Raw genomic sequence first — 120823 nt, 5'->3', positions numbered from 1 at the left:
CACCTGTTTCGTTTGACGATACAAACATTTTCTTTAACCTGAGGACAAATTTATTGTTAAAAGTTTAAATATTCAAGAAAACACACTTAATATGAAACATAAAAAATAGTAATGTTAATTTATAATATTTTAAAATAGAAGTCTACACCCCCAGGCTAGAGTCCCCTTGGTGAATTTCTGACATTTCCAGCATATTACAACGTATTCTTTTTAGGCCTAAATGTGTTCTCTGCAATCAAAAATGTGGCCTTTATGCTAGTAATGCAATATATAACTTAAACACTACTGTTTCACATTGCTTTTTTATTTAAAAATGTTTTTCTGCTCCTATAAACAGGAAATATTATAACACAATGATTAGAGAAATAGCTTTGTGAGAAACTAAAATGGAGTGACATTTCTTTTTGTGGATCATAATGTTTTCCTATGTTAACCTGTACATTTTTTAATATTCTTTATTTATTTATTAGATTTTTTTATTGTACTAATTCATCTTTCTGTTATCGTGTTATTGTATATTATTTGTGAAACTTTACATATATAATTTGTAAGTTTTCAATCCTGTAGAGGTTTTTGTGTATTCTGTCTGTTTTGTGTATTGTTAAATGTTTTGAAGCATTAAGAAAAAATAAAATACAAATTATTTTTGTGGATATACTGCTATATACCTCTGTACAACCACATATGCACAGATATACAGCACACCTGCAGTGTTTTGAATGGGTTTAAAATGCTGAATGCTAAGTGACTGTAAATAAATGCAAATCTTCACTCAGACCTTTCCCATTGCAAGCTACACTGTAGCAGAACTAGCACTTTCATTAACCTGTAAAGGTCACTTAATAAAACAATAAAAACATTCACCCACGCTCATTTTCCAAAACATTATGTTTTTTCTTCTTGAACATCTTTATTGTCATTTATAGAGCTTGACAGGCCTTCATTACTTTCCACTTTTACATTATGAAAAATCAGTGTTAAACTGTTAAAAATCTTTACCCTTTAATAACAGGAACAAAGTAGTTTGAACAATATAAGGCCAGCATTTTTATATTTGGGTGAGTTACCCCTTTAAGATGTGAAGGACACATACAAACCCCTCCAGAGTACTAGGAGAAAGACAAAGAGAGAGTAAAAAGACATAGAACGTATTGAGATTGACAAGCATGACATGACTGAAATGGATAAGAGAGGCAAACGAATGGAAACAGATATACACGGTTTCATTAACCCCTTGCCGCGGTTGAGTGTCATCAATCAGAGTCAACATTACAGTGCATTGACATCAGACCCCCGCTGCTCTTTCATCAGGACATGATGAGCATCTCTCCAGAGGAATCCATCACACACTATGTGCCACTGTTTATGTGTCTGTGCTGAGTTTTATCAGATTTCTGTTGAACTACCTTTTTTTATGAAAAAACATTTTAGGTGTATTGAATTTGGATGTTGACTGCCTATGCAAAGGCATTAAACCCCTTGAAGCATTTGTGACGAAGGTTTACTGTGACATTGTTTTCTAATTGTAACAGTTTTTTTTAAAAATGTGTGTGTAAGGATCCAGAATATATAGCTAGAATATAAACTCTTAAGATGCTGGGATCTAAGTATTTTCCAACCATGGGTCCTTCAGAGAAGAGAGAAGTAAACTGAGAGAATAAGACACAAAACAGTTGCCTTTGATCAAACAGTATGAGGACATATACAGTATTTGTCATTCAAATGAGCCCCATTTTATTTCAAGCTGCATGTCTGACAGACATGTGACAAAGGAATATTATCAAATGAAAATGAGGTCGGAGGTAGCTAAATGGAAAATGGAGTGCTGTCTTCTGTGATGAGTGTAGCAATTTTCATGGTGTCTGAATTCATATTGCTTTTTTAGTGATGATCTGTGACAGATGCAATTTGTCACCAAGAAATAATTGAATAATTAAAACAGTATTGTTGACAAAAAGCATAGTTGAACTTCTCACTTTTCTACTTGTGCTACAAACTGGCATACTTATAGCAAAAGTGAGCCTGTTTTAATTGAATAGTGGTTTAGGAATTTGAGAAATTGTGTTACTTGTGTTAAATCATTTATTTGCTTATTCTAATAATATTAAAAATATTCTAAGTAACATGTTTCTTACAACTGAAAGGTTCAATCATTGAAATAAAGCTATTTGTCTCATTTAAATAAATTATTATGCACTCAATACTGAATAAAATATGAAAACACGCAACAGTCTTATTTTAATATCATATTGTACAGTAGGTATTCAGTCCAAATTTTATATTTTCTTTAATATTTCAGACATTCCACTAGAGGGAGCAATTTCACAACGGACTGACTCGCAGTAGACTCTCAACTCTCAAAGTTTCGCTTTATATATAAACCGTAAGTTTTTAGCAGCTTAACATTTCTAGACAGTTATACGATTTCATTACTTTAAACAAAATTTGTGTCGTTATAACGTTAGCTATTTTGATTTGTTAGTTCGAGAAGGTGTTAAGGGGTATAGTAACAATTCCGCGTTTTCTTCGTCTTATATCCTTCAGTGTCTAAATAAAATTGTTAGGAACAATACAGAGTAATGTAAACAAAACCTAGTTGAATAATATTTTAAATATATCACTTGTTTAGAAGGCATATTCGCTTTGGTTCTTGTGGTGACGTATGTCAGGATGGCCGAGCGGTCTAAGGCGCCAGACTCAAGGTTCATACCTTCCTGTGAAACGGGGTTTCTGGTCTCCGAATGGAGGCGTGGGTTCGAATCCCACTTCTGACAGCACTTTTTCCTTGAAATCCATGGATGTCATTGTAATTTTATTAAACTTTAAAACGTCAAAAAGATTACAATGAGGAAGTTCATATACATTTTGTCAGTCTAAACCCAATTATAAATGTGCTATTTGTAATAAAAAAATTGTAGAAAAACATTTATACAGTATAAGCTCAGTAAGCCCAAAATTAGTGATTTTCTCAGGAATTATACTTTTAGCTTCTGTTATTCAATAAAAATAAAACATCATCAGCTCTAATTACACATACAACTTAATGATGTAATTCCAGTACTCATATAAGTAATTTAACAGTTAAACAACAATAAACACCTGTAATTGTCCATATAGCTTACAAATGCTGCATTCAATTGAGGTTTTATTTCAATTTATGGCTTCCTGGAGTGTCTTTCTTTTCTGTAGTCGGGCACATTTGGGACACGCTTCATCACGGAAACATGATATGTGGAAACAGGTTCTGCAATCTTAAAAGCACAACATCTAACTGTCATTATATGTAATAAATTTACGGCCATAGGTTAACTTACTCTCGTTCTGTTCTCAGCAAAAAGCATTTCTAAGTAGCTCAAGATGGACAATAAAATTGCTTTAAAAATGTCTCAACCAAAGCTTATAATAAACTTACGCAACATGTTTTATGTGTGAAGGGAAATGTGAGCTGATGTCTGACCTTGGCAACGGGTGCAGGTGTCTTTTTTAAAAGGGAAAAGCACTTCCTTCCTGTGACAAAACTCGCAGATAAAACCTTTTGCCTGACACAGCTGAAGAACATAAGAGAAAAAGGCTGTTATCCCCTGTGCATATAAAAATGGACAGTTACTGGAATAATTTAGGGGGATCAGAAGGTGTACAGCAGTTTCTGCCTACATATGCACCCTGCATGTATCTCTTAATAAAATTATTTTTGTTTTCTCACTGAAACGTTTTTTTTTATATATATTATTATATTATATAATATACTTTATACACAAATAGGAGCCAAAGACATTATATAACACAAAACAGCAGTTCAGTGTGGCCTGTCAATCCCTACCCGTCATCTTAAAGGGATAGTTCACCCAAAAAATAAAATTCTGTTATCATTTACTTACTCTTTTGTGTAAGTTTCTTTGTTCTGATCAACACGAAGGAAGATATTTGAAGGAATGTTTGCAACCGATTAAAAGCCCCATTCACTTTAATAGTATTCTTTTAACCTACTATGTAAGTCAGTGGGACTTCTGATCAGTTTGGTTACAAACATTCCTCAAAATATCTTCCTTCGTGTTTATAAGAACAAAGAAATGGCTTGTAACAACATGAGGGTGAGAAAATGATGACAAAATTGTCATTTTGGGGTGAACTATCCCTTTAAAGCAACACTATGTAGTTTTTTTACCTTTAAATAATGTCTCTAAAATTATTTCAGTGATAGAATAACTTTAAACTGGACAAATTGTACTGTTGCTGCAATCCGAGCAGCCTCCTAGCTGCTACAAGCACACTCTGAAAGTGACGGTGGAGGGTAGGAAACAGAGCCCCGCCCCTCCACCTGCCTGCAAAAGAGTGTCTGATACCAGGCACTGTTGCGCTTTTCAACCTCATGGGGGAGCTGTAAGTCATTTTTACATGGAAACTACATAGTGTTGCTTTAAGAGGAAACATATAATCATACAACCCTGTAGATACCTACTGTTTTAATTACAAATAAAGTGTCATTTTTAATAATGACTCAGGTAGACAGACCTCACAAGTTTCTATGTGTGCAGTTGCAGACTGAAAAATGGCTTTGGCTGTGGTACAGAGCTGACCCCTCTTCAACTTAATGAAGTCATCCATAGAGAAAAGGTGGAGTTCCTGCGTCAGGTGAGCAGGCAACTGTTCAAACTCAGCAAGCACTCTGTCGCAGAAAAACAGATGTCTAAAAAAACTAAACACTACATTGAATAGTTCATTCATGATTGTTTTAAGCCCGTGAAATTGTCATTAAATGATAACACTTTACATAAATGGGGCTATGAAAGAAGAGAGAATCACCCAGCTGATAGTCTGCACGTGCTAAGAAGCTTTTTGGTGGATATTAGTTGCTCCTGAAGATCCTAAAGCAAGCATAACCACATAATTAATATCATTTCAACAAAACTGTCCATCTGTAGTACATACAGACAATGAATTCAAGCACAGAGCAGAAAGCATCATGTACAAAATGTTGCAGTTAACAAACATACTATGATGTGATATATGATATATGTGATATGATTTTAGGATCTTTTTAAAGGCTTACAGTGGCAGGTGGGGTACATATTTGTACCCTTTTTTTCAAATTGTACATACTTATACCATTTTTTTTTTCAAATTGTGTATGATGTGATGGTGGGGTACATATTTGTACCATATTTGTTTTTCAAATTGTGTATGATGTATTATATTTTTTATTTTACATAATCAAACAGTTTTACAGACAATTATATAGCATATTGTTTCATTACCATTTTATTTACTATTTTTACAGTTTCGAGGGGTGAGAACCAAAAGGGCGTTGGTGACATTTTGGTTGAAATGGAGTGTCTAAATATATATATAGAGAGAGACACTTACGCCTCTATGGTTCTCACTCCTCGATCTGTGAAACATTGCTAACATATATCTTTTTTAATAAATACTCTTTGATTTCAAAACACAATTTGCCACAGGAGTCTTGTGAATTACAGGGATTTTACAAATGATGGAGGGACCAGATTATGAAACTATCCATTTTATAACAGTCATTTAACTATAAGGAAGTTCATGGACATTGTGAAAGGAAATGACCTCCTAAAATTAGCACAACCCTTACAGTACATTGAACAAAAGCTGTTTATTGTCTAGCGATTGTTATCAATCACATCCTGTAGAAATTAATAGTGATATAATCATATTGTGCCATAGCAGAATGAAACACTTACTCTGAATCGCTGTAACTCTTTGGCCTGGCTGTAAAGGTTCTTTCCCACACTTGGGAGTTTGAAAATGGGTTGCTGCCATATAGAGTCAAGTAACTGTCTGGAGAAATGGCAGACTGGATACCGTGCAAAATCCCAGTTCCACAGAACCCGACCCGGAATCACGGATTCCTCACCACTGTGGCAACCATCACAGAAGTATCTGCCCAGGTAGTCACAATATCGCAGTTTTTTTGTATACCCTTGGGAGAGAGAAGCAGGCAGGGTTAAATGAATGAGGGGGAAAGTAGAGACGTTCATCTGTAAAGGACATGATGCATTATTACTCACTAGGCTCTACTTTAGTGCCACAGCCTGCACACAGGAAATGTTGGGAAACAATGACATCATTGCGTCTGAAAAAACGTAACATAATCATTACTGTAATTGCCATGCTTACATCAGCTGCAAATAGCCAGAACTTGTGGCTTTTTCTGAGGAAAGATTGATTGCTTGATTGCTCACAATTAATTTTGTTTCTTCATGCAATGTAGTGTAGAATACATATGAAAACATTATTAAGTGGACTTAACAAAAACGTTATTATCTCAGCATATAAGTCCAACCTATTATACTTAAGGTTAGTAAAAAAAAGGTTAAGTGTTATGGGCATCGGAACCATTATATGGGGGTGGGACAAGACCCACACATTTTTTAAGACCATGATATTGGACCCACTCACTTTTTCTCTTTTTTACCGCATGCTTGTTCATTTGGTCAGCCAAATCCATTCCACCAGATAAATGCCCCAATAAATTAAACTCTGTTTCACGTATAATACAGAAGTGATTTAAAACTGCAATTCATCGACTGGCTCCAAAAAGGAGGGAAATTCCCATAGACCTCCAAGTTAAAATGCACAACTTAACAGTAGACAAAAATATGTTTACAGCCTGGTACAAGATTTTTTTTGTCTGTATATCTAATTTCACCCCTAATGACAACTGTAAGGGGGGTGAGTTTTTTTGTAACTCTTCCGTTTAAATTATATTAAGCCTTAAAGTTCTGCATAATTAAGGGGCGTGGCCACTTGAGTGACGGTTGACAGCCACTGCTGTCACTAGAGTCAAGCTTGACCGGGCCTGGTCTCAACAACCAGTCACCTCAGCTTCACTTACGTCCAACCTTTTTACCCATTTTCAAATAAACGCGAGTGATATGCGAGAGACGCGCATGCGACGCGCGGCCAAGATGGCGACGACAGGCCTGCCTACTTTAAGCTTCAAAAACTATATTCAGAAACCTATGGGTGATGTCACGGACACTACATACAGTCTATGGTTAAAAAACACATCTTTGAGCATCATAATAGCATATTTAAAAGTTTTACCTGTCACATTAATTTCTTCATGCTTTAAAACAGCTTGAATGTAACTGTACACCCTTGACTCATTTATTATACACGAATCTATGAATACGCCTTTATCGCACAGCTTGGACCATATAAATGCTGGGTTGTTTTTAACCTAGGACTGGGTAACTATTGGACAGAACACATTTCTCGGTTAAAATGACCCAAGTGATGGGTTGTTTTAACCCAACTGCTGGGTTGTTTCAACATGGTTGATGAACAATTTTGTTAAAAACAACCCAGCATGAATATGTGTATGAATATGCAAATTAGTCTCCGCCTCCACTCTTTCGCTCCACCTCAGAACATAGATATAAATATGTAAATAGATGCTACATTCGGCAGTTTCAGACACATAACTCCTGAGTTTGGTTTCGCACAATGCATACACGACCTGTGCATTTGCAGCACTAATCTTTAAGTGCTGATGTTAACAACAGCACTTATCCTGTATATGTGAGCAGCACGTGGAAGCATAACAGAAGTAGACTAAAGCAGCAGTGCCCCAATTGTGTCAGTGCCAAATCTATGCGGCATCCACACATAATATCTATAACTCGAATACTGATCTACGTGTTCAACTATGTGAATATGATTGGTTTCATGTTTGTGACATTGAAAACCAAGGGAATTTTCAACCGCGGGAATGAGACTAATTTCATGGTGAAAATACTTGGCAATAGTGTTAAAGTCAGTGTCCATCTCTGAAAGCCAATGTTAACATTTGAAATCACCTAAACAAACACGGCCTTACCCCAATAGAATCTGGACCTTCTTTTGATAGACCCGCCCCAAACATACGCAACGCAACCCAAGCAACGGTGTCGTTTAGTACACACACACCTTACTGATGATTGGCTACAAGTGTTTTTTGGTAGTCGGCCCGACTCCCTTTCCGATGTAAATTATGAATTTGTACATGACTTATCTTATTAAACTCACCACATAGACAACAATAAAAACCTGATTTTCTCCACAGTGGGACTTTAAGTGTATAGTGTGCATATGTCATTTGGGACACATCTGTTGTCTTTCTCACCTGTGTGTTGGTTGGACACAGAAGATGATTTGAAATCTGGGTGGAGCCCAGGTAAATGTTCCTCTCATTCTACTTTTCTGCCGGATTTCTTCGGTTAGACTGATCCTGTCCCCTACTGTTGTGGAGTAAGAGTACTGCAGAGGACACAAATAAAACGGATAAAATACAGTAGCTGACAAAAATATATGATCATCTTAACCAAATGTGTTGCCTATGTAATCTCTCTTACTCACTATTTAAAATAGACTTGTAACGGATTATGATTATCATATAGTGACGACTATTTCAAATATCCTGCTCTGCAATACTGTACACACCATACTTGTGTAAAGCAAAAAACAGAGAGGACACGCAGTGGGTACTTGTGTGGCTGCACCTGTGTGTGCTAACTGCATGAATGTGTGTTGATGTTTAACCGCGCTCACTTCCTGTAGAGCTATGTTGAGGTTGTCAGGGTTTTGCAGTTGCTCAGAGGGGAACCACTGCTTCCTGAACTCTGATACCAAGTGATGGGCTAAATCTTCTGCAGAGTGTGGCACGCTGGAGCTCTGAGATCTATAAAGCGCAAACAAATCCAAATATATTTTAATAATGCAATATTTTAAACACAATGACTTTGTGCAAACAGAATTTGAGTTGTGCATACCCCTGAAATGAAGCCAAGCGATGTCTGTTTAAAAATAACTTGGGGGCGCTATCGTCTGGCAGAGATAAGAAATAAGAGAAGAAAATATGAGAGAACACTTCCTGTACGGTATGAGGAACATAAAATCAAATGTATTCAAAATTCATGGCCTAAAAATGCAATTCTGCATAGTGGGGCAAGAGTCTTTTGGTCTTAAAATGTATCTTTTTTTTGTAGTGTGCACTGTGCAAATAATTTAGGTTTGACTAAACAAATTACTATCTGCAGTAGTAACAACTTATTTATGATGAGCTATTAGTTTTAAACAGGCTAAGTCAGCATTTATCAGATTTTTTCATGACCACATCACATGTGGTTGAAACAGGGATTTGTGTTTTCTTCCAGTGTTGCACATAATCTGGTTTTACCCTCAAATCCAATGTCAACGGAGGAGAACGAGTCCATCTGTGTAGTGTTGGGTGTTTCATATCTGTCTTGGCAAGGATTTGTGTTTTTGAGCTGTTGCAGACACACAGCCCATTTTACAGCCTCCAGCACTTCGAGAACCATATCCACAACCACAAAATGAGCATTTTCCTACACTCAAACACAGACATATGTTGTCACGCAAATGCATAACCATCATCCATGATCTGCCGAATCTTTGTAAGAAATACAAATGCAGTCATTCACCTGATCCAAATTGTTTCTGTAGAGGTCTGTAGTGGAGTGTACATCAATATATGATCCATGTTTCCTAGCCTGTCCTGAGATTCTTAGATCAGATGCCAGGGGGATGTCAGAGCAGGCTCTTCTTTTTGGTCCTGATTGGAGACCCTTATTTAGTTGAATCCTTAACCTTCTAGAAGCGGCCTCAAATTTGGGGTCACCAGAGGAGTGACTGAGAAGCTGAGTCCCTTGAGAGACATGTGCAATTTTACCTGTACCAAAGATATTTGTAAGAAGTTTTGACTGTCCTATAAAGTCCTTTAAGGAATCGTCAATGTACGAATCTTTGCTTTCATCTGATAAAGATACCAAACCTTTGCTGAACACAGATGAGCGTTCTTCTGGTTTCTCTGACTGAGCGACTTCATCCAATTCATTTGAATTTGAGTTGTTTAATATTACTGTATTTAATGGAGAGGTGGACAGTTCAGATCTATCACAGGCTGGAGGTGTCAAACACAGATTAGATGGAGAGGACTGTTTCTCTGCCTTTAACTTTGTGTTGCACCTCTTGCGGGATATGACAGGACTGCTCCGGGGTAGGTGGTATTGTTTCTCCGGATCGGGCAAGCAGGAATCACATTCACTGAGTGGTGCATTAAATTCACACTTGCTCAGTCCACTTTCATTCATGTCATCATCAGTGCAGTCGGAGTGATTTTCATTTAATTCAGAGTTAACTAACCAGTTAACAAAGTGTACCGCTTTGGTGATGCTGCTGCAATTAGCTTTATTTGCCTGGAGAAAGAGAGGAAATAACAGTCAAATAATGCTCACAGGAATAAAATGGAAAACTTGATTGGATAAATGTATAGGTAATCCTAGTTATCTGGATTACCCAAAAGCTGAAACCGTTTACTTTCCATTTTGCTGTTACAGATGAAATGATACTCTAATTTTCAAATCATATCGTTATCATTCATAAAAATCATGCAATTTCAACCCAGTAACTAGCTTAAAACGTATCATTACAGAGACATTAGTACATGGTCTGTGTTTATCAATACTTCTGTACAGCTGGAAATAAATAAGCACTAGAAAAATATGTGGTATATCCAAAAACGGTAGAAAATCTAAGAAAATACTCACCATATCGCATAGGAATTTTTAGAAACGACAGGACAAATCTTGCTTTCGTTAATGATATCTGATGCGTCTCTAGCGATTTCACTTCCTCAGTCCGTAAATTAGCTCAGAGCTGCCTTACTTTAGAGAAGCAACAGTGTGACACTTGTTTGATTGACGTATTTTTTGTGTCCAATAGGGTAATTCTCTATAATTTAATAACGAAATCAATAGCTTTTATTCGAAATCTAAATATTTATAAATAATATAGTTGATGAATATCTATTATCAAATGCATTTACAATATAACGTTAAATTATGCATGTTACAGGCCTAGTAATGTTAGTTATTACAGCCAGCCGTTACTTTACTTAAAGAACCATTTTTATTTTCGTTGTGCAAAATACTTCGATTCAATTAAGCTTCACAACTTTGTGCAAAATGTCTATCTTTAAAACGTAATTAATCCAGGCCTTAGTTATATAGCACATTTAAGTATTTTTACAAACATACTTTACAAAAACATTGATGAGTGCATCTTGTGACAAAAAAATGGCACTAATAATATATGTTAAGATATGTCAGTGAAATATGCTTTCAAATTAAAGCAGTTCAAATATGCATTTTAGTCTGGGACTAGGATAAACCCTGTCCGGAAAACCGCCCCTATTGGATTGCTATTTTAATTAATTACGTAAATATTTTAATTCACTTTTAGCAGCTAATTTTCTACGACTTTTTGTAGCTAATCAGGCTCCTCTCGAATTAAGGCTCAGACGTTTATTATAGATGAGGAGGACTGGAAAACGCTCCTACATCTCTGTTTTGATAACGTACAGCAGATGTCGCTGTTGTAAAAGCCAGTTCCGCTGTTATTGGCACAAGCTCGGCTCCATAAACAAACTGCGCAGACGCGGTTATGGACAGTGAGATAGCGCACTAAGAAGAAATTCACACGCTGCTGCTGCGACCAGCACATTTCTCTGGGATATAACAATAACAAACCCTTTCCATTTGTACATTTTCCCGTCGGGGCGAATATGGCGACGCTGGGACCGGAGCCCCGTCCCCACTCCCAGCTGCCTTCAGCAGCATTACAGCCGAACCTGAGCGGACTGGGCTCGAACACGAACCTGCCCCTGAACCGGGGCTTAGAGAGAGCTCTGGAGGATGCGGCCAACTCGGGATTTCTAAACCTTAGCACAAGAAAACTGAAGGAATTTCCTCGGACAGCATCTAACTATGACTTGACGGATACCGTTGAAGCAGGTAACGTTAAAGAGAAATGGTGCTCTATTTGTGTGCGCTTTCAGTTTGGATGCGCGCAGAATTGTTGTAAACAGGGACACCCGTGGAGTGTGGCATTTTGACAGTGTGTACTGTAGGGTAGATACATTGACGTCTGCGTTAGTATACATAAGACTATTTTATAGAACTGATGTTGTATACAGGACGGTTCGGGATGCCACTAAATTTGCATTCATGCGCTACAAACGCCCTGCACCGCTTCAGCTTCGAACGTGGACTGTTATGGTTCAGACGCAGGGTATTTTATTCACTATTTAACCCCAATGAAACAAATTTTCCACATACTGAGTTCCCTGGAAATCCAATTACAGATATGAGTATAAAATGTTTCAGTTCCTCGTTTGAGAGTGAGCAGAATATAAAAAATGTATCTAAAGTGAAACAGTTAACGTTAACGGATGCAGTATTTGAAATCGTACACCTGTGAAGTCCCGTGATCCTCAGACTTTAGTGCTTATGGTTACTCTTTATTGCACAGTGTAAATAATTAACTAAAGCCTATTTGACGTTGTCATTTAGGAAAAACTGGTAAAGTATGTCAGCGTGGCCTATTAAAACGAATATAAAATAATAAAGAAACGTGTTATGATGACGTCGATTTCTGTCGGTAACATGTCGTCATAACGAGCGGCTGCGGGAAAAGCTGAGCTGACAGGAATGTTCAAGAGCGGGAGATTTGCTTCCGGTCCTCTTGAATTTCTCCATACTCCCTTCAGCTGGGAGCAGGAGAGAACAGCTAAAATAGGAAACAGGAAAGGGCAGACCGTGGAAATGGCAAATTCCTAGCATTCTTAAAAGCTCTTTCTGGAGTCTTTTAATGCAAATGGTGTTCGGTCCATTTCCAGTATGATATTTATTTGGAGCGTAAAAAGTGAGTCAGTGGTCCAACAAGACAAGTGATGATTTCACCAAAGTCCACCTTTCCTCTCAAGCATCAAATAGCTTTGTTAGCATGGCTAAAAGTACCTTTTCTGTGCCATCTGTCTATGATGAGAATGCAAATAGAAAAGGCAATAAAATACAGAATCCTGTAATTTTGTAAAACTGATGGCCTTTTATCCTTGCAAGACCTCGCAGCAAGTTTGAACGTGTTGAGGTTTTTTCCTTGTGTGTGTGGTAGTTTGTGTTTTTGTTGAATTTAAATAGTCTTTGTGAAATGGGGGAATGTTTCCCTAATTTGTTTATAATTTGGGCATGTTTAAAATTGCCGTTTTGTGTACAGTCAGTCTTCTTGTAATAGCCAGGTCTGTCTGTGCCTGCTTTTCTCGTTAATGATATGTGATCGGGACTTTTCTTAGTTAAGGGTCTGTCACTGTTTCCAGGTATTTGTGCTCTCTTAACATGTTTGTACTGTTACAAAGGGTCACAAGAAGTTACATGACTTGTTACAGTACAGTGCAACAGTAGATCTGGGTCAAATGCTCTATGCTGAACTGAATTTCAGCTGCTGTTTAATCCACAGTTGATCAGGATTCCTCAGAAGTTGTTCCTGTTTTCCTTCTACTTTCCTTTTGACTCAAGTTGAGACATGTTGGCCTTTATACAAACAGGCATTTTCTCTCTCTTGCTCTTTCTCTATCGTCTCGTGGGAAGAGTGTCTCACAGCATTTTACAGGTTTTGTGGTTTTAGGTATTTTCCACTGCGAATAAAACCTCTCGTGTAATTGTATTATAGTCTTAAGCTCCTAATGTCATTCATTTTCTTAATAGAGGTTGCACCAAGACCTGCTAGTCTTCTTGACCATATAGGGGTGCGTTCCCAGGGTTTAAGCATAGTCTCAAACTAAAATATATGTTTGAGCTGTCTTAACTGAAAACACTCAGATATCTTACAATATATCACAATTTTTTTGTCTCAAGATGCACAACAAAAATGTTTTCTTTAAAGTATGTTTGTAAAAACTACTTAAATGGCCAGGATTAATCTAAAACCTGTCTGGGAAACCGACCCATACCATTCACCAACACTGAACAGGAGAAAGCAGAAATGTGTTTTGTAGCAAAACTGTAGTGAAAATACAGTTTTCCGAAAATAGTCATCATTTCAATGTGGTTTCTATAAATATTCCACATTTGTCTGAATAAAATTTCCCCACCAATTTTTTAGTTACAGTTGGTAATGATTCTAAACATATGATTGGCAGGAGACTGACATTTGTTTTGTCAATTGTCAAGCTTATATGTAAGCATATAACCTGTTAGCCATAGGGATCTCAGCATTTTACTCTTGTTAGGTAACACAAGTAAATGGATCAGTTCTGTGCTTGATTACAGCGTGTGGTGTGCAGCACAGTCCCATGATGTCATGCCGTTTAGTCTGTTCCTGTTGCTTTTAGCTCATAACAATACTGTGCTGTGAAGCATGCAAAGCGACGTGTGTGATCCAGATCGAGAATCTAGAGAGAGGGAAGTTGAATGCATTTTTATGTTCTCCGTTACGTAATGGATGACATGCAACAAAACATTCACAGCCCTGTATGTACACCCACGTGCACTCACAGCCTGTGACCTGTACCTCAACCCTCTTGTGAGAAATGAGAGATGCTCTTTTGAACTTGCTTCCAAAGTGAAAACACACACACTTTCTTTCTTTCTTTCTTTCTCTCTCTCTCTGTCTCTCATTCACACACCTCCTACTTCCTACTTCTATCTGCATTCAACCCACACAAGTACATCTAATAACCATGCACATCAGCTCAAACATGCAACGTTTTTTGATCAGGCTACGTATTTAGGTTTAAATCTGGAAGATAGAGTGGAAAAGATCCCACACAAATTACTCCACAAACAAAACAAAACCTTTTCCATATGACAGCGTTTTCATAAATGTGGGCATGCACACACTAATCTCTCTTCCGACAAACACTGAGTCATGTGTTTGTTGTAGATGGTCAGGGTTTAATTTCAGTGTGACAACTGTTAATGGGATTATAATATAGATAAGAGGTGGTCATTCATTTGAAACCAAATAACGTATTTTTTTCTGTGGTGCATGCACAATGCCTGGTTGGATGGTGCCTTGCAGGGTTGTTTAACGCTTAGTTAAGAGAATTATGAAATGCAGTCACACACAGGCATTCAAACATGCCAAATTTTGGATGTGTAGGAGAGTGCTGCTTATCTCTGGGCAACACCATTTGATTTTGGATAAATCTTTGCTAATAGACCAAAACAAGATATTGGAGAGCATAGTAAGCATGCAAAAAGTGTATTGTTACTTTCCAGAAGGGTGTGTAAGGCTGTTTACATTGTCCTTTAATTGCATTATTTTAAAACTCTTACATGTATTAAAATTAGTTTATTACTCCATAGGTATTTTCAGTTTTTATGCTCTCATTCACACCCAGAACTTCCCTAGAACTGTGAAGGGAAGTAAAATCATTCAGATCAGACGGAATCTTTAATTTTGGAAATTTCTAAAGAAGGATGTGTTATTAATTTAGTTATTTGTGTCCTGAGGGGTTTTGGCTAAACAACATTGTAGTTCTCTTAACACCTTACACCAGTCCTTCCCAATCTTGGTCCTCCCAGAAAAGTTTTAGATGTCTCCTTATTTAAAACACCTGATTCAACTCATCAGCCTCCTTCCAGAATGGTTAACATGTCCTCCTTACAAGCTGAAGAGTTAAATCAGGTGTTTTAAATAAGGAGATCTAAAACTTTTTGGGATGGGGTACTCAAGGACCAGGGGCCTCATTTATAGAAATGCTGCTTAGAATGTCCTAAATTTGGTCTTATGATTATTTCTCAAAAGTGTTATTTATAAACCGAATGTACCCATAGAAAAACGTGTATGCCTCACTTTTAGACGTGAAATCTGTAAATCGCAAATGAGCTTCAAATTGTGCACCTAAATGTTTAAATCCTTTTCGAGCAACAAGAATGGCTTTGTTTTGCAAAAACCTGTAGTAATCGGACAAGCAAAGTGCGTACGTCTGCACAGACCCTCACGTGGCGCTAAGCATGTTTTTTTATAAATATGGACTTTGCTGTGGATTTTTGCGTGTGCACACATCAAATCTGTGCGTACGCACACTTCATAACCATTTTTTTTAATAAGCAAGAGTTCAAGGTGAAGTATAATCAATTAATTGGTTATGCAAATCAATTTATCCCATATCCACATAAATTTTGTTTTACTTTAACTGAATTTTTTAATTTAAAGTTAAAACAAAAACTTATGTTGATATGATTTTTAACAATGTAGGATTGATTGCAGTAGGAAAATTCCAGAGTTATGTATATGACATTTGCAGCCAAAACCTGTCATACTGTATTATTTTTCAGAGAATGCATGTATTACCAATATAGATGTTATGGCCTGTTAACATTATTCGGTACTTTAATACAGTTTTTGTACTTGATTCAGTCTCTGAGTGCGGTCTCTTTTTTCCAATATAACACTTTATCTTGGAGTTACGCACCGGGCATACAATTTGGACATTAGGCGCAGACGCCACTTTTCTCACCCTTACCAATATAGACAACATTGTAGGAATTCTGTGAATTAAAATACACAAACCAGAAGCAATAATACCCAACAAATGTAGAAGGGATGGCTCTTTAAAGAACAATAAATATTTTTTTTATACACATTTATGAGGAAAATACAACGTTATGGATCATGTGACATTTCTCTGTTATGGATGTGACTATTCTGAAATTTGCACTTAACTATAGAACATAAAATAATTTAAAAACTTTAGAGAGTTTGCATAGGTACTTAAACCACCAAATACTTATATCTGAGAAATCAGCAGGGTTAAAACAGGGAAAGGGAAAGCCTTGCAGGGAAAAACTTTGCTTTTCATGATTAGGTTGACAATTTGGAAGTATTTGCCCAGTCTTTGGTGCTGTGTGATGATCCTTAAACCAGTGATTCTCAAACTGGGGGCCGCGAGATTGTGCCAGGGGGCCCCAGTTTTATGACATTTTATAAAACATTAATTTATCGTGAATTCAATGTAATTAAACCTAAAAAAAATAAGGCTACTTACCAACAGCACTACTTTGTATAACTTAATATTTTCAATTCAATGTTATTTATAGCACTTTTCACAATAAGTAATTGTTTCAAAGCAGCTTTACATTAGTAGAAGCAAAGAAAAGCACAGAATATCCACAGATAGCACAACATAATACACGATAGCAAAGCAGGTAAATTTGCTGCGGCTATAAATCAACATTATAAGCGAGCGTATTACTAATGTAACGTATAGGAGAGGGTGCTAAGTTAAGCCTAAGAAGGCTGCCTCCCCGGGTTGAAAAACCCCCTAGGAGAAAAAACCCCAGACTTTTTAGCCGGGGAAGTAAAAAAGTCCTAGGAGGGAAAAACCCTTGGGAGATATATATATTTATATATACATTTAAACGGATAAGGAGATTAAGCGGAGATTAAGCGGGTTCCACCGGTGTTTTATTTAAAATGTTAAATATTAGAACAGTTTTTTTGTCATAAATTTTCTTTGGGGGGGGGGCGCAAAGAAGTGCACCGTACACAAGGGGGGCTGCATGTGGAAAACCACTGCATTAAACAAGTTGGTCACCAAAGAAACTGGAGAGATATTGAGATATTGTCATTTTTGTTACAATTTTAGATTGATAAGAAAAGTAAGTAGGTGTTAGCTGGACTATATGGTACATTTTGCATTCTTATAGACTTCTTATGAATGGTGAGCACTGAACAGTCTCTTTTGTCACCAAAACTGAAACTAAAGTTCTGATTCTTGGCATGATGATGTACTCCGGCGGTTTAAGAGGATTTACTATATTTAAAGGGACATTTTCAGAAATGTTGCATACCAGGAATAGCGAAACACTTTCTGGCCACATTTTCAGTTCTTCATCCCACTTGTTTTCTCTTTAATTTTTCATTTACTTTAGAACTTAAACATCTTCATAATAACATTCAGTTTTTTCACAAATTTATAGCTTTACAATATTTCTTGCCCAGCATCTTATAGTGCAGGTAAAGTTTACTTGTTTTAGGCATACTCATATCTGCAAGGTCAAGTCTCATTTTGCATGGTGGTTTGTGGTTTTCTTGACAATGCAGTGCTTTTATGCCTGTCTGCCTGCTTAAGTAAATGTGACAAACTTAATTCAGGTATTGTCGATGTTGCTTCTTAAAGCCAGGTTATTAGGATATTTTCAAGTGGGCTGTGTCAGGACAGGTTTTCATGCGTTTGGGAAGGGGTGTGTACATGCATGTGTGTTTCCCATGTTTCTCCAGGAGGAAATGGCCTTCTTTGCACGTGTTATCATACAATGAGTTGGGGAGGAGACAACATCCTGCCTCTGTCTTACAGGCAAACCTGTGTGTATTATGCACTTATATACATTTAAAAGATATTAAAAAATGGGCATCTGGTTATTTTCTGCTTCCAAAACTCCTAATGTAGTGCTTTATAATAGTCTTCATTAACAATAGAGTGCTTAATAGATCTGTAACTTGATGTATCTTAAATGTGAGTCATCCTTGCTTGCTCTTGGTCTTTGCATACATCTATAAACATATTCATCGTAGATCTGTGTTGTGTTTGCCTGGTAAATGAAAACCTTCTCTGTGATTTACTTTGAAGTGAAGAAGTATACAGGCGCCAGCTGTTTGTGTCCTTGACACTGTGATGTTACCCAGATTTAGTGCCCTATATAGACACCCACATAAGAGCTTCATCCAGACACCAAGAATAGGGTCAAAGTGTGTGTGTGTGTGTGTGTGTGTGTGTGTGTGTACTGATTTAGGTGATATACTTGTTTGCATCAGTACATTTCGGTTGGATATTTTGTTAAATATGTATTCTGCACAAGCTATACATTTGGTGATAAATTAGGGATCGGCCCCCAATCGGTATCAGACGATAATGGCATTAAATGACTCGATCGGTACTCTCTAAATTTGCCGATCTCATGTCATCATAGGGATCGTGACTGCTGCTGCAATTAGAGCCAATTTTTTTACGCAGTGCGAGCATTTTTATAACCCATTGCTCATGTGCGACGTGCAAATTTGGATTTCTCTCTCTGCCTTTACAGAGATCTGTGTATTTTCTATGAAGATGTGCTCCGGTCAACAGCACGACACTTCTTGCGTCTTCACATCCCCATCAAACAGCATATACAACACATATCTATCACGGACAATTGCATCCTCATGCCAAAAGTTTATTATTTGCATGCAAATAAATCTGTGGTATTACTATATAAAATTTTAACAGTTACGGTCATCAAAGAGCTTGCAAAAAAAAATCGGTATCGGTATTGACCGATAACAAATCTGTAATTGGTATTGGCTGCAAAAATCCTGATCGGAGCACCCCTATGATAAACATATTATAACATCCCTAGAAGTTTTAAAATGACCTGAATAAAAAATATAAAGAATGAAAGTCTGTTATTTGTAATAACGAACATCCAGAGATGTCAATGTGAACTCCACAATTTGATCGCTATAGATTTGATCGCTAGAAAAACTGAAGTTAGAAGTCCTCTGGTAGAATAAAGCAGACCTCTCAGCTGTGGATGTGAAAATGAATCGGGGTCGGTCAGCGACAAACAGTTTGCTTATTCAACACAACTCAAAGACCTCACACACTCGACAATACAATGATAGTGGGCACACGGTGGAATGCTGAATGTCAGAAATGCATGTACACAAACACAACTATTACATTACACTTAGAGGTGCATTTGCGCTGATGTGCACACGTGTTATATGTTGAAATTAGGACCATCTGTTTGATTATATACTGTAAATAAATGCTCACACACACACACGCTGCTGATTATTTCACTGCTTACATTGCAGATGTAACCTGCAGGATGAGACCACACCCAGAGCACCATAATGACAGACTGGTTCTGCATCCTTTTCCCACTTCAAAGAAACTCTGAGAGCAGAGAAAACAGAATTGTTGAAAGTGGAGTAGTAATAAGAAAGCGATAAGACACAAGATATAATTAGATTATACAAACTCTTCACTGTGTTTGTGTCAGGATTTTCCTTATTTGTAGTTATCAGAAGTCCCCCATAGATGTTTCTATTGTTAATACCCACACTGTAGGGATCTACCATAAAAATCCAAGAACGTGGGATTGAGGACGTGAGACATATCCAGGGACAATAAGGGTTGGGGGTGGGCATTTTTGACCCTGTGGGCCATTAAGTATTCACCCAGTAGCCACTCAGAAAACTAGGAACTGCATATCAAAATGTTAACCATATCATATCATATGTGAACTCTCAGATATTTTTACTATATAAATATAAATTGAAGCAATGGACTAATGATATTTTACTGTTGGGGAGCTATTTACAGGGTTCCCACAGGTCCTTGAAGTTCTGGGGTAAAAATATATTCAAGGCCCTGGGAAGTTTTTGAAAATATACACAGGTCATTGAAAGTGCTTGAATCTATTTTATGCAAGAAGTTTTCTGGAAAAAAATCCATATTATTTATCCCCTGTGTAGTGTGTAGGATAATATCATAAAAATCTAGATTTTATAAGCACACTTGCTAAACTGTTCGCTTTAAATGCTTATATCTTCTGTATGCCAATGTAGATTCATACCAAAATGCTTATAGTTGTGTTTGACACATGAAAACGTCTCCGGTTACGTATGTAACTGTTGTTCCCTCAGAAGGGAAAGAGGCGCTGTGTCTCTTTGGCCATACTTCCTGGGTCCCTGTAACGGCGTCTTTGGCAATATTTCAGATAGCGATACTCGATCTTTGTCGTTAAGCCTCACCATTGGTTGAATTTGATATACACATAGACACACTTACCAAAGGAGGCGTCCCCAAAGTGTCACCACAGTGACATAGCGCGAGTTCCCTCGAAAGGGAACTGTAACAACATAGCTTTAAGGTTACACAATGTAACCTTGCTCTCACTTGAAATTATTGTATTGGACCTGGAAAGTCCTTGAATTTGAAGTTAACTAAGGTTTGGGAACCCTGTATTTATCGAAGCACCACCAAATGGAAATCAAGGGGCCAGCAAAATGTCCTCACACTTAGCTGGTTAAGACAACCAGATAGAAGCTATACTTTAAGATACATGTTTATTTACAGGTAGTTTAATACATAAGTAATCTTGACTTGTTATGTCTTGTTTATGTCCCTATACTTCAGGATCATCCAGAGATGTCCTCATCTGGATAAACAATTCATAAATAAATAAGGGTTTGTTCTATATGTGTGTGTGTATATACTAATCTACACATTGTGGCTGTTTAAAAAACTGAAGTGTCAGCGCTGGTATAGAATGTCACCATGTAGGTAGCTAAGTAAACGTGTGTTTATGTGCACTTTTGTCAGGAAGAGTTTGATAATCCCTGCCATCTGTGCCATATTGTTGCTCATTGTTTACTGACAATGAAACAAACTGTTTCCCCATCAACCACTATACTGTTACTATGAGAGAGAGAGAGAGAAAGAGAGCAATAGTTGACACATAGAGACATCTGAATGCCGTAGAGTAACAAAATCATCAGGAGTCTGTTGGGAGGTTTTGACTGTGTGTGTTTTAAAGTTCATGTTAAAAGCTAATCATACATCAAAAGAGTTTCTCTTCGACTAGTATCCTGCAACTCATCATGTAGCCGTTTTTCTAGTCTGTGTTTTGTCTGATGTCTCTATTGGCTGTACCTATATTTGTGTTGGACACTATAAACATAGGACAAACAAACTTGTGAAGTTGCGAACAGGACAGTAAATTGCTTGAAGATTGCAATATTGTGAAAATTACAGCATTGGAAAAATAAATTATAATTTTTAATATTTCATTGGTTTAATAGGCCTTTCTGCACAGGCAGCAGATTTGAACTTCGGGCTAAAATTATTAAATCATCATCCATCTGTCCACCTTTCTTTTGAACTCCCAATAAAAAGTTAATAAATAATCTGTCCTCCAGTAACAACTGCGACTATTAGCAGAAAGTTAGGTACACTTTGCTGTTAAGAAACGCAGAGACACGAAGAGAGACCACCTGACCTGACTGACATGTGCATCTACACTCTTAGAAAGGATGTGTTAATTTTTTACACATCTTTGTGCGTTAAGCTTGAAAGCAATCCGACACAACAGACTAAGGATTAGCTATTTTATTGCTTTATTAACCTGATAGCTCTATGATGATGAGTTCTGGTGAGCACGTCAGCGCCATTCAAAACCAAAGCGCACCTGTTCCTTATAAAATGTCGTCTAATTGCTCTTCTCCACAATAAGTACATGGTAAGAATGTTGTCCTGCCTAAGTTTTAGTTTCTGCTCAAAATAATGTAGTAATATAACCGCAGTTATATTCGTTTGATAATATTGCCTTGTGAATGCAAACCGAACCAACATGAAATTGAATCATTGTAACCATTTAACCCCTGGTTTCAGAAACAAAGCAATCGATCTACAGGTCTGAAAACACCCTTAAACAGTCATACACCCACACATTAAATGTCATCTATTAAACAATGACATCATCCTTTACTGCACTCTGGCAATACCAATTATGGCTTTTGATCTGAGAGAGAGAGAGAGAGAGAGAGAGAGAGAGAGAGAGAGAGAGAGAGAGAGAGAGAGAGAAAGAGTGTGTGTGTGCGCGCGCGTGCGTGCGTGCGTGTGTGTGTGTGTGTGTGTGTGTTTGGGAAGAGAGTGTTTTAGTAAGGAGGGATTCCCCTCCTTCACACATACAGGACACTCTTATGTATTACACTGGCTTTCCCCTCCTTTGATACACTATCAGCAGTCCTGAAAGCGCCTCCTGGTGTTAAGTTTGTAAAACTACGATAATATATGTAGAATTGATTCAATGTGAAGTTGTGCTGTTTGTTTAATACCTTTTAACCTGCTTGTGAATGATGATGATGATGATGATGATTATGGACTGCCGACGTGTTAACTGAACTGTCTTTCTCTCTAAGACCTGTCAAAGAATCGATTGATTGACATCCCATCAGAAGTGTGTCATCTGGTCTCTTTGGAAACGCTGAACCTTTATCACAACTGCATCAGGAGCATTCCAGATACCATCATAAGCCTACAGTCCCTAACTTGCTTACACATCAGGTGAATATAAAACACACATTCGCTAAATAAAACGTGTCATTTAATCATTCGTTAACATGTAAGAAGTGTGGTAGGCATTATGTATACTGTGCATGCTGTGGGTATTGCATACTGTTACAGATCAGTATGCAGTGTGTATTGCAAAGTATATGCAGTGTACTGCAGTTAAATTAACCAGTAGGTACTAGGGATGGGCGATATGGCCTAAAATCCATATTGCGTTATACATTGCAGCCTCTTGCGATAGCGATATGTATTGCGATATAATAATTTCAATAGACTCGTTTCAGAACAGGTTATATAGACCCTTACAAAAGCCAAACTGCTAAAAAAGTAAGTAAAAGTAAACCGTTATGGCCAGATTAGTCTTGTTACCTCTCTTAGCTGGAACTTTTGCCTGACACAATCTACGTCAGGGGTGTCCAGACTTTTTTGTGTGGTGATCTACTTTTAAAATGATAAAGCCGACAAGATCTATCTGCTAAAAAACATATATATATATATATATATATATATATATATATATATATATATATATATATATATATATATATATATATATATATATATATATATATATATGCATGTTTCACAATTACTAGACCATAATGCCAATTTCGCGCGTGGAGCAGCAGTTAACTTATGTAACTTATGGCTTAAATCCAAAAAATAGATGTTGCATCTGTCTTTTTCACGAGTTCATCTGTTTCGCTGACGCTTTCATCCATGTTTATTCGGCTGCAGCTCGTGGCTCTAAAGTTCACGGGTAGATTGTTTCATTAACACGCATTATCGCGATAGTGCAATAGATTTAAAATCTCTATCGTATGCCAATTTTCTATCGTTTATATTGCATATTGTTTATATTGCCCATCCCTAGTAGGTACACAGCTTGTATGCCTGTTTCAGTTCATTTAATTAGCAAGCCTTCACTAACATGTTTAAATATTTTATTTGCATTTCTGTTTTCAGTGAGATTTTGGTTGGTGTAGTTTTTGGATGTGTAGTTTAATGTTTTTGATAATGCTTTAGAGATGCACACAGCAAATGCGTGAGTCCCATCAAAACATACAGTAGTCAAGTGAACTAAATAAACATTTAACATTTAAATAAATATTATTTGCATACACACACATTCAGATACATACAGTGTGTCTCTCTCTGGCTAGATATCCTGTCTTACCATAAGAAGTATTGATATTAAAGGGATTTATTTATCCTCATGTTGTTCTAAACCTGTATGAGTCTTTTTATTTAGTTGAACACAAAAGATGTTTTGATAAATTATGCTAACCCACAGTACCCACATCCATAGTTGAAAAAAACAAATACTATGGAAGTCAATAGGTACTTTTAACTGTATGCTTACAATCATTTATCAAAATATATTTTGTTTGTTTAACCAAATAAAGAAACTCATAAAGGTTTACAGTGTCGTCCTGTGACTTATTTTTTAGAGTGCGCTCAATGCGAAGTTCGCCACAACATGTATGTAGCCCATCATGTGTCAAGTATGTGTCAGAACCTCTCCAATCAACTTGTAGTATGCAAATCTGTTGCCAACCTCACAGTTCTTCCTCACGTGTTGTGTGTGTGTGTGTGTGTGTGTGTGTGTGTGTGTGTGTGTGTGTGTGTGTGTGTGTGTGTTGCGGACCATTTAGTGCAGCAAGCGAAGGAGAAAAGCCGCTAATAAAGGCCACCGCCAGCTTCATTTAAGTCTACTGCAGCAGCGATGCTCAAGAAAACGTGAACAAAACTGTAAAATTCACACGGCGCCAGTGCTGGATGCTCAAGGCAATACATCTAATATGACAAGTTACTGAATAATTTATAAATAAATTATTAATAATTGTAAAAATAAATTATAAAATAAGTTATAAATAATTTTATCTTCTTTGAATTTGACAGTAGCCCTTTTGTCCCCTTAAACATACACACACCGAAACATACTGAAACCGTGATCCTAAAATTGTGACACACACCGAACCGTGAGTAATTTAAACCGCTGTACCCCTAGTTTAGAACAACATGAGGGCGAGCAAATGGTGACAGATTTTTCATTTTTGGGTGAACACTTTTTCTTGAGAAATGTAGTTAGCAGTGGGATTTGTTTAATTAGGCTCTCAATGTTTGAGAAGAGTCAAAATAAAGTAGAGAAATTCAACAGAAAAGATTTAAAGAGTGAGATCATGAAAAACATGAAAGATAATAAAAAAGGAAAAGGTGGGAACACTTACAAGCAGAGATTGACATCTTTTTATTATGGTCTTTGTTAGCACATACAGCTGGACATTATTTGTCTGTCCTCTTTCAGTCATAACAGGAACATTGCAAAGGACATAACAACATTACAAAGTTCATCTAATGGTTTTCATGAACCCAGAAAAAGTTTCTCTCTTCCTGTTAAAGCATAATTGTAAGTTAATGTTCTGTGGTGCAGACAGGACTGATGTAGTATTCCTGGGACACACACATGAGCGAGGAAAACATTAGTCATGTCATGTGTCATCAGTTAATATTGTATTTTTGTCATGTCTTCCAGGAAAAATATCTAAACATCCTTAAAGGTGCAATGTGGGACTTTTAAAAGGATTTCTTGACAGAAATGCAATATTATATACACAACTATATTATCAGTGTTTTTTAAGACCATACAAAATTAACTGTTATGTTTTAAGCCGTTTTTAACTACAAACACTGCGGGTTTTTTAACATCGAACTAGCCATCATGTTTCTACAGTAGCCCTAAACGGACAAACCATTCTACAGAGCGTGTTTCGTCCCTACGTTGGGTGCATCCCAGTTCGAAGTCTGGATCCTTCGAAGGATGCACACTTCGAAGGTGGGACTCAGTCTTCAAAGGATGCAGACTCTTATGTCCATCTGATGGATTTTTTTATTTCACTGGAAAGGATGCATTTGGAGGCCACATCTGAAGGCTTCTGAATGAGCCTCCTTATTGGGCCAGCCTTCGTTGCGGCATGGTGACGTCATTGGCCTTCGATTACTGCCTTCGGAGGAAGCAGTTTTCGAATTAGGATGCACCCATTGTCTCAGACGATGACAAGTTTGTCCTGTGGCGGCTACAGTAGCTTCTATATGCGTTTCGAAATTGAGGAGTGAGCTGTGGACTGAGCCGTTGGTTGCAATTTGCAATCTCACCGCTAGATGCTGCACACTGGACCTTTAAAACATAGTTTTTAAGAAAGAAGATTTAAAAAAATATATAAAATTGCCATTTTTAATTTGTACAAGTTTAAATATAAAATATTTTTGTGGGGTGCTTTATGTAAGTCCAAGATGAAGTGCACCTTTAAAGTATTTTTAAGTGTGCACCAAATAAATCTCAACCAAGTAATCGACTGATCAGAATTTAGTATTCCAGATATGTTTTCTGTTGGAGGCTGGGTTTTTGTAGGTTTAGCAGCATTTAAAAATTGTAACATGTTTTGTTGAACCTTGTGGTTGTGTAGCCGGAATCAGCTGTCAGTGCTGCCAGCGTGTGTGTGTGGTCTTCCTCTGCGAGTTCTCAATGCCAGCAATAACAAACTCAACGCACTTCCAGAAAGCATTGGTCAGCTCACCAGTCTCATGGAACTGGTAAGTGTGTGTGTGTACCTCTGATTTCTACATACTGTATGAATAAGATGTCTGTTATACCTACTTAGTGCTTTAGGTATACAGTAAAATGAACACATTGACTCACCCTCTCTACTGAGTCTGTATTTACACTGCATGTCACTGTCTCACTGAATTTTTGTTTTCTTGTTGTTATTTGTTACTTAATGGACTGTGGCAATGTTAGTGGCCCATGAAACTTTCAGACTTATGCAGAAAAATGTATGACACGCTAGAAAAATCTTTATCTCTCTCAGTCTCCTTTAGAGATGCTTCAACCAATCACATTGTAGCCCAAGCATGCACAGTAATAAACTTCTAACACTTGTTATTTACAACTGCAGATCATTAAGTTAAAATGAGTGTAATCAAATAAAAGGCAGTGCAGAAGCTTGGTGTTTGAGAGAAAAGTGAAGTGTAACTCTAAACTCTTCCTCTAATTGTTTCTTATCAGGATGTAAGCTGTAATGAAATCACAGCTCTTCCACGCCACATTGGCAGACTAAAAGCCCTAAGAGAACTGAACGTGCATCGAAATCTTCTCTGTGTCCTACCAGAGGGTGAGAATATAGTATAGTGCGTGCGTGCGTGCGTGCGTGCGTGCGTGCGTGCGTGCGTGCGTGTGTGTGTGTGTGTGTGTGTGTGTGTGTGTGCCTACCTGGTAATTATCACGTTATGGGGACCAATTGTCCTCACAAAGATAGGAATACCAGTATTTTTGTAACCTTGTGAGGTCATTTTAACAAAACAAGCTTATAAATCAAACAGGATGATGTTCTTGAAAATGTGAAGCAGCAGAAAGGTTTCTGTGATGGTTGGGGTTTGGGGAAGGAAAAAGAATATACAGTAAGTAGTATAAAATGCATTATGTCTAGAATGTCCCGAAAACATGGAAACCAGAATGTGTGTGTGTGTACTCAATTTCATAGAGCAGATTTTAGCCTGCTTCTCTGTCTACTACATCCTTACCCTACAGTCAGATTAACTACAAAAGTTAGCGACACCGAGCAAAACGCACTCGCTTGATGGGCGTTCCTAAAGCGATATCAAAAGTTTAGAGGTATTTTTAAGTTACAAGAACAATGTTTTTGAATTTTAAAAGTATTTATTTCTCGATAAAAGTAACAAAATACATGAGATAAAATTCCAAACTTTTCAGATATATACAGAAATTCCGCCATCTTGAATTATTTTCTTTTGACTCGGCCACAGACCTACGTCACACTGCCCCTTCACTCCTGGCAGTCGCTTTGTCGCAGCGCTCAGCATTTGCATAAAATAGCCGCCTTGTCTATTTTGGCCCCACCTTGCTTGGGCAGCGGCGAGCTCGCCGCTTGTCGCTGGCAAACGGCCACTCCCATTGAAAATGAATGGTAGCCTGTCGCTCTGTCTCTTGTAGCTAATGTGACTAGGGGGTCATAACTACTCAACACATCACCCATTACAGCTCGCATCAAACAAGTCACCTCATGCTACACAACATATGGAAAATGTTACCTTTGTTTGACCTTAACTCCTGCCACCTGTTTATTCAGGGTTTATTTATGTCATGACTTCATTACCACCACTGATTTCTTACTGAAAACCAATCAAAACAAATGACACCTTCACCGTTATATTTTTTATTTTTAAGGAAATGCTGACTGCCAAGAGCATAACTGAAAAGTGTGGGTGTTCCTTTAAATAACAGAAAGAAACTTTGCTAAGTGCTAAAATGATTGTGCGAGTCAAGCATTGTGTGAAGCATGTAGTTGGCAAAATATCAACAGCTTACCTTGGCAAAAAGAAATTAGTTTTAGCTAAAATTATGCTGGCAGTTTATGAATAATCTTTTTTTCAATAGTGAAAAAGTAGCAAAATGCTAAACTTTTCAATCTATCTATATTACCATTAAGAACTACTTGATTCAGATGAGATCATTTACTGTAGGTTGTACTTTAAATATAACTTTAAATAACACATAGCTCAGTCATTATCCTTTATTTATTTAAAGGAGCTTTGTAGATGATAAGAGTATGTCATTCTGAATTCAATAATAAGAAATGCTACATTTTTATATCATTATTTTGCTTTTCCGAGTTTGTTGATATTTTTTTACAAACTTTAAATTTGAATATTCATAATTGTTTGTGTGTGAGTGGGCATATACTTAGCCACAGTTTGGAAACAAGTCTGTCTTTACACATAAGCTTAATCTGACAAAATTATCTCGGTCTATTCCAAAATAGCACATAGCCCCCTATACTTTATAAGCTGTGTCCCAATTCAAAGGCTGCGACCTTCTAAGGACGTATTTTAAGACCGATTGCGTCACAGCAGCGCGACTTAAGGCGAGTAAGACCTGTCCCAATTCAAAGGATGCTTAGAATGAAGCCTCAAAATGCGTCCTCATTTCTCCGCGCTTTTAAGGATAGAACGAATGGATCCTTAACAGCCGAGGATATCCCAAGAGTCATTGCGCGTCTGCAACGGCTGCATATAATGGGTGGATATTCTAAAATAAACAATTAAAACCTTTATTAAATAAAAGTGTATTTATCAGAAAACATTTTTTCTTGTCACTGTAAGTTTATTATAAGTTATGTTTTGTGGTAATAATATTCTTTTTATGTTGCGTATATTTATAAGGTTGATTAATTTGGTATACTGTTGAATAGTTTAATATACATCAACGTGTCATATTTCTAAAATAAATTAATGATTTTTCTGATGTCATATTTATTTTAATAAGTCAGAAACGTGCAGGCGGGCGCGTTCAGCAGGTGATGCTAATTATGGGTCCTGCGAAGGTTAGACCGTCTCATTTCAGTTCTCTTCGCGAACTTCTGAGGCTTCCACCTTGAAAGACCGAGTGCTCACCTTTTAAGGTCGAATGCTCATAAGGTTGCAGCCCTTGTCTGCTTGAATGAGTAAATGAAAACAAGTGAGGAAATTTGGACACTAAGCACCCGAAGTTCGGTGTGTTCCATCTTGTGTTGAAAAAGGGAGGTTATTTTGGGATGCGCCTCACAGTGAAGGAGTAGCGATTCTGTTTACTGTACATCGGTTGTTTGCTTATTATTGTGGTGCATTATGGGATTAAATAAGCGCACACGACAATGTCCAATATAATTTCAGACGTCATGTCCCCTTAAATAGTGCACTATTTAAGGATATAGGGTTCTATTTTGGACACAGCGTCTGTTTTGTCCCTAAAATGCATTTTATTTCATACATTTTTAATAGAAGTTCCCACCATGAAAGAAAACTTAATTTGTGTCTTGATCCGTGTGTTTTAGATTTATCAGATCTACCTCTGGTGAAGTTTGACTTCTCCTGTAATAAAGTTTCCACTATTCCTGTTTGCTATCGAAAAATGACCCAACTCCAGTCATTACAACTGGAAAACAATCCACTTCAAAGTCCTCCTGCACAGGTAACGCTTTTACACACACACACGTTTTATACTTTAGCTGCCTCACAACTGCCACTGAGATAAACCGTGATGCTTTCAGATCTGCATGAAGGGTAAGATTCATATATTTAAATACCTCGCCATGGAGGCATGTCGTAGTGACAAGATGGCAGACGGCCTGTACCTGCCTGTGACGGACCGCCTCAGCTTGACACGACCCACCAATGGGAGGTCAGTCCTCATGAAATAATTCACATTTATTGATTAAGTGGCTGATCAGAAACTGTCTTGACTTAATTTTTGAAAAAAATGTTACAAAAGCCAAATCTATTTAATTGCACGTATTAATGTGTTAACTTGGGCAGCTTTATTATAGAGACTCTTAATATTCAGACTCTGACTGAGGTTTTCATCCAAGGAGCTCTATAGAAGCAATATTTTATGTTAAAATCCCTGTAAAGTCAATCTTAAAGGTGACATAGAATGATTGAACGTGGTATTTATCCTTGCTCTGTGATGTGACATGTAGACACATTTTTTTTTGTTTAGGTCTGTAATGCCTTAGAAGCTTCCTAAAAACCTCTCTCAGATAGCTCTATTAGGGTGAGGGATTTTAAACAAGTGGTTTTGCACCTATTTGGCTCCCCCTACTGGCTTAACTTGCAATCTCATTACTGATTGGCTGACTTTGCTGTCACTCAAAAAATATAGCCAATTATTTTAAAGTGGAGGGGCAGTGAGATGCCTGTGATGTCATAAGCATCAGTTTTTCAGATTTGGCCGTTTTCTGGCCGACATTTCTAAAAGAGGAATTTCTATGAGACTGAGATGTTTAGCATGTTTAGCACTTTTTGTATGTTCGTGAATGCGGGTAGACTACCATTATTCAACAAAGACAAGGTAAAAATGTTTTTTCATTCTCTGTCCCCTTTAAAAATTGTTTCTAAACACATTATAATGTTGATCATAGTTTTTCACAATTTTTGAGTTCAAAACAGTGGCTTAATGATGCCACTAACACAATTGCGAGCATCCATTCAGGTTGCAGTGCTATTTGAAAGTAAAGAGGGATGACAGCTTTCCCGCGAGTGGGCGTGGTTTCAGTGCAGACAGTGGACACACCCCACGGTTTGAGAGCAGAGAATGCTGCCTATTTTTCTAAGATAACTTATTTTATTTAATTGCCATTTTTTCCATCATTCAAATTTGGTTGGCTGGTTAATAACTAGGGATGCACCGAATCCAGGATTCGGATTCGGCCGAATACTGGGCTTTTTGACGGGGTTCGGATTCGGCCGAATCCTAGATTTTTTTTCCACCGAACCGAACCCTAGGCTTGCGCTACGCAGGTCGATGTCACGCGGCCGTAGATTACACACATCGGGTGCTGACGTGGAGATGAGCTTTTTCTTTCGGTGAGCCTTAGGGGCTGGACACACCAAAACTTTTAAACACGGCTGAAAACGCCTTGAGGACGCCAAATTCCAGCTGTTTTTCAGCCGAGCGCTTGGTAGCTGTGATGCTTCAGCTGTGAGCCGGTTGGTTGCTGTGGTAATCTCCCGCCCCTCCTCCACTGTAATTGGACGGCCGTGTGAAAACTGACATTGACGAGCGGAGCTTCTCACTCAAAGTTAAATATAGTTTTCAGCACGGAGCTGCTTGCTTATTGTAAAAACGAGCGTGTCGCAACGCATCGCTTTCATTATGCATAGGCTTATAGTATTTGTCAAAATAGTTTTTCCAACTTGTCATTCTGGCATAATGTACAGTTAAAATTAAATAAAATGAAAAATACACTATTGTGGATGTTGTTTAATTCATTAATTTGTTTTACTGTGTTAATGGAATAAGGATGCGAGTAGGATTCGGTATTCGGTTTCGGATTCGGCCGAATCTTAAACGGTGGATTCGGGATTCGGCCGAACCTAAAAAAATCTGGATTCGGTGCATCCCTATTAATAACACATTTTTCTGTGGTGTGACAAACTCACATTAAGGTCACATCCACATGAAGCCATTGCTTCCTCTATTCAATCTTTTTTTAATTCATTATTTTTTTGTGAAAAAATCCAGGTCGTGTAGCTTGTGTGTGTGTGTGTGTGTGTGTGTGTGTGTGTGTGTGTGTGTGTTGCCTGTCATTATCATTCGTATCTCATGAGAATCCTTTTAATAGACTACAAGGGTCAGTCATCAAAAAGAGAGAGAGAGGGAGAGAAGAGAGCGAGAGCGAGCAAGACTAGAATTCTTCCTCTTTCTCATATAAAAGAGATTAGCTGCTTTCTTCTCTTCTCCTTTCTTTCTTTCCTTCTCTCTCTCTCACTCACTATCTCTGTCTGTCTGTCCTTCGCGCCCCATGTTAACTCCTAAACTGCTGTTCTCTCTCTCTCTCTCTTTGTATGTGACAGTATTGAGGACATTGATCAGCACAAGAAACTTGACAGTGACTCTGGGGTGGGCAGTGACAATGGAGATAAGCGCCTATCTGCTACTGAGGTCAGTGTGTGTTACGGTATTTTTTTACACTTAATACATGTAACTATGCAGTAGTTTAGGTGCTAGTATTAGTTTGCTAATGGATGTGCTGTGTTATTAGAACTGATACACATAATTCCTTGTAGCTGAAATACTGTACATGTTGTAATCTGAATTTCTATATTAATAATTGGTTAAATTGATTACAGTTTTGCTGTAAGTTTGATAATGTCAAAAGGTTAGTGTAAGGGATGGTGTTAGGGTAAAGCAATCATAAAGCTCATGGGTTCCATTTCAACAGAAGCCAGATAATGAATTAAAAAAAATGTATAGATTGAATGCATATATGTAAATGTAAAATGTCTTGGTATGGAACCCCCTGTGTCTACAAGACTATAAGACTTATATTATAGGTTTTAGAAATGTGTGCAAATAAAGCAAATTATAACTTAGTTTGTAAAGCTTTTTTAAAAGTAATTTACTTACCTGTATATAAAAACAGTTTAAGTCTCTTGTATGGCCTCATTTAGATAAATTAACATGTGTGTGTTTGTGTGTTTTCCAGCCATCAGATGAAGACAGTCTCAGCTTGAATGTGCCCATGACTAACATCACAGAGGAGGAAAGCTTGAGCAAAGACGACTCCAGTGAACATATCAGTGCGCTGACAGGTAACTCTCACACACACAATTCCTTCTGTGTGCACAGGAAACTTGGCCTGTAGGCCTGTAAAGAAAAACATCCCCTTACTGGGCTGACACAACATTAACATAGTGACACTGTAGACAGCAGATTTGTTTATCTCGGACTGTGTGTGACTCAGGTTAAACCCTTGGGAGGGCAGGACAGGAAGTGTTGATATTGGCTGGGAAGTCAGCACATGAGGAGAATTGATGGAAGAGATGAAAACTAAGCACATTTTAGGAAGAAAGGAAAAAAGTGTTTGTGATCGTTGTGCTTTTAAGCTGATAGGAGGGCCATAGGTTTACTTTACATGCCCACTGTGTGTGTGCATGTGAGAATGATTGTGTGAATCAATGGCAGGTGAAAAAAATCCAGCGATTAAGTTTCTAACTGTTTGCCTATTTAACTATTAAAGCAGCAATATGTAACCTTGGGCCACATGGTCCCGCCATGTGGTTGATAAGGGCAATTGTCTTTTACCAGTGTCGTAAATTTTGTCATTGTATAATGGCACTTTTCCATTGCATAGTACCCCACGGTTTAGTTTAGTTTGGGTCGGGTCAGCTCACCTCACTTTGGCGTGGTTAGCTTTTCCATCTAGTTTAGTATCACTTTGCAGTGGGAGGGATTATAGGCATGTCGTTATTATTTTTTTGCGCTACCTACTGCTTTGACATCTTACCAGTGAGAGCGTTGTTGTACATTCCCATACATTCATTTATTTCTCAGTCCGCAACAAAATTAAAATTGGCCACCACAAATAGATGTTTGCACATCACGTTTATCACTACCTCTGTCTCACATGACAGTTTCTGTTCAAACCCAGTCTGTGGTGTCCCTACCATATACTGTAAAAATATGGCCGTAGTGTCTGTGACATCAACTATATGTTTGTAAAAGCTTTTTTGAAGCCAGTAGTTGGCAGGGAATGCTTCGCGGATAACCGAAAATGGGTAAAGAGGCATGACGTGGGTATAGCTGAAGTGGCTGTTTGCTGAAACCATGCCCGCCTAGCTCAATAGCAGTGGCAGTTTACCCATCACTTAATTATGCAGAACTGTAAGGCTAAATATTATTTAAACTGATGTGTTACCAAAAGATGTCATTTTCACAGTTGTCATAAAGGGCAAAATTAGCTATATAGACCAAAAACGCTTTTTGTACCAGGCTGTAATGCATGTGTAAAAATGTCTGTGAAGTTGGGCATTTTAACATGGGGGTCTATGGGAATTGACTCTCTTTTGGAGCCAGCCTCTAGGGGCCATTCGATGCAGTTTAAGTCAATTTTCATATTGGCTTCATAGAGATCGGATGGTTGCCACTTGGTTCCGACAACGGACCTTACAATGTGTGGTTATAGCCTCTAGGAGGATTCGTCCAGTTAAGAGTTGTTCTACCACTTATGTCACATGCAGCATAACATTTCAGACACTTTTTATGTGTTAATGATGTATGTGTGCATGTGTGTATGTTTGTGATTATAAAGCAGACAGAAGTCCATCTGAATCTCTTAAGAGGCAGCTGGGCTACAGAGACTCCACCCTCAGTACACCATTTGTCAACTATATCAAGGTAAGGGAGTCATGGTCTGTTAGAAATATGTTTACATTTGTGGGACTTCATTGGAACACAATGTATTCAATAGATTTTATCTTACCAAACTAACTTGCATTACTTTTGGTTTCAAGCAAGGTGCATGGTAGATTTTTCCAAATAATCCTAAAAGAAAAAGGAGAATACAATTTAAATGATTTATTCACTCTCATAACATTTTGTCAATCTTTATGTCTTTTTCTAATATACACACAAATCAAGTTTTTTATATACATTGTCCCTTTCTTTCATTACAATCTTGTATGATACCTAACGTTTATAAAACTTGTTCTGAAAGATTCAAATGTCCCTGAGAAAATACTTTTTGGTTTATGATCACAACATAGCTTACAACACTAGCAGTTCTGGTCCCAGCTAAAGTATTAAAATCTGTGTTTGTTTGATATGATATTCATCTTTATTCCTTGCTGTTCATTCCTCTCTTTTTTTTCTGTAACTGCCACTTTTTTCTTTCTATTTTCTTATCTTTTTTATCTCTGTCTTTTGCCAAAGATTGTTATGTGCCAGTTACTGTTAGTTAATCTGATAACACCACATTGCATCATGTAATTGGCATGGCTGTAGACAGTGTTTATTTGTGTATTAGAAGTCCCCTTGTAAAGCAGTCAGTTTCTAGAGGGACATTGTGTGTATGAGGGTTTGTATTCCCATCTGTGTGTGCGTCACCCTCTCCAACAGGCAGTGTCAGATCTGGTCAACTTTAAATTCCAGCCAATCAGGTCTTTAGTTTGTAGTCACATGATAAAGTATGCAGCTGGAGTTGATGTATTGTGTTTGTGTGCATTTGAAGGGTCGCAGTGCTGACTTTGATGAGCCCCTCAGAATAGAAGAAGACAGGAACTGGACTTCAGAAGAAACGTGAGCATTTGTCATCAGTACATTTTAATTTTATTTTACCATCCTTTTTGTTCGGATTTCGATGTCTTTGGCAATCTGTGTCTGGCTTTTTCTCTTGGGTTTGCAATTAAAGAGAGGTCCTGTGGACCATAGCCAGTATGAAAAATTCACCACCTCATTATGTTTGTCCTTACGTGTTTTTATGGCTTGTAAATTTCATTTTAGTCGTTTTTCAATTTTAGGTTTTTTGTAAGGAAAGATTAACATTTTATGAAAAATACATAAATTTGATTGCTAGTTAAATCTCACAGTATGTTGTTATGCTGTGTCCACCAGGTCAAAAGTAAATATGATCAATCAGTTAAAGGAGGCCGTGGAGATGCTACAGGATCCTAACAGGTAGATCAGCAGGCCAAAAAACCTCTGATGGTTGAACTGTTTTTAACTTTTATTTTATCAGAGACCTCCTGGTTAAATAAAGGTAAAATAAAAAATAAAAACCTTTATTTTGATTTTTAATTTTTCATTCTACCAGTTAAGCTACTGGAAGACTGAAATTTAATGGTGTTGTATTATTGCCATTCACTGCTTGAAACTTTTAAATGGCCATTAAAAAGCCATTGTTTGTATGCAGGGTTAACATGAGCTCGGCTGATCTGTCTGGTATCAAGCTCTACCCCGTGGAGATGGTTACAGTAGATGAGTCGCTCAAGTAAGTCACAACAACAATCACTCAATCATATCTGCAGATACAGGAGCAAATATTTCACTATATATGTATGAACCACTGTTAGTAATGTGTACTTTGGTGTTTATGCTTTGTTGTCTTACACTTTTGTTTTCCTGTCTTTCTGCAGTGGACAGGAGAATGATGAGGGTCAGGTAACACCAAAGGTAAAACATCAATCATGCTATATTTGTGTATATGCATGCCTGTCATCTTCAAAGTTTCACTAAAAGTAATTTTTCCTCTTGTGTTTGTGTGATTACACTGTTCTTAAAGGAAAACACCACATTTTTTTAATCTTTTACTATGTTCTTACCTCAGCTTAGACGAATCAATACATTCCTATCTGTTTTCAATGGGTGCACTTAATCTTTATACAGTGCGTTGTGAATGTGTTCGCATTTAGCCTAGCCCCATTCATTCCTTAGGATACAAACAGGGATGAATTTAGAAGCCACCAAACACTTCCATGTTTTCCCTATTTAAAGACTTATGTGAATAGTTACACGAGGAAGTATGGTGCCACAAAATAAAACGTGGCAATTTTTTTAGGCCGACAAAAAATGAGAACTATATTGTATGTCGGAAGAGCACTTTGCTTTAAACAGACTCGAACACAGTGTTTCAGTTCATTCGTTCGTCTGTTCATTGATTTATGTGGGAAATATTGTGCGGAAGTGCTGTACAAGATAAAGACGATACATGTACAGACACCAGAGAGATTATAAGGGGCATATAGGGGAGCCCACTGGGGCTGTGCATTATATTATATTACATTTCATTACATCATATTACATGGCACTCTGGAATGTTCGATTCTGATTGGACAGTGGCGACATTCCCAGGTTTATTATTCCCAGATAACATCTGCCTGAAACTAATAACAAGTCTCATGTGGGTACTGCAAGGCATCTTGACAGGTGCTGTTTAATAGTTTTAAATAAATTCAATATAAGTATGCCGAATTTTTTATAAATATAAGATTTTGTTTACAAATAATTAAACAAAATGCTCTAAATGGCTTAGAGCCAATAGGAAATGTTTTTTCCTTGCAGAAGGTGTGCTTTTCTTACAAATACTATCTATCTATCTATCTATCTATCTATCTATCTATCTATCTATCTATCTATCTATCTCTCTCTCTCTCTCTCTCTCTCTCTCTCTCTCTCTCTCTCTCTCTCTCTCTCTCTCTCTCTCTCTCTCTCTCTCTCTCTCTCTCTCTCTCTCTCTCTCTCTCTCTCTTTCTCTCTTTCTCTCTTTCTCTCTTTCTCTCTTTCTCTCTCTCTCTCTCTCTTTCTCTCTTTCTCTCTTTCTCTCTTTCTCTCTTTCTCTCTCTCTTTCTCTCTCTCTTTCTCTCTCTCTTTCTCTCTCTCTTTCTCTCTCTCTCTTTCTCTCTCTCTCTTTCTCTCTCTCTCTTCTCTCTCTCTCTCTTTCTCTCTCTCTATCTCTCTATCTCTATCTCTCTATCTCTATCTCTCTCTATTTATCTTTTATTGTAAATTTTAAATATATTCGTTATTTATTTAAACTAAGGTTCATCCAATGCAAATAAGTAACTGTAAGCATAAAGAAAGATTAAAGGGAACATTGTTCACAGGCAGTCCAGTCATGCTGGTTTTTCTGAACGTCTAGTTTATTTCCTCTTTTGACTTTTGGTGCTGTTGTAGACCGCAGTGTTCTCCAAAGTGTCTCTGAGATCAGTGGGCTATTGTTAAAGTCTCAACCAAGTGTCTCAATAACAGCACTATGACCATGTAATTTTACACACTTTTTAATTAAGTGTATCATAATTGTTATGTGTCATCATAATTAATATCAGTTAAGTTACAGATTGTTAATTGAGAGGAAGCTGCAAAGATTTAACCCTTTCACTTAAACTGTACCAAATTTAAGAAAAGTATACAGTTGCCCACTAACCGTAGCCTTTCTGATTACAGACAAGCACTACTGTGCCATGTTGTTGAAAATAATGTTGTGAAGTTGCTTTGCAGTGATCTTATCTTGTTTTGTGTGTGCTGTTGTCTTTTCTGTGTTGAGATCTTTTTTGAATAGATAAGATGTAACTCTATTGATGGAGGATTATGCAACTATATAAAACCACTGTGTTGATAGACAGTAGCCATGTTGTGACAGAGTTATTTTCAGCTGTATATATTTGCATTTAGCCTGGTAGATTGTGTCCATGGTAATGTTTTCACTGGTGTGATGTTTACTGTGGTTGGCAAGTCGTAGTGTGCTGATGTTAAGGTCAGTGATTGTCATTGAAGGCAACCCCTGGAGAATGCTGGGAGTTCCAGAGGAAGCGACAATACATTCTAGAACGGGCTCGACTCGAGGCCCAGCTCGCATGCCAGCAGTATGCTTTGCACATGGCACAACAGGTAAACCAGCAACTGTCATGGCCTATCATCCAAGCTACAGTATATGTGCACTGAGATAACTTGTACAGCTCAAGTATGGGACCTTGTTGTAACAAATGGGACTGATCTCTCAGAAATGATTCATCATTATGTGCGAGTGCATTTGCCATTTGTGTGTTTTGTGCCCAATGAACAAAGTGTTCCAGTGTGGCTGTCACACACATATATTTATTTGCGCTTTGGTGACCTCATTTTTGTTGTAACACTGTTGAAAGCAGATCATTGTATGTATGGTTGATTTTAATGGTGCTGGATGCATATCTGTGTTTTTTCAGTGTGTTTGTCAATAATTGATAGTTATGCATGTGGCAGATGCTTTTATCCAAAGTGACTTGCAGTGCATTCAAGCTATACATTTTGTCTGTATGCTTGTTCCCTGGGAATCAAATCCATTATACTTGTGTTGCTAAGGGTGTTTTTATATTTGGTTCAATCACGCACATCCGCGTTGGTCTCTGTCACATTATATTATTTGGATCTGAATCGCAGTACACTTGCATCCAGAGGCGGTCGGTGATTTCTTTTTTCGAGGGCACTCGATGCAAAGTTCGTCACAAAATGTATGTAGCACGTCATGTGTGTGGTTCGTCCTTTCAAAATATGTGTTCTGTGCATCGAGTGAACCTATGTGCATCACGTGTCTTGTCAAAATAAGTGCCTGCTGAAGATGCGTCTAAAGGGTTTAAGAAAAAAAAGACACTTGGGTTTGCCAGATACTAGCATAAGTGTGTCTTGCGTGTATTTTGTGAATGTGAGAATCTCTTTTATCATAAATGGTTTTGAAGTGTGTGCAGCAGGCACTTATTTTGACAAAACACCTGTTTAACATGACACTCCGAACACATATTTTAAATGTGCGCCCCTTGGAAGAGCAGTCACCAGTCGCCACTGCTTGCATCATCAAGCTGCAGCCATGTACCAATGTTGTTAGGCATCAGCTACGAGAAGGCATCAGAAATGGAGTTGTTCGCATCATCTTTGTTTTTTATTTAACCCTTTAGTTTTGTTGTCAAAGAATTAAAATAAAAATCCACTTGTGTCTGTCTGCTTCAAATGTACTTAAGTTATACTAAAGAAAGTGGGCAGTGTGCCGAAGTTTGTGGAGGCAAGCAGAAATGATCAGAAATTATAATTATGGCGCACCCAAGTTTGGAAAACAGTGTTCACATCATCCAAACTAATCTTTGACATCAATCAGACCTGGTTGCGCACCAAAGTGCTAGTGTGAAACCCCTCTAACATGCTGAGCTACAGTAACACAATCCATTTAACTTCCTCATGAATTCCCATTATAGGTTGGGCAGAATGAGTGTTGAGAAACATGGATTTGTCTTACCAGACAATCTAGACAAATGGTAAAGCAGCAAGAGAATGAATAAAGAAGCAAAGATAAAGAGTGATATTGAAACAGAAAACAGTGATGCTTTGTTTCAGTGTCTAAAAGACTCGAGGTGACTTATGAATGTCTTACATCATCTCAATAACGCATGACCTGTTTTTCTTACTCTTAGGGGGATGTGATTGGTGAGGAAGAATCAGAAGATAGTTCTGAGAACCAAGTTACCAAGGTAAATTTTAAAGTAACTTAATGATTCAAAGTAAAGGAACAGTTTATCCAAAAAATAAAATTATTTCCTCTCTTTGGTTCTGTGGAATCAAAAGAAGACATTTTAACAAACACCCTTTTCAATACAGTAATTCATATTAAGCTAAACATATTTTAGTGCTAAAACTGTCCCTGTGTGTTCCAGAATGAAGACAGAACCCCAGTTTGCAGTCCCACAATGACTTCTCCCTTTGGGTTAAAGCCCAGATCAGGTAAAAATTATGTTTTACTAACAAAACATGGTAACAGTATGCTGGTTGACATGAGTGACATCACACCTGAGAGGATGCTGTAGATTTTGTATGATTTCATTCCCAAAAAATAATATACTGAGCAATGCGTACAGAAAATGTTTGCGTTAAGACCTTTCCTTGGTAAACAGCTATAAAGCACACTACAGATGCACAATATTACATTCAGACTCCTTATCTATCATAAAGCTATTCATTAAGCTTAAAGGAAATCATCACCGTTTTTCGATATTTTACTATGTTTTTACTTCAACTTAGACAAATAAATACATATATTGTTTTTATGCATCCACTTAATTTTTGTACAGCGTGTTGTAAATGTGTTAGCATTTAGCCTAGCCCCATTCATTCCTTAGGATCCAAACAGGGATGAATTTAAAAGCCACCAAACACATCCATGTTTTCCCTATTTAAAGACTGTTACATGAATAGTTACACAAGTAAGTATGGTGGCACAAAATAAAACATGGCGATTTTTAAGTGGATAAAAAATGAGAACTATATTGTATGGCGGAAGAGCACTTTGTCTGCAGCACTTCGACCTCGGCGCGCAGTTAAATCATCACTCCTGACTGGTTCTCCACTTGCTTAAACATCCATTAATATTACTGCATTTTTAACCAGTTAAAAAAACACCATGTTTATTTTGTGCCACCATACTTACTTGTATAACTACTGGCTTTAAATAGGAAAAACATGGAAGTGTTTGGTTGCTTCTAAATTCATCCCTCTTTGGATCCTAAGGAATGAATGGGGCTAGGCTAAATGCTAACACATTCATGACGTGCTTTACAAAGATTAAGTGCACGCATTGAAAAATATAGGTATGTATTAATTAGTCTAAGTTGAGGTTAGAAAATAGTAAAATATTGAAAAACGTTTTCCTTTAAGGGCTTTAATGCAGTTTAGTTTGATGTAGCTTTGTATAGTTGCTTAGAAGCTGCTTGCTGCTTCTCCACTAACATCTAAGCTACATTGTTATGTGTGATCTGTTACTATATTACTAACATTAACAGCTTTATCATGGCTTCAGTCAAAAAGTCCTGCAAAGAACAATAGCAATGCTATTTGTACCAGGAGTAATAACAGCATGCTAAAAACTGGTACTGTGAAATGCTACTAACACTTATCAATGTTGTTAATACTTTCTCTTTTGTGTTGTGCTGTATTGATGTCATTTCACTTTGCATTTGCACTTTTGTTCTGTTTTTATTTGCTCTGTCTCTCCTTAATTTCCTGCTGCTTACCCGTTTTATAATGCAACTTAATGTTGCTTTGCACCCTCCCTTTTTTTTTTGAATAATTCCTAACACTTGCTTGGCTTCTCATTCTGGCACTGCCATTTATGTTGATGCCCTGCATCTAGCTTCACCCACTGTGCCCTATTTGGCTCTGCCCTATCCCCTGCCCCTTATACAGGCCCTGCAAACCGATAGTGACACGCCCACTAGTCCTGCTGAAGGAGACATGCAAAGCAGTGGTAGGTCTGCGTAATACATCGCCCTGTGCAGTTTAAATTTTGTTAGAAATTATGGCTGAATTCATCAGTGCAGTGATCATTTGGAAATTATTTTTATTGCACTTTGGCCAGCTGTATGGTTAAGTCAGAGAATCTGTCATGTTTTTAAACATTTTGATGTAGAAGGAATTAAAAGTTTTTTTAGCACCAACTGCCAATGCATTTAGTCAGGCATTAATCACTGTGTAAAGGTTTTAATGTTTTTTATGGTTTGTTATTTATTTATTTATTCTTAACGCTATTCCAGCATCTATGGCTATATTCATGGTGAAACCCAGATAATCCACACAAGTTGATCTACACACACGTTGGGGGCTATTTGCCATCCAATTCACCTAACCTGCAAGTTTTTGGCCTGTGGGAGGAAACCGGAGTGCAAAGATGTAAACGCTTCCTGAAATAACGGGAACGAAGCATTGCGTCAGTTAGCTGACGCTATGGGGGAAACTCCTGTTTACTCCGTGACTGAAGCCTATTGGTTAACGTCTGTACAAAGTACAGACCAATGACGTTTGAACCCGCGCGCGGGAGGAACGCGTCCCTATATAAGCGCGGTTCAATCGTCAGGAGCTCATTATTTATTCGACTGAAGCGCGCAGCCGAATAACACTCGTTGCGTAGACGTTTGTAGCACGGCAAGAGACGCAATGCTTCGTTCCCGTTATTTCAGGGAACCGGGGTTACGTGAGTAACCTAAGCGTTCCCTTTCAATACGGTTCACTTCGCATTGCGTCAGTTAGCTGACGCTATGGGGGAACGTAATCCCATCACGCCGTGCATACACAACGTACTGAAGTGCCTTACCGGAGAGACACTGCGTGTGGCCCTATACCCGGCATATTCACAGCTTTAAAAGCAAATGTGTAAGCACCATATAAATTGTTGACGCGCACACGGTGGGGTTTTAAACGCACCGGGGGCACATAACATAGCACAAGACGGCGAGGTACCGAGCGCGCCGCGGCTGTGCGAGATAAGTAAATTCAGAGTCACGTTGGTGAGCTCGCTGAGCGCACCGTGGTGTACACATAAAACGCATGAGCGTGCATGATTGAGCCGAGAGAACCTGCGCTCGTAGGGCAGGGACGTCTAAGCTGTACAATCTGACAACGTAGACGGCGAAGACCAGCCGGCCGCGTAGCAGATATCAAATATAGATATAGATACCCCTGTAGACCAAGTTCATGAAGAAGCCAAACTCGCACAGAGTGGGCTCTATATAGGACATAGCTCATAGAGGGGCGTGAGCCAGTGCGATGGTTTCAACGATCCATCTAAATAACCACTGTTAGCAACAGACATACGTAGTGAGTGATCTGCGAAGCTCACGAACGGCCGATCTGACTATAATATGCGGCAGAACGGTTCGTAGCGTGGGATTATACAGATACCACAATAGTGTGAACCCAGGTGCACCCTCGAGCGCATCGGGATGCATATAGGTAGTATTATAGTGCAGAGATCGGTGAGCTTTCCAAGCGCGCCGTAAATGTGTATTGACTATAAATTGCACGGGCACAGGTGAACACTTGAATACATCGTGAATGCATATAGATGAATCAGAGTGTTATAATGCACAGGCCGGCAAGATTCTCGAGCGCGCCGTCATGTGTTCTGATAATAAATTGTGCGCACACGGGTGAACTCTTCAGTGCACCGTGAATGCGTATAGATAAATCAGTGCACAGAACGCGCCGTGAATGTGTACAGATATGATTGATGAACGTAACGGTGGGCACCCAACGCACCGTGAACGTACACAGATGAACAACAATGTATGTGTCACAAAGCATAACACAGCTGTGTATACAGGTGAGCCTTCCCAAGCGCATCTTATTGTATACCAAAATGTTATAGCGTGTACATGTGAGCTTCTCTAAGCGCACGGTGGACGCATATAATTAAAAACCATATCGTGCATACAGGTGAGCTAATGGGCGCACCTTTAATGCAACAAACCTCAGTAGTGCGCGAAGCAGGGATGTCGAAGCTGTAAACTGACAACGTGGACGGCGGGGACCAGCCGGCCGTGTCACAATTGTCAAATGAGAAACCTCTAAGACCATGCCCATGCTCTAAGACAAGTGAGCATAATTGTCACGGGAGGTGATAACGTCAACGATCCATAAATAGCCTGTATTGACAGGTGCTCTAGTGAGTGATCTGTGACGCAGATGAACAGCTGATCGACTGATGTACGTCAGACGTATGTGTCATACAGGACCTTGGACAGTTCCAGAGCGCTGTGCCTCGGGCACCGTCCGCATCTGAGAAATGACAGGCTTATGAATAAAGTGAATGGCCAGCCGTAAAAGCATGGTTCGCTGTTACCGCCGCCGTCCGCATCTGAGAGATGACAGGCTTGTGAATTAAATGAATGGTCGGTCGTAAAAGCGTGGTTCGCTGTTATCACGGCCACATAGATATAGGTAGGGGAGAGAGCCGCCGTGCCTCTGTAGTGAGGAGAAAAGTGTTCCACCGGCGATTCGCGGGGGGTTTTGACTTTCAAATGTCACTAGACAGAATGGATCAGACTTTGCATAAGGACGCCTCGTGAAAGGGGTCCTAGCAGCTTGTGTCAATGTGTCATAAGGCACGTAATGTAGGTCGTGTCCCACGGATGCCATCTCCGCACGCCCATCGTAATGGGTTAATATTGGTAGTTTAAGCATGAGATGCGTATCACTCTGATTGAACATAGCTTATAAAGCGATGCAATGAGTTTATAAAGGAGATGACTCGTCAGCTTGTTCAGGGGGCGAGATCTCAGTCTGGTTCGGTAAATAATGAAACCACCGTAGATTGCCCGACCGCATTATCACAATAACACGGTCGAGAGTGCTGCAGTGCTAAATCATCCTCTTAATGTACCGTATTCACAGTACAAGGTGATTTATATGAGACAAACGGCGTTCCACGCGCCGAAGGCTGATTGCCGTCGTAAAGCGTGTTCAACCCACAGCAAATGCTGGGCTAGCTCGTATGACAGCACTTCATGCAGCCGTGTGTAACTTAAGCAAGCTTCCCGGCCGTCAGCTCGGGGCGGGACCTTTGCTTAGTCAAACTGAAGTGGACTTATGAACAGAATGCCACGATATTCAGCTTTCTGAGGCTCGTTAGAGGGGTACGTGTGCCCGTCTTAAACGAGATGCCGCGCGCGTCTGACTGTGCGCGCGCTTTAAGCTTTGAAACTTATTGTGGCGGGTAGCAAGCTCACTTGAGGTTGATATTACCCTTAATATCTCCGAGTATTGGAGCGGAGGTGTGAGCGTCTTCGGATCCGCTAATATAAATCAGCTATATGGCCGAAAAACGTCATAAACCGCTTGGCTGTAAGCCTTTGAGTGGCCGTCCGGAGAGGGCGCGATTCAAACGCTTGGAGCCATGCAAAAGTCTGAGGCTGTCCTTCCTCTAGGAAGAGAGAATAACAGCCGTAAGACCGTGCTCGTTTGCGCCATCAGCATCGTAGCGGAGAAACTGAGGTGGGCTGCGAGCGAATTTGGCAGAAAGGTGTTAGAGACACCGTACAGTCGTGGGGTGTCACAGTATATGGCCAAACCGGGGTTTTTTTCGGCAAGCGTCAATAGAATTATGGACAGCGGGCCGTGTGTGCGTATTACTGGTTGCTTGTCAGTAAGGCGATAAAGTGTTTAGAGACACCGTACAACCGTGGGTGTCAATACACAGTATAGTAAGCACGGAAATTACTCTTTTTAGAGGAATTAAATACCGTTCGCCACTATAGTGAGGTCGCATAGCCGACAGTATTACACAGTATGTTTGGATAAACAGCACACAGAAAACATTTCAGGGCAGTCCAGCCGAGGCGCGACATAACCCCTTTTCTCCCAGACAGTTTCGTTCTCTGTTGATGCAGCTGTGCTGCGGAGACCAGAGCTCAGCCGTTCAGGTGCACAAGCCTCAGTAGTGACGGTGACCGAACGGCTCACGGAGCAGGGTAGTATGTCTAGGTGGTTCAATGTCAGACTGAACCCATCGCAGAGAGGAAGTCTGCCGTGAGGCCCGCGGTTTTGCCGTTTATTAAAAAGGGCAGAAAAACCGGGTATATATATAAGAATGTACCAATATTCAGCGCACTGATATAGGATGGGACTGAATAAAGGGAGGTATTCGGGCCTCAGTATATTATAAACAAATTCGTTCTGCCTCTGATTCCGTCTAAACCAGAGAGAAATTACCAGGCAGACGAAGAATGAGCTATCTGAAGTGAGATCGGCTCAGGCCAGTAAAGCTCTATAATAAGTGTTTTAGCGCTCCAATAGAGGCGTGTCCGCCTTATCGAGCAGACGAATGAGATCGTGCCGCTCCAGGAGGGGAGGGGCATGAAGCTCTCTTATAATGAGTGTTCTTGGTGCTCCAATAGCGGCGAATCCGCCCTATCGAGCAGACGAATGAGATCGCGCCGCTCCAAGAGGGGAGGGGCATGAAGCTCTGTAATCGTAGAACACTGGACAGCTGCATTTAGAGGCAGCGAGCCGTAGTACCGCGTGCTAGGTAAGCCGTTAAGAGACCTCACCACTGTGGGGAAAGGAGCGAGGGACTCCGCGAGCGTGGAGCACGAGTGGCTGTGCTATGACAGAGACAGGGGCAGACCGCCCGTGTTTGCTTGTCGTATGCATCTATCCAGGTCTACGGTTCCCCGCTTGTTCATCTCAACAAGAGAGGAACGGCAGAGGGGAGCAGCAACACAGACAGAACAGCCATGCGTCGTGAAGGTATCACCCGATGCACTCTGGGGATTAATATATGTGCCAGAGATCTCGCCACTGAATGTGAGAGGAGCGAAGGGACTCTGTAAGCATGAACGGTTGCGGTGTGACAGAACACAGGGGGGGTTAGTCCGTGTGTGCTTGTCTATGCATCCATCTAGTCTCATGGCTCGCCGTGTGTTCATCCCGGCGAGAGAGGAACAGCAGGGGGAGCACGAAACATGGATAAGACAACCAAAGCATAAGCGCGGTCCCGGCGTGGGAGGTGCCAGACCGGTAACGCGCTCGGAGGAAATTCATAGCAGAGAGGCTCACCGAGCCGCTGTGCTGGACGCTATTACAACAGCGCCTGCTCTTTTAGCTTATAGCTTTATATTAAAAATATTGATCTTACCGGGCGGCCGCAGGGGAGACCTCGTCAGGCGTGTGTCCGCTGCACAGGGCTCGTACCACGGCAAGCGAAGGCTATCTTCGGTTCTCGGCCGGAAAGCGGCAGGGGAAGACGCTAGACCTGGACTCTGCTATCTTCGGTTCTCAGCCGGAAAACGGCAGGGGAAGACGCTAGGCCTGGACTCCGCTGCAGGGCTTTTGTCAACGGCGAGGTAAGGCTTCTTCTTTTTCTTCGGAGCAGCGAGAGGTTCGCGCTGAAGGAGAAAAAAAAATGAGCTCCTGACGATTGAACCGCGCTTATATAGGGACGCGTTCCTCCCGCGCGCGGGTTCAAACGTCATTGGTCTGTACTTTGTACAGACGTTAACCAATAGGCTTCAGTCACGGAGTAAACAGGAGTTTCCCCCATAGCGTCAGCTAACTGACGCAATGCGAAGTGAACCGTATTGAAAGGGAACCAAGCTTATACAGGGAGAACATGCCAACTCCACACAGAAAAAAATCATAAGTGAAAGCGAGAACATTGTCAAGCTAAAATTTGAGGTGGTAGAGTGGCTTTAAATGGAGCTGTGTATTTATAGAGATGCTATTTAGATAATGGCCCCATAGGGAAAATCAGACCTTCATTTAAGTGGAAACTCTTTCAGACGATGAAAACTGCCAGAAGACATACTTATTCATCATCTTACAGGAGACAGAGGAAGCAAATAAGAATGGAAAAGAGAGAGAGTGGTTTGCTAATACAAAGCGGTTGTATTGAATGTTGTATTATTTGCAAGTCCGATTTCTGATTTCTTTCATTTTGTGCTTTAAATCTTTGAAATTCTGCAGAATAGAGTTAACATATGAGGGTCTCAAAAGCCTCTAAATGCTCTTTTGGCACGTATTATATGTTCATCAAAAACTTTCGCCTCAAATCTGCTTAATCCCAGCCTCATGTCATTCAGAAATACCAGTTTTTTGGCAGAATCCATTAAGAACATGCTTAATAAATAATTATGATAAATGCTTATCTTTTTGTTTTGAAGATAAGAGATTTAGAGAACAAATCCTACAGTACAACAGTTGGTATAGTTTCCTACTCGAGGCTTAAAGGTACACGCCCACATTTTGGGAATTTAGCTTATTCACCATATCCCTCAGAGTTAGATAAGTCCATACTTACCTTTCTCATCTCCGTGCGTGCTGTAACTCTGTCTGACGCAGCGCCCGCTAGCTTAGCTTAGCACAAAGACTGGAAATGCATGGCTCCAGTTAGCAAACTGCACAATAAGTGACAAAATAACATGAACATTTCCCTATTTATGTTTTGTAATTTGTATAGTCACACCGTGTACAAATAACAAGATCATGAGAGACACAGCCATCTTTTAACAGTACAGTATACATACTGGGAAGTATATTCTTAGAAGGCGAAGCACTGATACTGGGCGGAGTGATTTGCTCGCAGCACCCGAGAAGCCCCCTGGTGAGGAGCAGCGAGTTCGGTCAGAGTTGTGCAAATCACTCCGCCCAAGTAGCAGTGCTTCGCCTTCTGAGATTATAGTTCCTAGTATGTATCCTGTTAAATGATGTCTGTGTCTCATATCACCTTGTTATTTGTACACGGTGTGACAATACAAATCACAACACATAAATAGGGAAATGTTGGAATTATTTTGTCACTTATTGGGAGCAGTATGCTAGCTGAAGCCATTTACTTCCAGTCTTTGTGCTAAGCTAAGCTAGCGGGGGCTGTGTCAGACAGAGTTACGGGATGCACCAAGATGAAAAGGTTATCTATGGACTTATCTAACTCTAGGGGAAACGGTGAATAAGGTAAAGTCACAAAAAGTCGCCGTGTTCCTTTAAGACAGGGGTCACTAATTCTGGTCCTGGTGGGCCGGTGTCTTTGCAGAGTTTAGCTCCAACCCTAATCAAACATACCTCAAGCACCTTAATTAGCTGCTTCAGCGGTGTTTGATTAGAGTTGGAGCTAAACTCTGCAGAGACACCGGCCCTCCAGGACCAGGATTGGTGACCCCTGCTTTAAGAGAATAAATAGAGAATTTGTAACTTTCTGTTAGACTTTGGACCCTCTTCAGGGATTTAGGTGTTTTTATCTACCTTCATGTACCCTGTTTGGAGGGTTTTAAATAGGCCAGGGCCGTCTAGGGCTGAGAACCGGCACTTAGGCTGATGATTTTGCTCTGTTCCTCGCCAGTGTGCAAGTACCAATTGGTGTGTGTGCACTGAAGAAAAGTGAGAATAACGTGTTGTCATTCATACCTATAAGGAGGGTTCACCCTCACAAGTAGCACAAATGTAGCACAAATGCCTTGTATCCACACCTAACCCTTAACCCTAGCCGTCACCCTAAACTTAAACAATAAGGTTAGCTGCAGGGCTCGCTGATCTGGTTTAAGAAAAAAATACTTAAAACTTATTTACGCTTATTACAGTTTACCAGTCGATACGATTGTATAAGGTTTGCATGCATACGCCTCGAAAGCAACATAATTTAACCCCGGCCTGCTTGTGAATGTTACTCTCACTCAATCTCAGACTGTGTTGGGCTGCTTGATAGCACCACAGTCGCAGTGTTTACACTATGAAGGGGAATCAACTTACCAACTGACCTTTAGTAAGTACAGTATATCCGCCTTTACTTGGTACCCAGAGAAGTCTATCATGTTCTTGTTGTGTCATATCACAGACCATGACCCCAGGCCTTTAAACTGTTAGACAGGAAAAATGGGAAAACGTGTTAGAATCCATTAAACACCCTTTAATGTCACTATGGTGTAATGTTACAAGTTTATAGTGTAATATTACAAGTTTAGCAAGTAATGCTACATATCGTCAACTCCCTTTTATTTTCACAGGATGAGTAGTTGTGCAACTACAGGATCTGCCCTTAAATGTGTGGAATGGAGTGCTGGATTGTTTTGCATTTTTATCTTGCATGTCTCGTGCTCCCCCTTGTGGGGAAATAATCCATAGTAAAGGCAGTGATGTATCAAATATGTGCTCTGTTTAAAAAGAACCTAGTCAGGTACCTCAGTAGGCATTTTAAGGCCTTATACCAGGGGTCTCCAACGTGGTAGCCCGCACAGAGTCAAAGCACACTATTAATTGTCTCATTTGTAATATTTATTTATGCCTGACTCGATTTTCCTAAATTTTGAGATGATTCCTAACCCTGAAACAACATTTTGATGTTGGCTGCCTGTGCAGGACCCGAGTTAAAAAAAATAAAAATATTGAGCCTTTTCATGTTTTGTGTTTGCAATCTTGTTTATGAGTGATGGATGTAGCAACAAATGAAAATGAATTGAGATGAATGAAGTGTTAATGGAAGAGTATCTGATCATGTGATAGTAATGCAGGATATGTAATGTGCCAGGCAACTGACGGTTCAGTGGTGTTGCAGTGTTTTTCAGGACACACAAGAATCTGGAATCAGTGGATCCTCAATTTACCATGAGAAGAAAGATGGAGCAACTGAGAGAAGAGCTGGAGCTCACAGAACAACTAAGAGAGGTACACACATTTACTCAAGACATATTACAAGTTTTGCTCTTCTTCTAATGATGTTGTTAGTCAAGTCTCACAAAACGCCTACAAAAACAACAACAAAAACCTGCCCCCACACATGCACACATTCTCACTCTTTTACTTTGAACTTAACAACAGAATGGAGGGCAGATGTGTATAATGATGTAGCATCATCTCATGTTTATTTTGACAGAGCATTGAGAGCAGACTAAAAGTAATACTTCCTGAAGATCTGGGTACGTCTCTCATGGATGGGGTTGTGCTGTGTCACTTAGTAAATCACATTCGGCCGCGTTCAGTGGCCAGTATCCACGTACCGTCCCCTGCAGTGGTGCGTCTCTGAACTATCTACAGTATATACACATTAACTAAAGCCTATATGAAACCTAACACACAGTTTCTTTTTCTCTTTTTGTGTTGTAAAACCTTCAGCCCAGGCTTAGCATGGCTAAATGCCGCAGAAACGTTGAAAACTTTTTGGATGCCTGCAGGAAAATGAAAGTCCCTGAGGTGAATAACAAAATTTTTCATAATTATGAGTTTAACCTGTTTTTCAGGTGCCTCTGTTTTTATAAGTTTTGTCATCGATAACAAACTTAGCCCTTTATTTACTGACATAAAAAGAATTCATTTACTGGGTGTAAACTTTTTTGTGGTTTAAAATAATGTGTTTATTTTAAAAAGTCCCAGTAAATTTAAGTGATTTTGGACACATTCTACTACTGCACCTGTAATGTAACCTAATCCAGTGAAGTGGACTTTCAATAATACGTTTCCACAGGTTTTATATTTAAATTTAATAATTTTTTTTATTTTGTTAGTTTTCATGACAATGCACAGGGGTCCTTAAAAACAGGTCTTGATCACATCTGATTTTGAGTCACCTGTGTGAGTTTTATAAATCACTGTTACAGTAACACACTGAAAAAAAATATTCTTTCAATTTTTTTTAAGGTAAGTGGTTGCAATCAATTTATTTAAGCTACATTTAAACAAAAAAGATTGGTAAAGAAAATATTTTTTTTTTTTATAAATGTAGCTTAAATAAATTGATTGCAACCACTTACCTAAAAAAAAAATTGATTAAATTGAATGAATCATTTTTTTTCAGTGCATGCATAAAGACATAGACCCATCAGGAGGGGCCTGAAGTTTTGCGCTGACGTGATTTTCAAGAACTAATTGAGAAATGTTGAGAATGTATTTCTCTCAGTTGTCAGTATTAATTTATCCATTCAAAGTGTAGAAGTATCCTCTTCTTGAATCAGCAGAGATTGCCTTACACTGGTCTATGATCAGTTGTGGTCCAGTCCTTTATAACGTAAATAATATAACATGTTAAGCAGGTTTAAGAACTTTAATGGACTTTTTGTTGTTCATAGCTGATAGGGAAAACTGATCCTAGAGCAGTATTTACAGGCACTTTCTCACAACCTTATCCACCTTATTTTTGATGTAAATGTGTGCGCTGCCATCTTTAAGCTCTTTTGTGTAAAACCTCCGGTGAGCTACTAAAGCTATTGGGAGCCAATTTGACTTAATGTTTATTACGAAATTCAGAAAGACGTATAATTTGTGCAGTTAGGGCAAATCTGTAGTAAATGCAGTAAATCTCTACAAAACATTTGTTTTGACCATAATCCACACACCAGAGCTAAATGTGGATGTGGCATACGTGCACCCATGATCTGTATCCACATACATCCATTCAGTGAAACATTTCACAACTTTCAGTAAACAATGAATACAAAAGTTATAATATTCTAATATTATGCTGATTTAGCTGGTTTATTTATTCTGCTATTATATATTATTACAAAAATGTGCTTGTTAGTTAGTTTATAATAGTTCCTATTGTGTTTACTTTGCGCATACTTTTGCTAGGTAATTTCCTAAATTACCTGCCCATGTCTCCCTCTAGTGCGTATAATAATATTTTGCATAAAACAAAAATTGGTTTATATGTTTATTATGGTCTGTTCAAATAACACATAATGTGTTGAATGAGAAATATAATGCTCTAGTGCTGACTGTCAAAAGGATTCGCCACATTCACGTGATAAGCTTGATGTGTCAGCATAGAAAGTCAAACATTATACCAGTAAAAAAAAAATTGCTGTGTATAAAAACTCACTTCAGGGGACAGTGGGACTATTTACACGCACGCATTCCCCTCATCTCCGAGCAACAATACAAAATAATTGAATATATCTTCATATTATATATAATATCAGGTCACGTCTTCATTTCATCCTCCCAATTGGTTATACATAGTGAATGTAAATATTTACTTATTAATTGTTTTTAATTATGTTTTGTGCGTGCTCCCACTACATTGTTTTCTGCCGGCTGGCTATTGAAACGGAAGTCTCGCACAAAAAAAAGGAAAAATGTCACATCATTTACTCCTGCATTCGAAAATAAGGTGGATAGTCCCCTACTAGAGCTGCATCATGCCATTGTATTAAATGGATTTCACCATGGCTTTAGGCATCATCCATTTGTAGGACTTCATTTCATCCTGTTAATGGCTCTGACCTGCTCTCTATACTCCATGTTTATGGGATGTTTCCTTAACCTCTTTTATTAAGGACTTTTATGGTGCACAAAACACCAACGATCAATGCATATGCAAAATATGAAATAATTGAGTTAACGATTACAATATATTAGTTTTAAAGAACTATAAACTGAGCATAAATAATTTATATATGATTTTCAATCTATGATTTTCAATCTTTTCAATTCCATTGAAAAGGAATTTCTGGGTGTATGTGTAAACAAAGTCAGATTAGTTGGTCAGTTTTGGATCTACCAATCTTAATAAAGACTCCTCTGGATTCCTCATTCTTGTTTCAGAAATGCTAAAACGTTTCCATTGGTTGTCATAACCAGATAATTGTTGATAAACCCTTCTACTTAACGGATCAAGCTTGGTCCAAGCCATTCATGACAGGTTGTTCTGATCACATGTGTTACATGTGTAGCTTGTAGTTGTCATAGCTTGTGTTCGTAACAGCAGAGCTACTATGAGTCTGCATGGCAGCAAGCTTTGTCAGTACTGTATGTCTTTCATGCTTGCTTTACAGTTTGGTTTTCCTGGTTGTTTTGGGCTACTGTACATTAGTGCGCTTTGTTTGTTCAGTCAGATGTTTGGCCTTTTGGCGGTAGTACATCGCATACTTTATCATTGCTTTGTTTATTTTCTCTAGTGTTGGTCTAGCACTTGTCTGTAGCGATAAAGATATGCAATAGCTGAGCTTTTTACAGCTTGACCTGCTCTGCTTTGGTTGACTGGCTTTTGCAGCTCTTCTTGCTTTTAATACCGTTCGGTCATGCAGCTTGACTTTGTGACTTGTGCCTGGCATACGTTCACCACTTCACATGCTACGCTGACCACCATGTCATCTGTTCCTCTTCTAACAGCATCTCCCTCAACACCCTTTTCCACAGCTGCTCTCCGAAAAAGAAAATGAGATAGAATTGTGCGATTTGTGCCTGAAAGTTGTATTTAATTACTTATTTGAAAAGGTTACACAGCACACACCCTACCTCAAGTGCAAACTATTAGGAGCGCGTTCATTATAGGCTCACATGTCCCAATCAAAATCCAGTTTAGAGTTTTTTTATTTTAGTGAATGATTTTTTAACTTTTACCCACAATCTTGAAAAATTTATGTAGGGGAGAGCGGGACACACCCTAACGCTTTTTGGTTTTGTCTCAATCATTCAAAAAATATTTGAGTTTGATTAATTATATTTTTACACAAGCAACACACACATCTCTGCTACAAATGAACATTTGAAGTTTGTTTCTAGTACTTACCATTCTTGGACAATTACACCAAACGTGACAGAAGTGCAAACGTTACAACTTACCCCATAGGTGGGGTTCATTGTAACAGGCTGGGGGTTCGTTGTAACACTTGCTTAAAATTAAGTTTGCAGGCAAATATTTCAATACTATTTTGTCTATATAAAGTGGATATTGTTTATATATCTGTCTATAATAGACAGGTATCAACACTGTATTCATTCATCCAGCTCTTTTCTAACAATAGTTCAATTATAAATGGATACAAATGTCTAAATATGTGAGAAAAAGCAGCACAATTATGACAATTTTTTTTTTATATGTGACCCAGTCTGTAATAACCATACTACAGTTTCAGAAAAAATTAGCATTTAAGTCTGACTTTAGCCATTCATTTAATTATGATTTCAATCTTTGACGTGACCTTATTCAATCAATATTAAAGATATGAACAAAAATAAATTTGACACACGATTTTTGATAAGACAGGCACATTTATTTTGTTGGCAGCCAGCAATCATTAGTGTGTGGCCTATTTAAAACAACGGCAAGAATTACGCTAACATTAGCGGTTTTCATATCGTAACTGCTGAGGGGTAAGTTGTAACACAGCGTTACAATTAACCCCGCAGGGTCAAAATATTTTCAGGCCCACCAAAAAAGTTGCTAAGAGCTGCAGACATATTTCAAAACAATGCTATGTTTTAGTCAACAAGACACTTTTATATTATACATTATACAAAATATTATACATTTCCTGTCATTTGCGGGAGATTGTCTTTTGGCAGTGTGAAAAAATACCAGAAAACCAAAACGCTCAACCTTGTGCAACAATGAAAATTTTTTTTTTAGTACACACTAAATCAGATGTATCAAATAAAGTGTCCAGTTTCCAGTTGTTATATACAGTCATGGGACACATACAGTCACAACTGGCACAGATTCTTGTGAACGACAATAATTTCCGAAAGGAGCATTTGTTAAGCTCAAAGCCTTTTTGACCTTTTTCACTGGCTAATCATCTTCCTTTTCTTTCTCTGTTGCTGGGCGTATGATCTCTTTTCCATTTTCCGTTTTTCTTTACTCGCCGTTTTGTTTCTCTCGTTATTTCACCCTCCATTCATTCACATTTCTTCATTACTGTTCCTCTTTCCTGGTTCTCTCCATGTTTTTAATCTTCCTCTTTCTCAGTCCTCTCTCTGTTCGGCTTACGACATCCTGCAGTGTAACCTGCGGCCGGTCGGGGCCGTGGTCGGGGCCTTGCTCATGCTGGAATGCACAGAACCAAAGCAGAAGGAAGGAAAGGTGGAGAGTGACAGGGAGAAAAAGACTGAGGTCAAGAAGCTTATCGCTGAGTCCACTCAGACTCCGTCCCCTTCCTGGCAAATATGGGATCTGATTGGCTCAAGTCTGCTACATGTTTTCTGTCTGGTGGTGCTGTTTCTGGCCTACAGCTGGAGTGAATTTAAATAACATACATGCACAAAAGCAGACAGCACAGTATAGTACAGTATATATACATACTGTTATTGTTTTTGGCTTTAGAAAGCACATTTTGAATTGGGATGTTTAAAAAAGTTGGTCTTTAATGGAATCTTTTAAGCATTAAAGGAAATACTGTTGACCATGTTGTTTTGTAATTCAAGCGTTTCACTAACACTTGATTTGCGTCCTAGCTTGGCAATGGTGAAACCATACATAATACATAACACAAATTAAGCAAAATGAAATAACATGCGCTTCTTAAAACAAAAAGGGATTTTATGGTATAAACATAAAGATCCCCTTGTGTGTTTGGGGAGTACTATTGATATTAGTGTGGATATACTGTACAGTATTTATATTTTTGTCCTTGGTGAATGGTAAAAATGAGAATTGTTAAAGATTTAGTTAAGTTGGAGGTGCACTGAGCACTTTAAATGGCTATTCTCACTTTCTATTGTGTGAAAATGCATAAAGTTTAATTTAAGCAATGTCGTAATACTGAACAAATGCAATTGTCATACTGTGATTATATCATATTAATATCTATTAATATATTACAGTATTTTAATCAGCATCCGCATGACAAAAAAGTAATACGAACAGATACAAGAGTGATTAGCAATATATTGTATATCTACAGCAAACAAGCACACTTTAGGTTTATTTCACAAAAACTCCACTTTTTAGAAAGTAGGCTAATTTTCCAGCTCCCCTAGAGTTAAACATTTGATTTTTACCGTTTTGAAATCCATTCAGACGATCTCCGGGTCTGGCAGCACCACTTTTAGCATAGCTTAGCATAATCCATTAAATCGGATTAGACCATTAGCATTGCGCTAAAAATGACCAAAGAGTTTCAATATTTTTACATTTATTATTCAAAACTTGACTCTTCTGTAGTTCTGTAATGTTACTCTTAGCACCCGAAAATAGTCCCATTGGTTACTCTCGATAGCAAGGAACTATTTACGGGCAGTGCGTAATATCACTACACCTGCTGCCGCCATGTTACAGCAGCAAAGTCCTTGATTATTACGCCAGGATGAGAGTATAGTTCTTAGCCATATTGGCCTAGAAAATTGCACATTTTAATTTTTCATCGGTCTTAGTACACAATGTTACTACAGAAGAGTCAAGTTTTAAATATGAAAAATATCGAAACTCTTTGGTTATTTTTTAGGCGCGATGCTAATGGTCTAATCAGATTAAATAGATTATGCTAAGCTATGCTAAAGTGCAAGCGTCAGATCCGGAGATCAACTGAATGGATTCCAAAACTGTAAAAATCAAATGTTTGACTCTAGGGGAGCTGGAAAATGAGCATATTTTCAAAAAAGTGGAGTGTCCCTTTAAAGAAAAACAACAGCTTTGCTTTGCACTGCGGGTTTATGTGGAGATGTAAAATTTATGATTAAAAATATGAATCATTAGGGCTACTTAAACTGTTGGTTGTAAAAAATCAGAAACGGTCACAAACCAGCACATCTTTGCAATCTCCAGATGTAATTAAATCTCCTGCACATTGTAAATTATTATTACTTTGTTTTTTTTCTTGCAAAGAAAGTGGTCAGGATAGGAATAATGAATCTTTCATTTCCTGAATTTTTGTAAAGCAGATGTACACAGAGAGAGAACTCAATCAAATCTTAATGAATGTAATAAACATTCAACAGACGAATCCAAATAAATTAAAGGGGTCTGAAAATAAGATCTTGCATATGTTTGTAGCCAGAGGTGGTTCTTTTAAATGATTCTAGCAGATTTTATCACTTTAATATTAGAGTAATTAATGTAGTGATTATTTGTAATTAAGTCCAGTTGCTTTCTGCTGTTATCTGCAGATGTGTATAAAACATCAGTATGTGGGTCTATCTTCAATGGATGATTTTCTCTTTTAAATGGATCCTCTGATCGAGTTTAAGGGCCATCTCATGTCAGATAAAATAAATATGAACGGGTGGAAAGAAGCATTTTGGAAATAAGAAGACATTTAATTGAGAGCTTTTGACATCACTTCCTTATTGCGTACTTTGACCTATATCAATCGGATCACAGCAGTCTGCAGCTATATTTGATTCTGCTTTCAGTTAGATAAGAAGTGATATTGACTGTTCATAACATTTCAAATAGGGAAAACATTTTCTTAGTATAGTATTTTTTTCCTGAAAGCTTTTAGAGGCAAAACAGTTTATGTACAGCTTAAATGTTACATTTGGCAGCATGACTTGGTAAGCCTCTGTCCTCTAATGGTCGCGCTGGACTTTTTGACCCTTTTGGTGTTAAATCATGTTTAGTGCTGTATTGCTAATGGACTTTGTAAGGCTTTGTTGTTTGTATGACCTTGTAAATGAAAAGTAATAAATGTACAGTTTGGGTTGCTTTTCTTATCTGTGTGGTTCAGTTTTGTAAACAAAGGAAAATGAGTGTGTTTAGGCTTGGTAGTTGTTTAAAATGTGGTTTTATTGGCATCGCTGCTATATAAGGTGAGTCTTTTATTACAAAGAGCAATAGACTTCAATAACCTCTTGAGCATAAAAATGAACCTAAAAAAACAGGGTTTAAAATAATCCAGGACTAGGTTTTAGTTATGAAAGGACGTTTTTGTAAAAACATTACATGCGTGCATCTTGAGACAAAACAACAGCAGTGATATACACACACCTAAAGGATTATTAGGAACACCATACTAATACAGTGTTTGACCCTCTTTCGCCTTTAGAACTGCCTTAATTTTACGTGGCATTGATTCAACAAGGTGCTGAAAGCATTCTTTAGAAATGTTGGCCCATATTGATAGGATACCATCTTGCAGTTGATGGAGATTTGTGGGATGCACATCCAGGGCATGAAGCTCCCGTTCCACCACATCCCAAAGATGCTCTATTGGGTTGAGATCTGGTGACACTGGGGGCCATTTTAGTGCAGTGAACTCATTGTCATGTTCAAGAAACCAATTTGAAATGATTCGAGCTTTGTGACACGGTGCATTATCCTGCTGGAAGTAGCCATCAGAGGATGAGTACATGGTGGTCATAAAAGGATGAACATGGTCAGAAACAATTCTCAGGTAGGCCATGGCATTCAAATGATGCCCAATTGGCACTAAGGGGCCTAAAGTGTGCCAAGAAACATCCCCCACACCATTACACCACCAACACCAGCCTGCACAGTGGTAACAAGGCATGATGGATCCATGTTCTCATTCTGTTGATAAAGCCAAATTCTGACTCTACCATCTGAATGACTCAACAGAAATCGAGACTCATCAGACCAGGCAACATTTTTCCAATCTGCAACTGTCTAATTTTGGTGAGCTTGTGCAAATTGTAGCCTCTTTTTCCTATGTGTAGTGGAGATGAGTGGTACCCAGTGGGGTCTTCTGCTGTTTTAGCCATCCGCCTCAAGGTTGTGCGTGTTGTGGCTTCACAAATGCTTTGCTGCATACCTCGGTTGTAACGAGTGGTTATTTCAGTCATAGTTGATCTTCTTTCAGCTTGAATTAGTCGGCCAATTCCCTCTGACCTCTAAGATCAACAAGGCATTTTCGCCCACAAGACTGCCGCATACTGGATGTTTTTCCCTTTTCATACCATTCTTTGTAAACCCTAGAAATGGTTGTGCGTGAAAATCCCAGTAACTGAGCAGATTGTGAAATACTCAGACCGCCCTGTCTGGCACCAACAAGCATGCCACACTCTAAATTGCTTAAATCACCTTTCTTTCCCATTCTGACATTCAGTTTGGAGTTCAGGAGATTGACTTGATCAGGACCACACCTCTAAATGCATTGAAGCAACTGCCATGTGATTGGTTGATTAGATAATTGCATTAATGAGAAATTGAACAGGTGTTCCTAATAATCCTTTCGGTGAGTGTATCTATTTCAATGCAATTTAAACATGCATTTCAGTCAGGGACTAGAATAAGCCCTAGTTTATTTTAACATTTTTGTAAATCATAATTTATCACATTTCTTGATGTTTCATGATTCTGTAGAAACTTTGTCTCTCACCTCTGCTGTTTTTCATGTTTTTTTAATTTTTCCTCTTTGTGAATCTCTCTGTCCAGGATAAGTTATGTCTGCCTCATCATATTCTGGAGGGGAAGGGACTTATCAAAGTTGGCATCACTGTCCAAGCTTTGCTAGATGAGACTTCAACCATACAGACACTCTTCCCATAAGTCCCACACATACACAAGCATCTACACAGCTAACTGACATGTACACAACACAAACACTCCTAACTGTGGATGGATATGCACCTGTTGCTGTTGCTAGCTGACCTCTACCAACTATATATTTCTATTATAATTTTTGGTCCTCAACTACAGGTAAATGTCAATGTTTTCCATTTTATAATATATGTAAAATATATACGATTTTGATATGATATTACTTTTTCCGAGGCTGTAATCTTGTATCCAAAATTAGCTTAAAACTTGAGTTATGAAATGTATTTAATACACACATATTTATTAAACTGCTAGTTGAGAGATGTACACAATTAGGAAAAAAGACAGTATTTTTCTGATTTTATATATATTTACATTATATTACAAATTGTATGGGTTTGTTTAGTTTTTATTGGCACTACAGTTGTCTACCACAGTCTGGGTGTAAAACACTCGCCCTCCCGGTGTCTTTAAATACTGTATTTGTAAAATATTTTTTTCAACATTTTTTGGGAGACATTGATGTTCAGTCTCAGGGGAGAGGTGTGCCTCACTAGTTTCATTAAGTCTTCTGCTTACCTATTAGCCAGGTATTTATCCACTAAGTATGTCTGTTTGTGTATGTGCAGTAGAAAGCAACATACTGTACTCAACCAATGTTTTCATTTGTATGTGTACAATTGTGAGAAAAAATACCATATCTTCAGTAATTCCTTTTGTGAGAGAACGAGAGCACATGTTTGCACTTTTTTTATGTTTGTTTGTATGCGAGGATGTTTTTTACCTTTTTTCTACCTGTGTGTATTTGCTTACGTAAAGCTTGATGTCCAAAGTTTCAGCTCCAAACAGATACATACATGAATCGAACCAAAACCTGAAGATGGTTTCTCAGTGGAGATTATTTGACAGTTGCCAAAATTTTCCTATAACAAACTGATGTTCAAAAACAAGATCCACAAAAATAATCATTTAATACAGGTCTTTTAGCATTTTTTTTTTTTACAAAAAAAGTGTTTTATTTGTTAAGGGTTTGTAATGTAATAATGGTGCAGGACATGTATAATTTGATGTGCATATTTCAGTGAGAAGAGTTTTTCTTGTTTAAAAAAAAACAGGCAAAAAACTATCACTATAACACTTTTATAACTAATAAAAACAATCACTGGGCTGTAATTTGTGTATTCATAAAAATAAATTGAAATCCTATAGTTTTAAATAAAAATACTTTCTCAAAGGTTATCTTTATTGCATAATCACTAATAAAACCTCACACTTTATCTGTTCTTTAAGGAAAACACCACCGTTTTTCAATATTTTACTGCGCATCCCAAGGTCGAAGTGCTGCAAACTAAGTGCTCTTCCGTCATACAATATAGTTCTAATTTTTTATGCTTAAAAAAAATCACATTTTATTTTGTGCCACCATACTTACTTGTGTAACTGCTCATGTAACAGTTTTTAAACCGGGAAAACATGGAAGTGTTTGGTGGCTTCTAAATTCATCACGTTTGGATCCTAAGGAATGAATGGGGCTAGGCTAAATGCTAACACATTCACGGTGTGCTGTACAAAGATTAAGTGCATGCATTGAAAAAAGACAGGTATGTATTCATTAATCTAAGCTGAGGTAAGAACATAGTAAAAGATTGAAAACGGTGGTGTTTTCCTTTAAGAGTGCCAAGTAAATTTCTAATATTATACAATGAGAAGTAGAGATGCACCAATATACATTTTTTCCACCGATACCGGAAGTTTCCGACTGATATCTGACGATATTTTGGTGGTTATATTTTACATCATAAACCTGTCAAATAAATAAATAAAACAAATCTACCATGGAAAAGCGCAGAGAACTTCGAGACATCGGAAAAATACATTTAAGTGGAGACCATTTAAGTCTTTACATCGGTTTACTAATGGGGCATACACACCAAACACAAATTAAATGTTTTGCGCGAGAAGATTTCATACAAAGTCACAGCGCAAAGACGTGAATCCGAGCAGGGCGATGCGAACTTCCTTGCAAGTTGAAAAAATGTAACTTGATCAAAATATTCGCCTGACCCAACAGTAAATCCAGCGAGAAATATTGAGCAAGGAATGCGATGCGAATACAAACTTCGCGGTTGGTGTGTATGCCAATTATATCTTTGAATTAACCTGTTTCAATTTTTTTAAATCCTTTTATTTCTCATGAGGATTTCAGATGTCTTTGAATTTGATCTCTTGTCTGAATGCTGCTTAAATGGAATCGTTCTGTATAAAATCCTGCTGTATGTTTTGAGGAATTCTTTTCCACGTTTTCCTGTGACATTTTATTTTGAAGTTTATTGTCTGTGGTTTATTAAAACGCAAGATCACAAACAATTTTTATTGTTATATAACCTAAAACTACTTTTCATAATATACACTTTGTAAGGGTTTAAATACAGATTAGTTTTTTTTTAAATGACAGCGTTTGCACTTTATGTATTTGGGACTGTTTTTTGGCAACTGGCAAATAGTAATATAGTATTTATATTTCAGTATTTGGAGAAACTAAAGTATATCAGCTTATCGACTCACTGTAATGTGTGATAAAATAAAAAAAAAATCACAAAATGGGATACAAATCTTTTCCTGCTGAATGTTATGTTGCTATTTTGTCTTTCTTCATCTTAATGTAATAGAAAGAAGTCTTGTACTACACAATTTTTTGTAATTCAATTTTTATAAGTAAGAATTATTTTTTCATGTCTTTTCAGTGCTTGGGATTTTCTGATGTACTATATTTTACCCCTTTGTAATTCTGTGAAGTTTTAAAGTGCCTGTACAGTAATGTGTAATGCATGTCACTCCACCTTTTGCCTTAAACTCTGTAAATAAGGTTTATTTGTACCAGCTTTTACCAGTAAATACTTTCACGTTTAAAGACTAGTTTGTTTCTTTAATATTAAAGATATTTTCATATTATTACTAAAAATTAATCACTGCAAAACAGCAGGAATCACCACCAAAACCCTTTATTTATAGACATAGAAAAGGCCTCAACAGCTAAACATCACCTTGCTCGTGATGAAATGGAAAATCCAGGGGGCTGCACTGAAACCGGAGGACAGCGAACCAGTCAATATAACAATTCATTTCCAAATCCGAAAGGCACAAATCCAGCTGAAGCAGTTTTAAGCGTTCAGATACTTGGCGTGGTGCTTGATGTGATCATTGATGAAGGAGAAGATGAAAAAGTAGCTGTGATCATAACCCTGAGATGACAAAAGAAAAACTCTTGAATAAAATTCATCCTAATGGTTCAAAAGGGACATCTTAATCCTGGAATTAGTTGATATTTTGGTTGTATTGATTTAAAATTTTTGAAAAACAATCCAATGGACTATATCCACATATATTCTAAACCATTATTATGAGACAATGTGGATATTAAGTGGTTCATGAACAATTGCAATTTTCTGCTTCATCATGGGCTAGTTCAGTACCGACCTGCTGAAGACGGAAATCAACTGGAATTTTCTTCTTTGAACAGGCAGCAATCAGATTGTCAGGAAGTAGCTGACTGGCAGACAAGAACTGGTCATCGCGGCCTTGATCAATCAGAATATCCAGATCAGGACCGGAGTATGATTCAGACAATACTGTAGCATCATATGCCTGCCAAGTGACAGAAGAACGCAATAAATCCAAAAGGATTTGTGATGATGAATGAGTGTTGTGTGGAAATATTCAATGAAATATAAAACAAATCATTATCCATTGTTTGATGCATAAACATTTTAGAATATTTCCATACCTCCCAAGTGGATTTGTCAGGTCCAAGATAGCCAGTAAAAGCTTTCTGACCCCATGCACATTGCATTGGGTTACAGATTGGGGCAAACGCTGAGACGGACTGTTTTGGAAGATTACATGCATAAAAGAAAGATAGTCCATTGAATATTTAAATTGTAAACTACTAAATAATTAAGCAGTGCATGCTGTGTCTATGTCCCTGGAGCTTAACTTTGCGCCAGCAATGCAAAGGTCATGGCTTTGATTCCCAGGGAACACATACTGATAAAATATGTATAGCTTAAATGCAATGTAAGTCGCTTTGGATAATCTGCCAAATGTATAAATGTAAAGGGTTACATGCCTTATATTTCCCAGGGTTCTTTAGAGCACAGATGAGAGCTCCATGACCACCCATGGAGTGTCCGAAGACAGACGTTTTCTCTGGATCAGCAGGGAAGTTGGAATTTATCAGTTGCGGAAGCTGAGAACAGGAAAAGGTTACAAAGGAAATGAGCATGAGACGCGAGTGTTTAAGATCTAAATGTTTATGTATCTACCACTGTTGTTGCAGATACAACTGTGTTACAGCTGTAGGCTCTTTCCATACATAAAGAATTTAAACAATGTCCTAAACTTTATAAAGCAAAATTATGTTGCATTTGAAAATATTTATATAGAGATAAAATGTCAATTAGAGACACACCTCCTCAGTGACATACGAGTACATGCGGTAATTGGTCTTCCAGGGTTCTTGAGTGGCATCGACATAGAAACCTGCACCTGTTCCAAAATCCCAGCTTTCATCTTCTCCTTCAATTTTGCAGCCACCTGATGAGACCAAAAAAATCTCATTCCAGAGCATGTGCTTACTTATAACATGCTGCTTAAAATATGCAATTTTTGTTGACTTAATTACTATGGATCATAAAGTAATATTAGTCAGAAAATAGAAATTCCGGTTTATTTTATCTTATTGCAGTACAGATTTAAATGAAGTAATATTAGTTTACATAACCCAGAACCTATCATTAACCTTTGGCCAAAAAATAGCCTGGAGAAAGTTGGAGCTGGTGGAAAAGTCTAGCCATTGACCCAAAGTATTCAGAGAGAATGCTGTTTGATTCTCAGTGGAGACTTTTGTTTGTTTATCTGTATGTTGCACTAATGATATAACTTCCCAAGAGACCTCAGCTCTCGGATCCATTCTAATCCAGAATATTAGTTTTTGATCAATGGATCTTGGGGACTAGCACAGGCACCTCATTAAAAAGTGTAATCTCTCCTGAGACATACCCACAGGACTGTTAATGTTCAGACTGCTTACGTGGACTGGTGTCTGGTGCTACTATGATGAGTCCCTGCTCAGAGGCTGCCTGTTGGCTCCCTGCTTTAGTGATGAAATTCTGCTCCGTGCAAGTCAAACCTAAAAAACAATGACATTTTAAGTATCATTTTAGACTAAAAAAATACCAATAAGTACAGTAATATTAGCAGTTTTACGCATACGTATGTAGTTGTATTGTTGTACCTGTAAGCAATAACGTACAACCTGCCAGTTTTTTATTATGCTCTTGCATCAGGGTTTAATTTGCAATAACAATAAATCGTATGTACATTACACATGTTATTATACCGCTACTTTCCACATGGGTAAATAATTGAAAAGAATATTCATTTAGAATATTTTATTAGCTCTTTAATAGCAAATTTAAAACTTGCACAGCGGAGTGATACATTAAACATACAAGTAGTTCCGGTAAAGGTGACTCGCAGTACCCGGATGAGCGGTGTGTTATTAGTTTTAGCGGTTGTTATCAGTGAAAAAAGACCTCATAATGTCTCGACTGACCAATCAGAATCAAGCATTGAAGGGAATCGCGTTAAATTCTTAATTAAAAAATCTCATACATTATTACCACAAGATAATGAGAATCGATCAAATCACCTGAAAGCCAGTATAACACTGGACATTTGGAACTCTCAGCCTTGGGAGGAAGGTAAATGGCAAACTTCATTTTGCATTTCAACTCGGAGCTGTAAATGAATTTTAAGTTAAAGGTGGATATTTAATTCGGGTGTTTTGATAAACAAACAAAAAAATACAGTGTCTTACCTGTCGTGCTCGAACACTTTCTGATATCCACCGCAGCATTTATTAGTTGAAACTTCAGTCAGCGCCATTTCACCGTTAACTAAGAAAATCAAAGTTCAGAAATCTACTCGGTTCTACTTCATGAGGCGCTGCGCAAAACAATCGGTTTATGACATCAAGGTTCCACGAGAGCACAGGATTCGATTCGCTCTCGCGGTATTTTGAGATCATGAACCGATCTATCTGAGCAGTGCCGTATGAAGTCGAACATGCCTAACATTCTCTTGAACCGACTCACAATCAAGTAAACTCTGGTCAACATTTTCAACAAATGATTCATTTTAACCATCTGGACGCAGGGTGTTGCAGTCTGCGCGTGCGCTTTGCAGTGGCCTGCCAAACTCAAAGCGGTGTCCAACAACAGCAGATAAATATCCTGTCTGCCACGCGAAAGCGTTACAATGACCATAAAAGCAACACAACCCAGGTTAAAGAATGCGTTTTATGTAGCTTCTGTGTAACAGCCATTCATCCAGGATATTGAACGATATTATTTTGGACCACTTACCAGTTGCAGCGTTGCAGAGTTCAGTGGGGCGTCAGGGAACGTAATACGTAAAGCCACGCCCCCATACGTTTTCTCGTAAAATCTACTTTTTGGCCAAACGGGGGAGCTCGTGCGATAGGCTTGGTGTCTCTCTATTTTGACCAAACTTGCTTGTGAGAACACAGCCCTGAAAAACTAAACAAAATTTTTAGTACCAGTTATTTTAGTAGATTGATTATTTGATTTCATTTTATTTGTATTTTTGAAGGTTGTGCCATGCCGTGTTGATGACAAGTGTATATCAAAATCACTATTTGTCCCTAATCACATATTTGTCCTCTGACAAAACATGCAAGTATTTATCATTGTATGACCTCTCCTCTGTCCAAGGTACTCAATCATTATGGGGCTCATGAACTTCTTTGTGGTGTCCTTCAGTTCAAACTGATTTCTGTGCTTTACAAAACACTCAGCATAATTCAAAGCTGGCTTCCTCTGTACTGCATGTTAAATATGATCAAAATGAAATGACAAACTCCATGGAAACATTATCACATCCAGCATCAAAAACCAATAGTCTTAAAAAAAACTAAATCAACAGAAATACATGCAGAGGAAAAACATTAGCATCCCCTGTTAAAGACAAACCTGGGCAGTTTAGTCAATTGCTAGAGCCCTGAAGAAAATATACAGATATTAACAGCACAAAATCAATCAATCTTTCTCCATCTGCCTTCATTTAGAAATAAAAGTTTAGAGTTTTTGTTTCTCATGTCAGTTTAAGACATGCAAGTTAAAATGCTAAATAATTTGGCAACAAATACACCCCTGATTATTATTATTTTATTAACTAGATCATGTCTGATCTACTGTGATTATGCTTTGTTTATCCACATTATTGTTTCATCATGTCCCATCACTGAATGGTCCTTCGTGATACTGTTGTCTGTAGTAAAACTAGCATATTGTTAATGAAATCCACATATGCAGCAGATGCTGATATTCACCAAATATATATCTGGTTCCCAAAGGCACTTAGTCCTACCAATGACTCACACATAATATGAGAGCGCGAAGTCTAGCTGAAAGGGAACTTGATCACGCGTCCATTGGTGTGACTCATGAGAAACGTCTGAATGGCTTGCTGATTTGAAAAGCGTAATAATACTCTCAATGTTCGCACATTAGACAACAGATTAAGCACAAATAATAAGATGAAGTGAGCCATAAAAAACCTCCGAATCAGAAATTATGTTTTATAATCAAAAGCAGTTTAGACTCATTTGTTACTATTTTTGCTTAAGTATACCAGTGTTTAAGAGGAACAAAGAGAGTAAGATTTGCAGCTATAGTGACAAAAGCTATCAAAATGAGTTTATTTTTTTATTTAGATATTTTTATCACAGCCAAAGAAATAGAAAACGTGACAGTGCCGCAAACTGGGAAGATCTGAACATGCGAATAACCCTTCCACTGATAAACCATTTCACACTGAGTCATGACCTCCACTCGAGCAATTTCTAAATGTTCTGTTTTGAAACTGTAGGGGTGTTATTTTCTTGGCACTATCGAAAAAAATATGAAGCATAGCTACATGCACAAAGCGGCCAAATGGCCTTGAATGCACATAAATCCTCTACAGATCTCAGATTCAAAACGTGCTCTAGAATTGTGATGCTTTTATGGTGCGGTCTAGATTACAGCTTTAAAAAGCAATAAAGTACTTTTGAAATGTAACCCTAGCAGAGGCGGCAGGAGGTCGGAAAAGATGCAGGACAATATTGCTTCAGGTTCCTGGAAATATGTTGCATTTGGCAGTTTACTATGAGTAAGTGAGTTTAGGTAAAACACATAATGCTATAAATTTTTATGTGCTTAAATTTAATTTTTAAGTGTTCGCAGTTTGCCAGGGTGGCTTTAGATCAGACCCAGCTCTCTCTGTAGTATTTATTGCGCTGATGTGCTGAGTGTATCCTTTCAAAATATTTATGCTTCAGGGTGAGCCAAGTGCTTACATGGGGAAACAAAAATTTGTTCTATCAGAGTATCATATCATATAGCTTGGCTCATGAATATTAATTAGGTGATGTAAGAGCCGTCTAGTAATCCTTGCTGTATCAGTTATTAATAAATAATAAATAGCTTATTTTCCAGAAAAGTGGAAAATGTAGAAATGTTTTCTTAACGGTTGGTAATGTATGGTGCTGAATAAAACCCATTTTAGGAATATGAAACTTTAGTGAAAAGTAAATGTGCACCTGTAAAGTCAGACTTGTTGAACAGGAAGCAGCAAATGCTTCACGTCATAGCTGTGGTCTTTAAAAAGCTCGGCTGAGTTTAACTGCCAATTTCTGCCTGGACCAGAGGCGGAGATCATTTCATCTACCTGTCAGTCTAAAAGCAATTTAAAGGCAGCTATGAAAAGGAGAATTTTTTTGTTTATTTTTGGCTGCAATGCATGTGGTGATTTTGCCATTTTAAAGGGGACAGAGAATGAAAAACCATTTTTAACTTGTCTTTGTTGAATAATGGTAGTAAACCCGCATTAACGAACATACAAAAAGTGCTAGACATGCTAAACATCTCAGTCTCATAGAAATTCCTCTTTTAGAAATGTCAGCCAGAAAACGGCCAAATCTGAAAAACTGATGCTTATGACATCACAGGCATCTCACTGCCCCTCCACTTTAAAATAATTGGCTACATTTTTTGAGTGGCAGCAAAGTCAGCCAATCAGTAATGAGATTGCAGGTTAAGCCAGTAGGGGGAGCCAAATAGGTGCAAAACCACTTGTTTAAAATCCCCCACCCTAATAGAGCTATCTGAGAGAGGTTTTTAGGAAGCCTTTAAGGCATTACAGACCTCTATGTCACCTTTAACTGCAGTAATGTTTTTTTTTGTTTTTTTCCTGTATTCGCTTACATTTATCCATTTTGCACATGCTTTTATCCATAGCAACTTAAAGTGCATTCAAGCAATGCATATTATCAGTGTGTGTGTGATTCCTGGAAATCAAACCCATGACCTTTGCGCTGCCAACGCAATGCTCTATCAACTGAACTACAGGAACACGTCTTGTATTTAGTCCCATCATTTTAATGAGACTTCCACGTATCACACAGGTGATTTATTAATTAGGATTATAGAGGTGATATGACATATGTGAATAATTTAGCATCAGCTCAGAACAGGGTTTAGGAGAAACCTGGAAAATACATGAAAGGAGTGTCAAACAGAGTTCATACTCTTCTCATGCCTCTCTCTCTCTCTCTCTCTCTCTCTCTCTCTCTCTCTCTCTCTCTCTCTCTCTCTCTCTCTCTCTCTCTCTCTCTCTCTCTCTCTCTCTCTCTCTCTCTCACTCTCTTTCTCTGTCTTTCTTTTTACATTCTCTCATTTTCAAGCAACTGTGACAGTTGGCATTTCATGGTTAAAGTTCAAAGAACTTTGTATCAAGCTTGACTTTCCATCTCTCTCTTTCCCTCTCTCCATCTCTCTATCTCTCTCTCTCTTACTCACTCACTCACTTACACACACACAAACACACAAATACATGCTTCAGGATTGATGCTCACACACACGTATATAGGTGGGTGTAGTATTTAGTTCAGGGTTAGACAAGACCCTCAGGCAGGAAGTGTTTACACAGCTTTTCATAATTGATTTAAATCAGTTGTGTAGATTTGGCTTATGTGTTTGTTGTTGTTGTTTTTTTTTTTTGCATATTTTGAGAGCAGCGTGAAATGAAGGCAATGAATTTATTTAAAAATAAATGTAAAATGCCCTTAAGGTTATTAAATGTTATAGATTGCGCAAAAAGAAAATGCAACCCACGCGACTTCTGATTCCCACCAGCGGCTGCTGCACCTTGCTGATTACAAATCGTGCAGGTGCCAGTCATATCATAAAACCTTCATGAGACAACCCACACACAGATTAAAACGCGTACACACACTTCAAACACACACAAACACTCACACAGACTGACACTTGGTGGTAAGCTAGTAAATGCTCAAGTGATTCACAGCCAAGCACCCTTCACTGAAAAAAAAAATGGTTCAAAAGCTGTCACTGGGACGATACCCTATAAAAAGGTCCTAATGTGTAACATTTAGGTACAAATATATTTGGTACCAGGCAGAATGTACCTTTGAGGTACTAATATGCACTCTTCTAAGCACAAAAGTGTACTTTTTTAAAGGATACTTTCCCAGTGACAGCTTCTGTACCTTTATTTCTGAGAATGTACACACAACACCTAATTTAACCAGTAACACTTCAGTAATGAGACCTGTTATGCTTTTAAAACATTGTCTAGCTTGCATGTCATTAGCATGTATTAATACTTATAGCATAAATTAATGAACATTTAGCAACTTTATTCCTTAATCCTACCTCATATCTAAACCTAAACATTAAGTTAACTACACTAACTTGCTAAGTATTAATAAGCAGTATTAAAATCTGTAGTTAAAGGCACACAAGGCAAGTCTGAGTATTATTTCTCTACTAGCTCCCCCTAGTGTCTGGGAGTAAATGCGTTCTATATCTAAGACTATACGAGACTGAAGGACACCGGGTCGGATACAGCGAACTTGCAAGTGGGGTATTCTTCCTACAGACGGTAGGGGCGGGCGAGAAAGTCTTCATTCGTCATGTAATGAGTCATTTAACCATATACCGACTTACGAAGATGATTTATTAAAGAGTAACTAAACCCCAAACCAACTTTTTTTAGTTAATGATCTGTAAGAATGACGCTTTATTAGTGCTGTTCATTGATTTTAGTAAGTTTTTTGACATTTGGATATAAAGTGTTTCAATACTACAATATATGGTGTAAAAACGTCTGAGTGCTGCCCTCTTGAGGTTGAACGGTGGCTACTGCAGTTGAATTTTCCTATTGGATGATGGGTCCAAGAAATGACTCGTGACGTAAGCAGGTTCAAGCTCACCACGCCCTTGTTACGATCTCACCACACACTTGATACGAGCTTAGTTCGTCCCCTCTATCTCCGTTGGGATCTGCCCACTTTTCTTGCATTTTTCAAATATTGCAGTGGGTGGAGTCAGCCTCTGACCAGGGGTTTAGTTACGCTTTAACATAAAAATGCTGCCTTGTGTCCCTTTAATGATAAATATGTGTTCCCCATACTGAAGTGTTACAATTAAACCTACTATTTTATTATAATCAATAAATAAATGCAGGATCTATGGTAGGGTCCAAACATCTTATTTTATCTAAACTGAAAATAAAGTTTTAGAATTTTGAAATATATACATAAAAAATGTGACATAAAAATAACTCAAACACGCATGGTCTTGGTTCCATTGAAACACATAAGATGCTTTTTGCAAATTATGCTATGATTACACACATCATCAGGCTTTGTGTAGTTCATGGCTCCTTAAGCAAAACAGGGACATACTGTTGGAACTGTAAGCCACATGTTAAAGGGATAGTTTACCCAAAAATGATAATTATGTCATTAATGACCCTCATGTCGTTCCAAACTCGTAAGACCTCCGTTCATCTTCGGAACACAGTTTGGGATGTTTTATATTTAGTCCGAGAGCTTGCTGACCCTTCATAGAAAATCTATGTACGGTATAATGTCCATGTTCAGAAAGGTTATAAAAACATCATCAAAGTAGTCCATGTGACATCAATGGGTCAGTTAGAATGTGTTGAAGCATCAAAAATACATTTTGGTCCAAAAATAAAAATTATTCAGCATTGTCTTCTCTTCCGATTCTGTTGTGAAGCGCATGCGCAAGACTAAAGTCACGTGACTGAAGTGACACGAATGACGTGTTATCTGGTGCGCCCCAACTGTTTTTATTTTTTTGTGCGCCTGAGCTTTGTTTACAGACTGACACACGCTGTAAGTAAAAAAAAAAAAAGGATAACTAATACAAATTAAAAGTTTTGACTGTAAACATTAGTTAACATGAACTACTGTAACATGGACAACTGGATTGGCTAACTAACATCAACAAAGATTAATAATTGTAAATATTGCTCATTGTTTCTTCATGTTAGCTAAAAGCTTATTAATTCCACCTCTGTTAGAATTAATAAGATTAATAACCAAATGCTCTCATCAAGTATTGAATACTTTCACTTCTAATTTACTCAATTCTGGACTCAGGCCATTCATTGTTGGCAGAATCTATTAAGAGTCTGATCAAAAATGCAGATATACTTAGAGGGTTTTGAATCAGAGCTCTTTAAATTTTTCTTTGTGGTTTTGTTTTTACTGACTCAGCTTTTGTCTTTAGCCACATTTTCTCACTTGTAACTCAAACCTATCCTGATGATTCAGGCAGCTTGTGTAAGCCTGTGGGTGATTTGCAAAGTAATATGACGTTAACTGATGCTATAACAAACCATTCATTTATATTCATAATTAAATCAATGACTCAGGGGAGACCTGGTATGATACAAATGCTTTCGTCTCTGTAACCTCTGTTACCTCAAGCTCTACTGTAAAATTGTGAAGATGGACTTATCTTACTTTTCTCATATTTTCGTGCATCTTTATCAATTTTGGAAATAGAGCAACATGATGGTCATGTCATTTAAATGTCGGCGCAAGGTTAATGTTTCACTCTGGAAATAATTTCTGCCACATTAATTTCAAACGTGCAACTTTTGCACTCTTTTATTGATTCACCTTGAGTTATACACAGGAGGGATTGTGCACTGTTGCTGAATGTAAATCAATGTCTTGACCACTCATAATAGAGACAGGTTATGACCACTCAGGTCAAGCACTGATTTAACATTTGATATTTAATATGATAAATACAAAGGCAGAAAACAAAAACAACCTTAAAGAACAGTGAGTCCTGAAGTCAAAATGTTTATGTACAGCTGTAGTGGTCAGGCCGGTACAATATAATTTTCTGATATGTTGGAAAAAAGGGCACTGCACATATAAACATATTAGCCAGGTATAATTATCCACTCAGATACAGAGATGAGTCATTCACTGTCTGCAAACAAATTTATGACGGTCACCATAACAACAACAACAACGCCACTTTCAATTCTGATGAAAGAATCAAAAATAGATCAGACGTATTCACAAAGTGAAGAGATCTTAACCTGATGCTTTTCCTAAGATTCAATGACGTTCCAGAGATTTCTCCGTGTTGACAACTGCGTTGTCTAAATACAAAAGTAACAGGATTTTCCCAAACCAGGAACCTCCCGGTGTTCTGGTAAAACTTTAAATTTTTGATAAAAACAACTGTTGAGAGTGACTGATTCGACCATTACTCAATCAATATGAATATAAGTGGCACACTAAAATGTGGTCTTTATCTTTAAAATAGTTTTTGATGGGTCCAAATTTCAAATTGCATGTTTTGTTGGTTTTCATTTTGAGAGAAAGAAACTTTACGGAAAAAACTTTCAAAATTTTTTTTTCTGTAAACTCTTAAAGTCAGTGTGTGAGTCCAAAAACAACATTTAGGAAACGAAATTTTATCTTGGTATTATATTTGAAAGTGTGTGCACGTTGTAGACATTACATGAATTGGTTTTGTGCTTCCGGAGAGCATTTCTGTCTGCATTCATTTAATATAAATGTTTGCTTTTGTGATAAACCAGCCATACATAAGTCAAGTCATACTGTATGAATGAGTCTACAGCATCAAAATCCTTTGACCGAATACAAAACGTTACATCACAAGGTTTACTCAATTTTATCAAGACTTATTTTTCAAAAACCAGACAATGTAAACAAAACATCACTGAGCTCCAATACAGTAAGTCTAGAGTCTACCTTCTTAAATATAAAGTGCTACATAAAAAATAAACATTTGGACATCATACCAAGACTCTTACTCAACATTTATATACAAGTTCATAACTCAAGGGATTTTATTCCTTCGTTTCAAATCACCCAACTCAAAAGATCAGTTTAGACAAAAATATCCATGCTGGTCCAAGATGGCTTATGATGGTTAGTTCTGGTTTTGTGCATATCTAGTTGATAGACTCGAATCATCATGCTGTTCACCATCAAAACATACTGTAGCTGGAGCTGGTTGATCAGCACGACACGTCAAACTAGTTATGAAGCACACCAACATCCCATCATGGATACTACAACATATGCTGGTGAAAACCTATGCTGATCTTTTCAGTTGGGCAGATGATGAGGTCAGGTGAGATGAGGTCTTTGATGTCCCAGCGATAAACCCAGGGACCGTAATGCCATTTGTTTGTCAGTGTAGGATATTGATATCCTTTAGACCTTGTTGCCAATGTAAGCTGCTTTCTTTAGAGGTACTGTGGAGATAATGCCGAACATGAAAATAAAACAGAAGAAAATAATGTCATTGTTAGTCCGGTCTGGGATTAAAGTTGGCATTCTGTGAGTTTGTATATTGAATTCACATGCAACTAACACTCTCATTTTTGTTGCTGTTGGACAGATGGTGGTGTTTACTGGACCGAGGCAGCGAGAAATCTCCATTTCCTATTGATCCTGTGAGTGGCAGGTGTGTGGACTGATATGCCAGTGGTGGAATGGTGTTGACCAGAATTAGCTGCAGCGGTTTCCTCTCCTCGTGAAACTGACATCGAATGTATCTGGCAAAGGCTGAACGGTAAGTCTTGTTGAAGAGCGTGTAGACCAGGGGATTGACAGCAGAGGACAGGTAACCTACCCACACAAACACATTCAACAGTCTATTCATGACATCAGCGTCGCACGCCATTGGCTCACAAACTACCGCCAAAACGTTAGTGATGAAAAACGGAGACCACATGACCACAAACAGGAAAAAGACCACACCCAGAACTTTCGAGGCCTTTTGCTCATTATTGATTGACTGCACGCCATGGCGTCCGAAAGGAGGAGTCGATACCCCGGACTCCACCCCCGTCTCGCGGCTTATTGATCGCCGAAAGATTAGTTTTTTCTCCGAAGGGGAGAATGCAGGGCCAGGAAGAAAGTTTAGGGTAAACCCAGCACTCCATCTTGGCCTGGGTACCAGCTGGTCTAAACATAGCGTAGTCTCGCTCTGCAGAGCACTGATAGTCAGGAAGTAGGTCACCACCATAATGATCAATGGCACAAAGAAGGCCACAAAGGAGCCAATCAACACAAAGGAGTTGTCAGTCAATAGGCAGCTGCCATCTTTGAAAACTTTGGTGTGATCTCTCAGACCCAGCACTGGGATTGGCATAGAGATCCCTGTAGAAAAAGAGACAGACGCTGATTAAGTAAGTTGAAATTTTAAGAGGAAAGAAACCAAAAAATGAGGACTGATGAGATGAGACTTTTTCTAAATGCAAAAGCAGTTGTAAGCATTAAATAAATATGTTAGTCCATAAAGCAGAATTGCTATAGTAAAACACTTACATTATACAGACGGTGGCAAATAAATATTAGTTTAAGACTACATTTACATTTTGCTACGATTACATTTGGCATCCATAGTAATCCATGGCACAACAGAGACCCTTGTAAACCCTGCAGACCCCATTTTAGTTTGATAACTAAATGGTAAATGGTCATGCATTTACAGTCGTGCATAGTGTGTAAGGAGATCTTTCCTTAAACGGCAGTATAAACAAAGGATTGTTTTCATTTTAAAATGCCGTAAATGAACTAATTTCATTCCCCCATCTTTTTTAAAGCTCATTTTGAGAGTTAGATCTCTGCTCATGTGTAAACCTTTCCATTAATTGTTTAAAGCACGAATGCATCATTTATTTACAAATCATTAAACTGTTTCAAACTGAGACCACACATGGAGTATCTTCATGAAAAACATGCTGGGAAGCTCAATGGGAATTGGGTGATTGATGTCCCACTTGTCGTTCAAGGCCAGACACAGGGGCAGTTTACCAGACAGGATTTAGATGAATCCAGGACTAGGCCTTAGTTATATTAGGGCATTTAAAGGGACATTCCACTTTTTTTGAAAATATGCTAATTTTCCAGCTCCCCCAGAGTTAAACCTTTGATTCTTACCGTTTTGGAATCATTCAGTTGATCTCTGGGTCTGGCGCTCGCACTTTTAGCATAGCTTAGCACAATCCATTGAATCTGATTAGACCATTAGCATTGCGCTCAAATAACCAAGGAGTTTAGATATTTTTCCTATTTAAAACTTGACTCTTCTGTAGTTACATTGTGTACTAAAACTGACAGAAAATGAAAAGTTGCGATTTTCTAGGCAGATATGGCTAGGAACTATACTCTCATTTTGGCATAATAATCAAGGACTTTGCTGAGGTAACATGGCTGCAGCAGGCGTAGTGATATTACGCACTGCACGAAAATAGTCCCCTTGGTTACTTTTAATAGCAGGGAACTATTTTCGGGCAGTGCGTAATATAACTATGCTTGCTGCAGCCATGTTACATCAGCAAAGTTCTTGATTATTACGCCAGAATGAGAGTATAGTTCCTAGCCATATCTGCCTTGAAAATCGCAACTTGTAATTTTCCGTCGGTCTTAGTACACGATGTAACTACAGAAAAGTCAAGTTTTGGATAGGAAAAATATCGAAACTCTTTGGTTATTATTGAATGCGATGCTAATGGTCTAATTATATTCAATGGATTATGCTAAGCTATGCTAAAGGTGCTAGCGCCAGACCCAGAGATCAGCTAAATGGATTCCAAAACTGTAGGAATCATATGTTTAACTCTAGGGGAGCTGGAAAATGAGCATATTTTAAAAAAGTGGAATGTCCCTTTAAGTAGTTTCAACAAACAAACCTTACAAAAAACACAATACTGGTGTGGATCTTGCATCTTTAACAATAGCACTGATATGATAGTACAAGGTGTTTTGAATTTAAGGCAGCTCAAACATGCATTTTAGTCTGGGACTAGGATAAGCCCTGTACAGGAAACTGCCCCATACTGTATAACTTCATCTGCTCAGTTATATTTCAACAGCCAAACTTTTTTTCTGATTACTTGCACCTATCAATCAAACTTCTCTCTTATAAACTATAAAATTTTGGAGATGAAACATTGATGCTGTGCAACAATTTACAACAATTTGAATTTAATTCAGTCGAAAAGTCTGTATAATGCTGAACATGACATTCTCCATATTTCTGCAATATTTTTGCAAATGAAAAGCTGGTATCGCTCAAGGACAAACTTTCAGTAAAACTGCCATGGTGATAAGACATCTCCATGGAAACAGTAAATCTCGGCAGATCGTGTCGGATCTCTGGGGTTTGTTGGGGGAAACTAGAGCTGGTAGAGAGGAGGGGTACTGATGGACCCCGCGCCTCTGGATGGCGTGACTGCCACCGAGTGTGCATCTATGGATAACCGGAGGCAGTGGATGGCCACGATAAGAATCACAGAGTGTAACAAATTGAGTATAGCTTTGAGTCAAAATCTGAGAGGGCGATGAGAAGGAGATTAATACATATATCAGCAGGCTTCTTAAAGTGAGTTTAAAGAAGAAGGCTCTTTATTTTTCCTCCCCTGACATCACATTTCTTATTCCATCCTGAAGACACAAGTAAGGACAGTTGAAAGCTAGAAAGGCAGTGCGGCAATTTGTTCAAAGTGGTGATTTGTTCAAATCTAGTGGCACTTGGCCTCTAAGTCAGTGTTTTCAATGCATTCATCTCAGTTATTATTATATGCTCATCCTATTTCAATGACAGCAAGAATTAGGATAGTGCCTTATTGACTGATAATTATTCAACTGTATTTTGCCAAAACCAAGGCATGCTGTTTACGGGTTTTTTAAAGCATCTGACTCATGGCTTAAGCAGCATTAAACTTCTTGGAATGTCAGCAGGTCGTCTTTAATCACCAAATGATATACTTGTTATTATTTAACAGTCGTCTTCAGTCTAAAGGACTACTGCCTCACGCTGAGGTTGATTTTTTTAGAGACCGAAGGATGTCCATTAAATGTAATACAATTTTTTATCTTAAAGCAGGGGTTTTCCAACTGTGCGTCGGCACCCACTAGTGGGTCGCATAGTGGGATAGGGTATGTCACGCAAAGTCACTTGGCTGCTGCATTGAATCTTTAAGTACTACTATCAGAATACAATCCATCGCGTACACAGTGGTCGCAAAATTCTGGTCATTTATTTAACCCAAGAATATCAAGTGTCTAAAGGAGGTAGATCATTTTCCTATTTAGCCCCTTAGCTCTGGAATGATTTACTAAACCATGTTCGAGAATTAGACACAGTCGGTTCAATTTAAGTCAAAAGACATATCTCTTTAACAAAGCATTCAACAAATTTGTTTAGTAAATGTACTTATCCGCTATAGCTAGGTTGTCCGGAACCGAGCATGACACTTGCATTACATGCTAACGGCCCCTTCGGTAATAGGATTTTGTTTCTCATTCACTGTCTTGTTGTCGAACCCCAGGACACTAAAACTTACAGACCCAGTTCCTGTTGACGAGAAGCTGATCTACTGGCCTTTCATTCAATATGATTTATATTAAATGTTTAATTCCCATAATTTTTTATAAAATAGTATCTAATATATAGTATATCCTCTATAGCAGGGTGGGCATGGAGGGACACTGTCCTGCAAACTTTAGCTCCAACCCTGATCAAACCCACCTGAATGTCATTTACAAGTATCCTGCAGCCTTTGATTAGGATTTTTAGGTGTACTGTATTTGATTAAAGGACAAGTTCGGTATTTTACACTTAAAGCCCTGTTTTCAGATTGTTTATGATGAAATAGAACGGTTTTGACTGAAATTTCGACATACTGTATGCGGCTGCCCCGAGAATTTTCGGGCGTTTGTTTTTCACCTCCCACCTCTACAATGGGTGTATAGGTGCACTGGAACAATCCTTCCTAAAATGCATTAAACTTTCGTTTACAAAGACGTGAAACTCACCGAGTGGTCAGGGGTGTTCACTGACATGCTCACACAAAATTGCTGCAAAAGATGCTTTCCAACAGCTGTTTTAGCATTCGTTGTAAACGTGTGGACCTATTTTTCCAAACGCCTCACACCCATACATTCTTCCGTTGAATAATAGACCCTCCAGCCCAGTTGGTGGCGATAATCCGCCTTTGCCAATTGCAAGAATAGAAACAAAGTTCCCGGCGCGGAGTAATACCGTACCTCACAGCACATCTAATACAAGTCAATGGAGTTAGACAAAAACTACAATAAAACCTGTTGGAATGCGTATTTTGCAGCGATTTTGTGTGAGCATATCAGCTCCCCTGACCACTCAATGAGTTTCACGTCTTTGTAAACGAAAGTTTAATGCATTTTAGGAAGGATTGTTCCAGTGCACCTATAAACCCATTGTAGAGGTGGGAGGTGATACAATAAACACCCGTAAATTCTCGGGGCAGCCGCATATGTCGAAATTTCAGTCAAAACTTTTCTATTTCATCATAAACAATCTGAAAACAGGGCGTTAAGTGTAAAATACCGAACTTGTCCTTTAAGGTTGGAGCTAAACTTTGCAGGACAGTGGCCCTCCATGCCCACCCCTGCTCTATATAATCAGCTATGTCTGGCTCTCACTGAAGAGTTTTTTTCTATAGGACATTTCCTTCTATTAAAATTAGGGTTTTTTTCAACCCCTAGGGAGTCAGCTGACATTGGCTTACTTAGAACTCTCTTCTCTACGTAGCATTACTACTAGTTCGCTAGTACGGTTTAATCTTAAACCCGGTGTACACTGTGCAAGTCCTTTAGGATTGTTGTTTGCCACACTGTGCGATCAAGATCTTAGTTAAGTCCATGTCACTATGATCTCAGTTTCCATCAATGTCAGACTGTACAAGTTGAAAGACTTCGGACACAATTTTACGCCATCGATCGGCGACAGCTGGGCAAACACACGCGATTCTTCCTTTTTTATCCTATCATCATGATACAGTAGAGATGACATGTTGTACAAGCACTCTTTATCACTCCAAAACTCCACAAGTTTCACCTACTGCTATACAGTCCACCTGGTTCTTTTCGACATTTGTCTGTGTTGGTTTGTTGTTGTCGCACTAATTGCGTCATCGGTTTCTATGCTTCTATTGGTTCTTGATCTGCCGGTTGTCGTAGGGAGATGTCACACAGCAGGATTGTGTCTCTTTAAATTTCTGACACTGCCAGAATTTTGTCAGAGAATAATTTTGATCACAACAGTCATTAATTGGCTGTCTGTGAACATGTCTAAGACGTCTTTGATCAAAGACGGCATATTTTAGCCTAGGATTCCAGAAATCTTGTAGGATTTCAAAATTTGTCCCAGACAGCTAAGTTATGGCTGAAATCTCACAGTTTGCACCGGCCTTTAGCCACTGTATTCTGCTACTTGTGTTACCGATTTTTCTTTGTTTTCTCCTGCTTTTATTAATGTAAAGCTGCTTTGAAACGATTTTACATTTATGAAAAGCGCTATATAGATAAACTTTAATTGAATGACACAAAAATAGTTTTGTCCTATTAATGACATTTAATGACAATGGTTTTGATATCAGGAATTTTGGGATTGCAATTTAACTCGCATTTAATTTATACAATGACAATGAAAATAACGTTTGTCTTCTAAAAAATAACAAATTCTTATTGTATTCCTAAATGTATTTGTATATTTCTATAAAAAATGTGGGGGGTCCTGAGATACATTATACCATAAGTGGGTCGCAAAATGAAAAGTTTGGGAACTTCTGTCTTAAAGTGCATCGGGTCTGTTTAATACAGCTTCATTTGAGCAAATATTTTTAAGATAGTGCTGTTTTGGTCTCTGTTGACCTCACTTTTATTGCTTTGGATTATATATGCGTCTCATTACACTGTTTTGCTTTCCTTTTGCTTTTGGCTTTACAATGATGTAAATGTCACAGTGGCATTCACTTAATGAAATATTGGTTATCATCTCTGTTTTAGACCATTCTGCATGCGGGTGTAAAGATTGGGTGAACTTGGGGTCATTCTAAAAATGTATATCAATGTATTTCGATGAAAGTATATGATGAAACTGAATACCAATATTCAATAACCCAGACCTGCAAAGATGAAATGTATTTATAATTCCTATTTAATTATTTCTTCCATGTGGTGCTCTGTTAATGTGATCAGCTGGATACTGATGAATTTGCAGTCACTATTAAACAGTTTCCATTATTGCCCTTCTCAGCACCAGTCTAACATAAATGAATGCTTTTGCAATTATAGTTACAGATACATAACTTGTATACTCTCTCTCTCTCTTTCTCTCGCTCGCTCGCTCTCTCATTATTCTATAATCTGGTGCCTTTCCTTTGGAGAATGACAGGAATGGGAGTTTATTACCTGTGATTTATACAGTCACAAAAGTGATTCAAATTCAAGCACCCAGATCTAATAACGTCAAAAGACTTTCTGTGCTTTGCTGTTGATTTGAAAATAATGCCTCTATACACAAACAAGGACATCAGAGTCAGTGGTTAATACTACAGTATGTTATCATTAGATTAGATACATGACTCATCAGCCAGCCTGTTCTGTTGAAGAACTTCACAAAGTAGTGTTACAATACTGGCATCAGTTACCCGCAGAGATCGTCCAGACCGCAGTGATCTTTGCCCGGGCTCGAGAACGGGAGTTTGATCGATTGTGTCGGATGGGGTTGCGTATGGCCACGTATCTGTCCAGGGAGATGGCACACAGGTGCATGATAGAAGCAGTAGAAAAGAGAACATCCAGGTAGATCCACATGGGACACAGTGCAGCAGGGAGGGGCCACGAGTAACCTAAAGATAAACACAAAGTGTTAAATAAAATTTAAAATAGAAAAAGTTTAGAAAGATTGACATGCATTCATCCACTAAGCTAAAGTTTTTGACAATGGCTGAATGCATTTTGAGTCATCCAATTACAAAGCTGTTACATTTGTACATAGCACTGTCTTAAGTTTGTATTTTATTCAGATTGGTAGAGCATGAAGCAATCAACAGCTAGATTGAATTTCCAAATAACAAAGAAACATTTAAAATGTAAACCTTAAATGCACTGTTCTGTATATTACAGTGGATAAGAGCATCTGCCAAATGCATACTGTAAATGTAAATGTGTTTAAACAGCCCAAAGCGACTGGTGGAGAATTTGTCCCGAGAGTGGATAAGTGTTAGTTCACCCTGCTCAGGGCAGTCAGGCAGAAAATGATCGTCCTCAAAAAGACTTACTGAAACAGAAATTCACTCTTAACACTGCTGTCACTTTGGACATAATACACATACCAATATGTGGCAAAATACTGAAATAATAATATATTTTTAGTATTTTTATTGGCAGGTACATTCTTATGAAAGCAGTGCTGCCACTGGATGTTTCTGTCCATGACAAAAGACTGAAAAAGCACAAAGGCAAAGCTGAAAGAGCAGAAAAGAAAATTGTGCCACTAAGGAAATAGTCTTTCAAAGGAAGAGGTAATGAGGTAGAACAAATAGAAAGAGACGAGTGTAGGAAAAACAGGAGGAGGAGCTATAGAAAATGGGAGAGAGAATGGACAGAATACATGTGTGAATGAATGCACAGAGCTTCAGTACAAAAGTATGACATCAATCACAAAAACAAACAAATAATATTAATAAATGTAAATTGTTGGATATCAGTTTGAAACTGTATACTTTGTATACTAGATTCTTTTTTACACAATAGTTTATCGCTTCAGAAACACTCATATAATAGGACACCAGGGTGCCAACAGAGCCACGGTTGCTTTACATGCATTCATTTTTACTCAAATGACAGCAGAGTGATTTCTATAAGAACTCATAGTTCAATTCAGCAGCCTGAAAGCAGAAGTCAGTGCATACACAGCAGCAGAAAAGATCTAAGCTATGAGTAAATAACGTTATCTTAGCTTTGTATAGCTCCCACGCACTTCTGATCTCACTCACTACAGAGGTGTAAAAAAGACCTGTGACACAGTATAGCTAAAGATAGATTTGTTTTACTATGATCCTCATCTTCACGACTCATGAATAAATACATGTGGCACGCACACAGGCACAACTGCATGAGGTGAGAAAGAGAGAGAAAGAAAGAAGGAGACACAGAAAGAGACATATAAGGGCCGTTCTCATTATAAGTATGAAAAATATAGTTTAAAAATAGTGGAGTTTACACCACAACTATAACAATAAAGACACAAGGAACAAAATTGTTGGGATCACTTGCTGGGCAATTTTTTTCCAACTGATGAACGATAAACCAATGACAGCCAGTCAAATCTATTTAAATTTGCAACTGGCACTGTGGAGCTCATTGCTGAGGTCCTACATAAAATTACTTTATGTGTCCAGCGATGTTGCAGTGAATTTGACTTCATAATGTTTTTATTTTATTACACTGACTATACAAAAAGGTAAGATATTAGGTTATACAAACTAGATTCACTGTTTGGAGATAAGGGAAACGCAGTGTGTTGAAGACATTTGCTAGTTATAGCTGCTGTAAATGCAACAAGAACAGCATATTTATACATGTAATGACATGTGGACATTACAAATGTTTTTATTAAAGGAAATTTGCTAAATTAGTTAATGCCATTGAAGGTTAATTATTTGTGCGAGTACTGCGTCTCGCGAGCAAATTAACATAACATTATCATTATCATCCGGTAGTGTGGTTGCTAATATAGTTATCATTATAGTTAACGTTATGGTTATCATTACAGTCTGAATGGCCCTTTAATGTCTCCATTAAATGCAATATGTAGTTTATGTATGTGCTGTAGTGGAGAGCGGGACACAACCTAACGCTTTTTGGTTTTGGCTCAATCATTAAAAATAGATTTGAGTTTGATTCATTATATTTTACACAAGCTACACACACATCTCTGCTATAAATAAACATCTGAAGTTTGTTTCTAGTACTTACCATTCTTGGACAATTACAACAAACATGACATAAGTGCAAACGTTACAACTTACCCCATGGGGTTCATTGTAACAGGCAGGGGGTTCGTTGTAACACTTGCTAAAAATTAAGTTTGCAGGCAAATATTTTAATACTATTTTGTCTATACACTTGAAGTGGATATTGTTTATATATCTGTCTATAATAGACAGGTATCTACACTATTCACCCCTCATCTAACCATAGTCAATTATAAATGGATATAAATGTCTAAATATGTGAGAAAAAGCAGCACAATTGACAAAAAAAATGTATATCTGACTAAAAAACATGTATATCTGACTATAGTCTGTAAAAAACATACTAAAGTCTCAAAATCAAATTCTGAGAAAATGAGCATCAAAGTCTGATTTTAGCCCTTCATTTCATTATGATTTAAATCTTTGACGTGACTTTATTAAAAAAAATTCAAGATATGAACAAAAATTTATTGGACTAAATTTTTGATAAGACAGGCACATTTATTTTGTTGGCAGGCAGCAATCATTTGTGTGTAGCCTATTTAAAACAATGGCAAGAATTACGCTAACGTTAGCGGTTTTCATATCGTTAGTGCTAAGGTGGGTGAATATATTTTCAAGCCTACCAAAAAAGTTGCTAAGAGCTGCAGACATTTTAAAATGATGCTATATTTTAGTCAACAAGACACTGATTTATATGACATAACATTGGTTTTGGTATCTTACACACACAACTCAGAAACCGAACATTCTGTCTTAATTGAATCACTAATGTTGTTTTAGACCTGCATGAATGTCTTTATTCTGATGAACACAAAAGAAGAAATTTTGATAAATGATGATAAGCACACAGCTGGTGGAAACCATTGACTTCCATAGGAAAACAAATCCTATGGAATTCAATTGGAACTGTCAACTCTGTGGTAATTTTATTAAAATATCTTCATCATCATTTGTCACAATACTTTCCTAATATTTGTTTATCCTACTATGGAAGTCAATGGTTTCCACCAGCTGTTGGCTTATCATCATTTATCAAAATGTCTTTTTTTGTGTTCATCAGAAAGAAAAAGAAATTCAAACTGGTCTAATGAGGTGAGTAAATGATGACAGAATTTAAATTTTTGGGTGAACTATCCCTTTAATGTAAATATGTTCTATATTTCCATAACTTACTATTTAATTGTTTACTCTGCACATCATACTTATATTTTACATTTTTATTTGCACTACTTGTTCGCAGCCCTGCTGCAAATGCTTTGGCAATACAAATGTACAATTTTGTCATGCCAATAAAGCACACAAAAATTTTAAAGTAGAGAGAATGAGGGAATGTAAGAGATGAAGGTCACTGGAGAGAATATTAAGATGGTGGGCTTTTGATGTAGTGGTATGCATCATAGCATAAATAAAAAATTAAAGTCTTACAATGATGCTAAAAAGTGGCAAAATAAAGGAAAAGGTCAGTCACTGCAAGACGTAAAAGGTGCTTATGAATATACTATGAGACACAAGGATGTTATCTGTGTCCTGTGTGCTCTCAGGCTGCTGCCAGCTGGCCAGCTATTCAATGATGCTCAAACAGTAGAAGCTGCATCAAAACCAAAGGCTAATTAATAATCCATTAATGCTAAATAGCTGCGTGAGTGTGCGTCTCTATGAGACTGGCAAATGTGCGTTGCTCATTATTGAAAAAGGATGAGAAACGATGGGCAGAGAGTCACTGTACAGTTTGTGTGGAGTTACCTGTAAGGGGATATCCTGATTTTTGAAGGAGTGAATTTCCAACAGACCTACTGTAACAAACTACACAAATTCCCTTACATCCGTAGAGTACAGTACTGTATAAAAGATTAGGGTCATTTGAGTGATTGCTCCTCTTGACCTAACAAACCTTTGAATGTATAGCTGCATTAAATTAGTTTTACAGACCAAATATGATTGTGCAAAGATATCAAATACTTTAAAATGTTTTTGAAATTACTTTGACTGAATAATGAAGGGAAAGTAGCCAGAATGGATGTGAACTCAATCAATAAGTGAGACCTCAAGAAGCTGGCTAATATACACTCACCTAAAGGATTATTAGGAACATCATACTAATACTGTGTTTGACCCCCTTTCGCCTTCAGAACTGCCTTAATTCTGTGTGGCATTGATTCAACAAGGTGCTGAAAGCATGCTTTAGAAATGTTCCACCACATCCCAAAGATGCTCTATTGCAGGGGTCGGCAAGTAACTTTGGCCGCGGGCCAATATTTTTTTTAGCCAGTAGATGGCGGGCCAGCTGCTGTTCCCACACTTACGTGTCTTATTTTGAATTAGCCTAGTTTAGGCTATCTGATCTTTTGTCAAGAAACATTGTCTTTATTTCCTATTTAAAAACGAAAGACAGCATTAAAAATTGCTAAAAACATGGTTATGGATCCGTGTATCATTCGTTCATTCATTTTTTCAAATTAAAAACAAAAATGAAAAAATTAACCACCACGGGTTTTCTGATTGTGTGCTCAGATCAAAAAATTAATTACTGGATTAGACAATTTTTTTTATTTAACACCTTTACAGGCATAATATATCAGTAAAAACATTTTAAACAGATCAAGTAGGCTACTATAGTGGTAACATATTACAGGCATTTGTGCTCTCATGAAAGACTCTTACAGTCCGACTTTTGACTTTATTCCTTTTTTTATTAATATTTATATGGGACACACACACCTAAGGTTAATGGAGGTCTGCACTGAACTGTTTTTTTTGTCCAGCTCCCACAAGATTCTATTCAGTAAACCGCTTAAAATACACTCTTTGTTCACCTGCTTTATTTTCCAACCTGACGGGTCCGCAAAACTTAACGTTAGATCTCGTTTACAGAATCTCACATTCAAATGTCTCTAACGAAAAGAGAGAGATGAAGTAACCTATAACAATTATAAATGCTATACCAAAATTGTGTTCGTGCCAATATAAATATTATTTTAACATTGTACTGTCAGCAGAGAAAAATATAATATATAATATAAATAATAAATTTAGGACAAAGCCTCTCACTCAAATTTCTAACCAGCATAAACCGAAACCATTGCGGAGTTGCTGTTCAAACAAATTGCTGAAAATCCTCCTTTGCCAAATTTATAACGTTTTAAAGGGAGGCAAAGATCAAAGAACTATGCGTTAGGAAAATTAAATAGACATGTAAAACCATATTTTGGCGGATTACTTTAATTTTGCCTGCCTATTTAGTCTTAATAATTAACGGTAAACGAACTTGACTTGGTGTTCAAACCTGACGGCAGGTCAAACCTTAAGGTCGGGCTCGAGCCCCAAGTTCAAGTAACAGAACAGAAGAAAAAAAATTTGTAGTGAAAGAGAAGATGAGAAGGAGGAGTTGCAGCTATGCGCATGGAGACATGGAGACTCCCGTTAACCATATGTTTTTAATAGTTATTGACACAGGACTGTTTCCTTTCAAATCTACGTTAAAAGCGAACTAGTTAAAATATTGCTGCATTAAAAGAGTTTATTTTTTATCATATTTTGTAGTGGTTTCTAAAAGCCTGCAATTACTTTTCAGTCATTTGCGATGTCACGGAGTTTAATGTCTTCACGTGTGACGCATTGACATGATTTGCGAGGTAAATTTGCAAATGATTCATGAAGTCATACCTCTGCAATTATTATAGTTATGATCGCGGATGCGCTGGTAGAGAAAGAGAACGAGAAACAGCGGCCCGTTAAGATTAAACAATTAAGTAGCTATTATACACATTTTTGGACTAGACCGCTGGGATAGAGGAAAAGTTTTGTGCAGCATTTAGTGCAAATATTTTTTATCTAATACATATTATTTATCAGTGTGCTATACGCGAAAAATAATAATGAAAAAGTTCAAAAGTCGGACTGTAAGCGAATGAGACCTACAGGAAAGCATGGTTGCTATTAAAACCCTTATTTAAATGTAATCTGTTAGTACCTGATCTGTTTAAAATTATTTCATTGGTATATGTCTGCTAAGGTGTCCGAACCCGTTTTCATAAATTTTTCTATTTTTGATCTGAGCGCACATTCGGAAAACAAGTCATTTGATTTTAGTTCAGGAAATAAATAATAGAAAAACAAGTCGTTTTTCTTTATTTTCTTTTTGGTTTTGATTAAAAAAAAAACGAATGAAGGAATGATACACGGGGCCATTTTTGTAAACTGTTATTGTAAAATAAAAGTAGTATTTGATAAAAAAAAAATGATAAAAAAACGGACTTCAAAATAATCCGACGGGCCAGAAAATATTGCTGGCGGGCCACTTTTGGCCCGCGGGCCGCCTGTTGCCGACCCCTGCTCTATTGGGTTGAGATCTGGTGACTGTGGGGGCCATTTTAGTACAGTAAACAACTCTTGTTATGTACAAGAAACCAATTTGAAATTATTCAAGCTTGGTGACATGGTGCATTATCCTGCTGGAAGTAGCCATCAGAGGATGGGTACACGGTGGTCATAAAGCGATGGACATGGTCAGAAACAATGCTCAGTTAGGCCGTGGCATTTAAACGATGCCCAATTGGCACAAAGGGGCCTAAAGTGTGCCAAGAAAACATCCCCCACACCACCACCACCACCAGCCTGTACAGTGGTAACAAGGCATGATGGATCCACGTTCTCATTCTGTTCATGCCAAATTCTTACTCTACCATCTGAATGTCTCAACAGAAATCGAGACTCATCAGACCAGGCAACATTTTTTCAGCCTTCAACTGTCTAATTTTGGTGAGCTTGTGCAAATTGTAGCCTCTTTTTCCTATTTGTAGTGGAGATGAGTTATACCAGGTGGGGTCTTCTGCTGTTGTAGCCCATCCGCCACTAGGTTGTGTGTGTTGTGGCTTCACAAATGCTTTGCTGCATACCTCGGTTGTAACGAGTGGTTATTTCAGTCAAAGTTGCTCTTCTATCAGCTTGAATCAGTGGGCCCATTCTCCTCTGACCTCTAGCATCAACAAGACATTTTTGCCCACATGACTGCCGCATACTGGATGTTTTTCCCTTTTCACACCATTCTTTGTAAACCCTAGAAATGGTTGTGCGTGAAAATCCCAGGAACTGAGCAGATTGTGAAATACTCAGACCAGCCCGTCTGGCAACAACAACCATGCCACGCTCAAAATTGCTTAAATCACCTTTCTTTCCCATTCTGACATTCAGTTTGGAGTTCAGGAGATTGTCTTGACCAGGACCACAGCCCGAAATGCATTGAAGCAACTGCCATGTGATTGGTTGATAAGATAATTGCATTAATGAGAAATTGAACAGGTGTTCCTAATAATCCTTTAGGTGAGTGTAAAAGCTCTGGCTGCCCTGCCAACGGCGCTATATAAAAAGTGTAGTGGACGCTCTGGCACTCGAATGCATTCTCTGGAATCCTCTCAAGTGGAGGACTTATTTTGGTTTCTGACTTACGAATGGTTGCCAGCGTACGTTTCTGCCTTTCGATCGGTTGCCGCAGAACCGTGTCATAGCTCATTACAATAAAGTTAAACTGATTTCAACTCTCCTCAACGCTCATACCGTACTCGCTGGAGCTCATCGCAGACTCTCATTAAAAATTAATGACTTCCGGCCATTTTGACATACAGTTAGGATTGTCTGCTAATTCTAAGCAAAAACTAACTACGTGAAATATGCTAATTTTATTCACAATTCCCATAAATACAGTTGTGCTATTTTATTGTTTTTTGTGAGCCTACTATTATTCTAAATTGAGGAAAAATTAAACATAATAAATGGTCATAAACATTTGAACAGTAGTGCATTTCTGCCTACGCCTCCATTAAAGGCAAAAATTACCTGGACATGCAGGATAATAGGCTTATTTAGATAAACGGCACCTTAGAAAACATCAAGTGTGTGACAGTGGACTATGAATAAAATGCTCAAGATCATTTTGTGATAGACTCTAGCTTAATAGCTATATATATTACAGCTACTGCATGGGTTTACAACTCAGTTCCTGGAAAGCACTTGTCCGGCAGATTTCAGTTTTAACCCCAATCAAACAAACCTGAACCTGCTAATTATGTTGTTCAGGGCTACCTAAAAATTAGAGGTAGGTTTGTTGGAGTAAGGTTGGAACTAATATATGCAGGACAGGTGCCCTTCAGGAACAATGTTGGATACCCATAAGCTACTGTATAGTTATATTGATACAGACTGTCTATCACTGACATTGAGAGCTTTTATACACAGTACATTCATTTAGCATAAAGATTTTATGCTTTAAAAGCAGAGTCAGTGCTTACCAAAACCATAGATTACACTGAAAATCATTCAGAACCTCAATAAACAGAATTGGTGTTCTGCGGTTACATTGTGCCTTTGGTGAAACAGACAAGATGAAACACATGGGAGTAAGGGGCTGCATTCTGTATTTTTTGTTGTAAACAAGCCCATTTGTGTTTCACACTCTGCCATGGGACTCACAAGAAAGAAAACACATCTGAAATAATGTCAATTGTAATGAAAAAAAGCCCAATATGTTTGCAGGGCTGTTAACTGTGAATTCGCACGAGCAAACCCAACATCCCTAAGTGTTTTGCTTCATGTAAAATTAGAAAGACCACAATGATACATCTTAGCCAAGACTCGAGAAGTGCCAGCACATACTGAATGCAATCATTCTGAAAGCATTGATTTAAATGGCCACTGAGGACAGGATTACATTCATCTCAGTGTGTCACCATGTTAAAACAGAAAACGCTGGAGATGTTTGACTAAGACAGGAACGATTCTCTCTATGTGTCATGAGGAGCGTGCGCGCTCGTGTCCGAGGATAATTACAATCCCACTGGCTCGACCCGTTTTCCCTGACCCTTCCTGAACTCATCCTCTGCCTGGTTAAGCAGCCCTGAATCTATCAGACTAATTAATCACCCACTCCTGTACACACACACCTATCTCACTCCGGCTCTTTAGTCATTGTTTGTCTAGCAAAAAACTTGGTTTAATGGCATAATCTGACCTATATTTGCAGACAGAAACATAGTATATGACAAGGTTTATTTAAAAAAAAGTCCACACAAAAAATAAGCTTTGTTTTAGGACATTGTTAGGACATTCTTTTGTGGAATGTAAAAGGTGTTTTAAAAGTTGTAGATGCTGTTATATTCCATACAACGTAAATGTTTTTACTTTAAAGGGCACCTATTTCATTGCTAAAAAAACAACGTTATTTTGTGTATTTGGTATAATACAATGTGTACATGTGGTTTATGGTTCACAAAACACATTATTTTTCACATACTGAACATTTTTGTAGCTCCAAATTTCCCTGTCTTCCTGAAACGCACGGATTTTGTACAATACTGTCCCTGATTGGCCAACTAATCTGTACGTTGTGATAGGTCTGAATACCTCTGACGTCAGCCGGAAATGTGACGCTCCTTACCATATTTAAAAGATTAGGTTGCTAACATGAGTTAATTTATAGGCTGTGAGTCCAAGCTGGAGAAATTATGATATGTTGGTCTTCTCTACATCACCAATCCCAGGAAGTAAACTGTTAATCTGTGTGTTTGTTGTAGTCCAAGAAAAGAGATTTACGTTGGAGACGATAACTCGCGTCATTGTTTACTTTGGGGTATTTACCTTTGCATATTGTTAAGATGTACTAATACACACTACACACAGGGACAGACTGGCCATCTGGAGAACCGGGACATTTTCCGGTGGCATGACGGCCGCTCTGGCCTGCTGTGCAGTCAGCTCAGGTTGACGTGATAAGGTACATTCACATTATAATCGACTTTGTCGCTGTGTGTCTTTCAAAAAAGGCATTTCTATATTTGGTTGTCATAAACAAATGAGGAACGTCCACTCCAGTAACTGACAAGAAACGGATGACGTGAACTCCTTTGCTTCATTCTCTTTGGTAGTCGTTCCCGAATGTCGCTCATAATTTGCATAAAGTTAAACATTTCTCAATTTTATCGCGCAACTTGACACGCCCCATCCAGTCGCCAACGGTTACTGTCGCTCGTGTAGTCGGAAGTCGCCAAGCCTACATTTAAATCAATGAGATCGCCTCGCTCTGCTACTGCCATGTGGCTGCTAGTCTGAATATAGCTATATGGACCATTTCTCAATCCGAAAGCTGCAGCCTCCTGAGATCGCAAGCCTGGTTTATTAAAGTTAACTGAGCATTGCATACAACAATTTACGATTAATTTAAAATAATAGTAACCTTTATAATTGTTAACATTTTGAAATAAGACTTGATGACGTATGCCACCTACAAATGTGACCTCCGGAGGCTGCTGCCTTCAGATTGAAAAACGGCCATGAAATGAATAAATTAAAGGGGCGGTGAATTTGTTGATTTTATTGTTTTATACTGTTGTCTGAGGTCTTCTTATAATGTCCACGTGGTTTTTACATTCAAAAACATCAAAAACAATAAGTTATACGCTATTTTGTAACATGGATTAGTGGCTCTCTGGAGAAAAGCTTCGTTTGAAGGGGCGGGCCGCATTGAAGACCTGGACGTAAACACCCACTGCTATGATTGGACGGCATCATTCCCCGTCATTACATTTGGGGAAATGTTATAAAAACATTAATGTGTGAAAATAGCAGCCGAACACATATATGTTTGAGCCACAAAAGATTATGGGTGCTAAAGATGATACACATAAATGACAATATGTATAGTAAAGTAGAAACAAAACTTTAAACTCGACGTGACTAAAGTACCGTAAACAACACAGTAAGCGCGCGTCAGATTCTAAACTGTGGCTGATAAGCTCTTATCAATAACTTTGTATATTTCTATTGTGCTTGTGAGGTTGCTTTTAGATACACGTAACGTTGCATACCACAGTTATATGATACAAAAGCTTTGTTGAGTGTTTGACCGTTCAAACGCAACTTGCCTAAATTACCGTATAGAGTACAACACAGTAAGCGGGCATCATAATCTAAATTGCGGCTGATAAGTCCTTCCTTATCACTAACTTTGCATATTTCTACCGTTAAATTACAATCGTATTGTTAAGTGTTGCACCTTTATTAATCATTTAATGTTTTTAGTAAACTAAAACAGTCAAACATACGTGTTTAGACACGGATGTTACAACAGAACATGAGCGATCTTTTCTAACAAAGCAATAGTGAAACTTAAATAAAGTAAAATGTCTTACTTGCTGTGTCATTTTCGTCAGACCCAATATTAGTGGTGCTTTTAATCACAGTCTCACTGCAAATCCAGCATCGACTTGCTTCTTTACAAGTGAATCCACACAGTACACAAGGTAATCAAACACTCCCCAAGCGAGCTGGAACTTCTTCAAAAACAACCTTTATCCACGCATTCCTAATGTTATTTTCCGAGCCTCCAAATTAAAGTATTCAGCTTCTGTGTTGTTCCCACGTGGTTCTTCCACAACCCAAGACTTCGTTACCATGGTTACTCTATCATAACAGATCACCGCGTCAAAATAAAAGTCTCTCAAAAATGTATTTAAAAGTCATTTTGGTTACATTTGGCAATCTTTAAAGACATGTTTACTGATTGTTGAGACACACGTGTGTCACACGAAGCTGTGGGCGGGGCTTCAAAAGTGGTCGTTGTATTTGGCTATGGGGAGGTGCTTCAATTCTACTTTGACGTCATATTTCTTCGAATTCCACACTTGGTTGTAAAACTGGCTTGGTGCCAAAAACTGTTATATTTCAGTAGCATGGACGTTTTCAGTTCTGAAACTTGCAGGATGTTCATTTAACTATGATGACCTCTTATATAACAAAGTATCAAGTTAAAATTGAGTATTTGATTCACCGCTCCTTTAAGGACCTCTAAAAATCTATGAATCAGGCAATCGCTGTGCAAAAATGCCACCACATGACCTTATGGCGGCAGAGCATTGCCTTTTTGGCTATATCTGAGAAATATGCAGCGCAAACACAAAGGAGAAGCAGTGAGAGAAAGTGAGCGAATAAAAAGATAAGCCCTGGTCACAGATGCAGCGAGATGCTGCAAAATCACAGAAATATTCACCAAGAAGGTAGCAGGTCAGTCAAGTTACCTGTAAAAGCATGCATCTATAGATTGATGATTACATGTTTTAAAGTTAGGTGCTGGCGTGATGCGTTGCTTTTTGTAGTCCTTACCGGGAAACTCCTATAGCCTACTGCCGCTCTGAACGCATCAGGCAGATCAATAGTTTTCATTTTCAAGTCCTGATTTTCATGCAACCACAGCGAAACATCAATGGTGATATGTTCCGTTTATGATTATAAAACTTTCAAAAGTGCAAATCATGCTTTTTACACCCATTTCACCTTTTAATAAGGGTCTTTTAAAAGATCTATTAATATAAGTAAAGTATAGATTATTAACCTCCTTAAACCTGGATACACATACGTGCACTCTCAGAAATAAAGGTACACAAGTTGTCACTGGGACAGTACCCTTTCAAAAGGGTACACTTTTGTACACAAAGAGTGCATATTAGTAATTTAAAGGTAAATATTGGTAGTCCAAAGATACATATTTGTACCTAAATGGTATTAGGACCTTTTTAAAGGGTACCGCCCCAGTGACAGCTTTTGTACCTTTATTTTTGACATGTTTTTTATGTTTGCACCATAATACTTAATTCTGTGTAACTGGAACCTGTTGTACACAAACGTGGACAATTACACTGCTTCATGTTCAAATAAAAATATTTGGTTATTATTATATTTATTGGTTCTTCCTAACCCCAAAATGTCTGGAAGAAATCTGAAAAAAAGAAAAGACAAACCAAAACTCGGGTATTAGGAGGTTAAGTTTGTTTTGTTTAATGTACAATATAAATATTTCAACATTTGAAATGTGTCTTATCCCTTTAAAAGTTTTAAGTCACTGTGTATTTGTCTGTGGTTTGGTGGTATACATTGTGTATTCCTAGTAAGTTTTTAAGGGTTCACCTATAAACATAGACTGCATCTTGACAACTCACTATTAAGATACATAACTTGTTGGTCAGTCCCCTTTTCTATATTTTACATTTGTATAAATTTGTTCCCACACAGTGGCTGAATTTATAATTCATCTGCCTATCTGTTATCAAACTAATTATATTAACCTATAAGATCCGTGGAACATGGTGACGGCAGCAGCCAAGGTGGCCTGGGATGAAGTCAAATTCCCAAAATGAATTATTGTCTCAGTCTGCCCCTGCTTACACACCAAAGTAAATGTAAAATCTTGAATCGGACCAATGGTGCTCTTTAATCAAAAACATTTTTTAAGTATCTGAACTTTATCAGAATGTTTTTCTTTCACTTCACTACATTCTAAAGCATAAAGTTTTCATATAAAATTTCATTTAATACTTAATTACATAAAAATGTAGTACCTAATTACTTTTACTCAAGTAAAAGTAAGTAAAAGTTTTATGTTTTCAGTGTACTTAATTATTAAAGTTAAAAATACAGCTTGCATTAATAAAATGCTTTGGAGTTACTATGCATTAAAATGTAGTGAAGTAAAAGAGTTATATAAATACCTCACTACTTTAGTATCTGCAATATATTATATTGAACAGGGGCTGTCAAGTGACAAAAATCACTCTACATGAAGATATTACATGTAATTTCAGCGTATAAAAAGAGTGACCCTCTAAGTGCATCTGACATATTTCTTGTAAATGAGCATTTTTATCAGGCTCTTGTGTTTAGGGTCAGTAATTTGATTTTAATGGCAATAAAAAGTAAAAAGTCAGGGGTCTCCAACCTTTTTGTGACTTATCACAATGAATAAAACAATCTGGAGGGCTATTTTTTAGAAATAGTCTATTCAAAACTTTTATTTTATTTTACTTAATGAATGTTTTATCATTGTTTAAAATTTTAACATACATAAAAGAAGCTGAGCTAATAAATATTAAAATTGAGGCATTTTATATTTTTTTTTTACAAATTTAAATATTAAAATTGAGGCTATTAGAATGTGCTTTGGCAGGCAACTTACTGCTCTAAATATCTTATAAAAAAGTCTTTAGCCACTCATAGGCTGTTTATACCTGGTATTAAGATGCGTTTTGGTCGATTGTATTACAAGTAGATGAGAGAGTCAGATTCACGTTTACACCTAGTATTGAAATACGTTTCTTTTGTCCACTGTGTACACTGTGTGTTTGCACTAGAAGTCATGTCCTATGTTAAAACATTGTGCTTGATACATTACACATTAGATCAATAGGTGGAGAGTAGGTGGTGTTTTGTGGCTGTTCGAACACATTCAACCACAAAAGCTATCCAGACTTCCTCTGAATGTGGTCGAAATTGGATGAGTTTAAAACGTTTTACATCCCATTTACACCTGTCTTTAGTATTGTCCACTTGTGATGAGCTGTTCTTCATATAAAATCAGCCTCTTCCTAACAGCAAGGCGTAACTGTTTACCACATAGGCTAAGATTGTGAAAAATATGTGCTCCTAAAACCTTGTAATAGCTTTGTCTGTGGAACAAAGGCCAAAATTTGAGTAGTTTGGGATAAAAAACTGTTATTTCCTTTAAATCAACTAGTTTCTGGATTTTTAGAGGGACAGACATTCAAGAAGAGGAAGATGGTTATGCCAGAGTCAGAGAAGCTTTATTGTCATTTCAGCTATATATAGCTTGCACACAATGAAGTGACACAACATTCCTCCAGGACCATGATGCTACACGACAGTGTGAGACAGTACTGAACCTTACAAAATTGAATTATATAAAATACACTAAATGAAAAGGTTAAATAAGAACTAAAATTAGAACTGAACTACACAAGATGTATGTGTATATATGCAAGAGCACAATACACAGAACAAGCGACTAAAAGGACATACACATATATATAGCAGGTTTGTGTTAAAAGGATGTGTAATTGTATGCATGTATTTTACCTCCCCTCTTTGGATCTATAGGGCAGATTCACCAACCATAGAGAACAATTAAGCAGCCATTACACATATGAAACAGGTGTCAAGTACTTGAAGTGGCCATAGCCCTAATGAGAAAGAAATGAATGCTATATTTCTATCTGCACAGATGCTCGTCATTAGCCCTTCATAGTGCTCATTAAGTCACTCCCCTCTTTTTAGTCGATGAGCGCCGTGGCAACGCAGAGACCACCTGTGTCAGGGAACCATCAGTGCTGCATTAACAGCGGCTATTGAGCTTTGAGTGTTGCTCCTGAACACTCTATCGTCATGGTGACATGATGTGACGAGGAATTATCCCGGAGCGCTGCTGTGGAGACGTTTTGGGGATCGAGAGGTTTAGGGAATTAGTTTCTGTGTGTATTCTCATCCTGTTTGTTTTGGCCTCCCCTTGTCACTTCATTCATAACTGTGGAATATAAACACCAGCAAAAGTGAAATAATCAAGTAGAAAAATTAGAGGAAGCTAAATCCGACGGAGACTGTAGGCACCCCCTGAATTATTTCTCATCTCATTCATTATCCACGAATCAAAATTTCACAGAAGGGTAGATGAACAGTGATAAAAACATAGCTCCTGTAGCTGAGTTGGTAGAGTATTGCATTAGCAGGAACACACATAATGATAAAATATATACCTTGTAACGCACTGTCACTTTAAATAAAAGCTTCTACATAAATGTGAAATGCAAAATTTAGAATCTCAAGTGGAAAGTTGTTAATACCTGGCCCACCTGTGGCTGTAAACTATGCTGTGTTACTTGGCAACCATAAACACCCTTCAGTATATCACTCAGCACAAGAACTGAGTTATTATAAATTTCATTATTGCCCTCTAACATACTGTAGTACACTTATTTTCTATAGTAGTAAACTGTAGGAAATTACTATACTTCACAGACAAGGCTTAATACTAAACACATGTTTGAGCTGTCTCAACTGAAAGTAAACTGTACTTACAGATCATAAAACATGCCATTGCCATCTGTTTGTCCAAAATACTTAAAAGATGCTTAAACATCTTAATTTAAGCTAAGCCTTGTCTGTGAAACCAGGCCATAAGGTTATAGTGTTTTAAACCTTACACTAAAAAATTGTTTACTATATTTACTACCGTATATTTATTTACTATAGTTAATACTACAGAATATTACATTTACCCATTTGGCAGATATTTCATCCTAAACACGACTTACAGTGCATTAAATGTACATTTTTGTGTGTTCCCTTGGTTTGAACCCACAACCTTTTGTGCTACAGTAACATCGCAATGCTATACCACTTACAAGAACACTACTGTATATATTATAGTATACATTAGCCTTATAGGGGCACAAACTAATGCAGGGTTAATTGTAATGCAGCTACTTTCCATATTTCTACAGGGATGAGAAATCTGTGCTTTTGTTATTTTTCTCTTAATGTCAGAAGATGATCTCCTGTGAATCTGTATAATGTTTGTGAAATGTGTTTTGGTTAAGATATTGAACAAAGAGTACATTTCTTAATTTGATGTTTTTTTTCGATTTCTGAGTTGGGTGTGTAAGTCACCAAATCCAACCTTATATTATTTTAATCACTGTCTTGTTACCTAAAACATAACACCATTTTGAAACAAATCAGCAACTCTTAGTAAATGATAGCTGGGATTGAAAACATTTTTACACAGCGGGGTTAGTTGTCACACAGTGTTACAATTAAGCCTCAGGTATACAATGATAATGAAATGAAAACAATTTAAATACTATTCATCAAAATGATAACTGTTAATACAATATCAGGGGAAATAACTCAAAATTATGAATTGTGTTGCCCTTTCAAAAAAATCTATTAATATGCATGGATGCAAGGATGGTTAGATGAAAGATAATGGATGGATGAATGTGTGGATATCCATCTATTATAGGCAGATATATAAACAATATCCACCTTTAGTATATAGACAGAATTTGATTGAATTATTTGTGTTTAAACTAAATTTTCTAGCAGGTGTTACAGCAAACCCTGTGTTTGTTACAATTAACCCCACCTATGGGTTAAGTTGTAACGTTTGCACTCCTGTCACTTTCTGTGTAATTGTACAATAACAATAGGTCCCACAAACAAATTTTAAGTGTTCATTTGTAGCTGAGATGTGTGTTGATTGTGGAAAAAATGATTAATCTAACTTCCAAAAAGTCAAAAAGCATTAGGTTGTTCCCCGCTCTCCCCTACTAAATGCTACAGTTTACTACAGTTTAATATAGTTAATAAATAGTAAAGTATATTACAATATTTTTTATGTGGGTGTTTATTTTTTATAAACACCTCTTAAATATATTTTAATCACTGTATCATACATTATAACCTTTCATTGCTCATTGCTTAACAGCCTGCAGTCACATTCATGCAAAAACCACTGACTTTATTTGTAGACCTTCGCAAACTCAACCTGTCTGTTCACACACACGCACTCACACATTTATTCAAAGCTGTTTTGCTCACAAGTAAAAATACAACATTGCTATATTTAAACATTGACATCGATTACTCCTGCATCCTCCGTCACAGTCTCTTGTACGTCATCACATTCAGAGGCTCAATGGGAGTCCCTCTCTTTTTTATCACATCCTCTGTACTATTTTAGGATGTCTTTGTCGACTGTGTGACGGTTGCTCGTATGTCATTCCACTCTCTTCAAAAATCTCCCCGCTCTCCTCTGAGCTGAATGTATTAAAACTGATACAGTGGATTTTATATTGGTATTTATCCAGTTCTTTGTGACTGATTCTTGTGCTTACAGTAGGTTCCCTATGGTCTCTACAGTGACATTTCCTTAAAACAGGTGATAATGTAAAGGCGGAGAATGAAACGGGTTGTTGTGTATGGCAGATTAAATTAATATAAGCTCTCTTGCACATGCTGTTATAGCCCTGCAAAGAAAAATGCCATTTTAGATTATATTTTTGGGCTTTGCATTTGAAACCACTAGGTTTATAAAAAGTTTAATAAATTCATGTTTAAATCCAGTAGCGTGGCTGGGGCAAACAAGATACCTTTTGTATACATCCATCAATAAATAACTTTACACGTATGCATGTAGATCCATGTAACCCTGCCTGTGAAAACCCAGATAAAGTAATTATTTTTGTGATTTAGTTTTTTCTGCATAAAATCATACTACATGATGTAAAGAAGATTGTGTGAAAATATAATCTTGATTTCTTTAATGTTGACTGAGTAAGGTCATGTCAGATACTCAAATTAAAAGGAAATCAATGATGAAATCACACTTTGATGCATCTAATTCAAGCAAAACTATGAATTTGGCTTCCCCAGCAGAATGCTGTACCAACAGGGGTGTAGCAAGTGTTGGCCACCCCAACTGGGCAAGGCAGTTTATAGTAAAATGTGTTTGACCTGACGCCGCGCTGCCCAGAGGGATTCTTGCATTAATTTGATATCATTTACCAGTCGGTCTGCACAGTGCCAAATTAAGTTTTTAATGCACTTTGATGCAAGCAGTCTGTAAAGCTGGGTTAACATCTGCGAACTGTCTTTATGAGAAAAACGTGCATGTTTGTCTAGAAGTCTAGGAGCTAAAGATGCGCAAATTGTCATGTGGGTAAAATAAATAAAATAGCTCTGTGTATAAATACCAAGGAGTACGGAAAGTCATGCAATATATATACAGCAAATTTTGCCTGTATATGATACACCAGTCCTCCCTGATTAATTAATACGCCACATCTTTTCGTGTTGTTTAATGGTTAATTGCTTTCTCATTTTGTTGTCTTTTTTAACCATTGTCACTTGGGTTTTGGGTTAGAACAACTTTTTGTTACATAAAGTGACATCCTAACCGAAACCCCAATTCTAACCCTAACTCCAAGTGGCCATGGTTTATGGAGAAACCAATACATAAAACGACATGAAAATATGCGCCGTATTAAGTGAACGGGAAGTACTTGCGTATCATATGCATGCAAAATGAATTTTTGCACGACTTTTCACACTGTGTGCTATTTATACAATATGCATTTCATGAGAATGGGATAGTAATAATAATAATAATAATATGTATAATAATAACATGTTCAGGGTTTCCCGCAGAAAATTTGTTAGTTAAGGTGGTAGGGTTGGGCGGGTGGTGCCGAGGGCGTGGCAATCAAAGGGCGGGGCGTATGCGTCATGATGAAAATTTTAATAAAAATTTTCATCATGAAAAATAAAATTTTAATAAAATAAATAAATAAAATATTTATTTTTAAAACACTCAAATAAAACTTAATTTTGAAGAAACTATGACAAAAAAATAAACAAATACTACATTATTAATTAATTAAATGTTTTTACCTCTAACGGGAATAGCTAGGGGGATGAAGTGAAACTAAAGGGTTAATAAACACAAACTGAAGCAGATGTTGTAGAACGTATGGCGAACGATGATAGATAGCACAAAAATTGTAAAAACTTTTTTATTTCCCACTATTAATGACATTATCTTAAAGGAGAACTACTGTAGCATGTACAAATGCACATAAATAAAGTGAGCAAGAGCGCTCAACAATTATATCAAATCAACAGGCACATGAAACCTAGCTAGCAGGTTGCTCAAACAACAAAAATCACCAGCTAACTTCCTTTATATTTGCAAGAACTATAGACTAATACAATAACAGGCTGGCTTAAATAACCCCAAAACATAAGTCCAGACATGACGGACCACGTCTGTATCTCATGTCGTCCGTGTGGTGCGCGTGCACACTTGTGGTGTGAAGCGCGTTTGCGCTATTCTCCGAGATGTTTTATCGACTGGCTAGTTATCCTCCAGACAGTGATGGTCCGGACCACGTCTTTCTCATTTCGGCCGTGTGAAATATGCTGCGGGAAACCCTAATGTTACAATTATATAGCGCTTTTCTGCTTCACTCAAAGCGCTTTACATGTGAAAGGGGGATTCTCCTCAACCACCCCCAATGTGCAGCATCCACCTGGATGATGCGTCGGTAGCAATATTGCACCAGAACGCTTGCCACACACAAGCTTATTATTGGAGAGGAGACAGAGTAATATAGCCAATTAATATGAGGGGATGATTAGTAGGCCAACAGGTAAGTTTGGACAGGATGCCAGGGCACACCCCTACTCTTTTTCAAAGGACATCCTGGGATTTTTAACGACTACAGAGAGTCAGGACATCAGTTTAGCATCTCATCCAAAGGACGGTGCTTTTTTGACAGTAGTGTATAGTGTCCCCATCTCTATACTGGGGTGTTAGGACCCACACAGACCACAGGGTGAGCACCCCTTGCTGGTCTCACTAACACCTCCACCAGCAGCAACCGGGTTTCCCAGGTGGTCTCCCATCCGAGTACTAACCAGGCTCAGCCCTCCTTAGCTTCAGTGGGCAAGCTGTCTTGGGCTACAGGGTGATATAGCTGCTGGTAATTCAGGTGATCAGGTCAGTAAAATTTACCTAGTTACCTTTCATAAAAGTTAAAGATGGTTTAGGCTACCAACAGTTTTATTAAAAAACAGTCAGCATACATTTTCTTATAGCATTGGAAATAAATTGTTTTACTTAAATTAGGGCTTTAATGATTAATCGTGTTTTCTGAACGAATGAATTTAAATGAATTACGGTGAAATCCCAGCACACCCAAAAGCCAGAGGGGCGTTCTCGTGCAGAAACTTCAATTGTGCCACAGAAGAAGTACCATTACAAACACTATTCCAGGAAATGTTTATAAGAATATTTACATCGCCGTTCTTCAAAATGTTTCAGGTATTTTCATGATATTAAAGAATATTTTGAATGATTTCGTTTAACAAGTGTTGCTTTTTTAAATGCACGTTATAAACGACTCAGATTCATAATGATTTTAGATTGATAAGGACTTCCTACTGATCACAGAGTCGTATTACACGCACAAGCTGCCATGAAACACAGAATCAATATTAGGCAGGTTTTTTAATGGAACATGCGATTTAGCGTTACAGCCTTAAATCCTTTGTGTGTGTTGTCTGAAAATTATACATTAAAAAACACATTTTACATTCTTTCTGATTGTTGATCATCTTGCGCGAATCAGAGCACACACAAGCACTCATTTTGTGCCTGTCGCTTTGCAAATTCTTTTTATTATACTTAACCTAATTATTAAAAGCATTCAGTAATTGCAAGCGGTGTGATCTGAACCTCTGTGATATTTTGATAGTTCAATATATTATGTGGCCCAAATGTATACTGGGTTTGACTTTGTTTACAGGGATTAATCTGTGTATGAAAAGTCTTGTAGAAGAGAAGCAGCCCCACAGTATTATAGTGATTAGCTTCTTTTATCTAGGCCGCATGGGGCTTTTGCTGGCACAGTATAAACCAGCTGGCTGTTGAATCACCTCATTATCGATTCAAAGAAACATTGATTATCATTTAATTTAAAAGTGCATTTCAGCAGCTTATTTCAAACGAGGTAAACAAGATTTATCTATTTTCTAATGAAAATGTGGGTGGTGCTTGCCAGTGCAAAAGCTGCAAAGTTATGGCTACAGTATTCTTGTTTGTTACTAAGTGCAACAGAGCCCACCCATACACCCATAAGTCTTTCTGATACACTGTAAAAAAAATTCTGTAGAAATTACAGTATTACTGGTATTACTGGCAACTAGCTGCCAGTAACTTACTGTAGATTTTACATTTATGTTATTTACTGGCAACAGTTTGTTCAAAGTTATATGAACATGAAATATTTTCAGTCTTTATCTTCTACAGTAAGTTACTGGCAACCAGCTGCATAATTACAGCAATTTTTTTACAGTGCTGATCCCAAAATCTTTAATGCAAGCTTATATGATATTTTCATCACCTGCCATGGAAGTCTGATTGCTTAGAAAAGCACCAGCATGCTTCTCTTTAAAATGTATGATTTAAAGGAACAGTATAGTTCACCCAAAAATGATAGTTCTGCCATCATTTACTTACTCTCAACCTGTATACATTTCTTTGTTCTGCTGAACACAAATGAAGATATTGTAAGCAAGCAGGAGCACCACTGAAATCCACAGTAGGAAAAAATACCAATGGTGCTCAAAAATTGTATGGTTGCAAACATTGCTTAAAATATCTTCCTTTGTGTTCAACAGAATAAAGTTAAGTTTAAAACACTGCTGCATTAGCTAACACAATATTATATTGTCAACAGGTTTATGTAATAGTTTAACAGGAATGGTTTAATAACATTGTCTCAGTATTAAATCTACTGCAACTATGAAAGAGTCTGTGCGTGCGTGCATGCATGTGTGTGTGCGTGAGATATTACGAGAGAGAAGATAGAGGCACAGACAGAAGATGACTCAACAATCAAACAAAAGGAGAACGAGTTTAATTAAGTCAATTAACTGGCAAAACAAAAGGTGCACAAAATGGAACCGAAATATTGTCATTCTTCCTGTACAACTGAAACCCAGAGTAATTCAAGCATTCAGGAAACAAAGACAGAATGCTTCACAGGAATACAGGTGAAGGGTTGCAAAGTCTCACCTGCATCTAGTGAATATGAATAGCATCAATCTAGAGTTCAACCAGCAGAAAATAATTACACAATTTCCCTAAATTCTCCATCCACATCACCGCATTTAATTTCTTCTTTTGTCTGTCTATTCAACATGCGCATTTAAAAAGCGGCAAGAGTCATTCTGCTCACTCACACACCTCAATGCTAAAGAGGTTTCAGCTGTTATATGTGACTAGAAACAGCGACATTACATTTATTCACATCCAGAACCTAAATAATAATACTAATGCAACAATGCAAATGTAGAAGGGGTAGAGAAGAAGAGAACGAGTTCCTCAAAACCACTGCTGTGACACAGTGACAACTTTCTGAAGTACAGCGTGACACGTCACAAAAACATTTCACTGTCAAGCTTCTTCATAAAACCATCTTTCTAATTCCCTCTTTAATGCATCTTCAAACACAACAAGTTCATATCAAAGCTTTGTAATTATTTGTATTAAACCAACTGATGCATTTTTCATGATGTTGGGTTCATTAAAAAATTGCACCAGCAATTAAAATCGTCTACAGTCTCACCCTGCCAGCAGTGTGCATTAAAATAAATTTGTCAGTACCAGACCACTAATGATCAATTATGACACCCACTTCAGGTACACAAATAACAATTTACTTTTGAAACAAAATAGATAATGAATTAAACCAAATTAAACACAAGATGTGGAACATTAAATAATCATTACCAATACTAAAAAATGTAATGAAATATTGGCTTCATAACATACAAATCAGTGCATAAACACTTCTTTCATATAAAATGTATTTAACTAAAAATCTATTTGTCATTTGTTTGTTTTGAGCCAAAATGAGTATAAAAGCTATTAAGTATTTATTTAGGCAATACTAAAGCTACTGTACATTAGGAAATCCTGGAATATTTTCTCTTTAATTTTTTAACAGCAACTACTAACACTATTATTATTATTTCTATGAATAAAAAGTAAGTAAATTATTATTTTGCATAAATTAAAATAGGCAGTGCATGTAAAATCATTTAGCAAATGTGCAGTATACAAGACTTATCTAGGTATTGCATCTTACTTGACCTCAAATTATCCGTATAAGGAATGAAAGAAAATTATTATCAGCATAATATGAAACATCTTTTAAATGGCTCATTTAATTAAATTCCTACACTTTGATGAAAAATATAAATATGCCGCACCGTAAGATCGCATAACTATGCTGCATACTGGTCATCAAAACTTTGCATGTACTGTTTCAAATGTTATTTAATTATATTTAATTGTAATATTCATATGACATTTAAAACTGAATTATATGTGACCATGGACCACAAAACCAGTGATAGGGTCAGTTTTTTAAATCGAGATTTACACATCATCTGGAAGCTGAATAAATAAACGTTTCATTGATGTATGGTTTGTTAGGATAGGACTATATTTTATAGACTTTTTGAAAATCTGGAATCTCAGGGTGCAAAAAATCTAAATTTTTAAATGCAATTATATTGCTTATATAACATTAATGCAATTATAGTATTTAATATAGCCTTTATTTGTTTGTTTGTTTATTCTTAGCACTTAAATTTTTTACTTTTTTGGGGTAATGGAAACTTGGGTTAATGGAAAAAATGTAAATGCATAAGTCAATGCAAAAATTAAAAACACACTGAACACTCTCAGAAATAAAGGTACAAAACTGTACCTTTTCTGTCACTGGGGCTGTACCCTTTCAAAAAGTACAGCTTTGCACCTAAGGATTTCATTTTAGTACCTCAGAAGTACATTCTGGGATCAAAGAGAGCTTATTAGTACCTCAAAGATACATATTAGTATCTCAAAGGTACATATTAGTACTAAATGTTTACATATCTGTACCTAATGGTCCATACAATTACCTTTTTAAAGGGTGCTGCCCCACTGACACATAGGGTACAAATTTTGACTTTTTTCTAACAATGTAGATCCTTAAGGTACGGTAATCGACCCAAAATTGTATATTCTGTTTTGTATTCCTGTAAATGTATCAAACGAAAACTTAGGGTACAGCCCCAGTGACAGAAAATGTACAGTTTTGTACCTTTATTTCTGACAGTGAAGGAAAAGATACACTAAGCATACTTTGTCTTAATACAACACTTGCCCAGTTGTCTTGGCACATTACATACACAAACAGACTGTTGTTCCACAGCTCAACCGATGTCTGCTTATCAATATAAAACAAAAATGTCACATGACACTCGTTCATAAAAGGTACATATATCAACACACATTTATAAAACAAAAAATTGCTCATCAGTCACCTAATAGTGTAATCAAAATCAAAGCAGACTCACCATACACAATGGTCACCATGGAGACAGGCATGACCAGAAGTCCCAGTAGCATATCTGCCACTGCCAGTGACATGAGGAAGTAATTGGTGGCATTTTGCAGCTTTCGTTCTAGATTGACAGCCATGATTACTAAGATGTTCCCAGCCACCGTAATAATAACCACAACCAAAATCAATAATGCAGCCCAGTTTTTCCGAACTAACTCCTGCTTGTTTGTCTCTGCATTGCACCTTTGCCATTCTGTCCATTCGCTGGAAGTTCCACTGCTTGATAGATTAAGAAAGATAGATGCTTCTGTTTCAGCCAAGCTTCTGTTACAGCCAATCGAACTGTTATGGACCGCATGACCCAGGATGTTGTCTGGGCTGGACGTCCAGGCGTCAAAAGAATTTGAAGAGGTTTTTGGCACGAGTTTTGAAATGTTGGCATGCAAGTTCATAATGTCCCTGATTATCATTTAAAGACTCGCAAAATGCACATAAGTGTGTTACCTCGCAAGTTCAGTCACAAGATGAGTGAGGTGTCCTTCTTTCTCTCATGGCATCTTTCATGAAAGCATGCGCTCAGATGTTCGTTTCATTCTGTCTTGTGTAGATGTACTTCTGAAGTCCTGCTACAGCTTTAAACTCAACGTGTGTCTTTTTCTATCATCAAAAAAGCAGAGGATATGAAAAATATAAGAGAAGGAGTGATGTTTCCATAATCCAAGCATTTCTGTAAGCACTGTTTGTTTGTTCTGTCTGTTAAGTAAAATCTTCTCCTCGCTGTTTTGCCAGTCTGAACACAACTGATTTTATGAGCTGGATGACCTGATAGTCGAGCGCACGCACTCTCTCTCTTCACTCTCTCTCTCTCTTCTCTCTCTCTTTTGCTCTCCCTGACTGTGTGTGGAGCTTGGAGATTCTGGTGTTCCTCAAGCCAGTGATCATTCTATTCAAGCCAGCTGTGCTGAGGAAATGAGAGAGAGAGAGAGTGAGAGAGAGAAAGAAAGAGAGAGAGGTGTGAGTCATGGGTTTAGTGAAAGTTCCTCTGGTGTTGCTTCTTTTTTCTTCACCTGTGTGTACCGAGATGAAGCAGGGAGTTCATTTAACATGACAGGCAATATACACAAATACACACAGTACAACGGCTTAAGGCCCATTTAAATGTCATTTAATGAAACATTCAGACAAATATTGTTACAGAAAGTAACAACGGATCCACTCACAAACAAAACAATAAATCAGCCATGCTTTCTCTCTCTCCCCCAGCGCTCTCATGTCTTCCTTTGTTGTACATGTAACCTGACAGTTTTGTAGAATCATGGGTTTATGTGTGAACTCTGTGTTTTGTGTGTGTGCATGTGTGTGACATGCCTTTGCAGTATAGTGTTATATTAAAAGTGTATCATGCTGTGCACGCAAGCATGTGTTTCTGTGGAAGTAATAAATGAATCAGATGTTGACTATCAATAGCTCAGGGATAATTGCGCCTCAGCTTCTAATGAGCATGCTGAGAGATTTATACATGACATCATTAAAGAGGACACCAAACACAAATGCTGTTATTAATTTTTTGTTAATAAAAAGATGATTGAATGGACCTTTGAATTATTTTATACAGAACAGCGATGTTATCCATTACATTCAATACTATCAAAGCACTTCGGTTCATTGAAACACGAAAGAAAAAAAATTACATACATTTAGTCCAAAATGAATGTAATGAATTAATGTAGCCTTGGTGAATATAAAAATATATCTTTACAACTAAGCTACCATGGAAGAGCGAGAAAAGAATACAATTCTGTCATAAAAAAAATTCTGAAACATTTTTGACATTCTAGTAACTGATCATATTAAACTAGTCTATACAAATGTGTAGGCTGTGTGCTGTGTAATTTTACCGATGTCATGTAAAAATTGTAATTGTAAATTAAAAAAAAGGTATGTAAATGGAAGGTTCATGACTTTTACTTAAAAAAATAATCCACTAAATATATACATAAAAATAGACAGTTGGGTAAATTTACAACTTTATTTTTACAGTGTTTTTGTTACAAGTTATATTTAATTATTATAGTATTAACAGTTAATTATCCATAATTACATGCAATTTACCAAACCCCTATATGGTTATTACTTAATGTTAATCATTATTACTCAGTACTTAGGAATAGTTCGGCCAAAAATGATATTAAACCCATGATTTACTCACCCCCAAGCTGTCCGAGTTGCATATGTCCATTGTTTTTCAGACAAACACATTTTCGGATATTTTAGAAAATGTTTTAGATCTTTCAGTTGATTAAATGTAATGTTACGGGGTCCACGACCTTCAAGTCCAAAAAAAGTGCGTCCATCCTTCACAAAATAAATCCAAACGGCTCCAGGATGATAAACAAAGGTCTTCTGAGGGTAATCCGTGCGGTGTTGTTGTAGAAATATCCATATTTAAAACTTTATTAACGAAAATAAATACCTTCCGGTAGCGCCGCCATCTTAGACTCCTCTGTATTCAGGAGAGAATATTAGCGTAGTGTACGCACTTTTCTTAGTGACGTATGACAAATTCGGAGGGCGGGGGCACAGAGCAACAGCAGAGTAGCCTCTGTAGGCTGCGTAAGCTCTCATCCTGAATGCGGATGCGACTAAGATGGCGGCGCTATATATATGTTTTTTGTTTTAATTGAAGTGTTTTATTATTAAAAAAACATATGTAACACAGCTATTTTGCAAACCATTTTTATATATATTGTAGAACACGGCCAGTACCATGAAATTGGCTTGTCCCTCGGGTCAAGAGTCATGGTTTAGTGACATATTTTGAGGTAAAAAATATATTATTCTCCCCCTTTAAATGTCATAATACAAAGATAAGTAGTACAGTTATTTAGTGGACTACTTAAAAAACTAAAATATTAACTAAATATTATAAATAATTTACAGGGAATACCTGTCCCTGAATTTCATGTCACTGATGTTACAATTTATAAAAACCATCACTTTGAAAAAAATCAACATCCTTGCCAACTTCTTCCAGGGTCAAACATTCATTGTAGGCATGGCTGTTTTGAAAAGCACAAGGTGGGTGGGCACTCTCTCCTCATCTTTTAGCAATTTGATAAATAATGTAATAATTTCATGCGAAGACTTAAGATGTGTCACTGGTGTTACTACAGTTTATGGTAAGGGGAAACAAAATTTTATTAATATAATTTTTCAAATTGCATGATTAAGTGATTTATTTACAATTTAAGAAGTGTGGTTTGAGCAACTGTGGCCGCAATTTTAGATATGCCATTGTGTCTGCAGATTTGTCACTGGTGTTATCGTCACTGGTGTTACTGTTGCTGCTGGTAACACCAGTGACATGACGATAACACCAGTGACAATCAATAACACCACTAACTTTTTATCAACATAAGGTTTAATAAAAGCCTAAAAAATTATATTAATAAAGACTTGTTAGCATTTCATTACTGTTTTAATATTGTAAACACGCAATATTGCTTTCCTTTTGTCATTGGTTTCACTTTGCATCACTGGTGTTACATTGCGTCACTGGTGTTACCGCATTGCAAATTAAATGGTCAAATTACATTCTGGGAAGCCTGAATTGTCACCTAAAATATAGGTAACACCAGTGACAAAAAAGCAGCACAAGCATTTTTTATGTAATGTAGTAAAAATATAAAAATACATTAAGCTGTCATTTAAGTTGATTTATAATGTTAAGAGGTTAACTATATCTGACTATAAGTTTTGGTATAAAAAAAGAATTACATTTTTAAAAAGTTGTCTGTTCAAAAAGCCACCATTTTCATAGAATGACCCACTTAGTAAAAAAGTTTGTCCGTTAAGCTTCTGTAGAAACATAGAAGCACAAAATGGTGACTTCCACGTAAAGGGACCCTCGATTTGTAGATAAAACCTTCTCATTCTAAAGTAATAAAAACATAATGGTTCATTATAAAAAGGTCTTTATACACCCCTGATAATATAGTTTTGTATATTATTTTGCATTCTGTCAAGAGATCCTTCTAAAAATTACACACTGCACCTTTAAATGCATAATTACACTGTAACATGAACAACTTTAAATTCAGTGTAACCAACAATTGAGTAAGGAATAATTGACAACAGGCAGGCAGTTGAATTATAAGAAAATAATGCACACCCAAGGTGGTTATGCGCCCGTTACACCTCAGGTGTGCATTATTTTCGAATAATTCAAAGGACTGGAGTCAATTATTACGCTTATACCACGGTTACCAAAAATATTGCTCTGGTGCCTATTTTTAAGACATTTTAAAGGTTAGGTGTGCAGTTATTGAAAAGTCCTAACACCCATAGGACATTTCTCAACCAATCAGAATAAAGCATTCAACACGCCGTGGTGTAAGTGTTGATATTTTACTTTTCCTGTTTACTGTTCTAAAACATAAATGAATCACAACAGTCATTAAAATCCCCCTCATCCAGACTTTAATGTCACACGATGACATTAAACTTGCCCTCTGTGTATTCTTCATGAGCCAATTTTAGCAAAACATATACTGAAGCCACTGTTTCTACTGGCCTAGAGGCACCTATTATATTCATGCAGACAGGATTTTTTTATGACAGCGCTACCAAATCAGGCCTGAAAACAATCCAGTAATGTACTAAGTTAATGCTTAAAATGATGTATAATTTAATTTATTGTTGCAAAAATCTCAAACCAAACCGTACCATGCACCGTGCATGATGTTGTTACCATTTACCACATTATCTCCACACTATAACAGTCTTTAGTCTGTATTTTCATCATGAGCATCATAGGGTTAATTGGATGAGGATTGGTTGTGCAGTTTCAATGTCGTGGGATCTACCCCCCCCCCCAAAAAAAAAAACGTTCTATGTAAACATTAAATGCACTGTACTGTACGTCACATTAGATAAAAGCATCTTGCCAAAATGTAATGTAAATTACAGACAGCAATAATGAATACGTTTCATCTCATTTTCAGCTGCATGTTCTTCTCACCTCATTTCTAAACTATTTCTGTAATTTGGCAAACGTTGTGCAATAACATTTTTTCTAATAGAATACAGAATGAGACAAGCTGATTACTAGATCAATAGCAGTGGTAGAAAATGTCTGTTTATCTGTTTTAATAAGGAATTACTTTGTTATCAGTGATGATAGTGATACAGCAATGATTTCATTATTCCAATTATTCCAATCTGTGGGACTGATTTTATCTTCGCATTAAAAGTTATTTGAGTCTTTTTCATTTTTATCTTGCTCACAATAATGTAGATAATGGAAATGTGATCTGTTAGACTGTTTACCCTCAGCACAGATATAAAAACTCACCTGTGCCACTAACTGTTAGTTGTTGCCGTACTAAGGCTTTGTTGCTAACCACGGATACAGTGAATGAGAAAACCAATGGATAATTACATTGTTGCCTGTTTTTGACCTATCAGAGGCTCATTACCATTCAGATGCTCAGCACTTGAACAGACAAGGACAAAGACTCGGAAAAAAAGGCAACAAAGCCATCTGCACAAACAAGAAACAGAATTGTTTGTCCTAAATGCCACAACATCTTCATAAAAATCTAAAGCAAATGTACTGAGTAGCACATACACATTCTAAATGCTGTTATTTTCAACCCAGTGTTAAAAAGAGACAAACCCACCCGATGGGTTAAATGAACCCAGATTGTTTATATTTGACCCAACAATAGGTTAAAATAACCCAGCATTTTGTGTTGAAACATTCAAGCAAAGGTTTTATTACAACCCAGTGGGTTAGGTTCATCCAAAATTTTGGGTTTGAAAATAACCCAGCATTTTTAAAGTGTACATTTTTTATGCTTTTTATAAATAAGTGAGACCAGTCTGGCCACTTTAAGGCTTGTATAGAAAGGATTCAGAATGATGTATGACTGAAGCCTAAAATAATCCTTTGTTGCCGTTGGCTCTTATAATGCAGCAGTCCCACATCATTTTCCGAAAACCGCAACAAATTTGAATAACGATTCAAAATGTATTACAAAGGCATCTTTAAAATGTTTGCATACCACTGATTTCCTTATTATTATGTTTGAGCACAGCTAGTTTTAAACACCTGCAGAGTTTAGATAATGATTTGCCTGAATAAAATAAACAGGTGTATAAATTCTGCATGCATCTCCAGAAGCAAGACTTGTATTTATATACAGTATTGTGTATAAAACAACCAGAATAAACCAAGAAATCAACCAAAAAAATTATTCTTCCTTATTACATTACTGAAATAATCAGTCTCCAGACCTGTTGACAGCTGAAGTTATCTTCCTTCTGTAATCATTCAAAATCAAATATCATAATCACAGTCACCACAATGGAGATTTCAGATTTCAAAGCCAGTTCAGCTCTTACATAATGCTCATCTTCTTTGTTTGCTTTGCATTACCCATCATCACCTTCATCTGTGAGTGTACTTATGTATGTTGTGGATAAATATAAACAATCAATCTCAGTTAACACCTCTTGTTGCACCAATCTGTTCTTATTTAACATGTGAATCATCTTCTGATTTTTCCTCTTTTTTAATATGTAATAATATGTAAGACTGCAAAATGTATTAAAAAGAATGCAAGTAACTAAGTGGATTTTATTGTTTTATAGACAGACAGCATATTTTCTTTTATATTTTATGTGCAATGACGTAAGTAAGTGCATGTGTATACAGTAGATATGTGAGCTGTAAGAGTCACATGATTTATATCAGCTCCATCCCGCTACCTCTATGCTCTTAACTTCCATTTAAAAACACTTCAAAAAACAACTTCTCAGTAAATGGATTAGTTAACGTCTCTTCAAAGAGCTAATGAACATAATTTCACTTTGCATTACTTGTTGACATCTCTATTAAAATACACGTCTTTTCTCATTTTCTTTTCATGCTCAATAGTTTTTCAACTTTATGAAATATACTAACAGCATCCAAACGGCCAACAAAGGTAAAATCTATAGGGAAAAAGAGACGGAGGCTCTTTGGATGTGAGCCTTTGCTATGTTAATGTTTAGCTGTCTTTTGTCTGTTTTTATTATAGAATACAATGAAATCACACTTAACATTCATTGTCTCTTCTTTGAAAAAAAGCACATACATACCTTGGACAAATTAGATACACTCTCAATTATATTGTACAATTTGAGAGGAAAATGTAGCAGACATGTTATAAAATTGATGTCTTCAAAGGAACAAATCAGAAAATATGCAAAACCAAAAAAAATGGAGTGGGGTTTCATGGATAAGGACTTTGTGTGCATGTCTATCTTCAGAAAAGTGGAATGTTAATACAATTCTTGCATCGCTTGTCTGCCTGCCACAGATGTCACATAATGTGCTAACATTGTCCAATTCGTCCAGCAATGGAACATACGAACCTGCACTGTGCAACATTTTCATTAGACAGCAATCAAAACACAAAAAAACTTAATTTGTTTTGAAGAATAAAATCACAACTATCAAGCAAGTCAACAAATGATTATGCAGTAACTCCCAAGATTGAAATTGCTTCATTTATGGAAGGCAAACTGCACCATTAAAATTGCCTGTAACAGCTGCGGTTCATCTGTGATTTTCTTCATGCCGAAGCATTCCATTGTTTGTACCTGCTGTCAATTCTGACTCCCGTGCTTATAACTCTATCACATTTACATGTTTGCATTTGTCAGATGCTTTTATCTAAAGCGACAGTTTTTTACATTTGCATCAGTAGGCTATGTACAGGATATAGGGGTGCATGGGGCAAAAACTAACGTGGGGTTAGTTGTAACACGGACTGTTTACTCTATATATTTTTATCACGCTGCCAAAAGACGATCTCCCGCAAATTATTGGAAATGTATAATGTTTTTCCAGAGAGTTATTGATGTACGAGTTTTTTTGTGGCATGTAAGTAAATTTTTTCATCATATGTTTTTTCGGTTTCTAAGTTGGGTGTGTAAGATACCAAATCCAATGCTATGTCATATTCATCAGTGCCTTGTTGACTAAAACTGTCTGAAATATGTCTGCAGCTCTTAGCAACGTTTTTGGTGGGCTTGAAAATATTTTGACCCTGCAGGGTTAATTGTAACGCTTTGTTACAACTTACCCATCAGCACTTACGATATGAAAACCGCTAACGTGAGCGTAATTCTTGCCGTTGTTTTAAATAGGCTACACACGAATGATTGCTGGCTGCCAACAAAAAAAATGTACCTGTCTTATCAAAAATCATGTGTCAAATGTATCATGTGTCAAATTTTTGTTCATAACTTTATTATTGATTGAATAAGGTCACGTCAAAGATTGAAATCATACTGAAATGAATGGCTAAAATCAGACTTTGATGCTCATTATGTCAGAATGTGATTTTGAAACTGTAGTATGATTTTTACAGACTGGGTCACATATAAAAAAAATTTTGTCAAAATTGTGCTGCGTTTTCTCACATATTTACACATTTGTATCCATTTATAATTGAACTATTGTTAGAAAAGGGCTTGATGAATGAATACAGTGTGGATACCTGTCTATTATAGACAGATATATAAACAATATCCACTTTAAGTATATAGACAAAAAAGTATTGAACTTAATTTTTATCAAGTGTTACGACTAACCCCCTGCCTGTTACAATTAACCCCACCTATGGGGTAAGTTGTAACGTTTGCACTTCTGTCACATTTGGTGTAATTGTCCAAGAATTGTAAGTACTAGAAACAAACTTCAAATGTTCATTTGTAGCAGAGATGTGTGTGTTGCTTGTGTAAAAATATAATTAATCAAACTTAAATATTTTTTGAACGATGAGCCAAAACCAAAAAGCGTTAGCTTGTGCCCCGCTCTCCCCTACAGTACCCTGGGATCAAACTCAAGATCTTTTGTGCTGCTTATGCAATGCTCTACCATTTGGGCTACAAGAACTTTATCACAAAAACATTCTTGCCACTTTTTTCAACAATGTCCTTCAGCAGTAATTCATATAACAATGCCTCCCATGCCTTAATCACACAGTTACAGTACCACATGGTAAAATGAAGGCCACTTCTGTGCACCTGTTTTAGTCAAATTATTAAATTCCATTTTTCTGTCAGTCCCTGAACTCAGTGAGTCACAGTTATTACCTACTATGTATTTGCTGCATTTAAAAAAACATCATTTATAATGAAGTATTTAACCTTTAAACTTGCCTTTTGAAGGAGAAACATTTTTAGGCAAATTTGCTTTGAAAAGACTAATTTTGTAGATGAATCCCTGGTTTTATAAAACGAATTAATTCATGGTTTAAAAATCTTGGCCAGTTTGCAAAACCCTTCTGTGTTCGCAGCATCCCAGCTTGCTGCCATTTGACTGCTTAGTCAACAAAGAAATGCCAAATGAACAAATAAATGTGTACATCCATGAGACAAAAGAGCATTCGCCAAATCAGAAGTGGACATCTGGACACCTTCCCTGATCCAGAATTACTTTAAACCATGTCATTAACTTTATTACAGTTAATCAATAGAAAATAAATAGTAGTGGTCTTGCCTAGCCAGACCCTTGCAAGTCTAACTCACAAGCACTGTCCCCTTATACAGAAAAAGACAAACCTATGTGCTTGAAAAGGTTTAATCTGCACTTATACTAAAATAATACATTGGCATTGAAAATCGTATAATATATTGAAAATAATATTATAAAAAACTGATAGTGTATCGTTAGTTAACCTGCAACTAAGTCTCAAACAATTAAAAACATTGAATTCCATTAATCTGACAGAAGTTGGCAAATGCAGTGTCCTCCAAAGCACTCGTATTAACCCTATACATAAAATTTCCATTTCAAGGGAGACTGATATAATATCTTCTCCCTGAAGTTGTCTAAAGCTAACCAATCAAATCAAGCCAGTGCTTTTTGCCATTATGCATTAAATTGCCAGTGAACACACTAGACTAGTCCATCTAAAACTCAGCAGGCACAATTTTACAAATACTGATATTTTGTGGTCCCCCTGAAGCTTCAAGAAATTGTATAACCTTGGACATGACAAGCACTATAAAGTGAAGTGAAAGGCCCAGAGAGGTCTTTATTACAGAAACTGTTAGAAGATGTGAATTGATGCTGAGGGACTTCAGTGCTCAGCTCAGTCTGAACATCAAAGTATTTCCTGGAGAAAGTCTGTCATATCTCATGGTGCTCAGGGGTATGGAAGTGTTTAAGTGGTGTCTTTTGAGCTAAGGTGTGAATATGGACATAGTTAATGTGACATCCGGTCAGCTGGATGCCATGCCACTGTTGACTTCTTATTCTGAAGTCAATCTGATATTAAGGTGAAAAACATTCGACCAACAGAAATAAATCTCAGAAGCCAGTTTATATACTTAATAAAGTAATTAGGAATAGTAATTCCATTTTTTAGAAACTTTAAATTGTAAAAAAATGTCTACTGGTTGAATGTCTGGTTATGTTTTCTATAAACTTCCATAATTTACACACTGTGTCTAAGCTGACCTTTAAAAACAAAATGTCCTGCCAACATCCATCATTTAATAAATGACCATTTTTTTTGTACAGATAACCTTTCACCTGTCTCTGTCTGATAACAATAAATAAATAAATAACTTACAGTCTTTGATTTTTAATGGTTGTCGTTGAGCTGTTTCGTGTCACCGGTCTCCAGTGATGGATGACTACTCTCTCATTCCTCCGTAAGCTTTCCTCTTTACAGCAGACACAGATGCCAAACCACATTACAGCGATGCCTGGTGACATACAGATGAACGACCCAGATTACACGGTTGAACAGGTGAAAATCTATGAAGACGGTGTAGGAAATTGAAGACAGAGTTATGTGTAAAAGTCATCATTCTACAAACATTTATGCAAGTACATATGAACCTTTGAGAAAATAATATCATTCTTAATTCGTTACATTAAGTCCTCATCATCACAGTTCAGAAAAAAATATATGTAGTTGATGCATAGCATATTTAACAAGTGTTAAAAAGACTCCAGAAATGAATACACGCAATTTGCTAGCCATTGTTAATCTCAGAACATATTGTTGATATAAATAAAATTTTATCTACATGCTATGTTACATTAACAAACATAAAATAAAAGGAACATCAACTATATATGAAATAAAACGAGACAGCGTGTAAGATTTTCACACACAATCATAACATTAAACACAAAATGAGCCCAAAGTCGTGGAATGTTTTTAGATCGCAGCCAGACATGTCAACCCTAATAACTATTATGATGTCAACTACATGATTCATATTTTTAAAACTACTACTTTATTGAACTGTTTAATAAAAAAAGTGCAGAATAAACTTTTGAAAATGTGCACACACTTTTCTAGCTTGTGGGTTTTTAAACCCTGTTCAGGAGAAAGATCTTGCTTTTGTCTGTACTTCTCTGAAGGCATGGACATCGCACTGCATGTTATTGAAAACATTTCCCGTTACCTTCTCTCTAGGGCTGTACATGATGTTGAATAATCAGAAAAAAATAGCCGTATCGATTTGTCTTCTGCCCATCTCTTTCAGACACTAAAACACACACTGTTAGAATTTTCATTGTATTTGCTCTTTGCAGTTGTATGTAGATGTGTTTTACAGTATGATACAGTGTGATCATTGTACAGTATAATACCCTTATTCTAGCTTAGTTTTACAGTATAATAACCTCACAGTAACTGTACTATAATTACAATTTGCTTACTGATAATGATCAAACAAATCAACTCTAATTGCAGTTCAAACACTGGCCAGTGACACTTACGTACCTAAAATACATATTTTACAGTCACTGTTATGCATTACACACTTTTCCCTGAAAAAATTGTGTAAACAGTGTTTCCATAAACAAAATTATCTTACCTTAAATTGTGTAAACAGTGTTTCCATAAACAAAATTATCTTACCTTAAGATTAAGAGCAACAGTTTAAAATTAGTCCAATGCAGTAGGAGACTGCAGACATGGCAACCATGCTGCAGAGACCTATTTCAGCCTTAAATTGCTGTAGCAAAAAGCATGGCATAGACTGTAAGAAATATGAATGTAGTATCAGTGACATCATCACCAATGGGTTTGTGAAGAGCTTTTTTGAAGCCAGTAGTTGACGGAGGGCGCAGTCGCCATCTTGGCGGCTCGTCATTACGCATCACTAGCGGATAATTGAAAATGGGCTAATGCTGCGTTCCAGAGCACATCCAAACCAGTGGGATGTAGGACTTATCCTACCTCCAACTAGGAAAAGTGCACTGGAATGCCTGTCGAAGTGGAACCTCCTACCGGCGAACTCGGGGGAGTTCGACCTACCCCGACTTCAGCAAAATAAGTCGGAGGACAATGGCGCCGCCCATAGAGTCTAGCGTCATGAGAGGAAAACTTAAAGGAATAGACTATAAATTGTACTTCTTTGCTTGTAGGGTTGTTTTAGACACTGTAATTGTTTTTTTTTATTATGGCGTGAAATTATGTAGTTATTATCTGTTAGCATGAAGATACGGTAAAAGTATACCAGGTTAAGCGACATGCAGCGCTTTTATATAATGGCTCCAGAACACTTTGTAAAGATGTTTAACTTTATGTTTTAGTGTAGTGTGAACTGCACAGTTCGGACCGACGTTTAAAAGTTATGTGGTCTGTACGAGCCTTAAGAAGACCGGTCGGACGTCCATGTTTTCTGTTTACGTTCCACTTCAAATTCCTGGAACGCCTTGAAGTAGGAGCTAGGACACTTCAGGAAGGATAAGTCCCACGTCCCACTGGTTTGGATGGGCTCTGGAACGCAACATAAGAGGCAGGATGTGGGTGGAGCCGGTGCCTGGTTGCTGAAAACGTGCCTGCCTAGCTTGATAGTTATAGCATTGGCAGTTCACCTGTCACTCAACTGGCCACGCTTTAAATTATGCAGGCCTAATTCAGTATTACGGTCTTAATTATGATTTCCCCGCCATTGACGATATTTTTTGTCAATTAAGAGAAAACATTTCCCTGCCAATGACGCTTTCTTGATACATTTTGACAATAATCTGTATTTCCACTATTATCCAATTTTTTTTATCTAATTTTAAACTCCATGTATGTTTTGATAATCGTTCTGAATCTGATCTCAAACAAAATTCCTTTACAAATAAGCTTTTTGCTCAAAATGTGGTATTTTTGAAGAAACCTATCCATATTTAAGAGGTTATGAAAAGAGAAAACATGAAGAAAGCATGACAATTCTTTTTCCCTGTTTTGTTTGTTTGAAAGCAGAGGGTCTATTCTTTTATTTGATATATTTGTATGTTTATATATTTCTAGAAGAACATTTTCATGGAAGGCATTTTTTGAAACTTTTGTGAAAATCACAAAATGAGTTGAAAGGATAAAATACAAAAAATTGACCCCCCTCACAGTTGTCATTAAGGGCAAACTATAGACCAAAAATCACTTTTTGTACCAGGCTATAAACGGCGTAAGCAAAAAAAGATCAGCAAAGGTAGTTTTTGTTCATTGCCTTAACCACAGTTTCTATCGTTTTGTTCATGTGCAATTGTCTCCGGGTGT

At 37.4% G+C, this 120823-nt stretch overlaps 4 protein-coding genes and 1 non-coding gene across 10 annotated transcripts; 2 read left to right on the top strand and 3 right to left on the bottom strand.

The window, feature by feature from the left end:
- Window positions 1-2199: 2199 nt before the first annotated feature.
- Window positions 2200-10687, bottom strand: rubcnl (rubicon like autophagy enhancer). 2 transcript variants are annotated; one of them, XM_065251351.2, is made up of 13 exons: window positions 10581-10687; window positions 9806-10229; window positions 9456-9703; window positions 9191-9359; window positions 8784-8838; window positions 8563-8692; window positions 8138-8271; window positions 6039-6103; window positions 5712-5950; window positions 4804-4865; window positions 4513-4666; window positions 3458-3548; window positions 2200-3251 (listed from the first exon to the last, which is right to left on the bottom strand). In XM_065251351.2, exons 1-13 carry the CDS (start codon window positions 10581-10583, stop codon window positions 3151-3153), a joined length of 1875 nt encoding a protein of 624 aa, XP_065107423.1. In that variant the 5' UTR covers window positions 10584-10687; the 3' UTR covers window positions 2200-3150. The 2 variants fall into 2 exon arrangements, with proteins under 2 accessions (XP_065107423.1, XP_065107422.1); XM_065251350.2 differs by having other exon boundaries at window positions 9456-10229.
- Window positions 2665-2774, top strand: trnal-caa (transfer RNA leucine (anticodon CAA)). Its single transcript has 2 exons — window positions 2665-2702; window positions 2729-2774. It is a non-coding gene; the product is annotated as a tRNA-Leu (tRNA).
- A 787-nt stretch (window positions 10688-11474) lies between the features above and the next one.
- On the top strand, window positions 11475-61198 carry lrch1 (leucine-rich repeats and calponin homology (CH) domain containing 1). Of its 5 annotated transcripts, none has more exons than XM_065251595.2 (20): window positions 11475-11825; window positions 22783-22927; window positions 26401-26527; window positions 27000-27105; window positions 29824-29960; window positions 30040-30170; window positions 32345-32432; window positions 32977-33082; window positions 34582-34667; window positions 35500-35567; window positions 35883-35945; window positions 36181-36258; window positions 36404-36440; window positions 38541-38654; window positions 40205-40261; window positions 40445-40511; window positions 50602-50711; window positions 50920-51057; window positions 51159-51236; window positions 60094-61198. In XM_065251595.2, exons 1-20 carry the CDS (start codon window positions 11597-11599, stop codon window positions 60205-60207), a joined length of 2079 nt encoding a protein of 692 aa, XP_065107667.1. In that variant the 5' UTR covers window positions 11475-11596; the 3' UTR covers window positions 60208-61198. The 5 variants fall into 5 exon arrangements, with proteins under 5 accessions (XP_065107667.1, XP_065107665.1, XP_065107664.1 ...); XM_065251593.2 differs by lacking the exon at window positions 60094-61198 and adding an exon at window positions 55732-56164 and having other exon boundaries at window positions 34585-34667; XM_065251592.2 differs by lacking the exon at window positions 60094-61198 and adding an exon at window positions 55732-56164.
- Window positions 61199-63184: 1986 nt separating this feature from the next.
- On the bottom strand, window positions 63185-66686 carry esd (esterase D/formylglutathione hydrolase). Its single transcript, XM_065251597.2, has 9 exons — window positions 66624-66686; window positions 66077-66155; window positions 65909-65997; window positions 65288-65386; window positions 64667-64791; window positions 64325-64444; window positions 63983-64081; window positions 63676-63843; window positions 63185-63440 (listed from the first exon to the last, which is right to left on the bottom strand). The coding sequence occupies exons 2-9, from the start codon at window positions 66142-66144 to the stop codon at window positions 63360-63362; spliced, it is 849 nt and encodes a 282-aa protein (XP_065107669.1). The 5' UTR covers window positions 66145-66155; window positions 66624-66686; the 3' UTR covers window positions 63185-63359.
- Window positions 66687-73267: 6581 nt separating this feature from the next.
- htr2aa (5-hydroxytryptamine (serotonin) receptor 2A, genome duplicate a) lies at window positions 73268-108092 on the bottom strand. Its single transcript, XM_065251352.2, has 3 exons — window positions 107266-108092; window positions 82129-82329; window positions 73268-75811 (listed from the first exon to the last, which is right to left on the bottom strand). The coding sequence occupies exons 1-3, from the start codon at window positions 107720-107722 to the stop codon at window positions 75006-75008; spliced, it is 1464 nt and encodes a 487-aa protein (XP_065107424.1). The 5' UTR covers window positions 107723-108092; the 3' UTR covers window positions 73268-75005.
- Between the last annotated feature and the right edge of the window lie 12731 nt (window positions 108093-120823).

This window comes from Paramisgurnus dabryanus, chromosome 15 (assembly GCF_030506205.2).
Source record: "Paramisgurnus dabryanus chromosome 15, PD_genome_1.1, whole genome shotgun sequence".
Taxonomy (NCBI): domain Eukaryota; kingdom Metazoa; phylum Chordata; class Actinopteri; order Cypriniformes; family Cobitidae; genus Paramisgurnus; species Paramisgurnus dabryanus.
This window is presented reverse-complemented; position numbering and strand designations above follow the sequence as displayed.

Excerpts from the sequence above, each read along its gene's own strand:
- htr2aa (XM_065251352.2), bottom strand. The coding sequence starts at position 107,722 with ATGATAATCAGGGACATTATGAACTTGCATGCCAACATTTCAAAACTC. Across the intron at positions 82,330-107,265 it reads CATGGTGACCATTGTGTATG|GTTACTCGTGGCCCCTCCCT; the intron begins GTGAGTCTGCTT and ends GTTTATCTTTAG. Across the intron at positions 75,812-82,128 it reads GGTCTGGACGATCTCTGCGG|GGATCTCTATGCCAATCCCA; the intron begins GTAACTGATGCC and ends CTTTTTCTACAG.
- rubcnl (XM_065251350.2), bottom strand. Across the intron at positions 8,272-8,562 it reads TCAACATAGCTCTACAGGAA|TACTCTTACTCCACAACAGT; the intron begins GTGAGCGCGGTT and ends TGTCCTCTGCAG. Across the intron at positions 4,667-4,803 it reads ACGTGCAGACTATCAGCTGG|AGTGCTTGCTGAGTTTGAAC; the intron begins GTGATTCTCTCT and ends TTTCTGCGACAG.
- esd (XM_065251597.2), bottom strand. The coding sequence starts at position 66,144 with ATGGCGCTGACTGAAGTTTCAACTAATAAATGCTGCGGTGGATATCAG. Across the intron at positions 64,792-65,287 it reads AGCACCAGACACCAGTCCAC|GTGGCTGCAAAATTGAAGGA; the intron begins GTAAGCAGTCTG and ends TGGTCTCATCAG. Across the intron at positions 63,441-63,675 it reads TTGATTTCCGTCTTCAGCAG|GGTTATGATCACAGCTACTT; the intron begins GTCGGTACTGAA and ends TTGTCATCTCAG.
- lrch1 (XM_065251592.2), top strand. The coding sequence starts at position 11,597 with ATGGCGACGCTGGGACCGGAGCCCCGTCCCCACTCCCAGCTGCCTTCA. Across the intron at positions 26,528-26,999 it reads TCACCAGTCTCATGGAACTG|GATGTAAGCTGTAATGAAAT; the intron begins GTAAGTGTGTGT and ends GTTTCTTATCAG. Across the intron at positions 35,946-36,180 it reads ATGCTACAGGATCCTAACAG|GGTTAACATGAGCTCGGCTG; the intron begins GTAGATCAGCAG and ends GTTTGTATGCAG.